At 47.7% G+C, this 141335-nt stretch overlaps 6 protein-coding genes across 8 annotated transcripts in view; 4 read left to right on the forward strand and 2 right to left on the reverse strand.

Annotated features, from left to right (window-relative positions):
* Positions 1–32115: 32115 nt before the first annotated feature.
* Positions 32116–56726, forward strand: LOC122209840 (ectonucleotide pyrophosphatase/phosphodiesterase family member 7-like). The gene is made up of 6 exons (XM_042922058.1): positions 32116–32266; positions 43198–43343; positions 50300–50926; positions 52997–53240; positions 54413–54536; positions 56534–56726. The coding sequence occupies exons 2-6, from the start codon at positions 43233–43235 to the stop codon at positions 56586–56588; spliced, it is 1161 nt and encodes a 386-aa protein (XP_042777992.1). The 5' UTR covers positions 32116–32266; positions 43198–43232; the 3' UTR covers positions 56589–56726.
* Positions 56727–58207: 1481 nt separating this feature from the next.
* Positions 58208–72764, forward strand: EEF2KMT (eukaryotic elongation factor 2 lysine methyltransferase). Its single transcript, XM_042922615.1, has 8 exons — positions 58208–58303; positions 60782–60844; positions 62745–62825; positions 63967–64068; positions 68657–68790; positions 68877–69172; positions 70590–70739; positions 72473–72764. The coding sequence occupies exons 1-8, from the start codon at positions 58208–58210 to the stop codon at positions 72571–72573; spliced, it is 1023 nt and encodes a 340-aa protein (XP_042778549.1). The 3' UTR covers positions 72574–72764.
* A 270-nt stretch (positions 72765–73034) lies between these two features.
* ALG1 (ALG1 chitobiosyldiphosphodolichol beta-mannosyltransferase) lies at positions 73035–83058 on the reverse strand. Its single transcript, XM_042922619.1, has 13 exons — positions 82845–83058; positions 81909–81986; positions 81680–81793; positions 81086–81233; positions 79544–79633; positions 79128–79238; positions 78575–78696; positions 78345–78383; positions 77975–78034; positions 77055–77165; positions 75741–75855; positions 74767–74842; positions 73035–73695 (listed from the first exon to the last, which is right to left on the reverse strand). Exons 1-13 carry the CDS (start codon positions 83050–83052, stop codon positions 73564–73566), a joined length of 1404 nt encoding a protein of 467 aa, XP_042778553.1. The 5' UTR covers positions 83053–83058; the 3' UTR covers positions 73035–73563.
* A 4473-nt stretch (positions 83059–87531) lies between these two features.
* CE3H16orf89 (chromosome E3 C16orf89 homolog) lies at positions 87532–102158 on the forward strand. Of its 2 annotated transcripts, none has more exons than XM_042921940.1 (8): positions 87532–87760; positions 92285–92434; positions 93497–93647; positions 94740–94857; positions 96902–97037; positions 97674–97778; positions 99101–99187; positions 101789–102158. In XM_042921940.1, the coding sequence occupies exons 1-8, from the start codon at positions 87550–87552 to the stop codon at positions 101950–101952; spliced, it is 1122 nt and encodes a 373-aa protein (XP_042777874.1). In that variant the 5' UTR covers positions 87532–87549; the 3' UTR covers positions 101953–102158. The 2 variants fall into 2 exon arrangements, with proteins under 2 accessions (XP_042777874.1, XP_042777875.1); XM_042921941.1 differs by having other exon boundaries at positions 94764–94857.
* A 9517-nt stretch (positions 102159–111675) lies between these two features.
* Positions 111676–119884, forward strand: NAGPA (N-acetylglucosamine-1-phosphodiester alpha-N-acetylglucosaminidase). Of its 2 annotated transcripts, none has more exons than XM_042922168.1 (11): positions 111676–111773; positions 111860–112315; positions 112717–112856; positions 113808–113916; positions 114994–115122; positions 115621–115826; positions 115931–115978; positions 116993–117121; positions 117294–117425; positions 117522–117585; positions 119091–119884. In XM_042922168.1, exons 1-11 carry the CDS (start codon positions 111688–111690, stop codon positions 119299–119301), a joined length of 1710 nt encoding a protein of 569 aa, XP_042778102.1. In that variant the 5' UTR covers positions 111676–111687; the 3' UTR covers positions 119302–119884. The 2 variants fall into 2 exon arrangements, with proteins under 2 accessions (XP_042778102.1, XP_042778103.1); XM_042922169.1 differs by having other exon boundaries at positions 117522–117597; positions 119091–119167.
* Positions 119885–125892: 6008 nt separating this feature from the next.
* SEC14L5 (SEC14 like lipid binding 5) overlaps positions 125893–141335 on the reverse strand; it is a 44526-nt gene continuing 29083 nt past the window's right edge. Inside the window, exons 10-16 of the mRNA XM_042922167.1 lie at positions 141181–141251; positions 139547–139718; positions 135036–135170; positions 133828–133962; positions 133239–133466; positions 132144–132322; positions 125893–129604 (exon numbers count right to left, since the gene is read on the reverse strand). Coding sequence (XP_042778101.1) covers positions 129496–129604; positions 132144–132322; positions 133239–133466; positions 133828–133962; positions 135036–135170; positions 139547–139718; positions 141181–141251 — 1029 coding nt within the window. The 3' untranslated portion in view covers positions 125893–129495. The remainder of the gene's footprint in view (positions 129605–132143; positions 132323–133238; positions 133467–133827; positions 133963–135035; positions 135171–139546; positions 139719–141180; positions 141252–141335) is intronic.

Raw genomic sequence — 141335 nt, forward strand, 5'->3', positions numbered from 1 at the left:
ACCAGCCAGTCACACTTCACAATAGAGTACTTGTACGAATTCACGTACTCCTCCCAGCAGCCCCATGAGTTCCACACTGATACTACCAACCACATTTGACAAATAAGGAAGCTAAGGCACCACTGATTAGTGACAGCAGGGATTCCACCCAGCAATTCACACTGTCTCCTGGATCAACATATGCTTCCCCCTCTAAAGCATATAAAACTAGTAATTCGGGATTTCTTAGATATGACATGTATGTATCCTACTTGATGGACAATGTTCTGGACAGGATGAGTACGGGCTTGGGCCCTGGAAGGAGACAACCTGAGTTCAACCTTGGCTGTGACAATGCTCCTTATGTCATCACAGATGAGAGTCTTGTTGTTGTTGTTGTTGTTGCTATTGAGATATGACTCACATATCTTAAAGTGCACAGTTCAGTAATGTTTAGTGTATTCACAAAGTTATGCAACCATCACCACTATCTAGTTCCAGAACAATTTTCTTCACCCCAAACAGTAATCCCGTACGTAATCGCAGTCACTCCCAATCTCTTTCCCTGAAATTCCAGGCAACTGCTAATCTACTTTCTATCTCTATGGATCTGTCTATTCTGGACATTTCATATAAATAAAATCAGACAACACGTGGCCTTTTGTTTCTGACTTCTTTCACTTAATATCATGTTTTTGAGATTCATCCATATTGTAGCATGTGTCAGTACTTCATTCCTTTTTATAGCAGAATAATATTCCATTGTGTGAATGGACCACATTTTATTTATCCAATCATCAGTTGATGGACATTTTGGGGTATTTCCACTTTTGACTATTATGAATAAATTTTCTATGAATATTTGTGTACAAGTTTTTATGTGGACATATGTTTTCAGTTCCCTTGGGTATATACCTAGAAATGGAATAGCTGGGTCATATGGTAACTCTATGTTAACTCTGAGGAAATGCCAGACTATTTTCCACAGCAGCTGCACCATTTTACATTCCTGCCAACAATGCATGAGTGTTCCAATTTTTCCACCACCTCACCAAGCCCAGTTATTATGTCTTTTTTTATTATAGCTATCCTCATGGGTATGAAATGGTATCCCATTGTGGGTTTTTTATGTATTTATTTTGAGAGAGAGAGAGCGCGCATGGGAGAAGCAGAGAGAGAGAGAGAGAGAGAGAGAGAGAGGAGAGAATCTCAACCAGGCTCTGCAGTGTCAGCACAGAGCCCAATGCAGGGCTCAAACCCACAAACCATGAGGTCATGACCTGAGCCAAAATCAAGAGTTGGACACTTAACCGACTGAGCCACCCAGGAGCACCCCCACCATTGTCATTTTTTAAACTGAGATATAACTCACATATCATGAAATTCACCTTTCAATTTACAATTCAGCATTTTTTGGAATATTCATAAAGTTGTGCAACTATCACCATGATCTAATTCCAGAACATTTTTTTCATCCCCAAAAGAAACCCCATACCTATTACTGGTCACTCTCCATTTCCCTCTCCCTGTAGGCCCTGAAACCACTGGTCTACCTTCTAAGGGACAAGACTTTTATCCTCTCCATCTATACAGAAAGGCTGATAATAACCCCTGCCTCTTGAGCAGTGGTGAGGATAAGATGAGATCATGTGTAGAAACTTGTAGTGCAGAGACTGGCACATGTATGCTCAGATCTAAATCTAGGCACTGGGCTGATCGACTCCCCTCTGCTCTACTTGCCATCCTCAGGGCTGTGTCAAGAAAGACCCCCAGCTCCAAGGCATAAGTCAGAAATTCAGAATATTGGCCAGCACTTTCTTTTCCTAAATGAATGATCCTCCTGAGAAAAATTCTGTGGATGAGTGCAAACCCTGCTTGCTATGTCCTGGACCCCACACCCAGCAAAGCACTTGAATGTGACAGTTTCAAACTGGCCTGATCACACCATTCCCTTTCTTAAGAACCTTCACTGTATCCCCACTGCCCAAAAATGAAAATACATGAGTGACTCTCCACAATCTAGCCTCAACCTATTTGCTCCAATGATTACTAATTGTTGAAGAGATTCCAGTTACTCTAGAGAAGCTCCTTTGAACTCAGACAAAGGTTGTGACCTTGCTGGCTGTGGCCTTGAAAAATCACTTCACCCCTCTGAGTCTAAGATCCTCATTGTTAAAGTAGAAGCAATAATGGCTCCCTTGCAGGGCTGCTGTAGTTATTAGATGGAAATGTAACTAAAAAGTGTCTGCCCCAGCTTCTGGCATACACAAGACCAGGTATCACCTATGTTTTTGTTTGGTTTGGTTTGGTTTGGTAAATGGCCAGACAGTAAATCTTTAAGTTTTGTGGGCCATATGGCCTTTATCATAATTACTCAAAGCTACAGTCATAGGGCCAAAGCAACCATACATCATATGTGAAGAAATGGGAGTGGCTGTGTTCCAATTAAACTTTATTTACAAAAGCAGGTGGTGGGCAAGTCTTGGCCTAAGGGCCATGGTTGCCAATCCCTGCACTAGTCAATAAATTTCTCTCATTTGCCTGCGATGTCTTATTCCTGAGCCACACCAGATTCCTCACAGTTTTCTGCACACAACCCTATACTCCACTCCATGCCTCCACTCAAACTTGTCTACTACCCCAAACTGTCCAGCATGAACTTTTGTCTCTTTTGTGGAGAATGTCCTGGATGCCCCCATGCCCTGCAGGCTCCCAAAGTCCATGCTCTTGTCAACACATGTCCACATCATCCCATGATGAGTGGCTTACAATTCTCTCTTCCAAACTGGACAGAGATCCCTATAGTCCTCATAATCTCAGGGCCTAGCACAGCACACAACACATCACAGGTGATCAGTAAATATTTACAGAGGAAAAGCAGCAGTAATATTGACACAACACGATGAATAAATCTCACAGACATGATGCTGAGTGAAAGAAGCTGGACACAAAAGAGTTCCTACTGCAAGATTTCAGTTACACAAAGTTCAAGAATAGGCAAAACACACCAATGATGACAGAAATCAAAACAGGTTAGCTCAGGTGAAGAAAGAGGTTATAAACTGGGAAGGGGCCCAAGGGAAATTTCTAGGTGCGAAATCTGCATCTCAGTGGTGGTCACATGGGTATATCAATTTGCTAGGTTTCTATAACAAAGCACCATAAAGTGGGTGGCTTAACACAACAGAAATTTGTCGCCTCAAGTTCTGGAGGCCAGAAGTCTGGGACAAGGATATGTCAGCACAGCCACATTCTCTCTCTGACAGCTCTAGGAGAGAAATCCTTCCATGCCTCTCCCAGGTTGTGGTGGCTGAAAGAAATCCTTGCCTTCCTCAGATCGTAGAGGCATCCTTTCAATCTGCACCTTCGTCTTTACATGGTCTTCTCCCTGTGTGTGTGCCTGTAACCAAATTACTTTCTTTTCATAAAGACGCCTGTCACATTGGAATAAAAGTCCACACCAACCCAGCACAATCTCATCTTAACTAATTTTATCTACAACAACCCTGTTTCCAAATCAGGTCACATTCTGAGGTCCTGGGGCTTAGAACTTTCCATATATCTTTTGTGAGGACACAATTCAAATCACATTGGGTGTATATATGTGTAAAAAATCATCAAATTGCAAATTTAAGATGATTACTCCTTACTGTATAAACATCATGTCTCAACAAAACAAAATGAAAGAAAAACAATAAATAAGCATAACCAACAAGTCCCACCTCTCTGTCAGCATCTGAGAGAGCCGGTAATAATACACCTCACTTATGGAGAAGATAGGTTTTATTTTTTCCTCTCACTTATGGCATCAGATATGCACTCCCTCCCCATAAAATCTGCTCAGGCCCCTGGGATCTGCCTCTTCCAGAGGTCAGGGAGAGACTGATTGTGAAACAGCCATCATTTTCAGCGTGAAGCCGCCTCAAAATTAGCAGGACCAGCCAGCTGCTCACTTTCCACCCTCACGTGCCACCCTTGGCAGACAAGAAGGAATTTTAAAAGACTGATTACACATTCTTTTTTATTGGTGCCATGTTTGTAGTATTTGCTGTCCCCAGCTGGTGCCACAGTAGGTGATATAAAAAGATATATGAATAATGTATACAACAGTTCCAGAGTCATCAGAGAACCTCACTGCCAAAACAGGCAAGGGACAGCAGGTCGAGATAATGGATTCGAAGGGGAAGCAAAAGAAATGCATATTCCTGCTCAGTTGTCCCTGAAAACTGTGGGCTACAGTCAGCTTGAAGATGAGCAAGTGAGACCCTCATCTAGCCCTAGAGGAAACTCTCACCAGGAATGTACAGGGTATTTGAACACAGCAATGCCACATCCCAAAATGTAACTTACCAAAATATGGTAGCGGATGTACAAATATTTATGGACAAGGATGTTCATTTCAGCACTGTCCTACTTGTGAGGAAAATAATTAAACCTACTGATTTAAGAGGGTTTTTCCAGAAAGTCCTCTTCATAGAGCATGAGCCCTACAAACAAAAGCTGCCTCATAATGAGACCGTCCCTGACATGAGTTGCCATATATAGGTCTTAAGTGATCAACAAGATATGACTTGTTGCACTGGGAAGCGCATGGAAGAGCATAATGGATTAATTGGTGGTTTACTTGGAAGAGTTGGAAGGTTGTCTATCCATGGGTAGAGACCCCTCCTCAGCTCTTTCTTTCTCTCTTGCCTCTGTCTACAGAGGCTGAACAAGAGATGTTTGCTTTCCCACCCTCTCTTGCAGCTGGGGTGGCCAGGTGACCCAATCTTGACCAGTGAGATATATAGGAAGGTCTCCTGGGAAAGACATTTCCTCCTTCATAAAAAAAAAAAAAAAAAACCTTCCTCCCACTCTCTCTCCCTCCCTCTCTCTCTCCCTCCCCCTCTGTCTCCCTCCCTTCCTCTCTCCCTCTCTCTCTCTCTCTCTCTATCTCACACACACACACACACACACACACACACACACACACACACCTGGCCATACCCAGCACCCTCTCACTCACTCACATTTCACACCTTTGGATGGAGTTGTGTGAACACTTCCTGCTTGATTCACAGCAGCCATCTTGCAACCAAGAGGGAAAAGCGAAAAGAAGCGCAGAATCCCCTGATATCGTGAAGCTTCTGAACCATCCCCAGAAACACCAACCTTCAGGCTTCTTATGGATCTTCCCATTTACCTTCTGAGAATTGGGTTCTCAGTTGCTTGTAGGTGAACACTCCCTAACTGCCCTATGCCTAGCCTGTGACTGCCTGGCTGCCACAGTAATACCTGTTCAGCTCCAGAAAAGTCCCAGCCTTTTGCCTAGGACAACTGGAAGTATACCAAAACTCTCCCTGAGATGAGTTAAATAGTATGACTCTCCCCACTCCCAAATATCTACCCCAAGCCTCAGAATATGACCTTATTGGGAAATACAGTCTTTGCAGATGTAATTAAGGTAAGAATTAAGATGAAATCATTAGGGCAGGCCTTAAATCTAATGAGAGTATCCTTGTAAGAGAAAAGGACACACAGATATGCAGGAAAGAAGGCCATGTGAAGACAGAGGCAGAGCCTAGAGGGACATAGCCCCAAACCAAAGAACACCAGGAGTGACCAGAAGCTGGAAGAGGCAAAGAAGGATCCTCCCCTGGAGCCTTAGGAGGGAGTATGATGGCAACACCTTGATTTCAGACTTCTGGATTCCAGAATTGTGCGGATAAGTTTCTGTTGGTCTAAGCCACCAAGTTATTGGTGATTTGTTGTGGCAGCCCTAGCAAAGAACAGCATTCACTCGAGTCTGTTCTGTGTTCTGCTAGACTCACTGGTGAAACCACTGTGCCTCCTTGACCAGATGGCCTGACTCACACTCTTCCTGAGGCCTTTCAGGCTGTGGGGATGATGACCCGATCCCCACCCCATGGCCAGAAAATTGCACTCCTTACTCCCTGGCTCAGAGACTCCTCCCTCCCACCCCACTAGGTGTGGAAGTGGCAGGAGACAGCCATGAAGTACACTCTTGTTTTACTTAAGTCTAGAGAATCTGTGTCTTCAGTATAAGGTCCCCTTCAGAAGAGGAAAAAAACCTTTCATTTAATTCCACATTTACAAGTAGAAAATGCGTCCTTATCTGGCTAGTATCCAAAATATATAAAGAACTCACCAAACTCCACACCCGAAAAACACGTAATCCAGTGAAGAAATGGGCAGAAGACATGAATAGACATTTCTCTAAAGAAGACATCCACATGCCCAACAGGCACATGAAAAGATGCCCAACGTCACTCTTCATCAGAGAAATACAAATCAAAACCACACTGAGATATCACCTCACACCAGTCAGAGTGGCTAAAATGAACAAATCAGGAGACTATAGATGCTGGCAAGGATGTGGAGAAACGGGAACCCTCTTGCACTGTTGGTGGGAATGCAAACTGGTGCAGCCGCTCTGGAAAACAGTGTGGAGGTTCCTCAAAAAATTAAAAATAGATCAACCCTATGACCTAGTGATAGTACTGCTAGGAATTTACCCAAGGGATACAGGAGTGCTGATGCAGAGGGGCACTTGTACCCCAATGTTTATAGCAGCACTTTCAACGATAGCCAAATTATGGAAAGAGCCTAAATGTCCATCAACTGATGAATGGATAAAGAAGTTGTGGTTTATGTATACAATGGAATACTACTTGGCAATGAGAAAGAATGAAATATGGCCTTTTGTAGCAACGTCGATGGAAATGGAGAGTGTTACGCTAGGTGCAATAAGTCATACAGAGAAAGACAGATACCATATGTTTTCACTCTTATGTGGATCCTGAGAAACTTAACAGAAGACCATGGGGGAGGGGAAGGGAAGAAAAAAGTTACAGAGAGGGAAGGAGGCAAACCATAAGAGACTCTTAAAAACTGAGAATAAACTGAGGGTTGATGAGGGGTGGGAGGGAGGGGAAAGTGGGTAATGGGCATTGAGGAGGGCACCTCCTGGGATGAGCACTGGGTGTTGTATGGAAACCAATTTGATAATAAATTTCATATTTAAAAAGAAAGAAAGAAAGAAAATGTGTCCTTACCTAGACTAAACATAGCTGAAATTCCCATTAATAGGAAACAGGATAAATAATTTACAGAATATTTATCAGTGGATATTACACAATAGTTAAAAAGCCTGGGGGTCTACTGAGAAAGTTATAAATGTGATATGATATATGGGAATATGTGTGGGAAGGGGGGAATTGGAAGGGGTAAGTGTCTAGATAAATATGTTTGGCTAGGAGTTGATAAATGTTAAAGTTCAGTAAAGAGAATTCATTTTATTATTCTCACAACTTTTGTATATGTTTAAAATTTAGTTTCTATCATAGGGGCGCCTGGGTGGCTCATTCAGTTAAGCGTCTGACTTCGGCTCAGGTCATGATCTCATGGTCTGTGAGTTCGAGCCCCGCGTCGGGCTCTGTGCTGACAGCTCAGGGCCTGGAGCCTGCTTCAGATTCTGTGTCTCCCTCTCTTTCTGACCCTCCCCCATTCATGCTCTGTCTCTCTCTGTCTCAAAAATAAACATTAAAAAATTTAAAAAAAAAGTTTCTATCATAAAGAATTTTTTAAAAGAACAGTCTTCAGCAATTCTAATCTAACACTGTATGTCATTATATTTCAATAATATTTTTTTTAATGAGGCAGTCCCTAAGTATACTCCAGGAAAGAGATCCATGATATATTCTAAAGTAAAATAAAACAGCTAGTTGGTGAATAAACCCACTTATATGTATAAGTGTGTGTGTATACATGTGCATACTTTATACAAATGTAAGTATGGAGAATAATCTGCAATTATTATAGGGTCTATAATGATTTAGTTATAAGGTCTATAATGATTTCGTTATAAAATCTATAAATTCTGTAATAATCAATACAACAAACCCAACAATGGTTTTAAAATTTGGCCCGCTGTTACGCTCTCTCATATTACTATTTCTTTTCCATAATATGCCTTCTCATGTTTGTGATCACACACTTACAGCCTGTGCATATTAATCACTCCATGGATATTTCCTGGGTGGGTGTTTGACTTCACTTTCCCATACCTGTGCAGCTTGAGAAGTCACTGAATTCACCAAACGAACAAGTGAGATATTGGACCTAAGGAGGCTCCAGAAGTTATTACCATTCCAGAGCAGTTTATTATTTATTCTCTTAAAGACAGAAATTCTACTCTTGGCAGAATAGCCTGTGGGCTCAAATGCAAAACTGTAACATGAAGGCAGACCTTAGGAACAACCCAGGCAGCCCCAAACAAGATCATAGGCTTGAAATCGATCAACACAAAAACCCTGGAAGGGCTTCCCACCAGGAAAAGTCCATTTTGAAAGAGCACTTCACTGGGACCCAGAGGTCAGCTCACAGTGGGAGGGTCTGCTTAGGCTGGGAGCAGTGAGGAGTGGGGGGCACTCCATGAGAAAGGATCTGTCTTGACTGGAGTTCACTCTGCCAAGTTCAGCTCAAGTTGCTGTCAAAGGCTGGTACACAAGTAAAGCCAGGTCTGAGGTAGACACACTGACTCAACAGGGAGTATGGCAGCCAGGCCTGAGGTCAGGATCCTACCTTCTTGACCTGTACTGTAAATTTATAGGGAGGCACCACGATGCCTCCCGCAGCTGGGAGTGGGAGGTATGGCAAGAACAGATTGGAAGCTGCCCAATCCAACACACGCCACACACTACCCACCAGTTACCCATAAACTCCACAGTGCAAAGTACAAACTTGGAACTGGACAGTGCTGCCAACAGACCTGGGGTCCAGTCCTGGCTTGGCTCCTAAGCATGGCCAAGTGGCTTCCATTCTCCAAGCCTCATTTTCCTCACCTGTAAAATGGGACTGATGATCATGGCTCCTACTGGGCAAGGATAATGTGAAGATTAAATACGAGGATATGCCTAAGACAGTTTAAGCACATACTGTCCCAGAAGCAGACCTCTTGAGATAATGGTTTGGGTACAAGTAGTTGATTTGGGAGGTGATCCTAAGAAGCACTGATAGGGGAGTGGGGATGTGAAATGGTGACAGGAAGAAGCCAATACTAGGGGTGTGATGAGCAAGCCCTGTTGTGGGCAACTGGGGCTCAATTGCACTGGGCAACTCAGGGAGACTACGTACAGCTTATCTCAGAACCTGTCTCCTAAAGGGAAAGGAAGCTGGGGGTTTAACAATGAACCCCTGCCTGTGGTTGGCTGAGGACTGCTCCTGGCATGGTAACTTCCTGGTGACTGGTAACTTCCCATAAACCACTTGGTTACATCTGGTCTACCCTGTGCACTGGCTGAGCAAGCAGGTGGACATGGGTGCAGAAAGAAGCTCTGTATACAAAGGAGTGTGAGTGCTAAGCAATGAAGCAGGGCCCCAGCAGCGTCTGCTATAGCTACCTGCTACGGTGAATAAGAGAGCAGACTTTGAAGCCAGGCTGCCTGGGCTTGTATCCTGACTCCACCACCTAGCAGCTGTAAGACCTTAAGAGAGTAGAGGAGGCAAGAGTCCACAGATGATAAGCAGGGCTGTTGACAGAACATGAGGAAATGGGAGTGAGCAGCAAACAAAACTACACTGGGCGCAGTGATCGTTTAAAAAGTCAAGCCCAGTGATCCCTGAGAAACACAAGTACTTTGTAATATAAAATATATCACATAAGCAAGACAACCACTCAAAAATAAGTGGAATGACTCAGCTGACATGCAAAAAGAACCTTCTGAGCCTCATCTACGGCGGTGATTCTCCAGATTCTTATGCATCAGGGTCACAGGATGGGTTGATTCCTGGGCTCCAATGCGAGAGATTCTGATACACGGTTCCCTGGCAGGGCCCGGAAATCTGTATGTTAGCAAGCTCTCCAGGTGATTTGACGCAGATGGGCAAAGGACTACATTTCGAAAAACACAGTGCTCACAGAACCCAAGGCATTGGTTTTTCAGATCTCCTGGCAATATCAGATGAGTAAGAGACCCCCTCCAGGGAGAGGTCACTATTCAGCATTTAAAATGAGTGCACGCACATCAACACTCATATATGTGTGCGCACGCATATGCACATATATGTGTGCGCACACATCAACAATACCAACAAACAAGGCTTGGAATACCAACTATGTTTACTCAACAAAATAAATGACTCTGCTCCCCAACATACTCCAGAAATTATCAAAGAATAATTCATAAGCTCTACGACCATCACCACCAACACCTCCCCCCAACCCAAAAAAAAAACCTCTTGAGAATGAGCCAAGGTTAATGAGGCTGGTGGTTATCTGCTGAGTAAGTGCTGGCCATGCAAGTTAAACTGCCTGAAGGTGGATTCAATTTATGGGTGCAATTTTTCCAAGAGTGCAAAGAAAAATGTTTGCATGGGAAGAGAGGCCAGACGCCGCAGGCCTGAGTAAGAGACGGCAGGGTTCCACTAGGCCAAACTTGGAATTTGGTCTGGGGAGGCTCTCCAAATGCTTTGTTTCCTCACTTTCAGACTTGCTCTTTTCCCATTCCAACCACTGAGCCAAAGGCAGCAAAAGGAACCTCTCCCAAACCTTTCTGTCACCTTGAGCAATGCTCCCTACTTCCTGCTTCTAAAGGCAAAGGTACCTGCGGTTTCCAACTCCCCTGTTTAGCTCCCCATCCATCCACAGACAGTTGGCAACAGGCTACTTTCAGTGAGTGTTACAGCTGGGGAACTTCTCTTCTGATGTGCACAGTGGTAGCACAGATCCTTGAAAATTTTATTGCTCAAAGTGAGGTTCTCGAACCAGCCAGCATTGGCAATGGCACAAACTCAGTAGCTCGTCAGAAATGCATAATCTCAGGCCCCACCCCAGACCTGCTGAATCAGAATCTGCATTGTATTAAGATCTCTGTGTGACTTGTATTAAAGCCTGAGGTCCCCAGTGTCCTCTGAATAGGACCTGAAGTCCTCTCTATTTGTATCTTAAAAGTTTGGGGGTGGAACAATTACAGACCTTGGCTGTTTAGGACACTAAAGTTTACAGTCATTTTAGGTCTCCATAGACAGCACTTGGAATTTTTCTTCAGTGTATTTTTTTCAATTAATGAGAAATTGGCCATTTTTATTTTGTCCCTAAACAAACATGATTGTGTTTGGCTACACAGATGATTTCACATACTTTTAAACTTCTCTCATGAGGTATCAGGCCACAGTCCAAATCAGGGCTGCAGACCTGGTTGGATTTGCCTGCACAGTGTTTTTAAATTTTTGTTAATTAGTTGCCAATATTCAAAAATGAGGATTTTCTGCATTTTCTTAAAATCGGATTTATAACTTCTCCTAAAAACTCAGAATATATGGCACAGTCAGCCAAGGCTTAGGGGTGGCTGTCCCTCTAGATAGGGACTATTTGTTCTTGGCCCCATCCAGCCCCTTTGGGCAACTGATTCAGCCACCCCAGTGATCACCACAATTCTAGTGTTTATACACTTTCCTCCTGGGGAGCAAGGGGACTGAAGGAGCAGATTTGCCCCTCCTGCATTTTCCACCCCTCTGTGTTAGCTTTCCCCATGGCTAATGTAACAAAGTACCACAAACCAAGTGGCTTAAGACCACAGAAATTTATTCTCTCACAGTTCTGGAGACAGAAGTCCAAAATCAAGGCGTTGGTAGGGCACTGCTCCCTCTGAAGGTACTACAGAAGCCTCCTTCCTGCCTCTCCTAGCTTCTGGTGGCCCCCTGCAATGTCTGGCACTCCTCGGCTAATAGCTGCATCCCTCCAGCTGCCCCCATCACACACAGCCTTCTCCCATGCCCCCTCCTTGTCTCTGTGTCTGAATCTCCCTCTTTTTTTCTTGTGAAGACACCAGTCATTGGATTCGCCCTCCCCTTCCCCAATCCAGTATGACCTCATCTTAACTTAATGTCATTAGCAGAGATCCCATTTCCAAATAAAGTCACGTTCACAGCTACCAAGGGTTGGAGCTGGGGCATATCTTTTTAAGGGGACAGTGTACTGCTAACTCCACTCACTTCTAGCTTCCTTTCTTATCTTCTCCCTGCCCATCCCAACTGCCCACACCCTAATCCTTGGAAATTCCACTCTGTCCCCCATGTCTTTGCCTTTGTGGGATGCTTTTTTAGCACTCTTCCTCCTGGCCCCTGCCCCATTCCTACTCCTCCTTCAACCTCAACCCAAGCCTTACCGTAGACCGGTGACCACCCAATAAAGGCCCTTTTTTTTTTTTTTTTTTTTCAAATTATATCCCATTCCTTGAAACTGCCTTTTAAAGCATCTCTCCTACCACTGTACATAAACTCCGAGGGAAACAACTGTGTCTATTTGCTCACCTTTGTAACTCTAGTACCTGGTGCTGTGTGGATATGTGGTAGACACTCAAATATTTGTTGAATTAATGAATGAGCAACAGTGAATGAAATGGAGAAAGTAGGGAAGAGGGGGAGGAGACAATAGCATATATCACACCCCAGATTTACAAGGATGTATGCTGTGGCAAGAGATACTTTAAACAAAATGCAGTCATTGCCTGAGATTGTCAAGAACCGCTCGGCACATTTTATTTCCTCTCTTAATCAATATTGCCCAATCTCAGTGCTTGCTCCTGTCTCATTAACATTTATCAACAACGCTCGATGATATGTGGTCTTCTGCAATTGTTTTCCGACTCTGAATTTTAGTTCATCTTACAGGCAGCCCATTTAGCATCAGGCAAGGACAAAAGCTTCTTCTAATCTGTATCCCATTGAGCACCACCAGCTTTATCAATGTCATTCCAAACCCAGGCTGGCTGAGACTCTCCCTCCCCCTTTGGAATTATATCAATTCTAAGAATCCTTCATAATCCAAACTGACGCTCCATCTTACTCTATCATGCCACCTTTTCTGTTGACAGAGGAGGGTCCTTCTCCATCTTGCCTGGCAGTGATGTACAAGCAAGCAATTTCTATCCATTCTGTAGGGCAGATGTTGACAAGAACTAAGAGCAATTTCAAAGTGCAGAACAGAGCTGGATTTGAAAAGGGAGTGAAGGGGGCCCTCAGGCCAGCTTAAGACCTCCCTGGATATTTATTTGCTCTACTGTGGTCCCATTAGGGGAGCTGTGGGCACAGCTCTATGAAAGAGACCCTGTCACAGGCCCTATGAAAGAGGTCTCAGAGTGACCCTTTCAGCTCACTCCCCGGGAGTGATCCTGTCATGCTCAAGGCTTCACTGAGAGGAACTTAGAGACCTCAAGGTTAGTGGCTTTTTGTTTCTAGCTGACCTTGATTTGTATCTTGATTGTTATCAAGTGTGCCCCATGGCCCCGTGAGCAAGAAGAGACTATTTTCCTGCACAGGTGGTTAGTAATTTGGTTCTCGGCACATCACACCAGCTCCTGCAGCCCTCCTTCTGCGGAACTGAGACAGCATTTGTTTTGTTTCAAAGAGCCTCTGACATCTGGCAGTTTCCGAAAAAACATCACCACTTAAAATTCATTTTCTCTCTGGGTTTTTGTTCACTTGAAGTTTGTCTTCTTTTCCCTGTGGTCTGCGAAGCCAATGGGAAGAAGTATCATGGGTATTTCTCTGTCCCTGTGATCCCACCTGTTGCTCACCTGCATCTCTGATCATGGCACCTGGTGATCCTAACTCACAGCTGAAGGGTCTCAGGCTGGGATGGGGAGGGCTGGGAGACTACAGGCAGTGACTGGGGAGGAAAGAAGCAAAAGAATCCAAACAACCTGGTCTTAACATTGGCCTTGGCTTACGAAGGCACAGCCCCAACAGAAGCACAAACTGGACAAAGTTTTATACACTTACTTCCCAGCTTCCTCCATCTGAGCCCAACATCAGGCTCTCTCAACCTCCGGGCTATGCTCATCTGTGATAATCCCTCCCTTCAACATCTTTTCTTCTTAGAGTAAGGCAAAACTCTAAGTTAGCCCCAAGATCCCCACTCTCTAGTGTCCATGTCCTCTATAATCCTTTGTCGCTGAGTGTGGGCAGAATCTGTGATTAAGTTACATGGAAAGGGGGAAGAAGTTTTCAAATGTGATTAAGGTCCCTAATCAGTTGACTTGGAGTTAATCAAAAGGGAGATCATCCTGGGTGGGCCTGACCTACTCAGGTGAGCCCTTTAAACAAGGTGAAGTTTCAGAGATTCACTTCTTGGTCTTCAAGGAGAAGCAGACAATCATGCTATGATCAGTCTGTGGAGAGGGGCAGGCTCTAAGGAGCTGAGGTCCTCAGCCCAACACCCACAAGAAACTGAATTCAGTCCAACAAATTGGATAAGCTTGGATGAAGACCCCAAGCCTCAGATGAGACCCCAGCCCCAACTGACACCTTGATTGCAGGCTTGTGAGACCTAGTTAAGCCCTGGCCAGATTCATGACCCATGAAAAACATGAAATAATAGACAAGTGTTGTTTTAAGCCACTAATAATTTGTTATATAGCAAAAGAAAATTAATTATAGAGGCTACCATTTTTGATCACTGATAGAAGTTTCCATTCTCTCTTACATAATAATCTTTATCTCAGCCCTGAGATAAACTCCATTTCCTACAAATGAGGTTGAGACCCAGGGAAGTGATATAATTTAGCAAAGCCTTGGTATCTGGTGCACAAGCTAGAACTCAATCCCACATCCATACAAGTGAAGTCCACAATCTGTAAAACACCTACTAAATTCTGCCCCTCTCCCCCAGCCGTGCTCTTCAAAAACTTCTCCCTTCAATGATGGATCCCAGCCAAGAATTCAAAGTTATTGAACTCCTGATTTTGAGAAAATTTATTAACTATCTAACAAAATTAATAATAAATACTATTTTTGAATCCATATGTTTCAAATACTGAGCTCTCCCCATTTGGATAGATGATATTATTATGATTATTACATATATTTTTATTATCAATTATATTATATAATAATATTATCATTTTAATTTTCTCCTCCATTTTATTTATGAGGAAACTGAAGCATGAAAAGGTAAATAAAGTTGCCAGAGATTACACAGTCAAGAAACAGTAGAAATAGCACCTGAACACAAGCAAACTAACATCAGAGCCCTGCAGTTAACCATCACAACACAGTATCCTCTAACAAAGGTCTTAAGTCTGACATTCTGAAACCAAAGAGTACCCAATAAGAGCTTGGAACTGCACATAGTCTCTGAAGGCTAATGGATTTCAATTTGCTTCTGGAAAATCACAAATAAGTACATTTATATGAGGTCTTCTGTGTAACTGATGGGAGTAGTCAATGAGACTATTCACAATTATTTGGTTCACATTCCAGGCACATGGAAGTTGGCATAACCATGTGATCTATTTTGTCCAGTGAAATATGAGCAGAAGTAACTTATGTCACTACCAGGTGGAAGAATTAAGACACTGTTATTTTCCACATTACTGTCCCCCTGCAATGGTGATCAAGCAGATAAATACAGATGGAGCTTTCATCAGCCTGGGTCCCTAAGTGACTAGAATAGACAGACCAACCCCACAGTACCCAGACACACATTGGACATGCAAGTGACTAAGAATAAACCTTGTTGCACCGCACAACTGAGATTTAGGGATTGTTGTTACAGCAGCATAACCCAAACCAAACTAATACATTGCCCTACCTAGGTCTTCTTACCAAAAGCAAAAGCATTTTTAAAGTTAATGACATTATAAATAAAAAAGCAAATATCAACATAATCTGCACTTTGTCAGGCTAACAGACCCCACAAAGCCAACAGCCATAAGTTAAGAGAAACAAATCATTAAGTTGAAAACATAACTGTCAAAGAGGCACAACCGACTAATTTAGTGATTGGTGATGAACATCAGGCAAGACACAGATGTTGTCCCATCATCATTTATTGTATGCCTAATTGCACATAACGTCTGACTAAGAAAAACACAAAGTGTTCAAGCTCATTGTCTGTAGTTCAAAGAAGTCACTCTCCATTAATTTATCTGTACAATATGGATTTATTGAGCAATTCTCATGTCTCAGGTACTATGCTGGGTGTTGGCAATTCAATGATGAGCAAGGTGTGGCCTTTCCCTTGAGGAACATGGGCTACTGAGGGACACAAAAATAAAAAAGTGATTTAAAAAAACATATAAAATGAAAAAAATAAGAAAGTCCATGAAGTGAGAAGCAAGAGGCTGAGGTGGAGAACAACAGGAAGTCCACTTCATAAAGGGGGTCAGGAAAGACTTCTCTGTGGAGACAGCATTTAAGCTAAGACATAAAGGATGACAGCCTACTTTGGGGAAAAGCCAAGGAAAATCATTCCCAGAGATGAGCAGGTCCTAAGACAGGAAGAGGCTTGTTGGGTTCGAAAACCAAAAGGAAATTAGGGTGACAGAAGCAGAGGAGACAAACAGGTGGGAGACAGGAAGGCAGTGGAAAAGTGGGAAGGAGGCTCAAGTTCTCAATTTTATGCTCCAAGCAATGGGAATCCAAAACAGGAATCCTAAGATCACTTTAGATGCTGCCAGGTGGGATATGGATTGCTCAGGGCTCTTGGCAGGAGCAGGAAGACCAGTTAGGAGGCTGCTGCCAGAGCCCAGCTGAGATATGGTGGTGTCCTAGACTAAGAAAGGAACAATATAGATGAAGAGAATGGACAACTTGAGATAAAGTTTAGAATCACAGGACTTAATGATGGGGGGAAAGAGCAAAAGAAAACAATGCCTAGCTTACTGCTTTAAATATCTGGGTAGATGGTGATGTCATTTAAGGAATGGAAGAGGCTCAGATTGGGTGCAAGGAAGGAAAAGGATGAAAAGCAAGAGCGTGGTTTTGGTGACTTTGGATGTGTTAAATGTGAGATGTCAATTTTGTTGACAAGTGGGGAAAAAAAAAAAAACAAGAAAAACACCGAATGTGTAAGTCTCGTGTTCAAAGGAGAAGTCTGAGCCAGAGCTAGACATTTGGGAGTCAACAGCCCAAAAATGGCAGGTAAAGCTATGGGAATGGATGGGCTCCCCTAGTGAGAAAGTCTAAGGACAGCAGAGAAGTATGTCAAGACTAGGCTGTGAGAACAGCCAACATTTAAATGGTGATATTGCTGGATGAACAAAGACCTAATTGAATGCCCTCCCCTACCTCCCAATCCCTGCATTACACTAAGAGGGGGCTCAGCCTCTGTGTATTTCCAAGGAACCCCTAGGTGTCTCTCTCTTCTGAGACCTTTTCCAAAATCCTCCTTTCATGTTTAGTGAAAGGGGGTTCTCAAAATACTTGCTTTTTCTTCCCCCATCCAGCCTAAGCAAAAACTTTTAACTATGAGAGGAATAAAGAAGCTTTAGTATCTGTTCTGCACTGCTAATTCCATCAAAGATTTCTCATTATTCATGCCTGGCAGTCTAATTTTCTTCTTTCGCCTCTCCCAGCACAGTCAGAGCCTTAATTATTGACCTTTTCACTCTCCTACCACCACCTCTTCCCCTCATCTCAGTTCTCAGGGAGTTCTGCTCACAAGATTATCTGCTGGATCCTCATCTGGGGACAGAAGTTGTTTCCCGTGGATGAGTGTCCCCTTCAAATCTCTATCAGAAAAGTCAGAGATCTCTGTGCATCAAATATTAAACTCAAGCTGAACAGATCATGCTTCCGGTTTCTTTCCTTCCAGCCTGTGGATTAACAGGTTTACAACCTTTACTAAGAAGGTCACCAAATGTTCACAAGGTTGGAGTTCCCAAGGGTAATAGTATGCCAGCTCTCGTTCTCCTGCTCAGAATGCAGCATGAAACAGTATTACATGGCCGCATTTGCAGAATGATCCATCTTGTTCTAGGGGCCACATTTTAAGAGAGATGGACAAACTAACAGGTACTCAGAAAATGGTTACTACAGTGAGGAAGAAAATTGAAGCCACACCAAGTAAGCAGGGGTCAAAAGACTTAGAGATGTTCAGGCTGAAGAGAATATTCTGGTAAAGGGGCCAGGAAACTACGGTTCATAGGCCAAATCCAGACCAATGTGTGTTTTTGTAAATAACATGTTACATGTAACATGTAAATTACATGTTACTGTAAATAACAGTTACATCCATTTATTTATGTATCATCTGGCTGCTTTTCATGTTTTTCACGCTAGTGGCAGACTTAAGTAGTTGTGACAGAGACCATAAGACCTGCACAGTCTAAAATATTTACTATCTGGCTCATTACAGAAAAAGTGTCCCAACCCAGATCTGGAAAAGGAAGGGAATGGGCAGGGGGAGAGAAGCGCAAATATGGCTGCATTCAAACATCTGCTGTAAGTAAAAGGAATTCATTTTGCTCGGTGTGGTCCAAGGAGGTCAAATGAGGGGTGAGAGACTGAAGGTACAGACAAAGGATCAGCTGAGTATGAGGACAAACTCTCCAACAGGCATAGAATCCACCCCAGAATGCCTCCCTGGAGTAATGAAGATGATATGATACTGGTAGAAGTCTGCATGTGGCAAGTGCACTGTGTCCCCTAGAAGCACACAGGTTTAGATGGAGATTTTGTTAAAGGAAGTATGCAAACTGAAGGGGTTTTGAAAGGCAGAGTGAGACTGGAGAAAAGGCTCCGGCCAGAGAGAGCAGAGAGGAGAAATTATAGGGAGGAAGGACAAAGTGATGTGGCCACATAGCAAGGAAATTCACAAAAGTTCCGTTCTTTGGTTTAATTTTTTCTTTCATTTTATTTATTTTAGAGACAGAGAGAGCATGAGTAGGGGAGGGACAAAGGGAGGAGAGATATTCTCAGGCAGGCTCCATGCGTAGCACAGAGCCTGATGTGGGGCTTGATCCCACAACCCTAGGATCATGACCTGAACTGAAATCAAGAGTGGGACACTCAACCGAGCCACCCAGGCATCCCCAGTTCTTCAGTTTAATTTTCAGTTAAAGCAATATTTTGTCAATGTTTCTGAGGTTGCATTTGTGGAAATTTAGAGGACAGTGGTGGCATTTGTCTTAAAGAAATAGTACATTAGCCCCCAGAGACCTAGGTCCACTCCAGAAGAACCAACCCTTCTGGGTATGTCACAGACACTGGGAGGTCATTCTGATCCTGATAACCCTGAAGCCGTGTGAATCTGAAAGCATGACCTAAGAATAACACCAGCACTTATTTCAACATGTGGCATGAATCTGGCTGAAGTAAAGCCACAAGAATACATTTTTAAAATTTTTCTTTCATGTAAAATCCTTCCTCGGAATTTGTAAGGCTCAACCACATGGAGATATTTCCAGGAGGTAAAACAATTTTTGAGTTTTGAGATTTCCCTGAGATGGTCCAAACCTGTGAAAATTTCACAGAAGCTGCCCAAATCCACAGAATGTACAACACCAGGAATGAACTATAATATAAACTATGAACTTTGGGTGACTGTGATGTGTTCAAATGTAACAAATGTCTCACTCTTGTGGGGGATGTTGATAATAGGGGAGGCTGTGCATGTGTGGCGGCATGGGGTGTGTGGGAAATCTCTGTGTCTTCTCAATTTGGCTGCGAACCTGAAACTGCTCTAAAAATTTAAGTCTTTAAAAAATGTTCACAGAGGTTTCAAGCAAGAGGACATTGAGGAAATACATCAGTTCTGGGTTGAATCCTATGAACTCATGGGTCTTCAGCAGATGGGAAATGCAGATCCTACATGCTTATCCTCTCATGAGCTATTCCTACTGCACCGAAAACTAAGTAGCTTTAAGCCACATCAGCTCATTATTTCTCATGATTCTGTGAGCTGGCCAGTCTTTCCCTCTGCTTGTTTCACCTGGGCTCACTCGTGTGGCTGCATGCAGCTTGAGGCCCAGCTGGGCTGGAAGGTTGACAATGGCCTCACACAATGCCTGGCAGATGATGCTGGCTATTGGCCAGGGAACTTGGTTTTCCTCCACATGGCCACTTATCCTCTAGAGCCCCTCTCCACACGGCCCCTTGAGCAGGACAGGCAAGGCTTATTTAGTGCTGGCTTGCAAGAGAGCAAAAATAAGGGAAGCTACAGGGCTCGCAAGACCTAGAACCCCAAGTCAGAGACCATCATCTCAGCCACGATCTCTTGGTCAAAGCAAGTCATAGGCCAGTCTAAGTTCAAAAGAAAGGAAATGACTCCACCTTTTTTTTTTTTCAAGTAGGCTCCATACTGGGTGTGGACTTGAGCTCATGACCCTGAGATCAGGACCTGAGCTGAGATTAAGAGTTGGATGCTTAACCAACTGAGCCATCCAGGTGCCCTGTTGACTCCACTTACTAATGGAAGGGTTTGCAATCACATTGCAAAAGAGCATTTGTGGCATGTTGGACTCATGTTTAGAAATTACCTACCACACACACACACACACACACACACACACACCTTTATATGCAACCCTCCCTTGAGGTGCATCCACTGCCAGCCAGAATCTAAACCTGACAGTACTCAATGACAGAAAGAAATTAGAGTGTCCTACATGCCAGTTCTCTTCTTGCTTAATTTTGGCCTCATCATAAGCAGGGCCTAACATGGTTTACATCTCTTGAGAAACACTTTAATTGATCTTTGGATCTATCAATAAGAACTTGAACCCATAGCAACAGCCTGTGCATAGGAAATGTTCAGCTCATATAGGTTTTTCCTTTCTAGGGAATCATCCTGAGAGGACCACAATGAAACTTGATATTCAAAAAGTTTAAGTTCCAATAATTACTAGGTTTAACAGGATGCATCTCCTAATCCTTTCCTTTCATCACAAACATGTAGCTTTTTCATCCTACCACTCCTCTCTTCTACTGAGACTTGTACCTCTTCCTACTTCAGCCATGTGGCTCTAGTGAAGGCTGCCATGAGCTTACACGGCCCTGCCCCCTGGTCACAGTTGATTGGTCCAGGGATGGGCATCTAACCCAAGTAGGCCGATCAGAGTTCTTCCCTTGGATTATTTTTCCTAACTGGAACTGGAAAATATAGTCATCTTCTGTGATGACAGAAATTCTGGAATGAGGAAATACAGGAGCTTTTGTGGTCATATTCCTCACCTTATGGAGAAAACCAGTCCTGAATGAAAGAAAATTAAGGTGATATGCAAAGGCAGACACAGAGATAGAAAGAGAAAGCTGGTGGTATGTAAGTACCTGCTTGTGAAACTCAGCTGAATCCCTGCCTTTCTGCAGGATGATTTCAGTGACATGGGAAATCATTCGCTAAAAAACCCATAGCAGAGGCCATGCCCATAGCATATTCGTACTCATCATTCTAGCACTGCATGTACCCAAGACTGAAACACCCCATGTTGGCCCCCTTCCCTTCCTTGAATCACTTCCCCACTCCCCTAGTGGTGCTTCCTGGGATTATCTCTCAAATAAACTCTTGTACCCCCATCCTTGTTTCAGGGTCTGCTCCAGGGTGAAACCAGACTCAAACATGGTCCCTCTTCTTACCTAGACTAATAATATATGGGTTTTTGCCACTTTCAACCAAGAGTTCTATCTATTACCTCCTTCTGGGATAATTCCCAAAATGTGTTTGGAATTCCCCATATCCACTCCATTAACTATGTCATAAATATACAGATTTCTTTAAAAAGTTTAATGATATTCTTATAACTTCACAAAGTTTAATGATATCCTTAGGTTTGACACAACACCCTGAAATTTTATAAAAGTTTCCATAACTGATATATGAACCATTCAAAAGACAGTAAGAGCCAGAGATGGCTCTACTGGACTTGCAAGGAAGAATGGCACAATCAAGAGGGCATGACTGGAAGATGCTTCTGGAACTGTGGGACCCTCAAGCCTGCATGCCTCAGAGCTGAATACTAGGAAGCTTGAAAACATAGTGGCAAGAAGAGATTTACTCTCTCCTCCATATTTCATCCTCTACCCCATTCAAAGTGCTCAATAAATATTTGATAAACAAGTGATGGATTTATGCCTTTCAAACCAGAACTTACCAAAGAGAAAACAAGACACTGCTATAACCATAAGCATCATATTGACCATAATGAGAATTTTCTCTAGTCAACTACCTCCACCAAATTCTGCTGATTACACCAAATGTGGCACTTCAGGGATGTTTCGGTGGACATGGCAGACTGTTTGTTGCATTATTGAAAGCTATTTTTTCTGTGCTTCCAGAATACAGAGATGCATACAGATTGTCCCAAAAAGGGCCTAAGTGATTACAATTATACAATTGTATACAATTCTCAAAGGGCCAAACCACTTACTACAAGTATTCTAATTCCCTTGGAGAATCTACACACCAAGACTCAATATTCTCTCCTTGCACAGTCCCAATTCTGGGATCAACAGCAATTCTCCTCTGGGTCTGGCTTTCTCAGAGTAGCATACATTGTTCATTGCCACCAAGGGTATCCAGGGACACAAACTAAAGATAATAATGCTTTACTGTCCCTCAAGCATCTGTCCCTGCCACATGTGGAAAGGAATGCCAAGTCCAGTTTGTCCAAGCACAAAATAGCATCATTGGCATCATCAGATCAGATAACAAAATTTTCAGTGGCAATTTATCATCATGCTACAAGTAACCAACATCTGTTGAGCACTTACACTGTTAGGGACCAACATAAGTACTTTACCTGCTGTATTAGCCACGATACACTGGTTATGCCACAGCAACAAATTAACCCCCAAAATCTCAATGGCTTGGCAACAAAGGTTGACTTCCCACACTCCATGTGCACCATAGGTTGGCTGGGGAATATGCTCCATAGGGTCACTCATAGACCCAGAATTATGGAAAGCCTAACACCTCAACACAAGACTTCCATTTAATGGGGTGGCAGGGGATAAGAGAATGGGATGGTCAGGCACCAGCTCTAGACACCTTCAGGCTGGAAGTCATGCATGTGGCTTCCACTCATAGTACATTGGTTATAATTCCAAGGGGGCTGGGAAATGAGGGGGAGAAGATGGATAGCCCATGAGCAGTAAGCATTCCTACCAATGTACAGTATCTCATCAAAGTCTCACAAACTTAGAAAATACATCATTATTCCTTTTTACAGAGAAGAAAACAGAAATAATAGAGAAGTTAAGGGATTTGTGCCAAGGTGTCACAGACAGTAAGTGGCAGAGTCAAGATATGAACCCAAACTTCAAAACACGCTCAACCTGGAAAACTTCAAAACACACTCAACCACAAAGCTGCACACTCATCACAAAATTCTATGGAAATCCCTCAAATAGCAAAACACCACGCTAATTAATAGGAGAAGCCAAGTTATGCAAATACACAATGGAGCTCCTCCAACACACCACCTCCTCACCCCAAAGATTCAACCTAAGCAAATACCTGGAACAGAATTCCAGGCAATTTCAGCAAGGGGGAAATGAGTCATTGATGTGGGGTCTGATATCCAGCCTTCAGTCCCCCATGTCAAGATAAAAATCTTCCAAAAACTTCCCCTAAATACCTGAGCAGACCTTCAACTCCTGTCACAGAAAAACCCATTGGTGACATCTTTACACAATGCAAAGATCTTTCTAAAAGAGCAAAGGTAAATGTCATCCATATACCTACAGGAAGAGGTCAGAAGCAGATGCTGTCATATCCAGAGGGATGGCTGAGCGATGGTTCTTCCAACAGGTTAATTCCACCCAGCCTGCAAAACTCAAAACTAGCACCACCTCCTCCAAGGAACCCTCCCCTACCCAGCTTCTCCAGGTTGGGACCCTCTATCTCTGCTCCCACATCACTTCCCATACACACCTCCAGCAGGGCCCTTCCATTGCATGTAATACTTTACTTGTCTGCCTGTTCCCTGGACTCTGAGCCACCCACAGGCAACCTCTGCATCTATTTTTCTGTGTCTCTTACCCCTAGGATAGAATATGTGCTCAACAAATGTGGGGTGTGGGGCGCCCGGGTGGCTCAGTCAGTTAAGTGGCTGACTTCAGGTCAGGTCATGATCTCATGGTTCATGAGTTTGAGCCCCACATCAGGCTCTACGCTACAGCTCAGAACTTGGAGCCTGAAGCCTGCTTCTGATTCTGTCTCTTTCTTTGCCCCTCCCCACCCTTCAAAAATAAATAAAATAAACATTAAAAAATAGTATGCTTTAAAAAAAAGAATAGTATACAAAGCAATTTGTTCCCTTGGGAAATTTAATATACCCCTCCCATGCCCAGCAAACATGTAGCCAAGTATAAAAACTGAAGTTCCAGCCTCACATCTGCTGTAGTACCTTGAAGTGGTTCCATAGTCTCTCTGAACTATTTATGCGGCAGATAATAAGTAAAAACCACCTGATCGATATGTTGTAAAAATTTAGTGGAAAGCAGAGGGTATTCAAACAAATATTCATAGTAGCACTATTCACAATAGCCAAAAGGTGGAAACAACCCAAATGTCAATCAGCTGGTGAGTGGATGTATAAAAAGTGGCATATCCAGGGGCGCCTGGGCGGCGCAGTCGGTTAAGCGTCCGACTTCAGCCAGGTCACGATCTCGCGGTCCGTGAGTTCGAGCCCCGCATCAGGCTCTGGGCTGATGGCTCGGAGCCTGGAGCCTGTTTCCGATTCTGTGTCTCCCTCTCTCTCTGCCCCTCCCCCATTCATGCTCTGTCTCTCTCTGTCCCAAAAATAAATAAAAAACGTTGAAAAAAAAAAAAGTGGCATATCCATACAGTAGAACACTAATAAGCCATGAAAAGAATGAAATGTTGATGCATATAACAACATGGATGAACCCTGAAAACATCATGCTCAGTGAGAGAAGCCAAACACAAAAGGTCACATACCTTATGATTCCATGTATGAAATGTCCAGGCAAGGTAAATTCAAGCAGACAAAGAGCAGATTAGTGGTTGCCAAAGACTGAGCAAGGGAAGAATGAGGAGTGACTGCTAATGGGTATAGGATTTCCTCTTGATGGGATGAAAAAGTTCTGTAATTAGATAGAGATAATAGCTTTACAACGTTGTGAATGCACCAAATGTCACTGAATTTGTACACTTTCAAATGGTTAAAATGGTGTTATCCTATGTGTATTTAGCCACAGTATTTTTTTTTTATTTCTTATGGGGCATTTCCAACTAATAACCTACCTAGGATTTTTTTTAGTTAAATGGAATAGATAATGTATATACAGTTCCTAGTCCTCACAAGCCCTCAATCCATGGTGGCTGCGTTTGTAGTCATAATTCACAATAATTTGTTCTCCCTATAAAAACAGAATATACTGAGCAAAGGAAAGCACCAATCTAATTTGTTCCCCAAATCTTCACAATAGTGGAATTGATATAAAAGTCCAAAATATTTCACATGGTTTGACTTATTTTTATCATGGTAACATATGCATGACATAAAATTTACCATTTTTACCATTTTACAGTGTACAGTTCAGTGGCATTGAATGCATTCACAAGGTTGTACCACCATCACCACCATCCATTTCCAGAACTTTCCATCACGTAAAACATGACATCTTGTTACATTCCAGGTGTTTTGATCCACAGCGGAGCTCAGGCAGAATTATCAATTTGGACTTTGTTCAATCGCAGATAAAAAAGGGAGAAAATGGGAGCCGGACCACAAACTCTGTGATGTTGGTGCTCGCAGCATGACAGGGTTTGGGGTCCTCACGCTGCTGCTGCCCGTCCTGCTGGGCTGGGCCAGCTGCCACCCTGTCCCTGGAAGGAAGAACTTCAACAAGCTGCTGCTGATCTCCTTCGATGGCTTCCGCTGGAACTATGACCAGGATGTGGACACCCCCAACATGGACCGGCTGGCCCAGGAGGGCGTGAAGGCCAAGTACCTCACACCACCCTTCGTGACAATGACGTCCCCGTCTCACTTCACCACCATCTCAGGTAAGCTCCACTCTGCAGCCAATTTGCCAATGCTAGTGGAAGCCCCAGTGTCTGTCATTCCCTGAGATACAGCCCATTCTCAACCAGCTCTCGGGAGACAGAGGCAGTTCATGCAAATGGAAGAAGCACTAGCTAAGAATATTCTGGTTTCTAGAACCCACTGCTACAGAGCCCCAGTCTGCAGACAGAATCAGGACCACACAGCTGCAGCCTCCCTAGCCCCTGCTCCCTGTTCCCCAGACCCACCCACCCTGCACCTTGCCTTACACACAGTGGCTGGTGATCTTTTCCAAAAGTAAATTATTAGGGGCACCTGGGTGACTCAGTCATTCAAGCATCTGACTTCAACTCAAGTCATGATCTCGCAGTTCATGAGTTCGAGCCCCACATGGGTCTCTGTGCTGATGGCTCAGAGCCTAGAGCCTGCTTCAGATTCCCTGTGTGTGTGTGTGTGTGTGTGTGTGTGTGTGCACGCCCCTCCCCCACTCATGCTCTGTCTCTCTCTCTCTCTCTCTCTCAAATAAACGTTTAAAAAAATAATGATTTAAAAAAACAAAAGTAAATTATTAAAAGAACTTTATAAAAATAGTAAAACATTAAAGTTTAAAGAGCTCAATTAGATTAGAGGATTCCCTGGCTTATTACTGAAGAGTTGGAGGGACACCAATACTCTTTGAAAAGAATTCAAATTTTGTCTCTCTGTGGCCCAGAAAGTCCCCATGACCTGGCCCCTGATCCACTCTCTCCTATCTTCTCTTATTTCTCTTTCCCTTACACGGTTCTTTCCAGATCACAAAGGTCACCTGCCTGTGCCTCCACCCAGTCCCGACCTCTCTTAGTACCTTTGCCCTTGCCAGTCTCCCCAGCTTACCTAGAACGTGTAGCCCAAGAGGAGGACACAACATTAGACAAGAAAAGATACTAACAGATCTCATTACAACTAGGAAAGTCACTGAGAAGGAAGAGAAGAGTTTCTCCAGAAGAGAGCAAGGGCAAATTGACTTGAAATTGGAAACAGGAAAAGGCTCTCTGAGATGGAACAGTTGAACTGAGAATTGAAAGAGAGTACAGGAGACAAGAGGAAGGAAAAGCATTCAGGCATAGGGAAGAGCATGTTCCAGATGTCTGTGATAGGAAGGAATGTGGTCATTCCATAATCCCAAATACCAAAATGCAAAGGATTCCACGATAGTAAGAATAACATCAGCATTCTTTTCTCCAACATGGGCCTGAAGCCAGGCATGTGCTAGGTGCTTAGGCTTCAATGTCTCCAATACAACAATACTGCAAAGCAAGTGTTGTCCTCATTCCACAGATGAGAAAATGAAGGCTCAGAGAGGCCAAATAACTCATCAGTCACTTGGCCAAGAAATGGGCAAGGAAGAAGCCAGGCCTGGAACCAGGGTGTCCCTGGCCACGTGGAACTGGTTCTGCCCAGCTCTGAGCCTGGAATCCACAGACCCCTCTTGTGGGGTATGGAATGGTGTCTGGCAGTATGAGCCTCACCCCTATCCAGAAAACCACTCCCTTGGGGTCCAAGGCAGCTCTGGGAGCCTCTGAAATGATACACAAACTGCTAGTACCTTTTTCGGGGAGAGGGTTTTATCGCTTCCATCAGACTCTCAAAGGGGCCCTTGAATCAGAAACTTAAAAAATAAAGCTGAACAACCACTCAGAGGGAGATTTTCCTACATGTAAACTCTTTGAGAGGCAAGTCATTTGGGAACTATTAGTGCCAGGAAGCAGGAACTAAATAGCCCTTTTCTGGAGAAAGAGAATGCTACTTCCCAGTGGCATTAACTTTGTAACACTTAAAAGACCTCCCATGGGCAGATTCTGGGTCCCTGAACACTGAGAATATGATGGGCACAAAATATTATAAGGCATGCCCACCCTTTATTTATTCCCAGAAGATTTTTGATGAGAAGATATAAACAGTGAGAGCAAATTTTAAAAATTATAAAATTACTGCACCTCCTCGTCTACATTCATTGCCAGTGGGAAATGGAATTGGGTACAGCTTCAATGGAGGGTAATTTGGCAACACCCAATACAATCAGAATTGCACAAATTTTCTTATTTGGCAATTCCACTTGTAGGACTTTATCCAACAGATATATATCTGCTGGGTGGAAAATGATGCATGATGTACATGCAAAGTTATTCATTGCATTGGCATTTGTAACCACAAGAAAACAGAAACAACCTAACTATTCACCCAGAGGGGAATGGCTAAATAAAATACCAGATACCCATTGAATGGCATAGTCTGTTACCTTCAAAAGAAAAATGAGCAAGTTCTTTGTGTCCTCATAGGAAGTTGTCTCCAAAATGGATTCAGTGACAAAAGCAAGATGCAAAGAATGTGTGTAGCATGAATATATGTGTTCATATAATATGGATGTGTATATATATGCATACAATTACTTGTAGATGCATAGAGGAAATCTGGATAAATACACAAGAAACTGGCGATACTGGTTCCTCCGAGGAGGGCACAGGGTAGGAGACTGGATTGTACCCCCTGTATAATTTTTAGATCTTGGACCATGTGAAACGTATTGCCTATAAATAACAAAGCATTGTATACAAAATAATCTTTTTAATTCACCCACTGTGGAAAAAACATGTTCCTTTGAACCCTCTTATTTATAACTAGACCTGCCATTTATTGAGCAAGTGAACATTCACTCTGCTTCAACTATAAAACAGGTTTTTCAACATCAGCTCTATTGACATTTGGGACTAGATCATTCTCTGTGCTGGGGTTGGAGGGGCGATATCCGGTGCACTGTGGAATGCTGAGCAGCATCCCTAGTCTGTACACCCACCTGATGTCAGGAGCACCCCTCCTCCCGATATGACAACCTGAAACGTCTCCAGACATTGCCCAATGTCTGCTCTGGGGGCAAATTGGCCCCAGCTGAAAACCCCTGCCTTGAATGGTTGAACCTGCTCATGAATAGGCCAAGCAGGTACCATGATCATCAGATCTTTCAGTAATTTTAACGGTGATATGAAGTCAGGACAGTTACCCTCTTTACAGGGCAGAGATATCTGAGGCTCAAAGATGTACAAATCTTTTCTGGGGCAGAGGCAGGATTCAAACTCAGTCCTGGATGGTTCCAGACACTGGTTCCTCAATCCCTACCCTCCAGCATGACTACAGCCCGTCAGTGTCTTTGATTCTAAGTAATCTTTCCAAACCCCTCTGAACGTTGTCCATCCCCAGAGCTTCCAGGAAACGAGTATATATCCTGAGTATGTTGTATTAATGAAACAGAGACCACCCCAGACCCAGCAAAACCCTCAGCATTTGTCTCCATGAGCTGAGCTCAAGCCGACCTCTGTCTGACTCCAGTGTGCGCAAGAATTATCCGTAATAGAAAAAATAATGGTTAAAATGTGTGCTGGCAGCACCCAAAGACCTCATCAGATTCTAGGGTACAGACCTGACACAAACTATGATAAAGGGGGCTCTCCTAGCTCAACGACTAATTAACTTGTGTTCTTATGAACACCTCTGGGCAATTTAACAGAAGAGAGGTGATGAGGAAGAGCCTGTTGCACTGCTTCATATCCTAGCTCCAACACAGGCTCAGGTCTGAGAAGCCATGTGGCCACCTCCCTGAGCTTCCCAGACAGAGTTCAAGGAGCAGGGGCCAGGTGGTCCCAGGCCAGGAGAAGCCATGCCCCAGGCACAAGGACCCATGAGCAAGCTTCCCTAAGACAGCTGACTCAGCTGCCGAAGGTCAGAACCCTGGGCCCCCCAGAGAATCTGCTGCCCAGATATGGGCAGCAGGGCCTCCTCATACCTGGGGGCTGTCAGATGTGTGGGTATCTCAGCCCTCACCCCAGAACCAGAGTCACATGACCCTCATCAGTTTTCCCTGCTGCTGGTAAAGAAAGTCCTCCTGGAGAGTTTTTAAGGGGGCTTCCAACGTATTCATTCTTCCACTCAACAATTATTTTAGCATCTCTGTTGGGCCTGGCAGTGGGAACAATGGCCAACTATACACTTAAGTGACTCCAAGGTCTTGCCACTTCCTAGGACTTGTCCCAAGACACAGGCTCATGTCCCCTCTGTTTCCAGATCCCACAGATCTATTCAGGTGTTGTTTCCTTTTCTCTGCAGCTCTGCCAGGGAGAAAGATGAAGAGCCCCTTTCTTGTGGATCCTTCTGCCTCTGTGTTTCCTTTCACTGACAGCTCGGGGAATCAGACAGAGAGATGTGTTCTCACCTGGCTGTGTCCCCCCCATAAGCCTTTTACTGCACCACAGGTCCTCTATGGCTACCATAAGGGGCAGAGCTTAAGAGGAATACCCACTTTCCATGCTTTCTCCAATAGCATCCTCTCCTTGAAGCAGGAAGGGCAGAAGTCCTGAGCAAAAGACTCAAGGAAAGAAGATTTCTTGAAAACTGGCTACTAATTCAAAATATCCTACTGCATCACCTCTACACTCAGAAAAATCTTTGCATCTTTACAAAGAATGTAAATTTTTCCTCCAAGTACAGGCTCCCCCAGCACCATCTACAAGACGGGGAAGTAGAGCCCCTGTCTAGGATTTAAGCTCCCAAGTGCAAAGCAAGCCTTGGCTCTAAAGGAAACATTCTCCCTCCAGCTCCCCAAAGACGGGCACTGGGTAGGCCTGCACATTAATCAAGCTCAGCCCCTCCCCCAGTGAATGGGCCATTACTTCCTCCAACATAGTTTTCTTCTTCCCATCTGGCTTCATAACCCCCACCCCCAAACTCCATGCCACACACACACACACACACACACACACACACACACACACACACAGGGGAACTTGGCCACAGGACCTGGAAGTTTCTTAAAATAGAATGATGTATTACTTTTCTGTGGCTGCAGAACAAATTACCACAAACTTAACAGTTTAGTACAACACCCATGTATTATCTCTCAGTATCCATGGGAAAGGAGTCAGCACCAGTGAGCTGGAGCCTCTGCTCAGTGTCTCACAAAGTCACAATCAAGGTGTCAGCTAGGATGGGGTCCCAAACTCTCATGGCTGTTAGAAGAATCCATTTCCCTGCAACTGTAGAATTCATGGCAACTTGCTCCTTTGAGGCCACAGGAGAGGGTCTCTCTGCTCTAGATCCTATTTTAAGAGCTCACCTAATAAAGTCAGACCCACGCTGGATAATCTCCCTTTTGATTAACTCAAAATGAACTGATAAGGATTCAAAGGATCTGCAAAATCTCACTTCTCCATGTTCTGTTGGTTAGAAGCAAGCCACAGGTCTCACCTATGTTCAAGGGAAAAGAATTATACCAGGCATATATATCAGGGGACAAGAACCTTGAGAACCATTTTGGAATTCTGCCTAGCACAAACAGGTCCCTGACGGGGCTTAGATAAACAGTAGGTGAGCATCAGTCTTTGTGTAAAGGCAAAAGTTAACAGGATCATGCCCCAGAGTGAAGCTCCAGAAAGCCCGCAGAATTATGGCTAACCCCTGAACCCCAAGGGTTGATGTCAGAGGGGCAATAAATGTCCATGGAGGCTGGGCTGTCCAATCATAGTGTGTCACCACATCACTATTAGACTTTCTGTTGCTTAGGCAAAAATGAGGAGGAGGAGGACAAAGAGGAGGAGGAGAAGAAGTTGGGGGAGAATTATTAATTGAAAGTATTTATAGTCATTTCCTAGGGCTGCCATAACAAAGTACCACAGTTTACTTAACAGTACTGGGCAGTTTAAAGCAACAGAAAATTATGAAGTGCCTGGTTGGCTCAGTTGGTAGAACATGTGACTCTCCATCTCAGGGTTGTGAGTTCAAGCCCCATGTTGGGTGTAGGGATTGCTTAAAGATTTTTTTTAATCTTAGAAAAAAAACCCAGAAATTTATTGTTTCACACTTGTGGAGTCCAGAAGTTGGAAATCAAGGTGTTAATGGAGCTGTATGCCCTCTCAAATCCACAGGGAATCCTTCCTGTCTCTTCCTCACTTCTTGTAGTTTGTTGGCAATCTCTGGCATTCATTGGCTTGTAGATGCCACAGTCCCATCCTCCATCCAATCCACAGATTGGATTCCCTGTGTCTCTGTTTTCATATAGTCATCTTCTTGTAAGGGAACAAGTCATTTGGATTAGGGGCCCACCCCACTGGAGCATGACCTCATCTCTGTAGTGGACCTATTTCCAAATAAGGTCCCATTCTGAGCATCTAAGCTTAGGACTTCAACATCTTTTTTGAGAAAGAGTTCAACCGATAATAGTACCGTAAGACATAATTAATTGATAACTACAGGCATTAGTAATCCAGATCCTCATATTATGTCATCACAATGATCTATCTCCCTCCTTTTCCCTCTCCCTCTCTTTCTCTCTGTCTCTCTCTAAGAGTGACCACAAAATTCCCAAGGCTGGCTCTCATTGGACCAATTTACTTCTCAGAACCAATCGCTATGGCCCGGGGGAGAGTGGAACAATGCTGAACACCCAAGCTGAGACTACGTGTCCACCCCCAGTTTGGGGTTAAGGAGGTGGCAAGCCTCACACAAACCAGGTAGACTGCAAGTCAGGGGCTGGTGGGTTCCCAGTGGAAAGTCAAGGACTGTTATCAGAGAAAAGACCAACAGAGGAAGAACTGGCAGGAAGTGCTGAGGTCTACCACGCCAGCCTGGGGCTGACGATGTAGGGATGGGGGTGTACAGTCCAGTGGCCCAGTACTCAGTCCCAAGAAATCACAGCCTCAGCTATGGGGCACCCCGTGGATACAGTACCCACACCTGCAAACAGCCACATCCCAGCATGGTCCCCCCAGTCTCCCTGAACTGTCCCAATTCCCCTCAGATCTCACTGAAATGAAAAGCCATTCTCTGAGGGTTAGAAGCTCATTCTGCTAGTTTAAATCACCCAATTCCTTCTCCCTCTCCAGAAGCCTGTACTTACTGCTCCATCACTGGTAATGACAGTGAACATTTCTGCAATCTCAGTTTTTATTGCAAAGTGATTGAAGACCAGTGAGAATAAGTTATGCTGCTGAAACTAAGGAAATCCCGCCAAGCAAGTGGTGGGTGGATAGGAAGTCTTATGGCAGCAGCATATATTTTCTCCCCCAAGGAACCTACTGAAAATAAGAAGCTATCACCACCATGTTTCAGACAAAGGCTATAGAAAATGTAAGCTGTGATATTATAATTTAACAATTTTGAATCTAGTCAAATAGATATGGATCAGAGGTGAAAGGGGGATGCTCGTAAGGAGATGATGGTGGAGGATAATAACAGTGAGGTCCTCTCTGCTCTTCATTTCCTCCTTTCTTGGAAGGACACTCGATGGTAGGCTCAAGGTCCCTATCAGTCAGAAATTAAGCTTCTCCCAATTCCAGAACCCCGCCAGAACAACTCCAAAATCAGAACCACCACTTGTAACCATGTAGACGGTGTACAGCACAATTCTGGGAAGAACTGTTTTCATGAATGCTATGTGGGTGGTGCCCCCTGGAGGTGGGCAGGGCACAATTTGCACAAATGATCAGTTACTTACATTCTATCCCAAAATCAACCTATAAGAGGTAAAAAGTCCTCATAGATGTCGTAACCAGTCATGAATCCACCTCTCCTTCTGCCTGAAACAAGAGCAAAAGAAGGATGGCCAAATGTATTTAGATGATCTTTAAGACTAGAGCAGGGTTCTCAATGTCCCACCACTGACATTTTAGGCCAAATCATTCTTTGTCTTTGGGGGGGCTGTCTTGTGTGTTGTAGAATGTTTAGAAGCATCCCTGGCTTCTACTCACTAGATGCTAGCAACATCCCTCCCCTCTCCCAGTTGTGACAACCGAAAATGTCTCCAAGACATTGCAAATGTTCCTTGGGGGGCAAAATCACCCCCTACTTGAGAACCCTTGAACTAGAGGTATAATACACAAATCACATATAAATCAGAGGGCCAAAAGTCACCCATGTGACACTCTATCCAGTGAAAAAAAAATAGAGTCTGAAAGAGGTAAGAGAGGTAGGGAAAGGAAAAGGAAATTAAATCCCTGCTGCTGGTTAACAGTACAAGCCCAGCAGATGTTGTTGGAAACCTAGTTAGAAGATGTAAACCTTTTAATCAGCTCCCATCCTTCTCCCCCAGAAACCACTCTCCACTGAAAAAGTCCTGGAAGTCAACAAAGCCCCAAACACAGATGAAACAAAGAAAACCACAGATAGAGACAGAAAAGACGTGTTTCCAACACTAATCATCTCCACAAGGAACGAAAAGTGGAGAAATAAGAAAATATTTCTTATTATTAAGAAAATTAATAAGAAAAGAAAATAATTGAAAATAAGGAAGGCTGGAAAACCAGGGTATTCCCTAACTTTTCAGTACACTAATTTCTAAAGTTAGTGTAGAAAAAGCAGAGAAAATTGCACAAGGAACCCCCTATACCCATCACCGAACTGTAAGAATTTTTCCACATTTTGCCAATCCTGTTCCATTGTCTCCACTCAGTGGACTTTTCTTTCTTCTTTTCTGCCTGCCTGCCTTTCTTTCTGGAAACTTTTTTTTTTTTTTAATGTTTATTTTTTGAGAGAGAGAGAGAGAGAGTGAGAGCATGCTCAAGTGGGGGAGGGGCAAAGGGAGAGGAGGACAAAGGATCTGAAGCGGGCTCTGCACTGACAGCAGTGAGCCCCATGCGGGGCTCAAACTCATAAACCATGAGATCATGACCTGAGCTGAAGTTCGATGCTCAAGTGACTGAGCCACCCAGGCACATCATGGAACCTTTTTTTTTTTTTAAGTTTATTTATTTATTTTGAGATGGAGCATGAACGATGGAGGGGGGCAGAGAGGGAGGGAGAGAAGAGAATCCCAAGCAGTTTCGGCACTGTCAGCACAGAGCCCAATGCAGGTTATGTGAGATCATGACCCAAGCTGAAGTCAGACACCTAACCGACTGAGCCACCCAGGTGTCCCCTTTCTGGAACCTTGTAAAGCAAATTCCAGACATTATGCCATGTCATCTATACCACATCAGTGTAAATTTCTAACCAAAGAATTTGATTTGGTTTTGTTTTTATATAACCTCCACACCATAATTAACATGAAGAAACTAGGACTCTTCCAGGTAGAGAAAAGATCTAATTGCCACCTTAGAGATTCTCCTATTAGTGCTTCTCAAATTTGAATATGTATATGAATCACCTGGGGATCTGGTTAAAATGCAGATTCCAGTTCAAAGGATCTGAAGTGGGGCCATTCCAAGAAGCTCCCAAGTAATGCTGATGCTTCAGGTCTATGGATTACACATGAGAACGTGTTAGCCCAAAACACCACAGCAACTGAGAAAAAAAATCATGACTGCTCTGGATTCCAAGGTCTTGAGTGAGAAAAGCTGGAACCACTTGAGGGTAACAGCACAGGTGTATTAGTTTCCTATGGCTGCTGTAACAAAGTACCATAAGCTGGGTGGCTTAAAGCAACTGAAAGTCCAGAGACCAGAAGCCCAAAATAAAGTATCAGTGGGCCATGCTCCCTTCAGAGGTTCAAGGGGAGAATCTTTCTTTCCCACTTTGTCTTCTAGTGGCTACCAGCATTCCTTGATTTGTAGCCACATCATTCCAATATCTGCCTCCATGATCATGTTGTCTCCTTTCTCCTTTTCCATCTGAGTCCTCTCCTCTTCTGCCTCTTGTAAGGATATTTATCTTTGGATTTAAAGTCAACATGGATAATCCAGGATCATCTCATGTCAAAATCCTTAATTACAACTATGAAGACCTAGTTTCCAAATAAGGCAACATTCACAGGCTCTGAGAATAAGAATATGGACATATAAATGGGGGGGGGGGGCGGGGGGTGCCAGTGGGCACCATTCAGTCCACTATAGTGGTAAGAGGAGAAAATAAAGTGAGAAAAAAAAATACAGCGGAGAGATCCCATTTCCGTCACAGTGGCTAGTAAGGCAGGTCAAGGGTAGAACTGTGTGTTAACAGAGTTTCCAGATGGAACTCAAGAAGCCGTCTACTTCCAGCTACTCAAAGAGAGAACGTTTCTGCTTTTGACAGCAGATAAAGGAAGAGGTATAGAGTGTGAAAGACCATTCTCTGTTGGCCTAGTTCCTAAGGAATTGTGCTTCTGCCTTAGGGCCATTCTCAAGTCTTGTTCAAGGATAAAATGATTTATTGATGACCATAATTAAAAAGCAATGTCAAAAAGAAGCAGCATCAGCATTTTTCATTCGCACTTACACATGAGCAAGAGTGGTTTAGTAAAATGGGCATGCTAGGGTTTTATATTCTCTGTCCAGACAAGGGCTGCCATCATGAGTGCTAGTGTTGGGGACAAGCCTCAGTTCTATAGCAGGAATTGATAAGGTTTTAAATTTTGATTGGTTCACCTGTTCTCATTTCAAGTACTTTTGTTATGGGTCCAGTGTATTATCAATGGGTGGTACCCTGGGTGTGCACACTTGGGTGAGTGTGGTTTTCAGCATCAGTGGAGGCTGCTTTCCCATCAGTGTCTTGGCTGTGGTTCTGAATGAGCTTGTTAGCTTGAGAATGGAATATTGTGTGGATTTAAGGTGGTTAGTTGACCTGATTTGGCAACCATTCTTCCTGACTTCATACTAGCTGGTTAACAAGACATTTTCTTCTTTGGTTTTGGGAATGTGAACTTAATGAATCACAAATCGGGAGGAAAATGAAGATATACTTATAGTTTATATGGTAGATTAGTTTAAAGGAATTAGTGAATAACACAAGCAGTTTCTCAGCATTAAAGTGTGTCTACACCCAGATGGACTATCTGTAAATATACACTGTTCCACCTGAAAATTAGTAGATAGGAGCAGAGCAAATGTTTGGGGCGGGGGGGGTGGGGGAGAGGAATGCCCTTATTGAGTTATTAAGTTATGGCATGGTTTATTTTAATCCCACTAAAATATCTTTTTTCCCAAATTGACTTTGGATTAAATCAGGTTCTGCTTCCTACTTGTTCAGAGCATACCTGGCCATCTGCAAATGGGGCAGAAGTAAGAGGGAATTTTTTCAATTAAACTCAACAAACATTTGTTGAATGCCTACTAAGGGTAAAGCCCTATGCTTTGTGCCAGGTTGATACCAAAATAAATGAGCACAGCCCTACTCTTAGGAAGCTTTTAAACTAATGGAGAAAACATATTTAGAGGTAATCACCTGAAATTCAAGAGGAAATGAGATGAATGCTGAATGCAAAGTATAAGCAGGATAGAATGGCATTAATGCCATGTGTGCCCAGTTCCAATGATACTCCCTGACAGCCCACGGCAATACTGCACAGATACCCATTTCTTGTATGATCTGAAGGCCCATGAAGGTTTGAGCCTTGGCAGATCTAGTATAGGTCTAAAGTCTACGTCTGGTCTAGTCCTGATCTTAGGAGTGGTTTTCATCCATCACAAGCCAAGGAATAGCCTAAAACACTGGCAAAAACTGAAAAAATTACAGGTTCTAGAGCAGGGCTTTTGCTCTAGAACAATAAGCCAGTCACAACAATTTTGTTGTTTGTTATTCTTCACAACAATAAGCCTGTCGTGAACCATCTCGACCATTTTGTCATTATAATCAAAAAAGGAAAGATTTTCAGCAGTCTTACCAGGTAGACGCCTGACCCTATCTTAGTTCAAACTATGGAACTAAACTCTCAAGCCATCTAACAATGGCCAAAATAGTGATCTGTCCACAACAACAGAACAGAACAACAGTGCTCACTTCTTTCCCAAGGCATATCATGTAAGTTCAGGTCATTAACAAATAAGAACTAGGCAAACTTGAGCTACCTAATCCTTGAAGGGAGGTAACTGACGATGGTTACAACTCGAGCAGGGTATTATAAAACCACCACTATCTACTTTTGCCCAAGCAGTGAACTGCTTAGTTTTAATAGTTAAAAATCATGGCAAATACAGCTGACACTTGAACAACATGGGGGTTAGTAGTGGTGAACCCACACACAGTCAAAAGCCCACATAGAACTTTGAATCCCCAAAAATTTAAAAACTAATAACCTAATATTTACCAGAAGCCTTACTGATAACTTAGTAAATTAACACATATTTTATATGTTATATGTATTATAATCTATATTCTCACAATAAAAGAAAATGTTGTTAAGAAGGTCATAAGGAGGGGCGCCTGGGTGGCTCAGTCAGCTAAGCGTTCGACTTCAGCTCAGGTCACGATCTCGCGGTCCGTGAGTTCGAGCCCCGCGTCGGGCTCTGTGCTGACAGCTCAGAGCCTGGAGCCTGTTTCAGATTCTGTGTCTCCCTCTCTCTGACCCTCCCCTGTTCATGCTCTGTCTCTCCCTGTCTCGAAAATAAATAAAACGTTAAAAAAAATTTTTAAGAAGGTCATAAGGAAGAGAAAATACATTTATAGTATTGTACTGTATTTGTCAAAAACAATCTGGCATATAAATGGACCTGCACAATGCAAGCCCATGTTGCTCAAGGATGGACTGCATTTACTCTCACCTGCCACCAGGCTCCAGTGTCACCTCCTCTGTGCAGCCTTCCCTGATACCCTCTTTTCTGTGTTCCCACTGCACTTTGCTCAGCATCTATTGGAGCACTGATCTCCAGCTATGTCAGTAAAATACAGAAATCCTTTCACACTAGCTCAAGGGAAAGGACCACCTTGCAAGACTCTAACAGCCAAACTTGGGCAAGGGAACCAAATGAGGGATAATTAGGAAAAATGGAAAATGGAGTTAGAGAAACCAGATCCCACTTTTCTGGCTCTCAGAAACCCAGTGGTCCCTATTTTTTTTTTTATTTATTTTTTTCAACATAATTCATTGTCAGGTTGGCTAACATACAGTGTGTACAGTGTGCTCTTGGTTTTTGGGGATAGATTCTCATGATTCATTACTTACATACAACACCCAGTGCTCACCCCAACAAGTGCCCTCCTCAATGCCCATCCCCTATTTACCCCTCTCCCCTGCCCCCCCCCATCAACCGTATCCAAAATCTGTAAAGAACTTACCAAATTCAACACCTGAAAAACAAATCACCCAGTGAAGAAATGGGCAGAAGACATGAATAGACACTTTTCCAAAGAAGACATCCAGAAACCCAGTGCTCCTTCTAATCAGCCCCAGGAACTCTCTTATCTCTACTTCTCTCACTCACAATCAGCTTTCTCTTTTTGCTCATGACCTATCATGGTAGGCTACTGGGAGCCCACCACCAGCTGATTAGTTACTGCATCTCTTGGTTTAAGTCTTGAGAGAGAATTGGGTTTCTCGCCAGCCAACTGAATGTAGGGAGGAGACATCACATGGTACAAATATGGTACTTAGACCTGTCTCTCGGCAGGGCCTGTAAGTTGGGGAATCCTAAGACTGAGTGACTGTGAGCATTGCAGGCACCCCCAGAACATGTTCTCTTATTAACTCTCTCCCCTGCTCCCTAGATTATGAACACCATGGGACAATGGAGGATAGTACTTGGGTCAAAATGTTTGAAGGGGAGGGTTTGGATCAAATGCTGGATTTGATGGTTCTCTAAATTCACCTTCCAGTATTTGAGAAATAAATAAATGTCAGTCTCTGAGAATCAAGAAACGAGTCAAATCTAGCTGGGTTCGTTCCCACACCTGAAATGCTCGGCTGGGAGAATTTACCTGCATCTTGCCATAACTGGTATGGTGTGGGAGTATGCATTGTACCCTGATTAAAGCATAATTAGCAAGCAGCAGGATTAACACTCTCTGAGAGAGCTCATCCTACTTCCTGTTTAACTTGCATAATTACCCACATCACAGACACTGAAATGACATGGATAATAGACTCTCAGAATGGATAAAGCCAGAGAGGACCTTGGAAATCATTAATCCTCTCATTTTATGAAGGTGGAAAATGAAGCCCAAGGGAAGAACAAGTACTTTCAAGAGCCAAGACCAAACCCAGGTGTCCCACTCCTGAAAGCAGCCCCGCTTCTGTAGCATCATACTGCAGTGAGGGCAGCATCACCCAACCCAAGTGAAACCAGTTCCTTTGCAGCTACTGGAACTCCAGGCATGGCCAACACTGTTGCCTTCACGCAGCTTTCCCAGCCCAGTCCCTGATTGTCTCCAGAGTACAAAATGCAATTTTAGTAAAACTGATTGCTGCTCCCTACAACTGTTCATTTCTTAGCTTTCCCCCCACCTCCCCATCTTGTTCTGCCCACATTCCAGAACAGGACCTTAACCATGATAAAGAGGCTTGAGCAGCAGGAAGGAGGAACCGAAGGGGCAATGGAAATTCCTGCTGGGTCATTAGTGGTCCCCAGCCACTGGCTGGATTTAGAACATACCTTTAAGTGTCAGGGTGGAAATAACACAAACACCATGGAGACAGTTCCCTTTTTGCAATTACTGGGACTAGCCATGCCACAAAATGGAAGGGTCATGCTCCCTGAACTCATTTTAGATTAGTTGTTTGAAACTTGGGTAACATCTCTTTGAGGGGAAAAGGGATTCTATGATGGGTTCCCAGGCTAGTCTATTTAACTGATACTATAATTGACCTCTTGGTCCCAGAGCCTGGAAACCAGAATCATTAAGGTCCAGGGAGGGGAAGTTTCCATGTCCATGGTGTCCTTTGCTTCCTCCTATCCCTCCTCCAAATCCTCCCAATGTCTCTGAGCCCCCAGGCTTCCCCAGATACTGGAATACTCCAGGTTTTGACAGCTGCCAGCCTTCCCTTTGGTCTCTTAGGGAAGCTGCTATCAACCCAGATTTTGGAGTAATGGGTAATCTGCTAGAACTAATCCACATACATGTGTGAATGACTAACAGTCCCTGAACCAGTGGCTCTGACATGTCAGTTGGCTAAGAAAATGCAAACTCGCAGACCCAACCCTAGATGTGTGGATTGAGCAAGGGCTAGATTGGAGAACAGAGAATTTGTGTTTTTTAACAGTAGTTCAACTGATTCTAATGTTGGTGGTATAGATACCATGGATAAATACTGGAACAGGTGAAGTGGCAGGCATTTATAATTCCATGGTGATTTGCTCTTTACTGGGCAGGAAGAGTCACACAGAACAGAATCCAGGATTTGCAGGTAAAAAAGATAAAGACAAAAGCAAGCTACTACCTGGGTGAATTATCTCTGTGCTTCCATTTCATCTGCTGTGATATGACATGGCTCAACCATGAGAAAACTTGGACACTACAACAAGGAGAGGATTTGTTGTAGATTTCAAAAAAGGAAAAGTTCTTGTCCATTTGGCCCCCACCTACCCATAACAAAGTACCCTCACTTGTGGTATTCAACCCCCCTCGTGACATACAGTATCACGGGGAGATTAAAAGCCCAGGTTGTAATGCTCAACACCTTAAGTCATTCAGTAAATGCACAGCAAACCCATTGAGATACCCCTGCACATCCACTCGGTTGACCATAATCAAAAAAAAGGAAGAAACAAGTATTGGTGAGGATGCAGAGAATTCTGAACTCCTGGACATCGCTAGTGGATATGTAAAATTGTACAGCCACTATGGAAAATGGTTTGGCAGTTCCTCAAAAAGTTAAACATAGAGTCACCATATGACCCACCAATTCTACTCTGAAGTATATACCCAAAAGAATTGAAAGCAGGGACTCAAACAGATACTTATACATGAATGTTCATAGCAGCATTGTTCGCAGTAGCCAAACAACCTAGAAACAACCTAAATGTCCACTAATAGATGGATAAACACATTCTGGTCTATTCATACAACAGAATATTATTCAGCCATTAAAAGGAATGAAGTACAGATATATGCTACAACATGGATGAACCCGGAAAACATGAGACTAAGTAAAAGAAACCAGACACAAAAAGTCACATATTGTGAGATTTCATTTCTATGAAATGTCCAGAATACCTAAATTTATGGAGACAGAAAGCAGATTAACGGCCAGTAGCAGGTAGGGGAATGGAGAACTGGGGAGTGACTGCTAATGGGTACAGTCTCCTTTTGCAGTGATGAAAATACCTTGGGACTAGAAAGAGGTGATTATTGCACAACATTGTGACTATAATAAGTGCCACTGAATTGTACACTTTAAAATGTTAATGGTTATTTTTATGTTTTGCAAATTTTACCTACTAAAAAAAAAGCGGGGTGTAACCAAACCTCCTGGGTTCAAAGCCCAGTACTGCTACATGATCTTGAGCAAACTCTGTGCCTGATTCCTGTAAAGGGGAAAATCTCTAAAGGCAGGACAATAAATATGTGCCATGATTTCATCACACAAACCCTACCCACTATTATTCAGGCAAACCAAGGCCAGGCAGGTTAGGGGCTTGTTCAAGTTCACATAACAGGTTCAGAAGTTAACTCAGAGCTGGTACCCAGCTCTTTTTGGACTCTAAGTTCATGCTCTTCCCCTGTTGACCATCCAATTTGATCCCTCACCAGGAACCTTGATACCAAGACCCCAGTCCCTGACAGCAGTGCAACTTTTTTCCAGTGATTCCAAGCATGGTGTACCTGCAAGGCAGAAATGATAAAGCAACAAGTATTTTTGCTTCTTCCCAGCTGAAAGCCTTGGCCATCCTAAGAGGACTTTACCCACCAGCAGCTTGGCAACGACTGAGCCAGTGGAGAATTTTCCCCTCTCGATTCCCGTGACAATCAAGTTCTAGTCACAGAATGTCCTGTCTTGATTTACCTTGGAAATAGGAGAAATCATCACTATCTTATTGCAATCAGTAGGGTCACCCAGAGGAATCTCTTCCAGAATGTGGGGGAGTGGACACTCAGCTGTTCCCTGGGTCTTTTGGTTAAGTCTTTAGACTACTCCCCAGTATGCACTCTCCTTTTCCCCAGTACAGTGTAAGATCACAGGTACTTTCTATATCTGGTTCAATTCTTATGTTTTCAAGAATAATCTAGCTTACTCACATTCCCCAAAATCCACTTTCCTTCTTTAAGTAGAGAGAAATAAGTCTATACCCATCTATGTCTAGAAATCTTTCTTGATTCCATTGTTTTCCTCAAACAGCACAGCCAATGGGAGTCCTAGGAAAAACCCTGGGATATTTGCCAAGAATTGGGCCCACTGGATATTCAATATTGAATCAGACCATCACAAGCAGAAGATAAGGAATATCACCCCACAGGATATATCCAAATCCCAGGCTCTTGCCTTCTGGACACAGAATAACCTAAGTAACCTGGTCTCTCTAAGCCTTCCCTCCTCACACATCAGTTTCCACAGCCCACCCCAGCTTCCTCCAGGACTGTTCCAGGCAGCAGATCCAATCTGGCAGGTGTGAGATTCTATTAGCCCTTTCATTATGGCTACCAATGTTTGCACCTCCAGAAAACCAAATCTAAAGCCCCAGGGTGGCCACCCAGAGTGACAGTCCCCCAGAAGAAGTAGGCCAACCAGAAGGATATTGGAGGAGGTCTTAAGATCACTTTGACACCGTTGGCAGTATCCATTCATAGAACTTATCAGTACCTTCCCTCCTTCATTCCCAAGGTCGCTGGATTGAAGATCATGGAGTCATTCACAACATGATGTTTAACACAGAGACACACTGGAAGTACTCCTTCAAGACCACACAGAATAAGACTGAATGGTGGGACAATGGTGTTCTCCCCCTCTGGATCACAGCCCAGAGACAGGTACTTTCAGAAACCCTGGGTTGGCTTCCAGGGACATTGCATCACATTCCTAAGCATGTGGGACGGGGGTTAGAAGCTATGACCTCGAGTAAGTGACTTAACTTCTCTAAGCATGTTTCCCTAAATGTGTAATGGGAATAATGATGATGTGCTTATTTAATAGATTTTACATAAGTATTAATTGAAATATGCATTTAGCCATTATTGATGGATAAGTCTCTACAAGGGCAGAGTCTGGCTTAATCACAATTGTACCTCCAGGGCTCACCATAGGGCTCTGTCACATTTTTTTAACCCAGTAGCACTTTCATAAATGTCTGTTTATACACTTGTCTCAGACTTAAGCATAAAAGCCCTTAGGAATGAAGTTGACCATTTAATGAATCTTCAGACCACGGAAAGTTCTTAAGAGAACATTCACTTGAAAGGATTCTGGTAGCCATTTATTATTGCTTCAAAAAGGCAGAAATCAGAACTCTGTGTTTAAGTCCTAGCCCAAAACCTTTTGTCAGCTTTGTGTTTTCTTAATAAGCTTCCACAGTCACCACTTCAGAGTAGGACCTCCTCCTTGTCTTCCCCAAGACACCAATCTTTGCTCCAAAGATCCCCTTGGCACTGGCGCTTCACCTCTATGCTCCAAGGTACACTGGGTGTGTCATGTTGCAAGATGGTGCCATTGCAGCTCAGAATGCAGGCTGTGGACTTGGACACGTGGAGCAGGATCCAGCCAGCTCCACCCTTCTCCAGCTGCATGACCTTGGGCAACAACCTCCTCTGGGTGTGTGATTTGCCCCACCCATAAAATGAAAACTGTCAGAGTCCCTGCTTCTTAAGCCCATTGGGAGGGTGAACTGAGATAATGCACATGTCTTGAAAACTAAATGTTCAAAAACTATTAGTCATTAAAGGAAGCTGAATCATCTTAGCACTTCAGCTGGTCACTACAGCTCTAAACCAGAACTAACCAAAGGAACTTTCTTTGATTATGGACATGTTCTACTGTGTACTTTCCAAAATGGAAGCCACCAGCCATGTGTGCTTATTGAGCCCTTGAAATGTGGCTAGTGAGACTGAGGAACTAACTTTTTAACTGCATTTGATTTTAATTAATTTCTACTTAAATCTAAATACCACATGTGGCTAAGGGCTACCATATTGGACAATGTAGCTTCTAGATGAATCACAGGGAGTTGTCAATGACTCTACCCTAGCTTCATTTTTCCTCCTAACTGTTGGGCTCTAGATTCCTTCCTCTTCTGTCACATTTTTTAAAAGTTTTTTAACATTTATTTAGTGTTCAGAAACAAGAGAGACAGCATGAGCATGGGAGGGGCAGAGAGAAGGGGAGACACAGAATCCGAAGCAGGCTCCAGGCTCTGAGCTACCAGCACAGAGCCCGACACAGGGCTTGAACTCACAAACTGCGAGATAATGACCTGAGCTGAAGTCAGACGCTTAACCAACTGAGCCACCCAGGCACCCCTTCTGTCACATTTTTTAACTTTGAGGCAGAGACCACCATGCAAATAAATTCTGTCCTTCCAAGAAAATAAGATTCATAACACTACATGTCTAATACTGATTTAAGTGCTTTACATTTATTAATTTATAACAGCTCTTAGGTGGGTGCTACAATTATGTCCACTTAACAGATGAGTAAACTGTTAAACAGAGCAGTGCCATAACTTCTTAAAGTCACAAAGCTTGCAAAAGGCAAAGCTGAGATTTGAATTCACTCAGGGTTCAGCAACTCTTAACTCTTAACCATAACAGAATATTATTTCCTTGGCCAAAACATTTAGTCATGGATCTGATAGTGAATCTTACTGCTAGGGAGATCTGGGCAGTCTTCATTAATTCACTATTCAACTTGCTATGATATTTGTTCATTGGCATGAGGGTTCTTGTAGCATTCTTTCCTGTAGTTTTTCTTATTCACAGTTCTTGTCTCATTGCCATTTATTTTCAGGACTTTGTTTCCTTCTGCTCAACTCAAAATCAGAGTGTTCTTCCTCTTTGCTGAATTCATAAGTGGTTATGCAGAAAAAGATCTGGTTCAGGGCCAGGCGACTGAAAACACGCCATTCATTTAGCAAGTGAAAGTGAAGTTGGTGCATCTCTCATTCTACCACTGATATCTCCTGCCATGGGACAGAGCCATTGCCCAGCAGCCTGAAGAGATAGCAGGAAAACCACTGCATTCAAGGCAGACCTGTGGCCCCAGGTCAGCTTCCCAGTAACAGGATTCCAACTGGCCCTAAATGTCATTCAGGAACCCATATGTTTTGCCAGGCAGGGCTATGCGGGGGGGGGGGGGGGGGGGGGGGGGGGGTGGCCTGGCCTGTATCCATCACTGGGAAAATCCATCGTTCTCCTGAGTCTCTTCCAGGCAGGCTTTGTGGAGATTGATGCATTCACCTTTAATAGGACTAAAATGTTTTCCTTCCATGACACTAACGCTGCCAGAGTTCATCAAGATACACAAGCATTGACATGCCTTACACATGATGCCTAAAAGATGGGATTCCTGGCCACCTTTGCGTCCATTAATCATGGTCCATGAGCATATCCACACTCCAGCAGGACTTCACTAATGGTCAGGGTATGAACAGAGAAGCTCCATTTAGAGCAAGCTCATATTTTAAATGAACATACCTGATAACTGAACATGATTAATGGCTGAGGTGGTTCACCATGTTCAGAAGTCCTAATCCTCAGAGAAAGGCAGACAGCCATGACTGTAAGATCCAAGAGAACCATAAAAACCTAGGGGCACGTTTCACCTCTCTATGGAGGAGCTATAGAGTGTATTAAGGAGTGAAATGGCAGAGGATGATCCGAGTGAGATCCCCATGGCTGCCAAGAGTCTGTATCAGGACCATGGTAGGCTATTACCAGGAGGGGATTCAGAGAGACCATGGGGAGTTTAGCTATGGTTTTCAATGTAAGCCAAGTCTCCTAGACAATAGCTTCCAAACTTGGAAGAGCTGTGAGCAAGATGGTGCCAGGTACTTCTGCCTAGAGTGTTAATAACAGAATAATTCATCCCAATATTGGCCCAAACCATGTTTTTATAATGCATCATAAAGGCTCTAAGAATAATAATCTGACCTCCAAAAGGGTGTGGGATGGGGAGAAAATAGAATCTTGGCCGTCTGGCTCCTTCTGTTCAGTGACTCCTCTGGAGCACAGAAAACCAATGAAAACGCTCAGACTTCTGAATTTCACATACATACAGTCCATCTCTTTCCACCCAGTCACTCCCTAGAAGGAGGAACTAACTCCTTTCCCTAAACCACACACACTTCCCACCAAAGCACAACCATGATAAAATGTTCAAGGGCCTTCCTAAAACATGTGCACCTTGTGACATTCACTCTGTCACTTAAAGGAAGAAATAAAACAAAATACAAAACCAAACTGAAACTTCTGCTCTAATGATTTGTTCTGAAGAGTTTGGTGGGATCTGTACAAGGATTTTTCCCATAGTAAGTACCAATTCTTGTTTTAAAAAAGCAACTTAAGAATAATAGCCACATTGATGCAAAACTACACTAAGGGAGAATAATGAACCTAATAAAACCAGCGATTTTCCAATTGCTATTGCTACTGGAAACACTGATTATGCTAATTAAAGGGTAGAATAGTAAATACCCACTCTTTTGCATCCAATTAAGTGCTCAGATTATTTCTCAGAAGTATTTGTTGAAAATAGCACTTTTGATTATAACGGGTCCCAAATAAACAGAGTCGTGTGTGTGTGTGTGTGTGTGTGTGTGTGTGCACACACTCAAATACACATTTATCTCTGGAGCTCTTTTCATGGAGTAGTGTAACTCTTAAAATTCCTATGGGACCAAGTAAAAAAAAATCATACAGCTTGGGATATCTTTAAAGAAAGTGTATGTTGAGAACGCAGCACAAGAAAACAATTTCAAGTTGGGAACATGTGAGATTTAACACACAAACATCAAGAACACAAATGGATAGGCAAGGCTGCCTAAGTCCCTCATAAAGTCAATGTCAGCTTATTCTAGATAATAAAATAGCCAAACTATGTTGTACAAAACGTTGAAAGTTTTATCCTTCCAGCCAATTCCATACTTCAGAGCAAAGTCAATTTATATGTAAGTTAAACAAAGTACCATCGCTAAAAACTGAGAATTATGAGTAATGCCAATCAGAAATGCAATAAATAAATATTAGAGGATTTGCAAGTTAAAGCAACCATATAAATTCTATTATCAGAAATGAAAATGTGTTGCCTGAAGAGATTACAAATAAGATGCTAGAACCCAAAAAAGGAAGAGCTTCTGTAACTATTTCCATAAGTTAATCAGGAGTGAGAATAGGATGGGTTTTGCACCGACTAAAGGAGATGCAATTCATACATTCATTCTACATGCGTTTAACCAACAATTACCACCTACGCTGAACCAGGCCTATTCTAGGTCCCAGGAAAAGAGTGGTCAACAAAATCAACATGGCCCCTGATCTCCTGGAACTCCCATTCTAAGGGAGGGAAATAGATAGTAAACAAGTAAACAAAGTAAGATAATTTCAGACTGAGTAAAGTGTTTTATAGAAAATAAAACTAAATCACAGAAAATGAATGCTGGAGGGCAGAGGGCACAATATTTCACCTATAACTATGGATAGCAGAGCTTCTGGAGCCTTGCGAAGAATTTAGTATTAAGAATTCTGCCTTTTTTTTTTTTTTTAAAGTAGGCTGCACACCCAGCATGGAGGGAGTCCAATGCAGGCCTTGATCTTATGACCCTGAGATCAAGACCTGAGCTGAGATCAAGAGTCAGACACTTAACTGACTAAGCCACCCAGGCACACCTTAAGACTTCTGTCTTACTTCAAATTTCCTAAAAGTAGAGCTTGAGGCAGGGGTTTAGTGCATGTGAGGCATTGAGGGAGAGTTCTCAGGAGATGGGAGTAAGGGAAACTGACAGGGCAGGGTTTGAAAGATAAATGGTCCCCAAAGTTGGATACCAGCTTCAGCATGATCCCACAGGGAGCTCTGGTGCATGAATTACACCCCCATGTTATCCCAGCCTGAAGCAAGTAAGCTGGTCTTTTGTCCTCCCATTAGTCAATTCCTGGCCATAGGTAGCTGGGAGTGAAGGAGCAGTATGGAACAACTTTCCAGGTGAGGCAAGATTTGGCCACTTGGCTAAAGGTAATTTTCCAGAACATGGAGCAGCTGAAGTGAATGTGAGTTCACTGGCCCAGTAAGGGGATCTGGGTAGAAAAACAACAGCATCTCCTACAACTTCCAAATTGCTTTCTTGTTTCTCTCTCTTAAACAGTATATAGGAAGTTTTCATTACTCTCTATTTATACTCTTCTGTTCATTTGTTAATCAAACAGCCACAACCCAGGTGCCATTATCCCCAAAGTCTTCCTGGTCATTTATTCTCCATACCAGGGGCGCCTGGGTGGCTTGGTCGGTTAAGCGTCCGACTTCGGCTCAGGTCATGATCTCACGGTCCGTGAGTTCGAGCCCCGCGTCAGGCTCTGTGCTGACAGCTCAGAGCCTGGAGCCTGCTTCCGATTCTGTGTCTCCCTCTCTCTCTGACCCTCCCCCATTCATGCTCTGTCTCTGTCTCAAAAATAAATAAACATTAAAAAAAAAAATTAAAAAAAAAAATAAAAAAAAAAAATAAAAAAAAAAAATCAGAATTTATTCTCCATACCAAATCAACACAGTTACACCAATCTTGGTTCTACTAAAACCAATAAATCTTTTGTGTTTTTCAAAACATTCAAACCTTGGGTGACACAGCAAGTGCCACAATACAGCCTTCAAGTTAATAGCTTTGCTGAGGCAAAGGAAAATACTTGCTCCCCAAATACACAAGTCATTCATTCATTGAACCAAAAATCTATTGAGCCCCTACTATGTGCCATGTCCTGGTTGAGTAGATGCTTTCCAACAACAGGACTTATTTAGTGAGATGTGTTCATCTTGTTGTGAACTCATTAAAGAGCATATATAATTTTTTTTTCCTAACAATTTTCCCAAACTTTGTCAACAGCCACCTTTCTACTGGGGAGATCACTTAAGAATATTTCATAACTTTGCAATCACATGTGTTGTTAAAACAATATATTGAATTATTTCTGGTTCAAAGCTTTCCTCAGCCCTTACTTCTCCTCCCCAGAAGTCCCAAGATCAAATCTCATTGGCTCTGACTGGGACATGGGCCCACGTCTGAACCAACTGCTGTGGCCAATGGATACAGTGTCCTCTAACTGGCCAGGCCACAGCCACATCCCACTTCTGGAGCCTGATGTGGAACCAATACATCCCAAACCAGCCATGAAGCAAGGGCAGAGAGGAGAGCCTCTAGGGGAAGTCAGCGCTCTCTGAACCAGCAGAAGGATATTGGGTGCTAGGCAGGCAAACTGTCCACTATACAATTCAGCGAAGGCTTTATGGTGATTTGCTATACCTGGAGGCAAAGAAAAGACTGCCTAGCACATGCCAAAACACAATACCCAACACTTTACCTTAAAGTTATCTGGCTTAATCCTCACAAAAATACCATCAACTTTTTGGCATTTTACATATAGAAACCCTGAAGCATAAGAAGTTAAAGAACACACTCACCATCAGCAACTTTTTCCTCCATTCCAAGGGACTTTTTTTTTTTTTCATTTTGCCATCTCTAAAGTTGGAGTGCATCTTAAAATCAGTGGAGTGTCATGGTTTAACTGGCAGCATTTTTCTTCCAGTAGCACATAAAATAATAACATGTCTTGCAACTAACAGTGTTTTAGATTTGATGAGATCCTGGTGAAGCCATGAAGCCTGGTGAAGCCAACCCCATATGACTCCAAAGCTCCAAAGGGACTAGGGCAGAGATGTCAACAAGTCAGGCTTTGCTTATTTTATAAAAGATATAAGATACAGCCCTGATAGAATTTTCTTCTTGTACTTGCAGGGGAGGAAGACAGCATCATTCCACTATCCTGGGGGAGGTGCAAAGTACAAAGGGGAGGCTGTCCAGCGGTCCCTGGTGGAGTCTTACACTCACCCAGACAGCAATGAGACAGAGTGGAGGGAGAACATCGATATTGTCATGAACTGGTTCACTAAGGAAGACTTTGATTTTGTGACTCTGTACTATGGAGAGCCAGATAACGTGGGTCACAAATTTGGGCCTGAGACGGAGAACAGAAGGGTGATGATTCAGCAAATTGACAGAACCATCGGGTACCTGGTGGAAGCCATTAAGAGGCACAGCTTGACCAAGCACCTCAATGTCATCATCACATCAGACCATGGCATGACCACAGTAAAAAAGAGGCCCAATGTCACTGAGATCCTCTTGACAAACTACATCAAGTTCAAGGACTTGGTCAAGTTTGATATCGTGGACTATGGTGGCTTTGGGATGATCCTGCCCAAACCAGGGAAAGAGGAAGCTGTTTACCAAGCACTGAAGAATGCACATCCTCACCTCAATGTGTACAAGAAGGAGGAATTCCCAGAACGCTTCCATTTTGCTAAACACAAGCGGGTGCTGCCAATTGTGATGTACGCTGACTCTGGTTATAACATCAATGGGGTGAGTCGATTCTAAAATGAATGAAGTCATCTTGGATCTGGGAGACAGCCTCTAGAGAGAAACGATTCTGAAAAAAAAATTAAAACAAGTTGTAACCCATTGTTAGTTCTAAGTGTTCCCCACCCTCACCCCATGTCTCACCCAACCAACCCTGTCCCATGTTACTGCTATGCAGTTATAATGACAAACATCCCCGACCAAAGCTCTGTCCAGCACTGTACTAAAAATTTAACATGAGTTGTTTCATTTTTGTCTTCCCATCAACCCAAAGATAGATACTCTTATCTCCCTTGTTTTATTTAATAAGGAATAAGCCAAAGATAGAGAGAAGTGATTCAGGATTAGAAGTAAGTATAAGGTTAATGTTTGAATCCAAGCCTGTGTGCTTGCTTGATCATTATGCACAGATCACCAGTAGATTCACCAAAAATAACCATGTGCTGGTTCCCCTTTACACATATCAAGGAGAAGGAGGAGGGGAAGGGGAAGGAGAGGGACAGGGAGGTAGAGGGAGAAGGAGAGGGAGGGAGAGGGGAAGGAGGAGGGTGATGGGAAGGAGAAAGAGAAGGAGGAGGAGGAGGAGGAGGAGGAGGGGAGGGAGAGGAGAAGAAGGAGAAGCCCTGTTCATACACACACACACACACACACACACACACACATTATACACAAATGGTCACAACAGCATTATTCATAAAAATCAAAAAGTGAAAACAAACCAATTGCCCATCAACTGATGAATGAATAAACAAAATATGATATAACCATACAATGGAATATTATGTTGCCATTAAAAGGAACAAGGTACTGATACATGCTACAACTTGAATGAACCTTGAGAACACTATATTTACTGAAAGAAAGTAGATACGAAAGACTTTGTATGATTCTATTTAAATGAAATGTTCAGCACAAGCAAATCTATAGAAACAGAACACAGATTGGTGATTGTCGGATGGGGAAGGGGGAGAGATGTTGGGAAGAAATGGGGAGTGACTCCTGAAGGGTACAGGGTTTCTTTTTGGGGTGATGAAAATTGATTGTGGTGATAGTTGCACACCTCTGTGAAACAAAATTTAAAATCATTGAATTGTACACTTTAAATGGGTACATTATATGGTAATTATACAAATTATATCTCAAGAAAGCAGTTATGAAAAAATAAGCAAGCCTAAAGAAGAAAATACCAAAATCAACACTAATTGTGAGATAGATTTAAGGTGGTCTGGTTTTTGTTAACTATCAACCAATAATTCATGGCAGAACAAAATGTAAGTGATGTTTAAACACTGCATGACAGAAGACCATCCCAGAAATAGTTTGAAGAAGACTTGTCTAGGCTATGGACATGAGCCAAACATTATATTTGCAATCTGTTCAGAGTATAATAGGTATAGGAAAATTCATAAGGTTATTGTTTAGCGTTGGTGGAAATAGTCACAGTAAAATGCAACAATTACTTGATATTTTGCAATCCCTCACATGACCCAGAACACTGAGGATGCATGCCCAAAGCTAAGTTCTTGCCAAGGAGAAATTCCATAGCCACTGGCCTCTTTCTAAACCTGGTTCATGATGTAACAAGTTGAGAGTGATGTGAAGGAATTTAATGCAATAGTCACATTCCCAACATAACCAACCAGGTTTGAGGGAATAGGGAAACTTCTGAACCGACCATTAGAAAATCCTTTGGGTCTCAGTGCCTCTCACTGAGTACACTTCTCAGATCCCCATCCACCTGCCTGACTTAATGTGAAGTGGGTGTTAGTCTTCTCTCTTCAGGATTAAGGAACTTGCAAAGCACAGGAGGCTATCACCAGAGGCACTATGTTTCAGCTTATTATTGTCAGTATTACCTTCTTGCTGTGTCTAATGGGTATACTTTCTTTATTCTCTTTTTTAAAGATCTTTCATTCCTTGCTCTTCCCTTTGGCACTGCAGAGCAGTGTCCTTCCTTGTCATTTAAATTTTCAAAGGTTTCATGGATCTGACAAGCATGACAATAACTAAGGGACAGTTTTCTTTCAGGGGATTGGAGCCTAAAATGGCTTTTTTATTATTATTTTTTTTCAGCAACTAATAATATATTTCAACAAAGGAGATCATGGCTTTGATAATGTCTACATGGACATGAAGACCATATTCAGAGCTTTTGGGCCAGATTTCAAAAAGAATCACCTAGCTGAGCCTTTTGACAGCATCCACATCTACCCACTCATGTGTAAGCTCCTGGGGGTTACCCCTGAACCCCATAACGGCTCCCTGGCAGTCACCCAGGAAATGCTTGTGCAACATGAGCACAATGAGCAGCAGCCAGGTGAGATACAAGAGCAACCACCAGAAAACTGGCAGTCTGATCTATTCTGTCCTGAGATACAAACGAATGAAAAAGAGGTTGGGCGGGGGAGTGAGGGGGCCACTGGTAGAATCGAGCAGAATAATCCTGTTTGTCCAACAGCTTCAGCATCTGCAGGGCAAGATAGCAGCAGCTCTTAAACAGGTAGCAAAGGAAACAGGGAATCCCTCCATGTGCTGGTGACATTTCATACAGTGCCTCTGGGGCCAAAGGAAGGCTCTCCGTAGACAGTCAAGCAATAATCCTTCTGATCCTTAGAAATCACATGCAATCTGCCCCCTGACGTCCCTTGTAGTACAGAAAAGCAGTCTTCCTTCAGCAACTCAGCCTTTGCTAGTGCCTGGAAGAAAGCTGCTCACAGTGGAGGAAAACTTACCATTCCACTCATTGCTGAAAAAAGAAGGAAGGAGGTGTTTCTGTAAATGGGGTTGCTAATTCTTAAGACTTCAAAACCTTAAACCTGGGTGATATAAAGGAAGAATGGTATAGTCTCTAAGAATGCAGTTGTTTACAACCAGTGGCCAGCTTTTCTTCTGCCAGGAGAGACTTAGATGCTGTTCAGTGATTTATCACACTTAAAGCAACTACATTCAATCAAAACAGAGTATAAAGGACACGCTTTTCCCTTCTTCTAAGCCACTGCACACGATTTTCTTGTGAACTTACAGGATGCAGGCCATTTTGTAGGAAACTACTTAAATGAATGACCAACTCAGGAAATTATTGGGATTTTTTTTTTAAGTTTTAGAGTTTTGCTATAACTATTTGGCTACCCCCGTCTCATAGCCCATTGGGAACCTGGGGTAAGGTGTCTGACTGCTGTCAGTTATTGATAAGCAGGATGTCCCACCAACTGATTTTCAGCAAATTGGCTTTTAGCAAATTGGTCACTTGGCAAAGTGGTCATTAGGCAAATGGGTCATTTGGCGAATAGGTCATTTAGTAAATCGCCTTTCAACGACTTGCCCTATGAGGTTTCTCTACAGTGAACACTTTCTTGGGTTAAATGTACATTTCATTTCCATAATTAATATTCACCAGAGCTTGGATGAAAAACTTCCCAGAGACCCAGGAGCAGCGAGAACAGCCTCTTAATAATCAGACAATTAAAAAACCATCTTATATTTTATCAGGAGCAGAGACACAGAAGACATTCCCTCTCCAGAAGATAGCGTTTGGCCTCGGGATTGTGACAGGAGTTCTTGCAGTTCTGTGTGTTGCTAGTGTGACATACACAGTCATTCGTCGGAAAAAGAAGTGAGTATTCTTTGGGTTTCCCAGGGTTTATCAGTGTACATTATAATAATCCACTTCAACCATTTCCTGCATGCCAGAGGGGGTCCAGCACTTTGAGAACCCAGCAACCAGAGCCAGGTTCATGACTTGTAAAGTGAGCAGTCACTCAAGGCCCAGGGCTCAAAAGAGCCCTCAACTTGGTTTAATAATCTACTAGTCTGTCACCATTTCAGAATTCTTGATTTTTTATTTATTTTATTTGAGAGAGAGGGAGAGAGATAGACAGAGAGTCCCAAGCAGGCTCCATGTTCAGCATAGAGCCCAATTCAGGGCTCATTCTCACAATCCTGGGATCATGACCTGAGCCAGAATCAAAAGTCAGAAGCTCAACGGACTAAACCACCCAGGCGCCCCAGAATTCTTGATTTTTTTTAACAAAGACCCTGCATTTTCATTTTGTACTGGGCCTCCAAAATTAAATACCAGTTGCATTAGTTTTCCACAGCTGCCATAACAAAGTACAACAACGTACCTGGCTTAAAAGAACAGGTACTTATTGTCTCACAGACCTGGAGGGGAAAGTCCAAAATTAAGAGGTTAGAAGGTCAAAGCTGCCTCCGAAATTTGTATGGGAGAATCCTTCCTTGCCTCTCTAGCTTCTGGTAGTTGCTGGCAATCATTCGTATTCCTTGGTTTATAGATGCATCATTCCAGTCTCTGCCTCCATCACCACATGGCCATCTTCGCCGTGTGTCTCTGCCTTTACATGGTGTTCTCTTCTCTGGTGTCCATGACACCACTCATGGGATTTAGGGCCCTCTGTACTCCAGGATTACCTCACCTTAATTATATCTGCAAAGAGTCTATTTCCAAATAAGGTCACCAATACCATAAGGTCCTAAGTACCAGGGGTCAGGACTTCCAACATATTCTCTGGAGGGACACAATCCAACCCATAACACTGGTTCTGCCACCAACTAAAGCAGTACAGAGCCCTGGTGCACCTCTTTCTATATCTCAATAGTTATATCATTAGACTGAGCCTCCCATATTCCTTATTATACCCAACCCTGACCATTCTTCTGCTTTAACATAGCTCCTGTCTCAATAGAATGGAGGCCTCCTGAACACTATAAACAGCCTAAGGGAAGTCAGAACTTTACTTAACCTTAACTCCATTACAAAGCCCACATTTAATGTAATTTATATTTGAACTATAAAAATTTCCTATAAGTTGAAACATGACCTATAAAGGTCTCTATGCCCTGAAGCAACGTTTTAAAAAGAAATCAATTGGCCCTTTTCTACAGAAACCATCAGCTATAGGAGAGCTAAAGGAAAAACTTCAATGTACTGATTGAACTGCCATGCCCACAGCATAATTTCTAAAAGGCAACCATTCTGTACGGTTAAAATATATTAGATGGTGGTTGTTGTTGACGTTGTTGCTGTTGTCGTTAAAAACCTCCAATCCAGAAGTTGAATCTTTAATATAGCATGTGCACATACACATCCCCTCTCGCCACTGGCAGGACCATGGGATGGGTCCTAATGCTTCTCTCCATATCAACACTCCCCAGAAGTTTTACTTTTTGTGGTACCTAATCTTCATTTACACCTGAACACACACGTGTGAGGCCCCTGGGATGTTAACAATCCCTTCACTGTCTTAATTCTTCCAGATTCAGATCTGAGATATGTGACCTTATGAACTCTGTCCCTCCCTAGAGCCCACACACCAAAATAAAGGTTTCTTCTGTGTGCAAGTCAGTGTCATAGACCACTCCGGGTCCTGTCCCAAACTACATCCCCATCTGGCATTAGGAAAGGCTAAAACAGCCTAGATTTATTAATATCTTAGTATAACGTCATACAGTATTACTTATTATGGCACTGACTGTACATGCCCTTTTGCTCCTCAGAAGAAACGCAATTAATAGCTACTTTGTGTGTTAACAAAATAAGCCTAGTATTGATGAGTTTGACCCTTTCCCATTGGTTTTCATTGTCTACTGCAGGCAGAGAGCTGATCAAAAGAGCAAAAGTGGACCAATCGGCCTGGCCCAGTTCTGAAGCATCATTCCCTTAAGACCAAGCCTTGGCCCTGGTTAAGGCTCATCATATCTCAGATGATTCTACCTCAGGATACCGTGAGGAAGAGGATTTCTGCAACATCAGACCCAGAAACCATTAATTCCGTGTAAAGACACAGCAATAATCACGGTCAACCCTCTTGATTTAAATCAACAGTGTGGAGAGAATAAGACAAACCGTTCCTGTGTCAGATCCTGTGCTCACTTGGTACTGGTGGAAGAACAACAGATATGAGAATAAATGCATTCCATTAGAATTAATTCTTCTCTCTTGTTCTCTTAGCTGAGCAGGGCTCAGTGTTTCTCATCTGAAAGGGGTAATAAGATTTAATCTGTCCCCTCATCTACCTTCTGCAAGTATATTTAGCAAATTAGCTCTCAAGACTCTTCCAAATGGAGTTTTATGAGAGATGTGCTAAAGTAAATGTGTTAGACTTTGAACACAGTTCAAACTCCAGAGGCAGCACCGGTGGGTTGCTGTCTATCCTGCCTCTCACTCAAGACATAATAACGTCTAATGGAAATAATAATTTTTTTTTTTTTCTTTTCTTCCCCCTCCTCAACCACCCCCAGGAACTCTTACTCTTCAGATTCCTTTCCCTACAAAGTCAAAACTCCTGCTGTAAGTCCTCCAAGTTCCGGGAGCTCGCCTGCACGCTTGCTTCCCCCTGAGCCCCTGAGCCCCTGAAGGGCAGGGACCACACCTGGGTTTCCCTCGCGGTCGCATCCCCAACGCCTCACAGCACCGGGCACACAGTAGGTGATTAATAAGTGGTGAAGACAAGGCTGGTTGGATTAGGGACGGACCGAGGCCGGGGGAGTGGAGGTTCTGGCCTGGTATTAAAAGAGGTCATGGAGAGGACGTGACCGCAGGCTGACCTCGCCAAGCTCCTCGCCCCTTCCCCGCCCTGGAATGCACCTCAGCGCACGGGTGGGGCTTCCACCCCGGAGGCGGTTCAGGGTCACCACCCCAGAGCACCGCGCTGTGGAGAGGACGCGGACCACAAAGGGGACTAAACCCCGCCACGGCCTCCATGCGAACGTTTAAGATTCTGACACAGGGGCGCAGCTCATCTTGCAGCGCCCCCGTAGCTAAGGCCTGAGTGACTAAGTTTCCTTGCCCATTGACTGCGCCACCTACCCTACCCGGAGCGGCGAACTCGCAGCTCGACCCGAAGGGGCGGAAAAGGCCTGAGGCTCCTAACCCCGGCCTGGGGACGTGAGGGCCCTGGAACGTGAGGGCCGTCAGGCTCACTCCCTCCCAGCTGCGCAACAGGGAGGGAGCTACGCGTCCGCCAAAAAGTGCCTCGTGAAGACGCGGGAACAGCGAGAATGATTACCTGACCCTTCGCCTGACTGGACGCTACCTACCACAAAGCCGTCGCCTCCCGCCTGCCCTCACTTGGCGCCAAAGCCCTGACTCCGCCTCCCAAGCCCCAGGCCACCCCCATCCGACCCTGGCCCCGCCTCCCACGCGCCCAGTGGCGCCTGGCCCCGCCCCCGGCCCAGCCCCGCCTCAGCCCCGCCCCAAGTCCTCTGGGCCCCGCCCCACTGCCGCTCCGTCTCCCGGGCGACGCCGCGGCCCCGCCCCGCCCCGCCATGGCGCCGGAGGAGAGCACGGAGGCCGTACGCCTGCTGCCAAGTTTCGAGCGCCGCTTCCTGGCGGCGCGCGCGCTTCGCTCCTTCCCCTGGCAGGTGGGCGGTGGGGCGCGCGAAGGGCGGGCGGGGGGCGGCTGGGGCAGGGTGGGGGCGGGGCGGGTCCCGGCGCCCACTCCCTTCTCTCCCCCCACGTGATGTTCTCGGCTCTCTCTCGCGTGCAGGGGCGGTACGTCTGGTCCTCGTCCCTGGGGCTTAGCCGGGGGCCACGCGGTCTGGCGGCGGGGAGCAGAAAGAATACCTGCGCGCGCTGGGGAGGCCCCGCCTGCCATCTGCTCCCTCCACCCCTGGCCCTTCCCGCCCTCGAGTGCCTTTGCCGACTGAGTCCACGAATTTAAGGAATGCGGGGTTTCTTCCCAACTCCCTTTGTCACTTGGGGGTTAGGGTCAGGGACAATTCACGATCAATTCTATTACTTTGTTTAGCCAGTTGTCATCCTGGCCATTGAATAACAGTTGCTGCTGCCCATTTAAACAGTCAACGTCCGCAAGACCGTGGGAGACCACGTTGCAATGAGTGCAGTGACCAAGTCACAGACACCACACCTCCCCTCCCCCGCCAGACCTCGGTGTTCTCATCTGTACCATGAGCATTGTACAAAATCCCCTCAGAAGCAGTTTAAGCCTCTTAGGCCTGTGATGGAAGAGACAGGGAAGTACAAAACAGGCCAGAAGAGAGACGAAAGAAGTCTCACCTCCCCTGCCCTGGAGACCTGCCCTTCTCCACAGGCAAATGGCCATGGCGGCAGCTTCCTTCTGCCAATGCAGGGGCTCTAATGATGCTGCCTCCTTCATAATTCATGTGCAGTGAGCTCACTGGGATGACTCAGATTGGGTACATATTCCTCCCCCCAAGTTTGCCCCATCTTAAGGGGCAGTGGTTAGTCATTTGTGTCTCATTGACCTAATCCATTTAGCATTCTGAGTGGTCTTTCCCGTCAGAAAGGAATATGTACATTTTTTAACCCAAAACGTAAACCTTTGTAACAGCATCCATGGGTCCCAATTCAGTATCGACTATGATTGTTCACATGAAATAAGCGCTTACTCTGTACCAGGCCCATGATAAATGCTTACTTAGGCTGGCCCACAACAGCCGTGCAGTGGGTACTATTACTGCCATTCACATTTGACCAGAAAGGTTTGATTAGAAAAAGAAGTAGGGTGCATCAGTGGAGAGATCAGGCCTGGGAGCAAGCATGCCTGCTTTGAATCCTGGCCCAACCCCATACAAGCTGTGTGACCTTGAGCAAGTGACTGCATCTCTCTTATACCTTAGTTTTTTGTGTTTTTTTTTTTTTTTTTTATTTATTTTTGGGACAGAGAGAGACAGAGCATGAACGGGGGAGGGTCAGAGAGAGAGGGAGACACAGAATCGGAAACAGGCTCCAGGCTCCGAGCCATCAGCCCAGAGCCTGACGCGGGGCTCGAACTCACAGACCGCGAGATCGTGACCTGGCTGAAGTCGGACGCTTAACCGACTGCGCCACCCAGGCGCCCCTACCTTAGTTTTCTTATAAAGTGGGGGATATAATGATACGGCTCTTGTCGGAATTACAGGAGTATGAAGCATCTGAGGCAGTGCCTAGCTCATGGTAAGTGAATGTGTTAGCTAGTATTTTTATTCCATCACCAAATATTTACTGAATGCCTTCCACGACCCAGGCCCCAGGAGTCAGCACACATTACAAATGAGGGCCTGCTTGGATGCAGGAGCCAGAGAATAAACAGGTAAATGAATAAGCAACACACCAGGAGATGATAGTGGCTGTAAAGTCAGTAAAACAGGGAACTATATGTATCAAAGTAGAGGAGTCAGAAAGTCCTCCCCCAAGAGGTGATATTTGAGCCAGAACCTGAACGGGTAAAGCAGCCAGCTGTGGCAAGGCCCTGCCGGTGAGAACAAGCTGCTGCAATTGAGGAACGGCAAGGAGGCCAGGGGTGATGGCACATAAGGTCAGAAAGAGAGGCAAGGGCCAGGGCTTATAGGCCTTTTAGAGCATGATAAGTCACTCTGGAGAAATGAAATGGTTTGCCTGGTGTCACACATCAGCCAGGACCAATCTGCCTGCTTCTAGAGCCTGAGCTCACTGCTGGGTTGGAGTTCCCTGTCAGAGAGGACAGCATAACCTGGCCTGGCCTGTATGTCCATTTTAACTCAGATGTCAAGTGTAAGGTGAGCCCATCCGGTGTTGATGTCATGGCTTCCCCTCATAATTCCTGGTTGACCATTTCAGCCACGGAGCTGGTCTGTGACCCAGGCCAGCCTAAGCATCCAGGGCTAATCCAAACCAACAGTCTGTCTTCTGATGTTCTCTCTTTGACTGATCCAGGTGTAACCCAGGACTTCTCAAGTTCAGCTTTCAGCCCCCTATGGCTTCCACTTCCAATTGGCCCCAGGTCCCTGGGGAGAGATCACTTAGCACTTTGCTAACATGTCCTATTACATGTTTAATGTTCCTGTGAAAATGCCCTTGAGATTTCTCTCTTTCTCCCTCCACTGTCTCTCTCTGAATAGAGCCTAGAAGAGAAATTACGGGACTCATCAGGTCCTGAGCTGCTGCTGAATATTTTGCAGAAGGTGAGAATCAGAATAACCAGGTCGCGTCACCAGCCTCCTGACTTCCCCATGAAGACATGACAGAAGCACAGCGGATGCACTTGTATCCTTTAAAAAAAAAGACACTGCATTTGGGTGGCACTGCCTCAGACGGCTCTGGCTCTTTTGTTTTCTTAGATGAAGACATCAGAATATACAAAAATCTGCATGAGAGGAGGGAATCCGGGGGATGTTTTTGAAACCATCCACAATGAAAACCAAAGTGACATCTGTGGGAACATCTTCTAGCATTTGGTAGCTGCTCAAAGACTTTCTTCTTTACATTTAAGGAAAAAATAAGGAGGCGAGCCTTACCCACTCGTGTCTCTTCTAGATGTAGATGTGTCCTGCTTTTCTGAGGTGGGGTTTGAATTCTAAGGTACATCTGGGCGAGAGTAGAGGTGAGGCCAACACACTGCCACGTGGATCAGGTGGAGATCACACGGTATCCTGGCTATGAACCCTCTTAAGGATCATGAACCCTTCTGAAAACCCAAAGCTATGCACCGCCCCCCCTAGAAAAAACAACCAGAAGAATACATTTTTGTACAAATTCAGGGAAGCCGTAGACACCCCTCCAACCACCAAGCCCATCCAAGAAGGCTAGGTTAAGAATTCCTCTGAGGTGAGTGAACCAAGATTGTCTGACCACCACTTGAAGAAAAGGCAGCCATAGTTAGGGGAAGCTTGCAGGGCCATCCAGTGATTAAGGACTGTGAGCTCAGAGATTCTGGGGTCCTTTTCAGGCAGCTGACTCTGATTTTCACCCTGAGGCTAAAACCTGACACCAGCCAACTAGAAACCCCCTGAAGGGTTGTGTGGGTATTTTACCTTGGGTAAAATTGTGTTTCTGGAGCCAGCAGATCCTGCGTGACCCAGCCTGGCCTCTCACTGCCTCTGTTGCCCCACTCCTTCCCAAAATGCCAGGCCATGGCCCCCTTGGAGCCTGCACAAACTATCCCCTCTGCCCATAATTTGCTCCCCCTGCTCTTTGCTTCTCTAGACTTCAGCTGAAGTGTCACCCCTGAGGACCCCCTTCCCCTCCACCACATCCCAGCCAGAGTCCCCATCTTCCTCTGTCCTGACCATCACAGTCCTCATTCTCAGCCTGGCATGTCATCTCCAGGAGAGCAAAAGCTCTCCCACTATGCACGTTCCCACTATTTAGGCTCTCACCTTTTCCATGGAGCCAGACAATCCCACAATTGTCCCCGTACAAACTAGTTCATGCTGCCTGCCCTGGGAAGGGGTAGCATAGCCCATTCCAGCTGCTATAACAAAATACCATAGACTGGGTGACTTACAAACAACAGCAGTTCATTTCTCACAGTTCTAGAGGCTGGAAAGGCCAAGATCAAGGTGCCTGCAGGTTTGGCGCCTGGTGGGGGCCCACTTCTTGGTTCATAGACAGCTGTGTCCTCACTGTGGAAGGGCCGAGGGAGCTCTCTGGGGTCTTTTTTATAATGACACTAATCTCATTCATAGGGCTTCACCTTCATGACCTAATCACTCCCAAAGGCCCTGCCCTCTGATACTATCACATTGCGGGTGAGGCTTCAACATATGAACTGAGTTTGGGGGGGTGCACACAAAAATTCAGTCTGTAACAGGGTGTTAGCTTGGGTTCATGTGCACCATGTTCTGCCCAGAATGTTCTGTCAGTCTGTGCCACTGTAGTGGAGAGATTTTTTTAGGAAAGGACTTAAACCTTATGACTTAACTTTTTCAGATGCATGAGGGTCACCTGAACCCAGAACCCTTGTGTCTGTACACATCTTTTCTGAGGGATCAGATAATGAGGAATGCCCTGTATTCACTTGAAGCTCGTGTGAGTCTTAAGACAGGGTCTTTCCAGCAACCCACTTTGTGTCCTTTGTCACAGACCGTGAAACATCCTCTGTGTGTGAAGCATCCACCATCAGTGAAGTATGCCCGGTGCTTTCTCTCAGAGCTCATCAGAAAGGTCAGTAATGGGCACTGTCTGTCTGGTAGCCAGACAGTACCTGGGACTTGGCTGGCTCTCCGGATGTGGACTCTGCTTGGCTTTGCGTGTTGGAGCTCAGATCTATCCCATACCCTTTGCCCGCTCTGCAAACCCCCATATGGCAGTGGACTCCCTGTGTAACTGTTCCAAGCTTGGTTCGGTCAGTGAGAGGCTATGGAAAGCAAGTGGGAGAGATGCCAGGGTATTTCTCTCTTCTGTGGTCCCAGCTCCACCCACCGCCATTCCCCTAGCCCACCAGCCCACAGGGTTTTGACCCGTTCCTACCATTGCCAGTCTCTGGATTACCGCACTGCCCTCTACTGGGGGTTTTAGGTCTTGCAGTACCTTTGTAACTAGTTCCCTTTATCATCTCCTCAGTAACTACCGGATATGGGCCCTTTTCCTGACTGATATAGGATGGATTTTAAGGATGAGCCCACACTTGCTGGGTTTCACATTAGACTGGACCTCAGAGAGGTGATTCCTTAGTGGTCAGCATCAGACCTCCTGTGTTTGGCCACCAATTGCAAGGGCTGTGTCCCACCCAGGCTTAGCATGTGAAGCAATCCCAGCTTCTCCATTACCTCCCCACCTAGTTCTCCCCAACATGTGCATCTAGTCGTGGCCACAGGTGTCCCCAGAACCACCAGGAGAAGCATGCCCACTCTCTGCTGCCCCCATGAGTTGCACAACAGAGGCTTTCCCATTGATGAAGCCACATCACGCCATGTAGAGTGCCCGTCCTTGTGGCTATTGCCTTAGCTCACTTAAAAGCATCAGTTGTTTGATCCATGTACAACATCATGATAGAAGGGCAGAGCTCTCTGTCACCATCACATGGCAGCTCACACAGTCCCGTTCCTGCTGCCCTAGACTACCTCACCCTCACCCTCTCTGTACCCCTCTGAGATACCCTCCGCTCCCCTACCAAATGAATTTTTTTATAGGCCAGGTTGCCTATATTAAGTCAACCCATCCCAAATCTCCCATCAAAATTTGGTAAAAATACTCCAGCCATTTTTTACAAGTCAGAGTAAAAGCAAATACATGGAACGTCTGTTTGGTTCAGGAGGGTCAACTTAAACCTCTTGGCTGAAGCTCTTGCTCTGCCCACCCCCAGCACGAGGCTGTCCACACAGAGCCTTTGGACGAGCTGTACGAGGCGTTGGCAGAGGTCCTGATGACCACGGAGCCCACCCAGTGCCACCGGAGCTATCTGCTGGTAGGAGATGGGCACCCGCCCCACAAAGTCCAGACATCTGCCCCTGCACACAGAGTTGAAACTCAGGCTCCAGTCAGTCTCAGATGGGATCAAATCCTGACCCATCAGCTCCTGAGATCTTAGAGGAGGTCAGTTAACCACCCTGAGCCTCCGTTTCCCCTTCAGTAAACCAAGCATTTCAACACATAACAGTACCTATTTTATGCGAGTAGCTGAGGGTTAAATCAGACAATATATATTATCACATACCTGGTGCTCAGTCCTCAGTAAACACTTGATGGATGGGTGTTAATAGGACAGCAGTCTCTCTCTGCTGTCCACTGCCACCATCCTTACGGGCCTGGCAAATGCCACAGATCTCAGACTGGCTTCCAGCTTCTTGGCCGACAAAAATACATTCTGCACAGAACAGTCGAGTCTTGGGTTGTTTTTGTTTTTTGTTTTTTGTTTTTGGACCTTTTATTATAAAGTAAAACAAAGATATGGGAAATCACACAAAATAAATGTACACGGACACCTAGGTGGCTCAGTCAGTTGAGGTCTGACATTGGCTCAGGTCATGATCTCACGGCCCATGGGTTTAAGCCCCATTCGGACTCTCCACTCTTAGCACAGAGCCTGCTTCAGATCCTGTGTCTCCTTCTCTCTGTCCCTCCTCTGCTCAACGCTGCCTCTCTCTCTCTCCCAAAAAGAAATAAACATTTTTTTTTAAATAAAAAATAGGGGCACGTAGGTGCTCAGTCAGTGGGCGTCCGACTTCTTCAGTTCAGGTCATGATCTCGCAGCTAATGAGTTCGAGCCCTGTGTTGAGCTCTCTGCTGACAGAGCTGCTTCAGATTCTGTCTTCCTCTCTCTGCGCCCCCCCCCCAAATATAAATAAATATTTTTTAAATGTTTTAAATAAAATGAATGAATAAATAATAAAAAAAATAAATGTACAGCTTACCAAATTGTTGCACAGTACCTACCACAGTAACCACCACTCCAGTCAAGGGACAGAGCCCAAAAGCCCTCCATCAGACCTGTCCCCTCCAGCAAAAGTAGCCACCATGCCTTTGGAGTAGTCACTCTCGTTTTCTCCCGCCATGTGCACCTCCAGACACCAGCATTTAGTCTTCTTGCCCATTAACTAGGTTTGGTTTCAAGTGTCTCTTCATCTGCAGGCCCCCCTGTAGCTATTTCTTCTCTGGACCTGCCTGTGTCGAACAGGCTTGGAGAGCTTTCCACGGGTTAGCTTTGGTCACATATGCATGGTGCTGTTCAGCTCGTTCTTCCATCCTCTGTTTCCCTCTAATTGCTGGCTGGATTCAGAGGCCAGCTCAGACTCGCATCCACTTAATCCCTTTGGCAGGAACACAACATGAGGTTCTAGGAGGCACATCATATCTGTTATGATAGCGGTTATGGATGCTCAAAGCTTAGATTCTTTGATTCTTGGAGGGTACAAAAGGGTGGTTTTCTAATTCTATCATTTTGTTTTCTTTCATTCGTTAGTTGGAGAAATTTTATGAGCTATCTCCCATCATCTGCTGCTTGGTTACCCACTGATAGGGCCCACTGAGGACAGGGAGGATACTAGCTTGATTCCTTTCTTGTCAACAAGGTGAATTAGTTTCCTACCATCCCCAGAAGAGATACAATCCATTGAAAATTGTATCTTTATTGAGGCATGAAGTGTTACTGTGGAAAAGCCTGGTAATAATTGTCTTTCCTGTTTATGCCACACGCCCTTTACTCCTGGATGGCCAAAGGACTCTTCCCTTTAAAGTCCAGAATTTTAGTAGAATATATCTTGAAGCTGATTGTTTTGGGTGAGTGATCTCAGATGCATTGTGTACCCCTTCAGTGTTTGTTTCACATCTTTTTGTTTTTTCAGGAATGTTTTCGTTGAATTATAATTTTTTTAACATTTATTTATTTTTGAGAAGAGAGAGACAAAGCATGAGCGGGGGAGGAGAGAGAAAGAGGGAGACACAGAATCCAAAACAGGCTCCAGGCTCTGAGCTGTCAGCACAGAGCCCAACGTGGGGCTCGAACTCACAGACCGCAGGATCATGACCTGAGCCGAAGTCGGACGCTTAACCGACTGAGCCACCCAGGAGCCCCTGTTGAATTATAATTTTTAAAGTTTGTTCTTTGCCTTCATTTTCTGTAACAAGTACCTAAAAATGGATGCCTTAAACAACAGAAATTTACCATCTCACAGTTGGAGAGGCCAGAAGTCCAAGATCAGGGCATTGGCCTGGCTGGTTCCTTCTGAGGGCAGAGAGGAAAGGATGTGCTTCCGGTCTGTTTGGTTTGCCAGCGGCTGCGATCTCCTTGCGTCTTCACATCATCTTCCCTCTATGCCTGTATGTGTTCTGATCTCTTCTTACAGAGACACCAGTCCTATTGGGTTAGGGCCCACCTAATGACCTCATCTTAACTTGAGTCTCTCTGTAAATAAGATCTCTTATTTACCCCCTCTTCAAATAAGATCACAGTCTGAGGTCCTAGGGTTTAGGAGTCCCAACACATGAGTTTGGGGGGAGGGTACAGTTCACCCCAAACAATCTCTTACTTTCTTTTTTTTTTTTTAATGTTTATTTTTGAGAGAGAGAACGAGCAGGGGAGTGGCAGAGAGAGGGGGACAGAAGATCCCAAGCAGGCTCTGCAACGACAGCAGCGAGCCCAATGCAGGGTTCAAACTCACAAACCGTGAGATTACGGCCTAAACTGAAGTCAGACACTCAACTGGCTGAGCCACCCAGGCACCCCTTAATTTCTTCTTGATATTTAAAATTTTACTTCTTTCACCTCCTATTTTTTGAAGGGGCTTATCTGTTTGTGTGTTTTGTTTCCATTCTCCTGTTCCTTGATGTCTGAAATGTTTTCTGTTGTCATCACACATTTCTGAGTATTTCTAGTTGCCATGAGGCCTTGCCCCAGGTCCCTCACACCCCTGATGACTGAAGCAGCAAGGTCTCTCCTCCATGGGCCATGGTTTGCAGCTGGCACCTGCATTTCCAGCGAACACTTGTTGGCTCCTGGGGTTCTGTCCGCAGGCCTGTTGCACACCCCATTGCACACACACATGGAGTACATGAGTTTGTGTCTCTTGGTGGTTTGCCCCCCACTTATTGACATTTGGGGTTGACAGAGATGCCTTGTCACCTAGTTTTGTTAAATGATGTCCATATCTTGCTGCTCTGTCTCCTCTTATGTGGGGATTCAGGAAGGTTCAGAACTACACTGCAGCATCTTCCCAGAATCCTCAGAGTGCTCCCCTAGATTTAAGAGGTAAATCAGAGTATGTCACTTGACCACCCAAACCTGGCAGTGCCTTTCCTTAGCATGCAGACTCAATTCCTAATTCCATGCGTGGCCTTCAAGGCTCTGCGTGCCCCGCCCCAGCCTTTCTCTCTCATTTAGTTCTTCCTGCTCTCCCTGTACTCCAGACCCCTGGCATTCTTTGTCTTCCTTGAATTCAGAAACTGAAACGCTGCTGCCTCAGGGCCTTTGCACTCGCTATGCCTGGAATGCTCTCCCCCAGAACCTCACATGCCTCACCTTTTCCTTTTTACTCACATCCCAAGTCACGTGATGCCTCCTCAAAAAGGCTGTCCCTGACCAAACTATCTGAAATACACCCCCAGTCTTCTATTATTGTGGAATCCTTTTTATTTTCTTCATAGCACTGAAAAACTGTGAAATTACTTCATTTATTATGGTTTTAACCCCTATTGGCACGTAAGTTCTGTAAGAACAGGGAACGAGTTCATCTTGTCACATCTGAATCCTCAGCACCATAGTAGATGCTCAGGAAAAATGTGTGGATGAATGAATGAACAAATGAATGCTCACAACACCCCAGAGACCTGAGTCCCCTATGTGAGTTTTCTGAGCTCAGAGATAGCCAGAAACCACCCCTGGGTGACTGCATGTTGGAAGCACCATTCTCAAAAGCCCCATATTAAAGAACACGTTTCAGAACTGCATGTTCCATGAAGCACTTACCAGCAAACCACCTGCTCTGGGGACGATGGGAAAGTTCAAAGGCCAGAGAATTCCCAAGCCCTAAATGTCACACTAAATTGAGAAGGCCCCACACCCTAAAATTTTTCACATCTAGCTAATGATGCCCAAGAGTTGTGACTCTTTTGTTGTTAATATTATAGATTCCTAGAAATGGCAAACATAGTACAGAGAGGTGCCCTTTCTCCATTTTCCCCCATTGGAAACACGTGACCCAACTTGTGCAGCATCACAACCAGGACACTGATGTAGACACCATGCCTATGTAGTGGCCCTCGGACCCCCCCCACCCCCACCCCGGCAGACACTGATCTGTTCTCCCTTTCCACAATCCTGTCCTTTTGAGAACGTTAGGTGAATGGAATCACACCATGTGTGGCCTTCTGAGATTGACCTTCTGTTGTGCAGCATCACGCCCTCTGGACCCATCCAGGTTGGCGCAGACAGTGATTGCTCTGAGGCAGGGTGTTCCATAGTCTATGTGGCCATCCACCTGTTGTGATGTTTTTCTTTTTACAATCAGCTCCTTGTCTCCTGGTAGCTGGATTAATTCTCTCTCCCTCTCTTGGCTCAGCCTTCCGGAGACTCAGTCACGCTCTCGGAGAGCACAGCCATCATTTCCCATGGCACCACCGGCCTGGTCACATGGGATGCTGCACTCTACCTTGCAGAATGGGCCATGCAGAACCCAGCAGCCTTTGCTCACAGGTGCCCTCGGGGTGCGGGGCAGGGCAGCAGGGCAAGTTTTCCCCAGTACGGTCTCAGACACAGACCCCCTTCTCCCCCCAACCCAGGACTGTCTTAGAGCTCGGCAGCGGAGCTGGCCTTACGGGCCTGGCCATTTGCAAGACATGCCGTCCCAGTGCATACATCTTCAGTGACTGTCACAGCTGCGTCCTTGAGCAGCTCCGAGGGAACATCCTTCTCAACGGCCTCTCATTAGAGGCAGACGTCACTGACCCTGCAAGGCACCCAGAACACAACACCTGCGACTCAGAGAGCCCCAGGGTGACGGTGGCCCAGCTGGACTGGGACGTCGTGACGGCCCCTCAGCTCGCTGCCTTCCAGCCAGATGTCGTCATCGCAGCAGGTATTGCCCCCCATCCCCGGGCCACTGGAGCAGCTCCACCCAGTTCTCAGCTCTGGGAAGGGGACAGTGGGTGCTGCCAGGGCAGAGGAGTGATGAGATTTTTAGAAGGGCCATTGTGGGCCTCCAGGGTGACATCAAAGCATAGCTCATGCCCCTTGGGGGCCATAAAGCCACAGCCCTCCCATTTGACACAGTGGCCACATGTACTCCTGTGCAAATGGTCCCATCAGATAAATGAGCCCAGCTTTTCTCAGCAAAGCCTGACATGGAAAGAACAGGCCCCAGGGCACCAAACCAGTCTGACCTATTAGCCTGGCTGCACCCGAGGAGAGAGATTATTATGTCCATCTCTAGAACCAAAACGAAATGGCCAGAGCAGCTGAACACCAGCCCCACTTGTACCATCACCCCATCTTCAGATGTGGGGAAGACATAGCCATGGCAGCCCTGACTTTTCAGGGCTGCGAAGGACAGCGTGATTCTCCCAGGACCATGTCATGGGCATCCAGCCCCGGGCCAGGCCTAGGGTCAGGCCACAGTGGTGTCTGAGTCAGGCAGAGACCTCTGAGTGCCCCCCACCCCTGGGAGCTTCTGTCTGCGCATAGCTGTGTTGTCACATGTCTGCATGTCTGTATCCCAGGTCCATGCCCATGTCTTTGGACAGGGTCCTTGAGAGGAGTGTTTAGCCAACGGGCCCCTTGTCCTCCACCAAGCTCACCCAGTCCCCTATCCAGCTGACAGTGCTGTGCCTCTGGTCCTGGGCTGCGACTCAGAGACCCACAGTGGTCAGAACACAGAGCCTGAGCAGCACCCTCCCATGTAAGCATGCCAACAGGGAGCGAGCTTGTCCCCCACCCCCACCCCCATACAGCTAACAAAGCAGCAAGGTTTGAGATAAAGTCAAGGTGTGCTTCATTAAGCATCTTCTAAATAGACCACAGGCAAAGAATTTATTTTTTTTAATGTTTATTTTTGAGAGAGAGAGAGAGAGCAAGAGCACAAGTGGGGGAGGGGCAAAGAGAGGGGAGACACAGAATCAGGAGTAGGCTCCAGGCTCTGAGCTGTCAGCACAGAGCCGGACACAGGGCTCAGACTCCCAAACCACAAGATCATGACCTGAGCCGAGGTTGGACGCTCAACCAACTGAGCCGCCCACGCGCCCGATTTTTTTAAAAGGAACATCAGTCGGTTCTAGGTATGTTCCATTTGTTGCATGGTCTTTCAGCAACTTTCTTTCTCTCCTAAGTTTTCCTTTTTACCCACATCATCTTCTTTGTATCCAATAGGGCGAGTCTAAAAAAAACTGCTGGTTTCCAGGCTCCCACCCTGCTGCTGAGGTCAGCACAACCAGGCAAGCTTTCTGGGCACTGAATCCTAGACCAAGCCCCTTTCAGTAACCTGAGGTTTTTCATTACAGATGTGCTATATTGCCCAGAAACTGTCCTCTCCCTGGTCCGAGTCCTGCAGAGGCTCTCTGCTTGCCTGAAAAACCAGCAGGCTCCTGACGCCTACATTGCCTTCACCGTCCGCAACCCAGAGACATGCCAGCTGTTCACTAGCGAGCTGGGTGAGCCCTGGGCCCTGGGAGGGGCTGCTATCTCTGAGAGGCCACCTGGGCCCCACACGGGACTCCGGTGAGGCAGAAATAAGCAAAGTAAAAGAATGAAGCCCTGGAAACAAACCAGAAAGCCCCAGAACACACAATGTGCTGGGCCATCCATCCACCACGCCCACCCCCCTGGGTGGTGTGCAGAGGAGGCAGGGCCGGGAGCTGTGCTCTGGAAGGAGGCAACTTATGCAGCAGTCCCAGAGGTCAGAGACTAGCAGCCCTAGAGCAGGTTTCAAGGACGTGCAGGCCTCTTTCCTGGTAAAATGGAGAGGATGGCGGATGCCAGTGGGTGTCAGGGTAGGGGAGTTCTGTCCACACAGCGGTGAGGTCAGGCTCTGGAGCAGATCCCACCACCTGCTCTGGTGAAGCCGGGCCACTACTCACATCCCTGTCTTCATCAGTATGGTGGGAACATCCCCCTGGGAGGTGACACAGGGACTGGCATGCAGGGAGCACTCGGGAACGTGGTAGCTGCTGCTGTCACTACAGTAAGCATCCAGTAAATGGAAGAAGAGGAGGGAGGCCTCTGCCATTTACACCCTGAACGAGCACTGCTGCACCCAGGCACTGTCCTCAGACCTGACCTGTCAGGAGGGAGGGGTGTGCTGCCATCCTCTGCTCTCACCCATGGAAACTTTGGGGTGCAGGGGAGCTGTTTCCCCAAGCTCCAGGGTGGAGTCAGGCAGCCGACTCTGGCTCTCCATTCTCCACCCCACAACCACCGACCACTGCCCTGCAATCCCCGACACGCGCCAGGCCCAGCCAGGACTTTCCACACATGACCGGGCAGCAGTGCAGGACTGGGTTTGCCCTGATCCACGCCCCCAGGCACAGCCCCACCGACAGCAGCCTCTGCTGTCACAGCAGACACAGAGACGACCCAAACGCCCACCACATGTGCTCATGCCCCAGACAGTGCATGTAACCTTGAAAAAGAATGAAGTCCTTCTTAGACACTATGTGAAGATTATCTACACTGTAGTTTAAGGGAAGAAAGCAAAGTACCAAACACCATATATGTATAAGCCCATTTGTATTTTTAAAAATAATCATGTTTGTGTTAATGTGCATCTAGGGGATAATCTGAAAAACATGCACCAAGTAACAGTAGTTACACTTGGTGGCAGGATTATAGATAAACACACACACACACTTTTTGTAAATAACCACTAGGTCCAACATGGGACTTGAACTCACGGCCCCAAGATCAAGAGTCGCATGCTCCACCGACTGAGCCAGCCAGGTGCCCTGACACTTCTGTACTTCTATGTCTAAGATTTCATTTTTATAAATAATTATTTTCATTTGTAAAAACCTGATGACAAAATGATCTTTGCCAAGGGCTTCTGTGCTTATGAAGACATCTGTGCTTATGAAGAGATGAACCCCTTCTGATGCACATCTAGCCTGTGCGAAGAGGCACCAGGCTGAGTGGGCAAGAAACCCAGACAGGTCTGTGACCTTCCAGGGATGCACATGGCCCAGAAGGCAGGGGCAACAAACCTGGCTGCTGTGAGCCATTTAAAAACTCAGTTCTTGGTCCATCCCTGAAATGACTCTAGGTGTCTGGTTGGGGCCTGGAAGTCTGTGGTTTGTATATAACCCCTAGGCCTGTCCTGCAGCCCTAACCTATATCGGGTGGGGTCGTGTCCCCAAACCCCACCTTCCTGAGACACATATTCTGTTTCCAGGCATTGCTGGGATCCCATGGGAAGCAGTGCCTCATCACGACCAGAAGCTGTTTCCCTATGAAGAGCACTCAGAGATGGCAATTCTGAAACTAACTCTGTAGGTTTACAAATGGTTTTAAAGATTACCTTTAAAATTAAATCACCATCCTGGAAAGAATTTTTATGTGGGAAAGCTGGTAAAATTTCCACTGGACTTCAATGCTTGAAGAATGTTAAATTCAGGGAGCGCCTGGGTGGCTCAGTCCGTTGAGCGTCCGACTTCGGCTCAGGTCATGATCTCACAGTTTGTGAGTTCGAGCCCCACATCAGGCTCTGTGCTAACAGCTCAGAGCCTGGAACCTACTTGGAATTCTGTGTCTCCCTCTCTCTGCTCCTTCCCTGCTCCCGTTCTGTGTGTCTCTCTCTCAAAAATAAACGTTAAAGAAAAAAATTTTTTTAAGAATGTTAAATTCAGAATCAGGAACCACAAACTGTGTTCTAATAAAATACATTCAAGTGGGTGCCCCTTTCTATCACTAGTTCTGGCTCTTAAGTAAACAAACCTCCATAAATCAAAAATGAATTTTTGGCTCAGAAACAAGCATTTCATTTGGGCAAATAAAAACACAGATCAAGTATGTTTCCCCCCACCAGTGCCTGGACCCACGTCCATCACGAAGCCAAGCCTGTTGTACATGTGGCATGTCTTATTAAACTCTTACAAGGCAGCAGACTGCAGTGCCTGTCCTCAAGGCAGGAAAGACAATACTAGGGACACAACAGGGCAGATGCTGGGAAAGGCAGACACCATAACAGGCCTAAGAGAGGTTGACGATACCACGTGCAAATAACAGGAAAGTAATAATACTGGGGGGAAAGAAAGACTCAGATCAGGAGGAGGAGTGATTGAGAGCCTCGAGGGAGGAAACCAGGGTTAACCAGTTTCTTGGGCCACAAACTGGGTCAGCAAAACATTTCATTCCACAGCCGTCATTCCAGCTGCTATCCACTGGGAGGCGCTGCTCTAAAGCGTTTGTCAAGGCCAGATAGGCTAGAAGAGGCTAAAAGGAATTGGGCGTCGCTCAGGAGCTCTCAATATTTGGCCCAAAGGGTCATGTGTCCATAACCAAAGGGAGCACGGTCTGCTTCCAGCTCTCATCCCAACGAAGCTGCTCTGATTCCCGGAGGTTCTGCCGGAACTGGCTTAGTTTGCCAGTAGGATCAGGAAACGCTGAGAAAAGCATCTAGAAGAAAAATAAAGACCAGAATTTACCTCATCACTGCTTCCCACCCCCAGGTCCCACCAGAGAGCTGTCCCTCCTCCTTCCCAGCAGCCTGGATTCTGGTCCCACTCCAATCACAGGCAGCCAGGCCAGTGATACTATTGAAACCCTCTGTCACTGCACTTCAAGAACCACTGTCAGTGTCCTGGAGCCCCCAGCAGGCCTCCTGCTCTGACCCAGCCTCCATGGAAGGCTTGGCTAATTAAATGTTCTCAAAACACAGCTCTGACCCGGAATATCCCCGGCCCAGCAAGCCCCCTCCTCATGGGGCACGAGAAAACCCTCACACCCTGGCCCGTGCTCCTTCCCCTTCTCTGCTCCTACTTAACAGTGCAGCCAGGCTGCAGCATTTTCCACCCACTGTGCCCTGCTCAGCCACAGGCCACTCCAGCAATGTTCTGTCCACCAAGAGCACCCACCCTCAGCCTCTGCCCAGCACCGTCCAGCCCACATGCTGGAACTAGGCAGTCTTCCAGCTTTGCTAAACTCTATCAGGAGTCTGTAAACTAAGCCAGTGGACCAAATTCGGCCCCCAGCTGTCTTTGTAAGTACAGTTTTATTGGAACACAGCCACACCCCTTCATTCACAGGCTGTCAGTGGCTGGTTTCATGTTACAGCAGAGACTATGGCAAAGCCTAAAACTTTTTCTATCTGGGCCTTCCCAGAAAGTTTGCTACCCTGGTCTCAACTGCCAAGAACAATGATGTATTACTTTTGTAGTAAGTGCCCTTTGAAGACTCCCACCCACCCTCAGGGAAAGTTTGGGAAGCCCCCTTCACGCATCCCTCCTACTCAGAACCAGTCGCTCCCTAGATAGAGCACACGGTCTACCAGCTCTGGCATCACCTGTGTGGTGTAAGCTCCACAAACCCAGAGGGCAGTCAGAGCATGTCCAGACCCCCGAGCCCACTGAGGCCCAGCCTCTGAGACCACTGCTCCCGGCTAGCTCTCGGATCCAGCCTGGCCGGCCACAGGAGCAAAGAATCGGGGGGCATGGGTCGGTGCCCTGGCATGGGGGCAGACGTGATTACCTGCAGCTGAGCCGCCAGCTCCTCAGGGCCCTCGAAGACCAGGCCATTTTCGTCATGTTTCACAAGCTCGTGTAAGCTGCAGAGGGAATCACAGAACCAAGAGGTGCCTAGAGAAACCCGAACCCTGCGGTGCCCACCCAGCCTCCCACACCACCCCTCCCACAGGCCAGGCAGGGGTCAGAACAGTCTGCTTTCAGTGAGTCTCAGATTTAGCGTCTGAATAGAAAAAAGGCCTGCAGGGATACACATTAAAAATCCAAAATGATTCCAAAGAGGAGGTACAGTGAACACACATTTGACCTTTTCTGCTATATGCTCTTTTCAGTGACTATGTGCTCAGCGAGTTCTCCATGTTTTTCTTAATTGCACAGCAGAGAAACAAGGTGAAAGGCAACCCCACTGGAGGTAGACTTGGCATATTAAGGATGACTTTGCTGGGTCACCAGGGAGTTGATGCCAATGTGCCCAGAGCTCAGGGTCTAACAGAGGCTATTTCCCATTCAGAGGCTGGCTCCTGAGCTGGTGGTGGAGCTACTATTTCTCTTGTACTGAACCTCTTGTAACACCGCCCTCTCCAAACACCCATCTTCACCAGGAAAAGTGGTGACAGAGAATTACACTCATTTAACAGATTCCAATTCAACTGTACGAGCTCAGAAAGAGAGAAATAAACCCAGGTCAACTGTGCGGTCAATACCAGCCACCCGTCTATCCATGAGCAAAGGCCCCCTAAGTAGAGAAGACACATGTTTTCTGTCGCACATCAGCTCTCCATGGAAGCCCACCCCTTCAATAGGGTGCAGCCCGCCCACAGAAACCCCAAGGGCCCTCCCCCCAGAGGACCACCTGGAAATGCTGCACAATCTTCCAGGGCAATTCCTTGAACAATTTTGACCTCACTGGCAACACCCCCCCTCCACCCCCACAGCTGATTTGAGAACCGAACCCCGGGAAGATTCAGTTTCTGCTCCTACCACTGGAAGTTCACGGCACACACGGGCAGACAGCACCCAAACATGTCCACCACCTTCATGGGCAGGTCCAGGCCGCTGGAGGATTTGTGCAAGCACACACCCAGGTCTGCCGACCCTGCAAGGTGGGGGCAAAGGGAGTGGTCAGAGCGCCACCCATGCACCCGTGGAACACAAACCCTGAAAGGACTGTGGATCGACACCCCAAGTGGGGAATGGAACGTGGGTAACAATGCCACAGGCTGGAGAAGGCCAAGTACACAGCAGACCTCCCCAACTGCCACTCCCAGCCACTCGGCCCTGTTTGAAAACTACCTGCCTGTCACGAGTAGTTTTCTTTAGTCAGACCCCCTTTGTCTACTTAACCACAATTTCTTTAAAAAGAACCTGTAGCAATTACTGCTTAAGGGGTTCAGAGTTTCCGCTTGGGATGATGAAAACGGTTTGGAAATAGGGCGATGATTGTACAACACTGAACATAATTAATGTCACCAAGTTGTACATATACTTTAAAATGGAAAAATCATTAAAATAGCCAATTTTTACTGTATGTTTTATCACAGTAAGGAGGGGGGGAAAAAAGTAACAGAAAACCAGCTGTCTCTATGAAAATAAAGCCAAATAAACAACCTGACACCACTAAACACTGGCTAGAAAACTCCTGCCAACCAAAGGCTTTCCGCTGGAGACTGCTCACTGGCTGCGGGAAGATGAGGCCTTGGAGATACATCAGCACTAGGCCAGCACGCCCCTCCCAGAGAAAGGAAGACAGAGGAAGCCAGGGAAACATAGGGGAGTCAATGCTATTTAACACATTTCTACACCTCCCAAGCCACTGCCCTCCCAGACCTGGGGAACGTGGACCCCAACCCAAGCCCAGGACCAGCCCTTCTGCCCAGATGGAAAAGCAAGACTAAATGGAGGCCTTGGAGACTAAGAGGACAGAACCCTCTCAGATCCGTGGAGAAGAGGTCCAGGCCCCAAAGGCGGGAGGAGCCGGCACACCAGGAAACAGCCTGGATCTCCCCCAAGTACAGCCAAGAGCTCCTCCAACAAGTTCCTGGCACATGGCATCCCCCTGCCCCACGTGGCCCTTGAGCAGGACCCAATCCAGCCTCAGGCCTGTGTGTGTATGGCCCTTGGTCTAAAAATGACTTTTAATTTGTATAGGGTTATAAAAACAAAGAATATACAACAGAGGCAAATAAAACACTTACTATCTGGCCCTTTTCAGGAAAACTCTGTCCCCCGTACCGTAAGATACTCCTGTTTAACCCTCAGCTCTCTCCCTGCAGCCCCCCTACTAAATGTCCTTACCTAGAAGCAGGGGGTAGTCCTCAGCCTCCAGCCACGGAGTACAGACTTGGATGTGCTGGAAATGCTTCTGGCCTATGAGGCCTCTGTAATACTCCTTCAGAGGCCCTTTGCCTTGCAGAGAAAATCTGAGTCACTGCACTGGGCCCATCTCTGGCTCCATCCCATGGCCTTGGGACTCAGAACCCCTGCACAGGTGTCAGGAGAAGGCCCACATTCTACAGCTGTGATCAGGTCCCCATGTGGCCCCTTCCAGACCCCTCAGGGGTATGCACCTTGACCAGTGAGGCCACGGCCCTTCCTCCAGCAACCTGCATCAGTGGGTCTCAGGCTGGGAAGGTGGCCAAGATAAACTCTGGCGAGGCACCAGAGTGCCAGCTGGAAACAACTTCTCACCCAGACAGGCCTGTGTCTTGCTTGATGCCCCAGGTGGCATGGTGTGTGCAGTGGGCTCCTAGCCACCCCTGGAAGCTCTGGGGCCAGGAAGAGGGGAGTATGCAAGTTGGGGCAGCAGGCCCAGGACCCTGCTTCAACCACAGCTCTCTGCTTCTCTCTCCCATCCTGGGCTACTCTGGAAGCAATTTTACATTGAACTCTTTAGTTTAATGTGGATTCTTTCATTAAAAAAAAAAAAAAAAGATGCCTGGAAATTGCTGCAAGAGTGGAAAGCTCAGCATCTCTGAGGCCATGCTATCCAAGATTCAACTAGAAACCATGCCCTGCTGTCAGGCCCCTCTGAGCCTCAGTTTCCTTCTCTGTTAAGCTGGTATAGAAAATCCTGTATCACAGAACTGTGGTCAGAATTAACAACACAACCAACATCACATGCCTGGCATGGGGAAGGCACACAATAAAGGGAGATGCCTTCATCCCCCTCCACTGCCCCCCTTTAATATGGGAACATGGAAGATCCTTGGCAATACCTGTTATCACACAGACCAGAGAAGGAAGGCTCTCTCCATCCAGGATCAGCTGTTCAAACTCTGTGTATAAAAAAATAAATGATAACCAGGATTATCTTGTCAGGTGAGGAGCGGTTGGGGGAGCACTGGGGGGATGCCTCTCCCAACACAAGATCAGTTTCCCAGAGGTGGCACTTTAGACCTAGGGTCTGGTCACTCAGTAACCCAAATGGGGATCAGAGGCACCATCTCCACCACCGTGTTCTTAGGCTGGCCTACCCAGTGGCCCTGGGGCAGGAACATGCTGCCAAAGACACCATGCAAGGCCAGGTGAGCACCTCACAGCTCAAGAGCCAACAAGCCCAGCTCCTGATCAAAGCCACACACCTACTTTCTAATGCTGCCAGCAAGATGGAGAAGTCTTCATCTTCTGTAAGAAAAGAGACCTAAATGTCATGGGCTGGTTTCTAGATGCCTCCCTCCCAACTGAATACCTCCCCTTTCTCATCAGGGCCCAATGTCCTTAAATACATGTGGGGCACAGGCCTGGCAAGGGCAAGGATAATGCAGGCTTAGCCAGGTGCTCATACAAGCCCCAAGGGTCCAGAAGGGTCCTGAGACCTGTCCAGCTTGTGCTGCTGACCAACAGGGCCGGCCGCTCACGAAGATGTGTCACCACCCCACTCTGAGGATCCCGCTCTGTGAAAGCCGACCTCTCTGTGTCTGGGTCCAGGGGTTCTGAGCTGAGGGAACAGAAACAGATCCCGTGAGATGGTGTCAAGCAGGCCCTCGGGCCCCAGGACAGCCATCTCCTACCAGAGTGAAGCCCACAGGCTCCCAAAGGTCAGGACGTGACCATGTCAAAACCATCATCCATCCTCTGTTGCAAAACTCTCCTCTGTTGTTGCAGTGCAAAAGCAAGCAGGGACAATGCAAAAACGGATGCATGTGCTGCACTGTAATGAAGCTTTATTTACCAAGACAGGTGGCAGGCCTGTGGTCATAGTTTGCCAACCCCTGGATTAGTGGATTCCCAGGTCTGCAGCCAGAAGATGAGAGAGGCCAGGCTAGCAGTGAGCAGACAGGGGACATGGGGCAGCAAGGACATGGGGGAGAGGCCAGACAGTTGCAAACACAAGAGAAGGAAGATAAAGACTGGGGATGGGAGACCTACCAGGCCTTGAATGCAGAGTAGGTGCAGCTCAGCTTCATAAAGAGCCGGTGTTGCAGGCCCAAGGGCGTCTCTTTAAAGAAAGATGCTGGCTTGTCATAGACGGTCACAGCTCTGCAATGAGATCGTTGAGGGCTCTAGAGAGAGCCAGAGAAAAGCCTACGGAATACATGACCCAAGAGGATCCAGAAAATAAGAGCACTCAGAAGATCCAAGTCTCAGACAAGGACAAGACCTGCTTGGGGAAGCACAGAGACATGTTCTAAGACCAAAAGTGCATGGGCCATCTGGCCTCTTCCTGCTCCCTCGGCTTCCCAAACCAGGAACCCTCTCCCAGACCCTTAGGGATTTCTAGACACCCTGCCAATAGGACATAGTAGGCATTGCAGCTGGGACCCCTCGCCTCCCCAGGCACCTACTTGATGCCCCAGTTCTGTGCCAGATCTTCCCGCATCGAGTTGGTCACACACAAGTTCAGGTGTGACAGGCGCCCGCAGAGCTTCTCGTACCTGCAAAGACGTATCACTGTCAGCCCAGAGCCTTGGGCCTTGGGCCCCACCACCACCACCACCACCACCTCCACATGACTTGACACCTTCTGATGCAGAAGAACACAGAGCTGGGGTCTCCCAAATCGGGTTGCTGGTGAGGCACTTTCCCAGAGTTTGTGCTGAGTTCCATCTGTACTATTATTTCCTTTACCCCTTTCTTTAAGTCATATCGCTTTTCAGCTTAAATACGGTTAGAAACCTTATGTCTAAAGAAGGGAAAATCTGGTCTCTCTTGCCACAAGAGAAAGAAATATAGTAAAGGCCTCGTTATTAATCTTAGCCACACTGTGCTCTTGCTGCAAAGGCTGTGGGGCTGAGGCTTGTGCGTTACCAAGGGATGGTTTTAAAAATGTTAGAGAGGCCTTAGTGACAGATTAACTCCCACCTGAGACTTGAGCCCTGATCTGAGGGCAGAACTGAAAGAGAACCAGAAAGGGAAGGAGCACACAAGGTTGTTCACTGCCACTGGTTTATCACAGTCGGCTCCTCACTCAGGATGCAGAGAAGGCGAGAGAGCTGGACAGCCTGGGACTGAATTTTGATCCTCATGCAACAATATTAGCTGTGTGGCAAATAGCAAAATGGCGCTCGACCTTGGTTTCCTGGTTTGTAAATGGAGAGTGACCACAGGACATTCTCACCAGGGGAGTGTAGACTGAACAGGATAAAAGGCTTGGCCTGAAGCCTGACATGCAGCATGTACGCACTGATCGTTTGCTGCGGCAGCTGTTACCACCCTCAGTGAATGTCCCTCAGGGAGAGGCGGCAGATGTCACCCACTCAGGCTGAGAACATGACTCTTCCTGCTCCATGTCCAACCTGCTCCCACAAGCCCTTCTTCCCTCTCCCTGTCTCACTGACTGCAGCAGGCTGTTGCCTGAGTCCCATTGTCTAACAGCAGCCTCGGTTTTTATTTGGGCATCTGGTCTGGGTTCACCTGGGACCCCAGGTCTCACAGAAGAGCATTTCCCCTAAGCCTGAGACATCGGGTTACTGCAGCCCCCCTACCTCAGTGGGGTGTCAGAGCCTGGCAGAGGATCACAAGCCAATCAGAAAGGGTCCCTGTCTCCACTGAGCCTGTCAGTGGGGGTTTGAGTGCCGGGAGAGCTCCCAGCACCTAAGAAACACCTCCAGGACGGAGTGTGGAGAGAGAAATGAGAGGGGATCCTGACAATGCCATTTTGAGTTTAAAGTCAGCCACGTCTCTGGACTTTGCAGTTTTAGGGACCAACAAATGCCCTCCTTGCCTTAGGCTATTTCTGTCACTTGTAACCCAAGTCAGCCTAATTCCCCAGCCTTGCCCTCACCCACAAAGAGCACATAGGGGACAGCTTCACCAGGTCTCTGCACTGTCCCTTCTTCCTACCAAGGTTCAGGGAAGGTGTCTGCACCCTCTTCCAAGACCCTTACCACTTGGCCAGCAGAACAAGCGGGTGGCTGGAACCATGCACCAAACCCATAATGGAGTAGCCGTAGTTGTGCCAGTCAATGACGAGCTTGCTTGCACAAAGGCAGCCCACAAGCCAGCACACAGCAATGGCAGGCAGGCCCGGGGGTTCTGGGAAAGAGACACTTGAATGAAGAGAAGGAAACCCATACCATGGTCAACAATAATAAACTGAGTGAATAGTTGCAACATACATAACAAAGAGTCAATTTATCTTTACAAACCTCCTGATAATTAATAAGACTCTCTTCTCACCAAAAAAGAAGTATAAAAGTCATAAAGGAAGGGGTGCCTGGGTGGCTCAGTTGGTTAAGTGTCCGACTTCAGCTCAGGTCATGATCTCACAGTTTGTGAGTTCAAGCCCCGGGTCAGCCTCTGTGCTGACAGCTCGGAGCCTGGAGCCTGCTTCAGATTCTCTCTGCCCCTCCTCAACTCACACTTTGTCTCTCTCTCAAAATAAAGAGACATTAAAAAAAATTTTTTTTAATAAATAAATAAAATAAAAGGCTGGGCAGTAAAGGAAACTTAACAATGGTTCCGAGAGAGCAAGAGGAGACTGACATTTACCTGGAGAAAGATGTAGGCTGCTGGCTCCCTGCACATCAACTTCCACAACAGGTACACTGACTGAAAAACAACTTTGACTCCATACTGAAAAATGTGGGGCCCAACTGCAAGTCAAAAAACACCCGTTACTCCAAAAGGAATTCTTGGCAATGTGCGGGTCCTCCCCTCACCCACCCACACACACAGATTCAAAGGAATCTGGAGTTGACAGCATCCTACCTGCAAGTTTCGGAAGTTCTGTCAAACTCACAATCTGAATTCTGTTGTTCTGCAAGAGCTCATCATAGGGTCTGGAGTCTGAAAAGAATGTCCCCTTCAATGCACTAGACAGGGCAATATAAAGTCAGATGATCCCCCAGCTCAGGCTGAATAGTGAAGAGTGTTTTTGGAAAGTAAGACTTCTCTCTGTTCCTCCATAGCCAGAACAGAGCATGAGGACACTTCTTGTCCAGAGTCTCCCCCAGAGAGGGAGGGCCTCAATGGTGTCCACCTTTATTTACTTAACACAATGTCTGGCACATAGTAGGCACTCAAAATAATCTAGAGTCCCTGAATGGTGGATTTATCCCACCATAGGGAGACCCCTAGGAAGTCTCACCCCACTCCTGCACCCTCCCACAGCAGAATCTTCAGGATGTCATCCTGAAGGAGGATGAAGGAGCAGACACCCCTGCTTTTGCACACTGAGAGTAAAAGGTGGAAATGCAGCACAATGAAACCTCTCCTGCCTGCACAGCTCTGCACCGAGGGTGTGGGATGGAGAGGAGACAAGTTGTCCCTTGAGACACAGCCTGACAAAAGTAGCCACAAGGAGCTATGGTTACCAGCACTGGCCCCGGAGTCACACACACACTAGGTTCCAGTCCGTCTTTCCACTCACTAGGAGGATTAAGTGAGACTATATGATGATGAGTTCACTTAATTTAGCACACTCTTGGCATACGGCAGGCACTCCATTAACGCCAGCTGTTCCTAGAGACCCACCCAGCAGAAGCTGAGCAGAAACCTGGCCAGAACTAGATAAACCCAATCTCGGAGAGCTGTCCGAGAGAGGAGGGAGAAAAGGGACGTCCCCGTCCCGGCCCCCCTGGGCAGGTCAAAGCCGCGGGTCAAAGGCTGAGGGCTCAGCCTCCCTCCCAGACCCCGAGCACTCACTGCAGAAGCCCATAAGGGTCACGGAGAAGCCGCTCTTGACAAACGACAGTGCGTGGTACTGCATGCGGGGGCTGCGGCCCACGTCGCCCAGCACCACAATGATCACGTGCCAATCCGCTCGCCCCCGCCGCCAGCGCTTCCACAGGACCAGCAGCAGCAGCAGCAGGGATGCGGCCATCACCAGCACGGCCACGCAGGAGGCCGCCATCTTGGCCGAGCCGGATGGCAGTCACGTGACGGCCCTCTGTGGGCCGGGTGCTCAACGCGCAAAGACCCAGCCTCCGAAGTGGGCGGAGAGAAGGAAGGTGGGGAAGTGGTTCCCTAAGTGGCGGCCCACCTCCCAGAGGCCTCCACCTCCCGGGAGCCTCTGGGGGCCAAAAATTAGTGATATTAAGGTAAAGCTTCTTCCATGTAAGGATCTAGGAACAATTTTTTTCAAAATTCTAAGATAACTTCAAAATACAGTGAAGCAACAATTTGTATGACTCTCATCAGCATAACGTTAAGAAAAGAGGCCAAATGCCAGAGTACACACTGGCTGGTTCCACATATATATAATCAAAACCACACTTTAACTATTAGAAGTCAGGAGAGTGACCTGCCTTCGAGGGTCGGGGAGTGAGTGGGAGGGAGCCAATGTGAAGCTGGTGGGTTCTCTCTACTGACCTGGGTGCTGATAAGGTGGGGTGGTCCTTTTGACACAATTCATCAAGCAACAAACTTGTTCATTTTTCAGGATGTTATGTTGTACTTGAATGAAACACTTAAAATGTAAAGGAAAAGGACAGAGAAGGAAGTAAAAAATATGATTTTAAGTCTATGTCGTAAGAAGGGAAATTTTGCCACTGACCTTTTCATTTTACCTTCGAAAATAGTCACACTGAAGAGTTCAGTGTGTGTCCACGTGATAGCCTTTTCACTTTGAAATGGGTCCCCGTGCTAAGAAACATCGACAGCATGGTGGTGAAGCCACCCTCACTGCCCTGGGTGGGAGCTGCCCTAGAACCTGCAGAGCACCACCTGCCCGCCAGCTGTCTAACGCACTCATGCATTGGACAAGGAAACAAAACAGCTTCTCCTCCTTCAATAAGAGCCTAGACAGGCAGCACCTTGCAGATGTGTTTCCCGAGTCCCTAGAGCCCAGGTCAAGACTTGGCATATGCTTCCCACCATGTCTTGTGACTCCTTTTTTATGGATAAGGACATTAAAGGTCACACCATTAGTATGTGACAGAGGCAGGGCTTGAAATTTTAGCTAAAGAGGGAAAGGAAAGATGAGTACATATGTACAGATGGGAGAGAGAAGCAAATAGACACTGAGGGCAGCCTCCTTAATCCCTCAGATGCAGGTGCAGGGCCTGGGAGGCTGGAGCACATGCCCTGCCCACTCTCTCCACCCTTTTGTGGTGAGATGGGGCTGGGGTCTGAGACCTCAGCTTCATGGGTTCCATGATCTGGAATAAGCCACTCTCAGTCAGTTGGCTTTTCTGACCTATAATTAAAGGAGGGGACTTCTCAGCTCAGCCCCTCCTGTTCTGATGATCTATGAGGATAAAGACCAGGTTCCATGGGTATGACAAACCAAGAGTAAATGTCACATTCTGGAAGCTGAATTCCCAGTTGGAAAACGAGTGAGGATTGTTTCTCTAGGGAGAAAGGGACAAGATGCATCACCAGCTTGGGGTGCTTTGGAGCTCAGCCAGCCCTGGCTTGTTCTCCTTGCCCACTTGGCATACATCACATGGAAAATTCAGTCCTTCCAGAGGTCAGGAGGGGATTGTTTCCCCTTCCAGAGATGGGAGGTTGAACCCTAGCAGGATCACCTCATGGTTAAGCTGTGGATTCAAGGATCGGAATTCCTGCACACCTCATACTAGCTGTGAGTCAATATGTCACAAGAAGTCACTTACCCCGTCCCCTAGAGCCTCAGATTTTAAGTTATAAAAGGGAATAGGAAAAGTACCCACTTCAGGGTTGTTTTAAGGATTAACTAAAGTGGTGATAGTGACAAGTCTTACCTGGAACATTCATTCTCAATGGTACACCCAAAAGAATAAAAAATAGTTGTGTGTGTGTCGGGGGTGGGGGGGGGAATCTAGCTCTTTTTATGTATAAGGCACAATATAGATACAGTACACACAAAAATATACAGTATAACTGCAGTATCATGGGGTTACCACACAAAAACATATGCATGAGGAACTCTCATACATCATCACTGGTAGGAATATAAAATGATGCGACCCCTGTGGAAAATCCTTTGGTGGTTCCTCAATAAATTAAGCATAGAGTTACCACAGGACCCAGCAACTGCATCCTAAGTATGTGCCCAAGAAAATTGAAGACAGGTTTTGGAACAAAAACTTGTAAATGAATGTTTATTCACAATAGCACAAAGGTGGAAATAACTCAAATGTCCATCACTTATGAATGGATAAGACATAATGTGATCTAGACACGGAAGGGAATGTTATTCAGCCATAAAAAGGAATGATGTCCTGATTCATGCCACCACATAGATGAACCTTGAAAACGTTATGCTGAATGAAGGCAGTCAGACACAAAACATCATATATTGAATAACTCTCCATTTCTATGAAATTTCCAGAATAAGCAAATCCATAGAAATGGAAAGTAGATTAGTGGTTGCCAGGGGCTGGAGAGTTGAGGAGGCTGGGGCGGGGGTGGTGGGCAATGGGAAGTGACCACTAATGGTTACAGGTTTCTTTGGGGGAGGGGGAGGAAGGAAAATATTTCAGAATCAGACAGAATCAGACAGTGGTTGAGCAACCTTGTGAATATACTTTAAAAGACACTGCTGAATTGTACACTTTAAAAGGGCGAATTTTATGGTATGTGAATTATATCTCAATAAAGCTGTCGTTTTTAAATGTTCAGGAAAAAATGTATAAAAAGGCTGGCAGGGGTGGGGGAAGGAAGGACAAGAATGAAATTAAATGGTTGGCCTACAGCAAGCCCACGGAGACCATCAAGATGCACATTTTGGTGATGGTATTTTTATTATTTTTACAGATCTGTAATCTGTTAACTGCAGCCCTTGGGGCCAGATATGTTTCTAACTTCAGAATTTTTTGGACTTTAACATTATTATGGTGCACATCACGTAACCATCCAGCAAAGTTCAGGATAGGACCTAGTAAATGAACATTAAAATTCCCACAGGAAAACAGATGTGCTTTCACACTGAATGAGCTAATAAGGGCTGAGGGTCTTCACTGTCCAATACAGAAGCCATATGTGATTACTTGGCTCTTGAAATGAAGCTAGCCTGAGTTGAAATGTGCTTCGAGTATAAAATGCCAGATTTCAAAGACTTAATTTGAGAAAACTGATATTTTTAAAAATGTTACAAGGTTGATCATGTTTATATTGATTATAAGTTGAAATGATGTTTTGGATCCATTGGCTCAAATTAAATAGATCATTAAAATTCATTTCACCTGCTTTTCTTTACCTTTTTTTTTTTTAAGTTTATTTATTAATCTTGAGAGAGAGAGCATGAGGGCGGGGCAGAGAGAGAGGGAGACAGAGAATCCCAAGCAGGCTCCACGCTGTCAATGCAGAGCCTGACGTGGGGCTCAAACTCATGAACCATGACCTGAGCCAAAACCAAGAGTCTGACGCTCAGCTGGCTGAGCCACCCAGGTACACATTCTCTCTTTTTTTTTTTTTTTTTTTAATTTTTTAACGTTTATTTATTATTGACAGGCAGAGATAGACAGAGCATGAGCATGGGAGGGGCAGAGAGACAGGGAGGGAGACAGAATCTGAAGCAGGCTCCAGGCTCCAAGCTGTCAGCAGTCAGCACAGAGCCCGACACAGAGCTTGAACTCACAAACCATGAGATCTGGACGTGAGCGGAAGTCTGACGCTTTACCGACTGAACCACCCAGGCACTCCCTCTATTTTTCTTTAAATGTGATTATCTAGGATATTTTTTCAGTACCCATGTGCTCTGTCTTTGCAGCTCATATTCTGTTTCTAGTGGCCAGGCAGGCAGGCACTGCGCTAAGGAGTCTTCTGTCTCTTCTGGCAGATGTGCAGTCAAACAAGCTTATTCCAAATTTATTTTAAAAAAGAAAAAAAGTGGGGTACCTGGGTGGCTGAGTCGGTTAAGCATCCAACTTCAGCTCAGGTCATGATCTCCATGTTGGTGCGTTTGAGCCCCATGTCAGGCTCTGTGCTGACTGCTGACAGCTTGGAGCCTGGAGCCTGTTTCAGATTCTGTCTCCCTCCCTCTCTCTGCCCCTCCCCCCCCCCCCCCACTCTGTCTCTCACTCTCACAAATAAAATAAACACTAAAAAAAAAAAAAAATCCTTTGCGTTTCAGTGCTTTTTGATTTCTAGAGTATAAGTTCAAGTGGGGGATCCAAAATGTAGACCACAAGCCTGGGGAATCAGGACTGAGAAGGAAAGGGTGGGAAGTTACAGCTCTAGCTGGCTCCATTCCAGGGCTGGCCTGCTCCCCACTGCCCCATCCCCCACCCCCTGGCAATCAGACCCCTGCAGCTGCCCCTCCCAGACACCCCTGCCAGGCCAGCCCAGCCTGCTGGGTCAGCCCTGCCTGCCACTCGTCTGCAGCGTTGCAGGGGAGGGGCAAGGAGGAAGGGGCTGGAGGAGGGTACGTGGGGGCGGGCCGCCCCAGGGCTCAAGCACTGCACCAGACTCAAGCAGAGGGCCAGCCATGTCCAGCCCAGGGCTCCTGCTCCTGTTCTTGCTGCTGTCAGCGTCACCACCGCTGCGACCCTCCTCGCTGGCACCGCCAGAAACCCCAGAAGGCAAAGCCACCATCACAGGCCTCATCCTCTCCGCGCTGGAGAGAGCCATTTCCTTCCTGGAGAAGCGGCTGCCTGAAATCAACCTGGATGGCGTGGTGGGGTTCCGGGTGCTGGAAGGTAGGTGCACTCTTGTTATCCTAGACTGACCCCTGGAATACCAGCCTGTCACCTCTCTGCTCTGTACCCCTGGGACCTGACCACTTCCTGGCCACTGAAGTATTCTGCTCTAACTATAAGGAAAGAAGGGCTGGGCAGCTTGCTCCTTTTGGGTGTCTTGGGGCCCTGCTCTACTCAATTATTTTGGAAGCAAGAAGGATTCAGAGGCCACATGAGAAAAGATTGGGAACTTATTGTTTTCCCAGGAGGAAATGATTCATTTGACAGCCCCTCTCCTGATACACCATGAACCAGGTGGGCAGAGGGAGGGTCCCCTTTCAAGAGGCATGTATGGGAGGGCGCCTGTGAACAAAGCCAGGAACTCTCAAGATCAGGTTCCAAATCCACTCCCCCTACTTCTAGCCAAAGCCATCTGAAGCCTCCACAAAAAAAGCCAAGTGTTTGTTGAGCTTTCAGGGATGTAAGATCCTTGTGGAGGGAGCTGGTGACAGGCCAGTGCAAGCAAGGAGCCACTCCACACTCACTTCGAGTTGCAGGAAGCCCCTCTAAGAAGGCCACCTTGACCTAAGTGACAGAGCTGACTTGGAATCAGCCTGGGGCTCTGGCTGGCCCCCCCTTTCACACCACCCTCCTCTGGGTGGCCAGTGCAACTTGCCATCCACCACCCACCCAGCCTCCAGGTCCCAGTGGAAGGAGGGGCTCCCGGACAGGTCTGCTTCCATGCCTGGCGCCCCAGTGTCCTCCCCACACCCTTGACCCCCCATGTGGCATCCTGGAGACCCCTAAGATCCAAGATCCTCTCAGGCTAGGACCAGGGTCTCCATTTAATCCCAGACACACCCTGTAACACCTCTAGAAATGAATTATAGTAATAAACCACAGAGCTGGCTACCGCATTAGGAACAGAATACTTTCAGGGATCCAGGAAAATGTTTTTGTTTCTTTTTTAGTCAGAAGGAATAAAAATGAACTTTTAGGTCAAAAAGAATGCTGTAATATATAACATAAACATATCTATCTTTATACTAATGCAGTTGCAAGACATAACCTTTTTTTTTTTTAATGTTTTATTTATTTTTGAGAGAGAGAGAGACAGAGACAGAGTGCGAGTAGGGAAGGGGCAGAGAGAATGGGAGACACAGAATCTGAAGCAGGCTCCAGGCTCTGAGCTGTCAGCACAGAGCCTGATGCAGAGCTTGAACTCATGAACAATGAGATCATGACCCAAGCCAAAGTTGGACGCTTCACCGACTGAGTCAGCCAGGTGCCCCGTAAGAGATAACATTTAATCTATTTTTGAAATCTTTTTTAATGTTTATTTTTTAGAGAGCATGAGCAGGGGTGGGGCAGAGAGCGAAGGGGACAGAGGATCCGAAGTGGGCTCCAGGCTCTGCACTGACAGCAGAGAGCCCAATGTGGGGCTTGAACTCACGAACCACAAGAACATGACCTGAAGTCATGGACCTGAAGTCCGACATTCAATCAATTGAGCACTCAGGTGCCGCCAATCTATTTTTTTAATAAAGGAAGGAACCCACAAAGCCATAGCATGTGGCCCGGCAAACATGCCTTGGATGTTACCTGGGTACCCACTGTAATCCCCAAACGCCCAGAGCTGGGAGTACTTTGTTTTGTTCTTTCAGCACTTGGGGACTCTGAGGCACAGAGAGGTTCAGTAGACTCCTTATTCCTCACAGCTGATAGGCAGAGGGTCTAGTATTCAAATCTAACTGCTCTAACAGCCCTTGAGGGCAGGGTGGGCACACACTGACTTTCCTGACCACCCTATTGGTGAAACACAGCACTGGGCTCCCTCTGAGCAGTGGTTGAATAAACATTCCTGAAACAAGGCAACAGACCTTTGTCAATAATAGTCCCATGGGTCTGTCAGTTCCTTATGAAGACAGAAGGGAGGGACAGGTGATTCCCTTGATGGACTGCTTTCTGGAGTCCATGAGATAATAAAAGATAAGGTTCACTAAGTACCCGCCAAGCCCTGGCATAATGTAAATGTTTGCATGGGGTAATTCACTGACCCCACATAACCCTTGAAGTAAGTTCATTATGATTATCCTCTTTTTACCAATGAGGGGACAGACTTTAGAGAAGGGGCCCTTGGGTGGCTCAGTTGGTTGAGCATATGACTCTCGATTTTGGCTCAGGGCATGATGTCAGGGTCATGGATCAAGCCCCACATTGGGCTCTGCACTGGCCATGGTGCCTGCTTAGGATTCTCTCTCTGTCTCTCTCTGTCTCTCTCTCTGTCTCTCTCTCTCTCTCTCTCTCTCTTTCTCTCTCCCCCTCTCCCATACTCACTTGCTCTCTCTCAAAAGAGAGAGAGAGAGAGAATGTCCAAGTTCACATAGCGAGTAACGTCACATAGTGAGTAAGTGTAGGAGGCAGGCTTAGAACCCTGCTCTGACTGAGCTCCCATTCTCTGAACCATTACAGGGTAGAGGTGGCTGGGAAGGAGGGAGGTGATGGCCTGCACCAACACCACACAACAGCCTCAGACCAGGGCCACCCCCTCCTCCTTCCTCTCCTCTCCACAACTTTGCCCTTTCCTTTTACCGTAACCTACTGATGCCTAACAAATTATCCCCGAACTTAACTGCATAAAACAACATAACAGTTACCATCTCACCATTTCTGTCAGGAATCTGCAAACAGTTTGGGTGGTTCTGGCTCAGGTCTCACATGAAGTTGGAGTCAAGATGTCAGCCAGGGCTCTGATCACCTGAAAGCTTGAGTGGGACAGGAGGAGCCACCCCTGTTCACTCCCAGGCTTGGCAAGTTAGTGCTGGCAGGTGGCCGGAGGTCTCAGTTCCTCACCACATGGACCTTCCCATAGGGCTGCTTGGGTGCCCTCACAACATGGCAGCTGGCTTCCCTGAGAGCAAGTGGCCTCACAGAGAGCAAGACAGAAGCCTCAATGTCTTTACAACCAAGCCTTGGAGGTCACACACCATTTCCCCAATTTCTTATTGGTTTCAAGGGTCAGCCCATACAATGCAGGAAGGGCTTGAAAGGGCATGAAAACCACTGGCTGCCACAGAACTCACTGTGAGGGTCCTACCTTCGTTCTCAGCCTCCTGGGAGAGCAAGAAGGATTTCACATTCTGGGGGGCCCAATAGTAATGGGATATCCATTGGTTTTCTGAATCCTTCTGCTCAGAGGTAGACAGGTGGACGTTGACCTTCAAAGAGAAAAGGGTCCCTCCAACTACCTCCACCTGCCAAGAGGGTGATCCAGAAGGTGGCAGCAGCAGCCACACAGGCAGGGAGGAATAGGAGAGATAGAAACACGACTCAGGACCCAGCACCACCATAAGGCCAGGTTGGGTTCATCTCACTGATGACTTGGCTACCCCTTCTGGGTGCCAGCACAGTACCCTCCTTCTGCTGTAGAGTCAAGCAATCTGGAACAAGGCTTCAGAAGCAGATGGCCTAGGTTCAAGGGCAGGGAAAGAGCCAAGCCTGGAGAAGAGTGCTACAGAGCCCATCACCCCGAAAGGTTTGCTTAGCACCCTCCTAAACCTCGCCCAACCTCCCCATCAAAGCTCTCTTCCTGGAGCAGAGAGCAATTCAGGCCACCTCTTACCCTCTCAGCCCTGTGCTGAGGCTCTCCCTCCCATCTCCTCTCTTGACCACCTCTTACCTTCCCCCCACCACCATTTTCTCCGACCCCTGTAGGGCCACTAGTAATCCATAAGGCACCTTTGTGAAAATTAGAAAAAGATGTCTCCTTCCTCAAGTCATTTGCCTGCCATCTGCTGGAAACTTGGCTAAATACATACACAAACCCATGATAGGATTGTGTGAAGTTCTTGTGCAATGTACAACCTATTCAACTGTATACAGCAGCTCTCCACACTGCATCTGAATCCCTCCCTCATTTTTTTTTTCTCCTGGACAGCAAGCCTTAAATGATTAATTGATACTTATATCTAAACTTTATCGAGTGCTTACTCTGTACTATGGACAATGGTAAGTCCTCTCTATGCATTAGTTCATTTAATCCTTACAACTCCCCACTCCAAGAAGTAAGGGCCATCATTACCCCCATTTTATAGATGAAGAATGTAAAATGGAGAGAAATTAAATATCTTTCTCTGGTCACCCAACAAGAAAGTATCAGAGTCAGGATCTGAATGAAGTCTCACCTCCAGAAATCAAGCTCTTGGCTGCCAATTTCCAGCACTCTAGTGCCCCCACTGCCATCACCCAGCTGAGCCCCACAAGGTCTAATTTCCAATAAGCTCAGTGAATTCCTTCTCCTCAGGAGCTGGAGGAGGCAGAGAGGCTCAGTAAGCATTACAGCTTAGGATAATTTTTCCTGTCCAAATGATTTGCCAAATGATGGAATGAATGATCTCTTTTCCTTTCCAGTGCAGCTAAAAGGTGTTCAGGAAAAATGGAGCTGGAGGAGGCAGAGAGGCTCAGTAAGCATTACAGCTTAGGATAATTTTTCCTGTCCAAATGATTTGCCAAATGATGGAATGAATGATCTCTTTTCCTTTCCAGTGCAGCTAAAAGGTGTTCAGGAAAAATGGGCTCGGGACCCCCAGCTGCAGCCGCTGAGCCTGAGTGTGGGGAAGCTGGTGGAAAAACTAGCACCTCTCCTTCACAGATCCATTTTCTACCTCGAGCTGAGTGACCCTAAGTACCTAAGAGGTAATAGCAGGGGTGGGGGGCGGGGATCTCATTTCTTCAAGAACACAGCATCTGGGGGTGCTCCTCCCAGTGTAAGGGATGGTCTGGGACAACCTGTAACCAATTGGGTCCTGTGGGCGAAGCACACCGCAGGCTGACCCTGAGGAATGTTTGGGCATCCTTGACTGGGTTGAGATGACCTCTCCCACCCACACAGGGAGTGGCGCAGTGAGGGCTGAGAGTAGGGAACATGTCCCCCCTCATTTGTTTAGCTCCCCCCAGGCTTGGGAGCCTTCATCCTAGACCAGAGGGGAGGGTCTGGTCTGTCCCAGAGAGTGGGATACCTCAAAGGTAATTCAGCCCTTTGTGCTGCAAATATTAGCCTCTCGCTAGTATCTCTCTTGTGCCTTATAATGCTAAGAGTCTCTGACCCACCCTATAAACCTGGAGTGAATCATTGCTGGGGGGGGTGGAGGGGGGCAGCCCCTCATACTTGTTCAGTCCTGCCTCCCAGGCTCCCAGCTCCCAGTCAGAGGTGGGAGTGAGTGGGGGATAATCGGCCAGTCCTCCCTTCCTTCTCAAAGTCCTGTTGCATGTGACCATACCCAGCCCTCTCTACCTCCAACATCCAGGTTCCCCACCCTCTCCCAGGCCTGACCCTTGGGACTATCCCAACCTGTGTCATCCTAAAGAAGCCCTAAGCTGGGCATCTTTTTTGTAAGAGCTCCACTTTCTAGCCAAACCAAAGGAGTCAACTAACCCTTTTCGTGTGTCTCAAACTTCCAGGGGATGCAGTAGATTTGGTCAAAGCCAACACTATTCCTATGGATTAAAAAAAAAAAAAATTTTTTTTTTTTTTTTTTTTTTTTTTTTTTTTGGAGAAGCGTTTCCTGAGTGTTTCAAACACAATGTGCAACCAGCAGACAAGGTTCAAAGCCCTAAGCAGGCACTTGTGTGTGGTCAGGGGTAACGGGGGTGGGACACCTAGTTGCTTGGCTTGGAGTTACAGGAACCTGGGGGCAGTAAGGTAGGGGATGGCCCACTGCCTCTGGGTGTTTCCCCCCACCCCCACCTCTCTGCCAGAGTTCCAATCAACCATCCAGCCTGGGTTTTGGAAGCTTCCGCGTGCCTGGACCTGCACAGATGCCTCCATGGTCTACCCCACGTTTGAGACTCAGGACTCCTTCTCAGAGGAAAGCAGTGACTCGTGTCTGGTGCAGCTGCTGGGAACAGGGTGGGCCTCCTGTACTTGCCCTGCTTCCAAAAAACCCAAAAGTACTTGCTCTTTGCTTGTCCTCTCATTCCACGCAGTCTCCAAGTCCCCAAGGGTCTGTGTGAAACCAGGCACAGCCACCCCCCACCCCAGATACCAACCTCTCCCACCTCCCGTGGCACCCGAGCTGGCCCCCACTGTCCACTCAATACTTCACGCCTGGTCCAAACATGCACCCCACCCCACTCCACACCCCACCGGTCTCCCATATCAGAGCAATCCTTTCAAAAACCACATTTGAAACTCCTGCCTGCTGTGTGATGCTTCCTGTTGTTCTCAGAACAAAGCCCCAAGTCCTACTGCCCTTCCAGGTCTCCATGTTTCTCTAGTCCAGCCCCTGGGGCTCATGTCAGACTCTCACTGTCAGACAGACAGTGCCTACTCTGTCCCACTTCTAAACCCGCGCCTATGCCCATCTGGCCTCTGTGGGCCTCCTCCCACCCTGCCCCACCCCTCCCCCATGCCTAAGTAACTCTGCTCATACTTTAGGGGCACCCCCAGCATCCTTCCTCCAGAACCTTCCCTGACCTCACTGCACAAGCTGACCTCCCGTGGTGGGCTGGCTCTCTTAGCACCACTGGTAGCCATAGGTGCAATTTACATTTGTCTTATGGTTCTGCCCTCTCACTGGGCTGTAGGTCTCTGAAAGCAGGACTGGATCCCAGTTAACTTACCATTTTATCCGGCTGTGCAATGGGCTCGTGAGCTGGGAGCAAGCCCTGAATCAGCCTGAGGTTCAGGGATCTGCTGTTTAGGGCAGGGTGGAAAGGTTGTACTTGGGGGTTCCAAGGTGCAATAGGAAGCTGCAGCCTCCTGGAGCTCCTCCAACCCAGGTAACTCCAGTGTCACCTCCCCTGTGCTGGGATACTGATTTAGCAAATCAAGTCACAGTACACCTGTGCTTTATCCAGCAACCCCTTGTGCACAGCTGGGTGCCTGGAAACTACCGGGGTTCTAATAACTAGTCGGGGAATAGGGACCAGGGAAGTCTCCATGTCCTCAGGCTTCCTTTAGGACACCCTTTCTCTAGGGCCTGAACCACTTTTCCCCCAGGACCGACGGTGGCCAGCCCTGCAGGCTCTCAGACTTCTGCAGGACCCTCATGACCAAGCCCGGCTGCTCAGGCTATTGCCTGTCTCACCAGCTGCTCTTTTTCCTCTCAGCCAGATTGGTGAGTGCCCATGTGGGCTAGCCACACACTCAGAGGGGGGAAAAAAGGTAAAGAGGGGCTGGGGTGGCGCAGTCAGTTAGGTGTCTGACTCTTGATCTCAGCTTGGGTCATGATCTCACAGATCATGAGGTTCATGAGTTCAAGCCCTGCATCGGGCTCTGCATTGACGCTGCAGGTCCTGCTTGGGATTATCTCTCCTTCTCTCTGACCCTCCCCCGCTTGTGTTCTCTCTCTCTCTCTCTCTCTGTCTCTCTCTCATTCTCTCTCTCTCTCAAACTAAATAAACAAACTTAAAAAAATGCTTTTAAAAGAAGAAAGGTAAAGAGGGCCTTTGGCAGCATGGTTTTATATGGTATCTACCAGGAAAATAAGCAGGTTTTTGGACTTGTGCTTTGGGCATTGGGAAGGAGTAGTAAGAGTAGTCTGCCATAGGGGCATGTGTATGGCTCAGCTGGGTAAGCATCTGACTCTCAGTTTTGGCTCAGGTCATGATCTCACGGTTCATGAATTCGAGCCCTACATCAGGCTCTGCGTTGACAGCACGGAGCCTGCTTGGGATTCTCTGTCTCCCTCTCTCTCTGCCCATTCCCCGCTCATGCTCTCACTCTCTCTCTCACTCCCCAAATAAATAAATATTAAAAAAAAAAAAAAAAGCGTAGCTTACCATCTGCCCACTATAACATTGAACCAAACTGGAGGGGGGGAAGGGATTCTGTTGGACAGATAGCTTTGCATGCTGAACTGGATCATAGGCATCCGAAAAAAAAAAAAAAAAAAGAGAAAGAATAAAAGAGAAGCAGCAGAAAGAATTTAGTAAACGATTCTGTAAACGATTTAGTAAAGGGATTCTGTTAGATAGCTTTGCATGCTGAACTGGATCATGGGCATCCGAAAAAAAAAGAGAAAGAATAAAAGAGAAGCAGCAGAAAGAATTTAGTAAACAATAACAAATTGAAAAGGATTTAGAATATTTGGTCTATACCAGCTTCCAGAAAACAAAACCAAGACAAGCCAGTCCCACCCCCACCTCTGCCACCTGCCATGCTCTTCCAAGCCCAGGAGCTCAGACTTTGCTAAATAATGATAATAATTTCTTAAATGTTTATTTATTTATTGATGAGAGAGAGAAACAAGCATGAGGTCGCCCAATAATGATAATAATTTTAAACATATATATTTCCTTATATAGAAAAGTAAGCCTCATTATCTCTATTGAAAGATGTTATTCCATGACCAGAAATCCTTAGCTGAAAAGGGACTTAATATTTTTGTTTGTCAGGTTTTTTAAAAAATGTTATTTATATGCAGGCTGTCACAGTCCAGTATTTCTGTAAATACAAAAAAAAATCAGATTACAAGGAAAATTATTTTTTAAATATAATATCAATTATTTTTATTAAATTATTTAAAATTAAAATAAAATTTAAAATTAAATTTAAAAATTTAAAATTTAAAATTATTTAAAATTAACTTATTTTAAATTATTAGGTTGGACGGATAGAAAGCCATTCTGACACATTGCTACAGAAGTTTCTAAAGTCTCTTCTCATCTCCTATCCTGTCCCTGAGACCAGTCCATGGCTCACAGTTTGAGCAGCCCTGAAGCTGCCAGCTGGGTTAGCCTGCAATCTAAATGTGACAGCAGCTACTGCTATAGTGTGTCCTTCAGTGTTGGGCTTGTGTCGGGGCCTTCCTAACTATGGAAGCACCCATCCATGTGAGTGCCTTTGGTGTGGCTCCCAGCAGCATTGCCCTTTCCCTGTGTAGACCCTTGAGGCTCAGAAAGGTTAACTTAGCCAGCCAAGGTCATACAGCTCCTGAGTAGCAGAGCCTGGATTCAAACCCAGCTCTTTCTGATCCCCCAGTGACAGAGCCCCCAGCAGGTGGGGTGTGTAGATGGGGAAGAAATTCTGGGAAAAGGGGAAAGAGCTTCCCCAAAGGCAACCACCTGCCAGACCATCTCAGAATTGCAAGTCTTCTGTAACAGTGCCAGTCTGTCACCCATGCCACTGACTTCCTTATTTCCGGGTGTTTGTCTCCCCAGAAGGGATGCACGGAGGGGCTGTTCCGCCACAGCCAGCACTACATGAACCTCTTTTGTGCCAACATGATGGACCTGAACCAGAGAGCTGAGGCTATCGGATATGCGTACCCCACCCGGGACATCTTCATGGAGAACAGTGAGCCCTGGCGTTGCACTCTAGGGACAAAGCAGTTGGGTGTCCCTGATTCACAGGGCGCACACACACACACACACACACGAGCTGCCAGATAGAGCAAATAAAAATACAGGGTGCCCAGGTAAATTCAAACTTCAGATAAACTAAATACATTTTTAGTATGAGTATATCCCAAACGTTTCATGGGCTATACATATACTTTAAAATTTGTAATTATATTTATTGGACACTCAAATTTAACTTGTCATCCCATATTTTATCTGTCACTATGTGACTGCTTCCTGCCCCCAAAGGCTGACTCAGTGATGGAGCTCTGGACTGAGTAGCTGATGGGCAAACAGACGTTGAAGCCTCCGAGATGAGGCAGAAAAGGGGTCTCTGGTTGGCTGCTCCTTAGCTTGGGTGTCTAGATCCCTCTACTGACCCCAACTCTTGAGTGACTGTAATGAAGGGTCTAAATGGAAGGCAGGACCTAGCCTGGGAGCTGCCTTCTTCCAGCCACTGCATTGAGCGCCCACTTCCTGGCGCTGCTTCACCTTGGCGGGAGGAGGCAGGTGGCGCTGTGCAGCTTTGAGCAGTGGAAGCAGGTGGGCTTGGGGGACAGGCCTGTAGGAGGTCCTCTGTCTTTGCTTCCAGTCATGTTCTGTGGAATCAGTGGCTTCTCAGACTTCTACAAGCTCTGGTGGCTGGAGGCCATTCTCAACTGGCAGAAGCCAGAGGAAGGATGCTTCGGGAGGCCTGGTGAGCTGCACTTGTACCCTGGCTGGGAGCAGGCGGGTGGTTGGGGGCTGGATTTCTAGGCCAAATGAGGAGAGGTGATGCGGTGGTGTTAAGGGCTCAGCGAGAGATTTGCAACATGTATGTGCGTGCAAACACACACATGAACACTCACACATACACGGAAATGGGGTCAGACCTTTTAAAAAGCCAAAACTCTGCAGGAGGGGAGACAGTCTTATTGGAAGATGTTGGCCCCGTGTCCTACATTAACAAATCCATTCCTTCAATGAGTATTCCCTGAGCACCTGCTCTGTGCCAGACACTGTTCTAGGCTCCAGGGGAAACTAGGGTCCGAAGAAAAGAGGCAGAAACTACCTAAATTAACCAATAAGTGAAATAATGGTGAGTTCTGATAAGGGCTGTGAAGGAGACAACAGGCTGAGAAAGAAAAGACTATGGAAGACAGTTCTTTGGGCAGGAGTGGTCAGGGGAGATGTCTGGGAGAGGGTGACACAGAAGCAGAGATAGGGAGACAAGAGATGCAGCCCCTTTCCAGCCGTGTGACCCTGGGCAGCTGATCCTCTTGGGAGTAAGTCCCTTCACCTCTCTGAGCCTTGATTTCTTCATCTGTAAATAAATGACTATAATAATCTCCTTCCTGAGCTGTGAGGAGTAGACTTAAAACATAGGAAACCTCCTGTCCTGTGCATGGTACAGAGGAGGTTCCGAATAAATACAGAAGCCTGGGATGTTTTGCAAGGAGGCAAAGGGTTGGTTGGTTGGTTGGTTGGTTTTTTAATGTTTATTTATTTATTTTTGAGAGAGAGAGAGAAAGAAAGAAAACACGCACACATGAGTGGGGGCGGGGCAGAGAGCGAGGGAGAATGAATGCCAAGCAGGATCCACACCCCATCAGCACAGAGCCTGATTCGGGGCTCAATCTCATGAACCCAACTGTAAGGTCATGACCTGAGCCGAAATCAAGAGTGGGAAGCTCAACCGGCTGAGCCACCCAGCCGCCCCAAGGCAAAGCTTCTGAAATAAAGATAGTCTGCTTTTAAAACAGCAGGTACAAGGTAGGCCTGTGGAACGTGCATTTTTAACAAGATCCTCCAGCCATCCTGATGTAGGTGGTTGGGGGACCACGACTGGAGAAACATCAGTAGATGACAAATTTAGACAGTGGGTAAGGATCTGCAGATGGGTGCTCAAGGAACCTTCTGGAAGAACCTCCAGATTCAGGAGAAGATCTGAGTTGTTTGAGGTGTTGTGAGGGGGAGGAGGTTTGGTGAGTAATGTGTGAAAATCTATCATGAGAAGGTCACGTTTCACCCTTCTCCCAGCTGCTGAAGATGAAGAATTATTGACAGCCATTCAACACCAACAGCACGTTTTAAGAAGAGTGAAGAGGCGAGAAAAACAATTTACAGGTAATGAAAATACCCAGGGACCTTCTGGGCGTGAAACCAGGACACCCTGGAAAGAGTGCACACAGGTTGACCTCAGTGGAAAAGTCCCCTGGCATCCCTGAAGGGCCAGGTCTGGGAGGTAGAGGGCAGGGTAGGAAGTGGAAATCCAGAGGTCTTGTCTCCAGTGAAAGGAGCATGAAGGAATTTTCAGTGTGTTACTGAAAATCACAGAGATAACCCTTCTCAGACAAGGTCACGTCGGGAAAACAGAACCTGCACCAGGAACTTGAGGCAGAGGGAATTTAATATAGGGAACTCTTCTCAGAGGTGTTGCAAGAGTTGAACACAGAAAAGTGAGAAAACCCAGAGATAAATCATTGCAGTAAGCCACTACCCTCCCTCGAGGCAGAGCTGGAGAGACTGTGGAGCAAAGTGGGGTTAGCAGAGCCTGCAGGGGCTGGACACAGAGGAGGCAGAGATGGGGAGGAAATACCCCGGCTTCTCCACTCTTTCAGCCTGTGGATGTTGTTGCTCAAACCTGACCAGATGATGAGCGAAGTATCCTGGGAAATGTAGTTTGGAAGGGTCAGTGCACTGTGGTTTGAAGCAAGAAAGGACAGGAGGGAATCCTTGAGCCAGCAGGCAAGTGACCAGTATAATTCCGGTGACCACATGTCCAGATGTCCCCAGCTTCCATCTCTTCCTGGAGCCATTATAAATAGTGCCCCCTTTCCTCCCCAAAGTGTCCTGATTGAGATAATAAATTATTTGGTCCGTCCACCAGTGTAGAGAAAATGAGAATAAGATATAATTGTATTGAGAAGGGAAGAAAGAAAAGGTTTAATATGGGAGGGAGGGAGGGGGAAAGAGAAGGAGGGAGAGAGAAAGAAGGAAGAGAAAACTTGATTTCATATTTTAAAATATTTATTTATTTTGAGACAGTGTGTGTGCACAAGCTGGGGAGGGGCAGAGAGAGAGATGGAGAGAGAGAATCCGAAGCAGGCTCCACACTGTCAGTGCAGAGCCTGACGCAGGGCTCGAACTCAAGAACTGTGAGATCATGACCTGAGCCGACACCAAGAGTCAGACGTTTAACCAACTGAGCCACTCAGGCACGCCCATTTTTTTATTCAGAAAAAATAAATAACTGCAAGACAGACGCAGAAGGAGGTGGAACAGCCAGCTCACAGAGTAGATGCCCAGCATATGTTGGTGAATGATCCCAATAACTAAATGCCTCCCCATGAGCTCCCCTGCAGCCGCATCATCTGCCTGCAGGTAAACAAGAGAGGGAAGCATAACTCCAATGGGTTGTTTTGTAGCTGTCACCAAAGGCTGGGCTGGGGAAAGGAGAGAAGTTCTCTGGAGATTCCAGAGGCCCCTGCCCAGACTAGGCCTGCCTGACACAGGGGGCTGGGGCTACCTATGAACAGGTGGTAGGGGGTATGCTGTGCACACCCTGGAGAGCTGGCTGCTCCCTAGAGGCACACAGCTGAACCCCAGGACCGTCCTGAGGGCTGGAGAGGAAGCTGCAGAATTTCTGAAGGCCGAGGTCCTTCCTAGGCCCCTGCAGATTGACAGCAGTCTAGGAAGCTGCCCAGGTGGGAGTGGTGTTTTCTCCTTACTTCTGCTGCACACCTGTGGAGCAAGGGGGCAGCTGGCATGGAGATTTAGAGTACAGGGTTTGAAATGACGCTGTCAGGGTTTGAATCTGCTTCTGCTCCTTCCTCACTGTGGCAGTCACTCAACCTCTCTGAGCCCCAGTTTCTTAATCTGTAAAATAGGGACCTAGCAGTGCCTCCTTCATAGAGCTGTTGGGGGTTAATAGCAGTTCACTGTGCAAAGCACTCCCCACGGAACTTGGCATATGTTAATATGGACTGCTAGAGTTGGTAATTAGGCTCCTTGAAACCTGCATTCTCCCTCCCCCGCCAAAGGACCTGGCTGGGGTCTGTCCCTTCTCCAAGACTCTGAGGGGAGAGGAAAGTCCTGGCTCCTTCTGCTCAAGAGTGAAAGGTGGGCATCCCACTTTGAGTTCAGAGAACTAAGTAACATCTAAGGAGTTTTTGTCTCAGGCAGGTGCTCAGGGTCACCTGGGAATGGGCAAGACTGAAGCAGCAATGCAGGAGGCTGTCAGGGTCAAGAAATGAGCTGTGGAGTCGCCAGAGCTGGGGAGCTCGGCTGTGCTATCTGAGTCTCAGTTTCCCTATATGCAAAACAGGCATGGGGGGCTGTCCTAGAAGGTCTCATGCAAGGCCTGAGAGCAAGGGAAGGTAGGAGGGAGCTGGACAATGATGTGGCTCCTGGTCAGATCCCAGGGGAAGGAGGCTCTGGAGTGGGAATCAGACCTGAGTCACCCCCCTGAGATGGAGGGCTAGGCTTTTGTGTCCTGTACAAGTGAGTCATTGGAAGGAGGCATGACGTCCCCAGTGAGGAGGCTCCAACTGGCTGAAGTCATTTCTCTGGAGAAGGGAGCCATTAGTGACCAGCACTCATAGCAGCTGGGGGATGGGTGGCCAGCCAGCAAAGGGGATCTGGCTGGCTGAGAAAGTATCTGAAAAGCACTCATAACGGAACTGTGGCCACCACACAGTACTCACAAAGAGGACTCTCTCTCCCCAGATGGCTGCTCCTCCCACAACACAGCCACGGCTGTCGCAGCCCTGGGTGGCTTCCTCTACATCCTGGCAGAATACCCCCAGCAAATGGAGAGCTGTGGCAGTCCACACTGGCACGACCCAGCGGCCACTGAGACAAATGGTTCCACTCCTGCCACTGGAAGATAAGACAGATGCCTTTAGTCCTTCCTCCCTTAAATCCTGGGTGCCTGGGTCATACCTTGACCAGGAGGTAGCTGAAGACGCAGACTAGCCAAGCAACCCAGCTTCTCCGCACGGAGCAGAGCCAGGGAAGGTGAGGCTGGGATGGATCCAGGCGTAGAAGCAGAGAAATAAATTCAGAGTGCAGTCGAGTGGGGAGTCGAGTGTTGTTTCTCAGTTGTGTGGACAGCTTCTGTTTCAACACAAATTCCAAGGAGACCCATAAACTTGAGTCTTAAAGGCAATTTATTCAGATGTCAACTGTTGTGTCTTTCCCAGTGGGAGAAATGAGGGTCTCCGAACCTGACAGTTGGAGTCATGACCGAACTTGAGATCTGACCACGAAAAGCAACACATAAACTCTTTGTACCCATGCAAGGAACTCTACGCTATCATGTCACAGCCTGTCACAGCCTTGTCATTTTACAGAAGGCAGTGTGACATAATGGTTAAAGATGAGGTTCTGTGTCCGGGCTGCCTTGAGTCCATATCCCAGCTGCCCCCCCCCCCCCAAGTAGCTCCGTGTCCTTGGGCGAAGTCATTTAGCAGCTCTGTGACTCTGTTTCCTCATCAGGACAGTTGGGATCATTACAGCACCTACCTCCGGATTACTTGCAGTGCTGTGAGAATCATGTTCGTAAGTGTCCTAAGAACAATTCCTGTAACATAATAAGTGCCAGGGGAGTGTTCCCTGCTTGTACTTCTTCCCTCGTGTTCTGCTTCATTGTGAGTATATCCAAACATGTCAGCTAGAATTCCTTTTTGTTTTCAATTAATTTATTTATTTTGTTGAAGTACAGCTGCCATACAATCTGCTGAAGCACTGACACTAATCTAGTATTCAAGGAAAGGCCTTTGGAACGTTACCACAGGTCCAGGTGGTGCTGTCTATGCTGCAGATTTCAGGCTACGTGCAGACGCATGTCAAAATCAGACTCTGGGGTAGAAAAATCAGCTAAAAACCCTGTCCTTGGGCTGGAAGTGTCTTTAAGTCCATCATCTTGTTTTGCCTCAAAGTGAAAAGCAGCTACTGATTGTCCTGATGTGATTATTTAGTTGTATTTGAGAACCTGAATTAAAACACCCAGGCTCCTTCTGTGCTCAGCTGAATAACCTGGTGGGGGCAGTGGTTCTTCTAAATCTTTTTCTTGGGAGTTAGTCTCCTCTGTCTAATCCTCTTTGCTTGTGCCCCTGGATGCTTTCCTGAAAGTGCTCTTAAATTGTCAGGCACGCCGAAACGGTCCTGGATTTCGCTGACAAGTTTGACTTGCTTTCGAGTTGCTAGCTTTCTTGGGGAACCAAGGGGCAGAATTTAATACCCACCTGGCGCTCCATATGCTTCAAGGATTTCTCCCACACTATCCCACAAACCAAAGTTTACCAAGACAGGCACACGGCCTAGAGAGAGGTGGGGGGCACACAACCGGATTAGGGGGGATTATGCCCCAGCCCCATCCTTCCTGAATTGGGGCTGGATTAGTCACTGGGGCCTGACGCTGATACACGTTTAGAAGGTTTAAATTACCAAACTAGGGCAGGGGGGCAGGGGTGGGGGGGGGGGGAAAGGAGGAGGACTCTAGCAGACATCTGGGTCTGTAAGTCACTTTCAGGAAAAGAGAATCCTAATGCAGAATGGAGACATGGGAAGAAAAATTTGCAAGATGAACCCCCTCTGAATTGTGACTTCCTTGCATCACGGTTGCTGCAGGGCACCAAGAAGAGGTAAAAACACCAAAGGATGAATCTCTTTATCACTCCCGCACCCCAGACCTCAGCTTCTTATTGAAGATAAATTACATGAGCACGTAACATGATGTGGAGGTGGGCCTTCATTTCCCATTCTTTGTTTTTTTCATGTTTATTTATTTTGAGAGAGAGCACGCAAGAAGGGAAGGGGCAGAGGTGGGGGGAGAGGGAGAATCCCAAGCAGGCTCCGCGCTGCCAGCTCAGAGCCCAACGCAGGGCTCGAACCCACAAATCGTGAGATTATGACATGAGCCGAAACCAAGAGTCGGACAGTCAAGCGACTGAGTCACCCAGGTGCCCCTCCCATATTCTGAACACTGTTGTTCTATCCAGTACCAGGGCACTGCCTTCCCAGAGGAGTTTCTCAATGTGTGGCCTGTGCAGCTGGCATCAGAACCTGCTGGGGAGCCTTGTTAAACATGCAGATTCCCCACCCTGCCTCTAGAGATTCTCATTCGGCCACCTGGAGGGGGCCTGGGAACGTGCCTCTCTGACAAGCTCCTAAGGGACACTGATGCTCACCAAGGCTGAGAACAGTGGGGTCTCCAAGGCCTGGACCTGTATGACATCAGGGGATATCTACAGTTAGATAAGGGGCACATCTAGGGTGGTGGCCTTGACCGTGTACATCCAGAGGCATAAGTAATGTCTCTTCCATCACATGCTCCTCTACCCTGCAAGATTCTTTCGGCTGGTCTAGAAATTAAGTTGACATTAATAGAAGAAAAAAAAAGTTCAATAACATGCATACTGCCTGTATACGTGAGAGAGACCCACTCCCCACAATGATCTAAGGTATCACTTTATTTTTTTTTAATTTTTTTAACGTTTATTTATTTTTGAGACAGAGAGAGACAGAACATGAATGGGGGAGGGTCAGAGAGAGAGGGAGACACAGAATTGGAAGCAGGCTCCAGGCTCTGAGCTGTCAGCACAGAGCCCGACGCGGGGCTTGAACTCACGGACCGTGAGATCATGACCTGAGCCGAAGTCGGACGCTTAACCGACCAAGCCACCCAGGCGCCCCTAAGGTATCACTTTAAATACCATCTCCAGCTAAAGACAAAAGAAGGTGTTGGGGATGAGCCTCTCATTTATGAGAGGCTCCTGGGGAAAGCACAGGAAGCAAGAGTAGATTTAAGTCCATGCTGTCTCTATTGATAACAGTTTCTGGAGATTTATTTATCCATCCCCCTCTTTCTGCTTTGTAACAGAGAGAGACATCCCTACAAAAGGGTGTTTCCCTTATATGTATGAATATCTCTTACAAAAGGGTAAATTCTCAGTTTTCAGAGCATCTCTCATGTCTGCAGCTTCTTAAAAATAACCAGCTGAAAATAATCAGTGCGCCAAAGAGGCATATCTTGGGGTGGCAAGATTTGCTCCCCTATACCTTCCTCAGTGTTCACACTCATCCACTGTGATTTTAGGTGCTCCAGCAATATTCCTGTCAAAAGTGTGTTCCATATAGGCCCCCTGTTCAAGATAAACAATTTCACTATAAAAGACTAATTCTGGTTAAATAAATCATTGTGTTTTTTAAGCTTTTCCCTTTAATATGTAAGTATGTACAGGAAAAGTTGTGAACTCAAGCTTCAGAACCATCTTCCCCCTCTGCTTACAGCTGTGTGACCGTGGGTCACTAGCTTGCCCTCTCTGTGCCTCCATTTCCTTTTCCGTAAAATGGGTATCATAATAACACCCACCTTTAGGACTCAGGAGGAGATCTGATAAAATGGTGCAGGTTGGCCCCTCACACGCTGCCTGAGACTTAAATGAGCTCAGTGACTATTAGCAGTGAGTGAGTTTTCTCAGAAAACCCAGGATCCACACCACCTCCACCTCTGGGGTTTACTGGCAAATGATGTCATTCCCAGTGAAATACCACATCCATTCATTCAATAAATAGCAGCTGAGAACCTACTGTGTGCTAAGCTGTCCTCTGGACAAGGGAGATGCAGCTGAGAACAAACAAGGACCCTGTTCCCATCATTTGTTTAAGAAATATCCATGAAGTACCTACTTTGCTCCAAGGACTGTGCCAAGTGCCAGGGGAAAGCAGTGGAAAGCAGACATAGTCTCTGTCCTGAGAGATGAAAGTCAAGGTAGGAGAGACATTAAGAAATCGGGGGCGCCTGTTTGGCTCAGTAGGAACATGCAACTTTTTTTTTTTTAATTTACATCCAAATTAGTTTGCATATAGTGCAGCAACGATTTCAGGAGTAGATTCCTTAATGCCCCTTACCCATTTAGCCCATCCCCCCTCCCACAGCCCCTCCAGTAACCCTCTGTTTGTTCTCTATATTTATGAGTCTCTAGTGTATTGTCCCCCTCCCTGTTTTGATATTATTTTTGTTTCCCTTTCCTTATGTTCATTTGTTTTGACTTTTAAAGTCCTCATATGAGTGAAGTCATGTATTTGTCTTTCTCTGACTAATTTCACTTAGCATAATAGCCTCCAGTTCCATCCACATGGTTGCAAATGGCAAGATTTCATTCTTTTTGATTGCTGAGTAATACTCCATTGTATATATATACCACATCTTCTTTATCCATTTATCCATCAGTGGGCATTTGGGCTCTTTCCGTACTTTGGCTATTGTTGATAGTGCTGCTGTAAACATTGGGGTGCATGTGTCCCTTCGATACAGCACACCTGTATCCCTTGGATAACTACCTAATAGTGCAATTGCTGGGCCGTAGGGTAGTTCTATTTTTAGTTTTTTGAGGAACCTCCACACTGTTTTCCAGAATGGCTGCACCAGCTTGCATTCCTACCAGCAGTGCAAAAGAGATCCTCTTTCTGTGCATCCTCGCCAACATCTGTTGTTGCCTGAGTTGTTAACGTTAGCCATTCTGACAGGTGTGAGGTGGTATCTCATTGTGGTTTTGATTTGTATTTCCTTGATGATGAGTGATGTGGAGCATTTTTTCATGTGTCAGTTGGCCATCTGGATGTCTTTGGAGAAGTGTCTATCCATGTCTTATGCACATTTCTTCACTGGATTATTTGTTTTTGGGTGTTGCTTTTGATAAGTTCTTTATAGATTTTGGATACTAACCCTTTATGTGATATGTCATTTGCAAATATCTTCTCCCATTCTGTCGGTTGCCTTTTAGTTTTGCTGATTGTTTCCTTTGCGGAGCATGCAACTCTTGATCTCAGGGTTTTGAGTTTGAGCTCCATGTTAGTTGCAGAGATTACTTAAAAATAAAACTTGGAAGAAAAGAAAGAAAAGAAACAGTTATAATCAATCAGATTGCACTTGTGGTAGGAAAGACAGGGTGCACTGCTTAGACATGGTATTCTTTCCTTCAATCGATAAGCTGACAGTAATGCATAAGCATTGTTCATGCTCTGGATGAAAGAAACACAAGATACTTGCTATATTCCATGTCCTGCCAGAGCTTAGAGCTCTCAGTCAGAGACTGCTGAATGCATGAAAAAAATAAGCAGCAACAGAAGAGGCATCTTCGGGAAATGTGTGCTCAAAAGCTGAAAGAAGTGGATAAACTCACAGGCAGCATGTGGACGGAGGACAGAGGAAGAGGTCCAATCCCCAACCCCCATTCATTCAGCGTCTAGCTTCAAACCCTCTCATGCTATTTGCAGTCACTCCCTGCTCCCAGCCACAACTACAGGCAACCACTAATCTGCTTTCTGTCCTTCCAGATTCGCCTTTTCCAGACACTGAAAACAAGTGGAACCACACAACAGAACTTTTGGGGGTGATGAAAACGTCCTAAAATTGGACTAAGATATGCTATCTCTGCAACATCTACTGAAAATCATTGACACGTACACTTTAAAACAGTTAAATTTTATGGTATGTAAATTATACCTCAATAAAACCATTATATAAAAAAAACAAAAAACAAAAACACACAAAAAACCCCCTAGATCTTCCAGTAGCTTCCTGTTTCCACTTAGGCTGAAATCCAAATGAATTTCCCTGGAGCCCTGCAGGATCTGGCGTTGGCCTGACCCTTCCTCCTCTACCCTCCCCGACCAAGCTCCAGCCCATCTCCGGGCTCTATAGTGCCCTCTGCCTGTGAGGCTCTGGCCCTGCATCTCCCACAGCTGTCCCTTTTTTCTGGTCCCTTATTACTCAGTCTACAATGGGTTTTGAGAGGCCTTCCCTGCCACCTCCCCCTAAGACATGGTTCTTTCTCCATCCTGCTTCTTCCCACCACACTTGGGTTGTTTACTGTGTGTCTCCACGAGGGCAGGGCCAAGCTGTCTGTTTCATCAGCCTCTAGCACAGAGGAGGCACTCAATCTGTTGAATACACAAATGACTATACAGCCAGATGAGGATGTTGAGAAGAGACGAAGGTATTCCTAAGGAAGGATAAATATGAGCAGAGGAGACAGCCCTGAGTTAGTTAGCTGGTGTGGCTGGAACTGTGGGTTCGGGCTTGTTGAAAGATAAACTGAGGTATATTAAAAATGTTAAGGGTTTATTTGAGCAAAAATCAATTCAAATCCAGCAGTACCAAATTGAAGTGGAGAGGAGCCAGGGGAAAGACCTCAACAAAGAAAGCGAGAAAATAAAGACAGGAAATTGGTTGCCTATAGTTTAATGCCTAGTTGACTGTTAGTTAAAGCTGTTTGTAAATGGCCATTCTTAGCATTTTGGTTTCATAACCTTGAGGCATTTACAGTCTTGGGTTCTCGTTTGCTTCTGTAAGCAGTGTTAAAGAAAAAGAGGTGCACCTGGCTGGCTCAGTCGTGTAGCGCGCAACTCTTGATCTCAGGATCCTCAGTTCGAGGCTCACGTTGTATGGAGAGAGGAAAAGAAGAACGAGAGAAAGAGAGAGAAAGAGAGAAACAGAGAAACAGAGAGATAGAGGGAGAGGAAGGAAGGAAGGAAGGAAAGAAGGAAGGAAGGAGGGAGGGAAGAAGGGAGGCAATGCCATACAGGGCCACAGATCTTACTTACTGGCCCAAGACTTTTCCTGAAGGAAGGAAGGAAGGAAGGAAGGAAGGAAGCAAGGAAGGAAGGAAGGAAGAAAGAAAGAAAGAAAGAAAGAAAGAAAGAAAGAAAGAAAGAAAGAAAGAGACAACGGGCCCCAAATAGAGTCACATATGCCAAGCCCCACATCAGCAAACCAAGACTTAATACCTAACTTAACTGCAGTTTCAGCCTCTTCCAGGAATGAAAGTTTTAACTCCAGTCTGGAGTAACCTGGTCAGCACTAGTGAAATCATCTACAAGATAGGCCCCTGCCCTTCCCCCAAAGGAAGGTGAAGTTGCCAGAAACAATCTTTCTTTGTCTCACTCCCTGTCTGCTTATAAACGCCTTTCATTTCGTACGGCTCTTTGGAGCTCCTTTCTATTTGCTAGATGGAATGCTGCTTAGTTCATGAGTCGTTGAATAAAGTCAATTTGATCTTTAAATTTACTCAGCTGAATTTTGTTTTTTAACAGCAGCCTTTGCATAAAGCCACATCAATCCGATGGCCTCCTTGTTTAATTAATGTCATAGGCTTCTCAGCAAATGGAGAATTTCAATAGCACATATGTGCTTAGATATTATGTGCATATTATGTGTTTGTTAAAGGAGTGACAAAGCTGGGAGGAGACCAAAGGTCAGAACTCACTAGAGACTGCTTGCACCCACATCGCCCAGTTGACCTAGAGAAAAGAAGACTTCCTGGGGCAAGGAAGCTGGTGGCAGGTCTGGGTTTGTTTGCTAATGATTTTTGACTCCTAGATGTAAAGATAAGAAAGACATAATCCCTTCCCATCAATATATTTGCATCAAGCTGGATCATTTAACCCCAGAAAGGAAGTCATTTTGAATGTGGTTAACTGACTTGAACTAACTTGTTCCCCCACAAGCCTCAGAGCCACTCTTGGGGGTTCATGTGAGGGCTTTGACTGTATCAGTTCCAAAATTAAAGTGTCAGCAGAGCTATTCTCCCTCTGACTTCTTGACGGAAGAATCTGTTTCTCCCTCCTAGCTTCTGGTAGTTACCAGAAATCTTTGGTGCTCTTTGGCTTGTCGTTGTATTGGCAGTCTCTGCCTCTTTCTTCACATGGCTTTCTTTCCTCTGTGCATGCCTCTCTCTGTGTGTCTTCTCACAAGGACACCAGTCAGGCTGGATCTAGGGCCCACCCAATTCCACTATGACTTCATCTTCATGAATTACATCTGCAAAGATCCTATTTCCAAAGGTCACATTCTGAAGTTCTGGGAAAGATGTCAATTTGGGGGAACACTATCGAATCCAGTACACTGACCCTAACTGGCCTTAGGGGACAGTGGTTCAAAGAGGGGTCTGAGTTCAGGCACTAACAACGCTGACTGTGAACCAAAACAGGCTGGTGGCTGGTGGCTGGTATGGCCCTGAATACCTGTGCACCAAAGGCTAACTCAACTCGTACTGTCTCCAAGGTGGCCTATACGTTGCACTGGCACCAAAAGGCAACCTACCTCTGGCCACTGCCCTGGACCAGAAGCCCAAACAGAAGTATTCCCTCAAAGGAAGTTTGAAGTAAAGTAACTGGCCAGTTTCGTGGACTTCTGACCTGTGCAGGTACAGAGGGCCTGCACAAGGATGGGTCCCATGCTTGCATTCACACTCTGCTGTCTCCATCTTAAAATTCTTAATTTTTAGGGGCACCTGGATGGCTCAGTTGGTTGAATGTCTGCCTCTTGGTTTCGGTTCAGGTCACGATCTCACAGTCGTGAGACTGAACCCCTCATCAGGCTCAGCTCAGAGCCTGCTTGGGATTCTCTCTCTCTCTCCCTCTCTGCCCTTCCCCTGCTCGTGCTTGCTCTCTCTCTCTCTCTCTCAAAGTAAATAAAAAAAAGAAATTCCTTAAAAAAATTTTTTTTAATGTTTGTTTATTCTTGAGAGGGGGGAGGGACAGAGAGGGACACAGAATCTGAAGCACACTCCAGGCTCTGAGCTGTCAGCACAGAGCTCTAAGCTGGCAGAACTTACCAGCTGAGCTCTGAGATCATCACCTGAAGTCGGAGGCTTAACCGACTGAGCCACCCAGGCGCCCCCGAAAAAAGAAAAATTCTTAATTTTTAAATAAAGATCCCTGCTGATTACGTTCTCAATGCAACTTGTCTGTCCTCTTCCAAAATGTGAAGGTCATAGAACACCGAGGCTGAGAAACTGTTCCAGAATCAGGGAGACTAAACAGACATGACAACTAAATGCAACTCCTGTATTAGACCCTGGATGTGGGGGAAATAAGGACATCATACAGAAAATTGTTAAAACTTGAATGTGAACTGTGGATTGGTTCACAAACTATCAGTATGTAATGTCTTAATTTTACTCGGCCTGTGATTATGTAAGAAGATGTCCTTGTTGGGGCGCCTGGGTGGCTCAGTCGGTTAAACGTCCGACTTCGGCTCAGGTCACGATCTCGATCTCCCGGTCCGTGAGTTCGAGCACCGCGTCGGGCTCTGGGCTGATAGCTCAGAGCCTGGAGCCTGCTTTCAATTCTGTGTTTCCCTCTCTCTCTGCCCCTCCCCCGTTCATGCTCTGTCTCTCTCTGTCTCAAAAATAAATAAAACGTTAAAAAAAAAAAAAAAAAAGAAGATGTCCTTGTTAGTAAAAGATGTCTGCAACTTGGTTGCAAACGTTCGGGGGCGGGGGCGGTAAGTATACGAATAAAGTTGAAATGATAAACCAAATGAGACGAAAGTTAACAATTGGTAAAGATAAGTAGAAGGCATATGGGAGTTCTTTACATTACTCTTACAACCTCCGGTATCTTTGAAATTACATAAACACGAATTTTCCCACCACCACGAGTGCCACGCCTCTTCTGAAAAAAACCAAACCAAAACAAAAAAACACAGTAAGTGATAGGACCCGATCTCGCGATATCCAAAGGACCCTAAATTATTCTGTCCCGCCTGAAAGCGGCCACCAAAAGTCTTGAGTCACGTGGGGTGGTCCCACGTGATTGGAGGCCCCGGGTCCAACATGGCGGCCTCCATGGGTCGCTGGCTTGTCTTCCTCTTTGCGCTGCTCGGCTTCCTCCGGGAGGCGACCAGCAGCCTCGACTCGGGGTGAGTACAGCTCCCGAGGGTTGAGCCTGGTTCGGGAGTACTCCGCCCCTGAGCCCTCCGAGCTCACGGCCGCCGTGTCCCCACAGGGCCTCCCGCGACGATGACTTGCTGCTGCCCTACTCCCACGCGCGCGCGCGCTTCGCCCGGGACTGCACGAGGGTGCGCGCCGGCAGCCGCGAGCACGAGAGCTGGCCACCTACCCCGGCGACCCCCAGCCCCCGCGGTCCGGCGGTGCGCACCTTCGTTTCACACTTCTCGGACCGCGCGGTGGCTGGCCATCTGACGCGGGCAGCGGAGCCCCTGCGTACCTTCTCGGTGCTGGAGCCCGGTGGGTCTGGCGGCTGCGCTTCGAGGCGCCGCGCCACCGTGGAGGAGACGGCGAGGGCGGCTGGCTGCAGCGTCGCCCAGAACGGCGGTTTCTTCCGCATGGACACGGGCGAGTGCCTGGGGAACGTGGTGAGCGACGGGCGCCCGGTGAGCAGCGCCGGGGGGCTGCAGAACGCGCAGTTCGGGATCCGGCGCGACGGGACCCTGGTCACCGGGTGAGAAAGCAGGGGACCTGAGATTTGGGTTGTGGCCACGGTGGTGTGTTCAGGTCATTTACCAAAGTTGAGCCTCCGTGTCCATTCTGCAGAATGGGAATAGGCACTTTAATTGCAGGGTTCGTCAGTAGGCATCGGGTGGTATTTTGGCCAGAGTGATGGCCTAGGAAATTAAGGACTATAGGATGAACTTGAGATCTGCTGAGAATGGTTGTTTATATTAGATGAAGTGTTAACTGGGATAGGTAGACTATTTACAAGGGGTGCACTAAGGACCAGGATGGTTCCTGGGAAACCAGGAAGAATCAACCAGCCAAGCCGAGGAGGGAAGGGTAGTGGGACCCCTACTAACCGTAGCTGTCCCTGCTGGTGAGTGAATCTCTTGCCTTCTCTGTGTCCAGGTACCTGTCTGAAGAGGAGGTGCTGGACACTAAGAACCCATTTGTGCAACTGCTGAGTGGGGTCGTGTGGCTGATCCGCAATGGAAGTGTCTACATCAACGAGAGCCAGGCGGCCGAGTGTGATGAGACACAGGAGACAGGTTTGGGGTCAGACAGGTTGTGGCACAGCCCTGTTGAGAACCAGGACCACTGAGCTGGAGCAGGAGTCTGTTCTTAAGTCTTTGAGCAAGTACTATTCTAGGTACAGGGAATCCGTGGTGATTATGACAAAATAAGGTCTCTGCTCTTGGGCATACTTAAGAAAGGAAATAGATACTTTTCTATTGAAAGGAAGTGGTAAGTGCTTCTTTTTTACAGAAATTAAGATGAAAGGAAGTGGTAAGTGCTTTCTTTCTATTGAAAGGAAGATGAAAGGAAGTGATAAGTGCTGAGGAAGAAAAGTAAAGTTGGGGGAAAGGGGACAGGTAGAGGAAAGGAGCTCTGAATCAGAATCCTGATTTCCTGCGCATGAGGCCCAAATGTGTGTTTTAACAAGCCCCCTGGGTGATTCTGATGGGGTCTCCAATTTGAGAAGCACCAAGGTGTGGAATAATGGGGTGTGAAAGGATGCTATGGCCCTGATGTGGAGATGAGCTGTTTTAGACTGAGCAGTCAGGGCAGGCTTCACTGAGGAGATGCCCTAGATTGGAAATAGCAAACCATGGGAAGAGCTGAGGGGAAGCACAGTCCAGCCAGAGGGAACAGAAGGTGCAGAAGCCCTAAAGTAGAAAGTGGCTGCAGGGTGGTGAGAAGGGAGCCCCCAGAGATGAGGTGGAACAAGTAGGCCAGGGCCTTGGATTTTTGTGCTGGGGACAGTGGAAACCATTAGAGGGTTTTCCACTGGAAGCTGGAAGCTGATGTCACTTAATTTTCACCTGAGAAGAGCCCTCTGGCTACTATGTGGAGACTGAGTGGGATGGGGCAGATAGGAGGCAGGAAGCTGCGATCTAAGTGAAATGTTGGAGAGTGGCATTAGACTGGCAGAAACTACAGGCAGAGTCCCGGAGGCTTCCCACAGGGTGAGGTCATCAGCCAGGCTTCTTCTCTTGTAGGTTCTTTTAGCAAATTTGTGAATGTGATGTCAGCCAGAACGGCAGTGGGACATGACCGGAAGGGGCAGCTGGTGTTCTTCCACGCAGATGGGCAGACAGAGCAGCGGGGGTGAGTGCCGGAAACTGGGAATGCCAGGCCTGGGCTGAGTCCGGCTTTGAGGGACTTCAGCCCACCAACAACTCCCCTTCTGACTCCCAGCTGTTCCCTGGGGATGTTCACATCCATCTGTCCCCTGCCTTCCCACACGAAAAGAGTCCCTACGTCTGCCCCAGTTCTGAGAACTCCTCATCCTCCACACTCTTCCTCTCCATCCCCCCAACTTAGGCCTCCTCTCTCCTGCGCTCCAGATGGGGTAATAGGAAGTAATTACAAAGTTAGCAGGGAGAAGACATCTGTTCCAGTCTCAGCTCTGCTGTCCACTAGCTCTGTGGCCACAGACAAGTCGCTCAGCCTCTCTGAGCCACAGTTTCTTTCTCTGTGAAGAGAGTGTATTAGTTTGTTATTTGCTGAGTAACACACAGACACAAACAGCCCCCATTTGTTAGATCACAGTTCTGTAGGTCAGAAGTCTGGAGGGCTCAACTGGGTTCTGTGTTTGAGGTATCCCATGGACAAAATCAAGCTGTTTTCCAGGCAGGGCTCTCATCTGGAGCTTCAGGGAAAGAATCCTCTTCCCAGCTCATTTGAGGGGTTGGAAGAATGCACTTCCTTGTGGTTGTAGGACAGAAGTCTGTATTTCTTCACTGGTTGTTGGCCAGGGGACCTTCAGCTCCTTCAGGCTGCCCACATTCCTTCCCATGCATGTACCCTCCCCGTCTTCACGCCAGCAAAGATGTGTCCCGTCCCTTTGCCCCCTTTGTATTTCCAAAACCTCTCACTTCACCTTCTGCCACCAGCCAGGGAAAGGTGTGCTTTTAAGACTCTTGTGATCCCATTGGGCCCACCCATAATCCAGGGCAGTGTCCCTACTTGCAGACAGCTGAGCCGTATAAGATAACACAGTCGTGGCAGTGATTTCCCATTATATTCACAGCTCCCAGGGATTAAGAGAGGCCATTATTGGGGGGAGCCCACTTAGAAATTTGTCTGCCATAGCAAGTGTGATACTGTTCACCATGGAAAGTAAGACCAGTTAAACTGGAAACGCTGGTGGACATGGTCAGCATTAATGCTCTTATGCTGCAGCATTAACCTGTGGGAGATGGCAGAGTTTTTGCTGAAACAGGATGTGGTCAACGCCATCAACCTCGATGGAGGGGGCTCCGCTACCTTCGTGCTCAATGGGACCTTGGCCAGTTACCCATCAGATCACTGGTAAGCATGCCAGGGCCCCCTTCTTGAGGTTTTAAGTCCAAGCCTGTCCCCAGCTGTCTCATTCAGCAAATATTGAGCACCTACTATGTGCCAGGCCCTGAGAATTCAGCAGTGAGCAGGAAGAGCCAAGATCCCCGCTTCTCGCTGCTTACAAGAAGAGTGTTGAATCATACATAGTGTATGAGTACTATCCACACCAGTGAAAGGGGGTTGATAGATCAGGAAAGATCTCTCTGAGCCTAATGGAACTTGAGTTGAGATCTGAAGGTTGGGGAGGTGGCAAGGCTGGGCTGGGAGATCCTTCTGGACAGAGAGAACAGCATGTGTAAAGGCCCTGGGGTTGGAAGAGATTGTCAGGGTGGGATGAACCTATAAGCAGCTGGAGAAGGAGCAGTGGAGAGAGAGAGGCATCCCCCAGGGGCTACAGTAGGGGGTAGAGGGGTTAGCTGGGGCTCACCAGCACCATGGCCTCTCTTCACACACGATGTCCCCCTGCAGCCAGGACAACATGTGGCGCTGTCCGCGCCGCGTGTCTACTGTGGTGTGTTTGCACGAGCCCCGCTGCCAGCCGCCTGACTGCAGCGGCCATGGGACCTGTGTGGAGGGGCGCTGCCAGTGCACGGGGCACTTCTGGCAGGGCGCTGCCTGCAACAAGCTGGACTGTGGCCCCTCCAACTGCAGCCAGCACGGGCTTTGCACAGAGAGTGAGTGGGGTCTCTGGGGAGGCAGCTGTGACCGGGGCTCCCAGCTCTCACTGCCTTGGCCCTGCCTGATCCCTCACCTGGCCTTCTTGGTCTTGTCTTGGCAGCTGGCTGCCGCTGTGAAGCTGGATGGACGGGGTCCAACTGCAGTGAAGGTAAAAGCCAGCAGGCCAGCTGCCTCCCCGGCCCTGGACACATGGGGAGAGGGCAAGCGTGGCAGCTGCTTTTATCCCGCTCCCTATGTCTTCCTCTCACCTGACTAAATCATCGTGTTGATGTTCTGCAGCAGCCACAACAAATTCCACAAACTGCATGGCCGAGAACAACAGAAATTCATTCTCTCACAGTTCAGGAGGCCACAACTGCAAAACTCATGGTGTCTGCAGGGCCGGCACTCCCTCCAAAAGGTCTAGGGGAGGCTCCTTCCTGCCCCTTCCAGCTCCTGGTGGCTCCAGGCGTTCTTTGGCTTGAGGCCACGTTACTCCAGTCTCTGCCTCTTCACACGGCCTTCTCCCTGTGTCTGTCCATTTCCTTACGTGGATCCCAGGTCATTGGATTTAGGGCCCGCCCTAAATCCAGGATGCTGTCATCTCTTAAAGATTATAACTTAATTACATCTGCAAACACTCTGGTTCCAAATAAGGTCATATTCACAGGTTCTGAGAATTAGGACATATCTTTTGGGGGACACAGTTCAACCCACTGCAACCATCCACAGTTTGAAATCTTTCAGGGCTTCCTTTTGAGTAAGTGGAAGAAATGAGCTCCTCAGCCTGAACTGCCAGGGTGCTCCAGAGCCTCCTCTACTCACTGACCCAGCTCTGCTCTGCGAACCCCCAGCTTAAGTGCCCTGCCCTCGGGGGCTTGCCCATCCCACCCCCTCCCAGGGTCTGCTGCTGCGCTTGGTCCCGTCCCTCCTGCACTTGTCCTCACTTGTACTTCCATATCTGCTTTGCGGCTCACTGGCCACCTGCCCATCTAGACGAGAGTCTCCATGAGTGCATAGCCTCAGGGCCTGCCTGGAAGTAGAACTGTCCGTAACTTTCTGTTGGAAGAATACGTGAGCCTACGGGGCCCTGGGTGTGACGGAGATCTGTCTACAGTCTTGGCCCCCAGCCTAGCAAAGGCAGGGCTGGACTTTGAAAAGACTCCCCCCTTCCCCCCTCCAGCCTGCAGCAATGGCTCCTTCGGGGAGGACTGCGCCATGAGGTGCCAGTGTCAGAATGGAGCTGCCTGTGACCCAGTTGGGGGGACATGCACCTGCCCTCCTGGCTTCACTGGACATACCTGTGAGCAGGGTAAGCTAGATGGGCCCCATGCCACCCAGGGGTACCTCCAGGGCCTAGCCTGGGGGGGCCTGGGGAGCACTTGTGCTTCAGCCCAGTTCTGCGCACACCTGGGGCCCATCCTGTCAGTGCAGAGAGAGGCCTTGCCACCGAGGCGTCCTCCACTTGTACCTCCTCTCCGCAGAGTGTCCCCTCGGCTGGCACGGGCCAGGCTGCCAGAGGCGTTGCGAATGTGAGCACCAGTGTCCGTGTGACCCCCAGACCGGCAGCTGTAGCCTGGCCCAGGCGCCAGCCCTTAACAGCATCCTCTCCCAAGGTGCGGCTCCTCCCAGATCCCGGGGGGGGGGGGGGGAGCAGGAGGGGGCATACCCCTCCCCTTCCAGCCTCTCAGCCTCTCCCTGGTGTCTTACAGTGAAGCAGTGTTTCCGGGCATCCGAGGCCACCCTGAGGACAGGAGAACTCTCCCTTCTCACCGGGTAGGAGATTAGGTGGGACTTGGGGCGGGGATGGAAGAAATCCCCCCTCCCTCCACCTGTGAGGTATGGCCTTTGCTCAGGGACGAGGCAGGGCTAGGAGGTGGCCGCTGGGCACCCAGATGACATTTCTCCACTGTGAGCACAGAGGGCGTCACAGCTGATGCTCACAGCCACTGAAGTGGTCCTCAGAAATGATGAGAAGGACCCCAGTCATCATCCCAGTTGGAGTTGAGTGGGGCAGGGCATGGGGTTCCTTTCCCTGGCGGTGAGACTCATGACCTATTTTCTCAGCTCCTGGTACACAAGTGCCAAGCCTGAGGAATTCACATACTTCCTCAGGCACTTCCGGGTGCTCCTTGTGGCGGGCTTTATGTCTGTTTTCTAGTGAGGTGGGTCTCAAACTTGACCTCTGGGAGGGTGCGTTAAAAGAGATTGCTGGATTCTATCTCTGGAGTTTCTGCTTCAGTAAGCCTAGGGAGCCTGAGAATCTGCATTCCCAGTGCTATCCCAGGTGATGCTATGCTGCTGGTATGGGGACCCTGCTTTGAGAACTTCCCAAAAGTAGTTCTCACCTCATGGTCCAACCCTGGGTGCCGGCCCAGCCCCACCCGCGTTGGAGGTGGGAATCAAGTGTGGGTATGAATGAAAATCTCCTGGCATTGTCCTTTGGGTCAGTCTCATCAATAATGCAGGTCCCAGGTCCCTCCTGGAGGTCCTGACCTGGTGAGTCTGGGGTGAGGCTCTGAAAGGCCAGAGCCACACCTGAAAAAAAACAAAAAACAAAAAACATAGAAATGTGCTTTGAAAATGCACCCAGAGCAGGGACAGGGGCCCCGGGAGCACCCTGGCCTCAGTCTTAAGTTCGGGCTCCTCAGTTGTGAGACTGAGCTCTTCCTCCCCAGTGCAGACATAGAACTCATTGGCAGCTGTCGGGGAAGGAAGGGGAGCCATGGGGGGCTAACGACCATGCCCCCCAGCAATCTGCGTGTGTCTCTTTTTGTGTTGAGGGCTTTGGCCACAGATTCACGTGAAGGAATGCAAGGATCATTGGAAGCCCTCGCCAGCTCCACAGGAGGGAGGCAGGGGTGCTGTTCTCCACACTCTGTCTGCTTTGAGGTGTCTGGAACGGAGACCCGCCTTTGTGGTCCACATCATCATTAGATCCCCAACTGTATTTTATTTGGCCTGCATAATTTTAAAAAATTTAAGATTTATTACAATATCTGAAAATCAGTAACATTGATATTAAAAAATTGTTTTCATGGTTTCTCTTGAAATACCAGGGGATGTGGCAGTGCTGGCCTGCATTCCACATGGTGACTGTCACTGCTGTTCCTGGAGCATGGGTTTGGAATGTGCCCCTGGCCCTACCAGGCCCATTTTGCTCCTGGACAGTCCCCTGGAGGTCCCTGACTTTGTTCCTCCCTTCTGGTGGAGGAGAGGGAGGGAAACCCCTGCAGCACTCCTCAACAACCGCCTGTTCTGGCTTTCTCTTCTGCACCCAGGACCACCTGGCTGGCCCTCACCTTGGTCCTAGTTTTCCTTCTGCTGATCAGCACGGTGGTGAACGTGTCCTTGCTCCTTGGTTCAAGAGCAGAGCGGAGCCGGCATCTGGATGGGGCCTATGTTTACCACCCACTGCAGGAGATGAATGGGGAGCTCCTGGCCGGGGAGAAGGAACAGCAGGGTGATGCCCACAACCCCTTCAAGGACTGAAGCCTCCAGCTTCCCGTCACAGCCTGCTCTGAAGGCTCATTTTGTTACAGTCTGACTTCCACAAGGGACGTTTCAGGACCGCTGACCATCTGGGTGATCTCAGCCCTGGTGCCAAGCCAAGCTTCTGATAGCACCTGTGCCTCAGCCCCTCATCTGGCCCTGGGCTCTCACCTGGTCACCTGCTGTGACCCATGCAACCCTAGCAATACAGTGCTCCCTGGAGAGAGACTGCTCCTTCCCTGCCTGCCTGTGTCTGCTGCCTGTGAGGGCTGCTCTGCTGCCCAAGAGCCTCCGGCCTCCTGAAGCAGGAGCTGTTAGCGATGGAACTCGCCGTGACCGCACCATGTCTGAGTGGCAGGGTCCAGCCAGCCCCCCTGGGCAGGGGTGGATTAAAGAGACGATGGCTACGTCACGGGATCCTTTTCCACAGACCTCATCATGGAATTTGCCAATTAGAATTCTGTTTCCTATCATAGGAAGCTCCTTGGAGGGGACAGGGGATGAAATCATGTTTACAAGCTTTCTATTTTGGCGTCCAGCTGCCAAGACAGTTTTTCTACCACTTGAATAAATTGATGTAATTAAAGGATCCCCGGGGTGGCGTCTGAATCCTGAATTGTAGACTTCTGGTTGTTCCTAGGTCTTAACATGTAGGGTTACTTCACTTGATTCATGGGTCATAAAAAGGCAGCCCAAGGTACTTCGAGCTCCCTGATCTATTTGTTTAATTCAGGGCTTCTCACTTTATGGTGCACACAAGTCACCTGGAGATACTGTTCAGGGTGGGATACGGGAGTCTAAATCTCTAACGAGCTCCCAGGTGAGGACGAGGTCTTGGGTGTCTGGACTACACTTTGAAAGGAAAAGGTTTAGTCCACTGTGATTTAATAGTTACCAGCTTTTAAAAATCAAGAGATTAACAACTTAAGATTTCTGATTTCTTTTTATTTTTAATATGTTTATTTAGTTTTGAGAGAGAGAGCATGCAAGCAAGTGAGGGGCAGACAGAGGGAGACACAGAATCCGAAACAGCCTCCAGGCTGTCAGCACATAGCCCAACACAGGGCTGGAACCCACGAACCTCAAGCTCATGACCTGAGTCGAAGTTGGATGCTTAACCGACTGACCCACCCAGGTGTTCCTGGATTCTTTTTAAAAGAGGGCAAGGCAGCAGCCCCTGCTGAAGCCTTTCCAGGGCAACATCTTGCCAGAGCTGAGAATCCACAGTTGAGAATCCATCTGGGCCTGCCTTCTCCAGCTCACCACCACCTTAGCGGCCTGTGACCTGCCAGCCCTGTGAGTATCTGAGTTTGTAACCTGTGGCCCCAGAGGGTTTCCAGGAAGTGCCTGGCAGCCCCCCCCCCCGACCCCCTCCCCCCAGATATACATTACACTGTGTTTAGCAGATATTTTGGGGGTGGGGGATGTGCTCTCAGCAGATCCTCAAGTAGACTCATGCACATTAGGAACTGAATATGTCTCCCCAAGAATCCTGTATTGAAGCCCTAACATCCCCCCGCCCCTGCCACCCATGTGATGGTATTAGGAGGTGGCCTTTGGTTTAATTAGGTTTCGATGAGGTCGTGCGCATGGTCCCCTCGTGACAGGATTAGCGCCCTTACAAGGGAAAGAGAAGAGCACCCTCTCCACACACGCACACGAAGAGGAGGCTGTGTAAACACACAGAAAGCTGGCAGCTGTCTACAAGCCAAGAAGTGGGACCTCACCAAGAATTGAATTTGCCGGCACCCTGCTCTTGGACTTCCAGCCTCCAGAGCTGTGAGAAATAGATGTCTGTTGTGTTCAAGCCGCACAGTGTATGGTATTCGTTATAACAACTTGAGCAGACTGAGACATGGTATAACTTAGTAGTTACTTCGTGCTGCATCACCAGTCCAAAACTTGGCAGCTTAAAACAACAACCAGTTCTTGTTTCTTGTGGAAGAATAATTATTTTTCATGATTCTAGGGCCAGATAGGGGAGTCTCTTGATCAGTGGTTTCAGCTGGGCTCATTGGTTTGTCTGCAGTCAGCTAATGGGCCTACTGGGGGCTGGTCTGGGGTGGCCACAGCTGATGACATAGTGCCCCCCAGTGCCTCATCCTCCAGGAAGCTGGGTCAGCCTTGGGATCCAGGTGGGGACTGGGATCCTGGAAGAGGATCCTGCAAGGCCTTTTGAAGCTTCAGCTCGGAACTGGTGTGACCTCACTTTCACCACATTCTGTCAGTCCCCAGATTCAAGGTGAAAGGAGACAGACTCCACCCCTTAGAGGAGATACCAAGGGACATGAGTGCAGGAGGCTAATCAAGCCCATCCTGCAGTCCATCTACTGTACTGCTGGTTTAGTTTCACTTTAGAAAGGAAGAATTTGGTTCAGAGAAGTGAAGTATCACAGGCCAGTTCCCAGACTCCCAAGTTCCTGCAGGGATGTGTCTGTGGGTCTGTGTGTGTTTCTGTCTCTCCCCCAAAGATGGAGGGATGGACGAGTTGAGAGCCGCTGTGTCAGCCTGTGATACTCCTTCCAAGATGCTACATTTGGGTTCTATGGTGGGAGCCACAGACCAAGTTGTTGGTATTCTTGGGCATAGCTGAACCCACACCTAGTGAACCATCACCCAAAGGCCATGGTACCCCTGACCAGGCTCCTGTAATTTCTCCCTCTTAGCTCAGCCCCTCTTCTGGGTTTGTGACCCAGGTTGGAGGGAAGGGAGGGGTGGCATTCACAGCATGTGCAGGAATTCGAGGGTAGCTGCTTATCCAGGGAAGCAGGCAAATTAAAGGAAGCTTCAAGTTTTAACTCCTCCTTCCAGAAATGTAAACAACCAACTTGACATGTTCCTCCAGGGACCGTGTGTTTCAACTCCACCTGGAAGTCTCATTGTGTATTTTACCTTCTCTCAGTGCACAGCTGGCCCCTGGGCCACTTGGATGTTTGGCTCCCAGTGTTCGAGGGTAGGAAATAGTGACAGGATGGAGGACTTCCCAGACACCTTTGCATCACAGTGGCATATTCCTAAGACCGTTCCCAAGCGTGGATGCAGGTCAGAGGGTAGTCCCCAGGAATGTTCTAGGATTGCAGATCCTGTCCCAGACCCCCCACCGAATCAAAATCTTGGGGGCAGAGGGTCTGGGAATCTATTGGGACCACCTCCAGGGGTTCTCAGGCAACAGGCTGTAGAAACCCTAGTCCGGAAAGCTCTGGCCTCTTCAGAGGGCATCTCCATCTGTCCTTGGCTTTGCTGGCAGCTGAGTTGGGAAGGTACAGTACTGTGCATGGGCTGGGTGGATTTCAGGCCAGAGGGAGCTGAAGAGGGTCCGTCGTGGTGAGCCAGAGGGGTCCCTGGCTCAGTGACTAGGATACATTCACCCTCCCTGTTTGTATAGGGGTATCTATCATGCCTATCCAACATCTAGGCCTGTCCTTTTAGTAAATGCCCTGTCTTGGGCTGGATCCCTCCCAGCAACAGAACCTGAGACAAAGATGTGAGGGGAAGTAGTCTCTTTGGGAGGTGACTCCAAGAAGCCCTGATGGGGAACAGGGAAGTGAGGTGGGGAAGGAAAGGCAGTCAGCGCATTAATGAGCAGCGCCCCACTGTGGACAGTCAGGCTTGATTCCCAGAGACTCGGGGAGCATGCAAGGGCATCTTGGAGTTGGGCTTCCTGTGGGGTGTTTGTCAGCCGACACTCATCTTGGGTCCGGGACTCCTTCTGGGGGGTAACTCTCTGGCACTTCCAGCCTGCCCGACACAGGGGCTGAGTATGCTTCAACCAGAGGTAGCCATCAGAAACTTGCAGCTTCTTGCATCCAGATGCCTCCCAGTGGTAATGAGAATGCCCTGGGAAGGTGGGCAGGACACAGAAAGCCATGGCTGTGAGCCTCCCTCTCATTGCCTGTAGAGTACTACCTCTCCCCCATTCTCTATCCTTGTGGTTTGGCAAGTACCATCCCCTCTCTTCAAGTCCCAGATGGCATCAGTGGGTCAGAGATAGACATCTATCCCAGTCAACTCATGACAGCCCACCCTGGAACTAATGCTAGAATTTGGGGAAAGACACTTCTGCTGAGATTGCCCACCTGCCATGGTGTGGGCCACATGGAGAAAGAGAGTGAAGCCAACATGGACAAGAACCGAACCGAGTCGAGAGAGAGGACATCATTTAAGCCCCTGGATCCAGCTATACCTGATGCCAGTATCCTTTTGGGGCCAATTACATGGACCAGTAAGGCACTGTTGTGTTTTTTGTTTTTGTTTTTTGTTTTGTTTTGCTTGAAGCAATTTGTGTTAGATTTGGGGGGGTCTCTGGCAACCCATAATGTACTGTTCCAGGAGAGGCACATTTTGGACTCTGGCATTTGTGGAGCTTAGATGGGACATGGACCAGAGGCAGAAAAGTGTTTGAGGTTCTGATGCCTTCCTCTGGCAGTGGGTAGGGACATGTGTTGACACAAATATACAAGAGCTCTAGTCATCTAGCTTCGGGATTGCTGGTTGGGGATTAACATGGACTAGTTATGGCAGTGCAAGGATCTCCTCCGCATATGCCTCCATGGTAGTGATGGAAGGCCCCTGGGCACAGAATGTGGACCAGATATCTTGGTGGCCTGACTTGGAACCCCCAGAGTCCTGTGTGCTGGGCAAGTTGCCATGGTGACATGTGGCTGCTGGGATGCTCTGTATAAAACTTTAGCATCGGGAAAGACTCCAGAAAAAGGTTCCAATCTTGGGTTCAGTGGGTAGGCTTTCAAGGCTCTTAGGAGCCCTGAAATGGAAACCATTCAAGTGTGCCCACAGCTTTCATTGTATTTGCAAATGGGATTTGTGTCCCAGAAAACGTTGGGCTCCAGGGAATTCTTAATTCAGAGGTTTCAAGTTATGCTTTTTGGTTACCCACGTTCCTCAGGAATGCCTTGGGGGTGAGCACTGAGTGGAGGAGGGGAAAATGGGCTGGGGAGAAGTTTAAAAGCCACAGCCAGCCACCTCTGGTGTCCCTGAGAGTAACCTGGTGCTTTTCCTCCAGCTCTTTCCAGGCCCTGCCCAAACTCCCAACTCTGGTGCCCTGAGACCTGCCTCTATGGAGACCCCAGAGGTCTGCTTTGGACCTGGCCCCTGGCCTCAGAGGAAGAATGGGTCCCAGAGGCACCTTCTGAGCCACAAGGAAGCCCTGGTGTGTTTTGCCCTCTCTGGGTGTCACCCAAACCCCAGGGGGCTTCCTGGGAGGCGATTCAGCCCAGGACAGACGTCAGCAGTGATTCAGGGCTCAGATCTGATCCCAGTTGGCTTGCCCCAGGGACCTCTGTCTTTCTCAACACCCAGTGCATGCAGGAGTCAGCTGGCTGGTCCTCTGAGAGCTCTCGCCCATGGAAAGAGAAATCATGGAAAAGTCCCAGAGAATGAATGCATTCACTGTACCAAAGCAGGCAAAGGCTGCTTCCTCTCCCTCAACTGGATGTGTTGGCAGGGCTGGGTAACTGAAGCCGGTGTAGACAGGTGGGCCCTGTTCAGTCACACAAAAGAGCCACACCTCCTCTGCTCTCCCAAGTGAGTCTTTGGTCTCCTGCTCCAAAACAAGAGAGCCTTTTCAGAATCCCATGATGTATGTGGCAGCCAGCACCCCAGCTCTGTGTCTTAAGGAAGCTCACAGGAAAGACAGGTGGTGCCCTGGTCAGGGCCCCAAACCCATGCCCAACCTCAGGACTGTGGATGTCTTTGGAAAAAAACGCTAGTACTTGGGTCAAACCCCAGAGAACAGGGCAGAGTGGCCCAGAAAGATGGACAGCAGGGCCCTCAACTTCACCTGGATAGCTGGCAGGTAGAATCCAGCAACCCATCCTAGAGATTGCAAGTTGGCAATGCTGAGTGGGCCCAGGGATCTGCATTTCATACCACTGATGAACTGCACATTTATCTGTTTATGCATCCTATGCATATGCATTGGTTTGGATAGTGTCCCCCCAGCATTAATGTCCATGCAGAACCTTAGAAGGTGACTTTCTTTGACAGTAGTCTTTGCGAATATAATCAGTTAAAGATCTCAAGGTGAAATCATGGGTTAGAGTGAACCCTAAATCCAGTGACTGGTGTCCATATAAGAAAGGAGACACAGGGAAGAAGCCATGTGAAGACAGAGGCAGGGATGGGAACAATACAGCCACAAGTCATTGGGTTCTGGGAGCCCCCAGAAGCTCAAAGAGACAGGAAGGATCCTCCCTTAGTCAGGAGGGAACACCTGTCAACATCTTGATCTCAGACTTCTGGCCTCCAGAGCTGTGAGGGAATTAATTTCTGCTGTTTTAAGCTACCAAGTTTGTGGCAATTTCTTACAGCAGCCTTAGAAAACTACTTTATATCTGTGCTTTATATATAAAAATGTGGTATTATGTGTGCACCCTCCCCCACCGCCAAGAACCGACTTGCAACACTTTGAAGGTGATATCACCCGTGTTGAAAATGCTTTTGTGTCTTACAAACAACACCGGAGTAATTCTTGAACAAGCCCAGGGAGACCTCTAGGGTTTCAGGAAGTAGACAACTGAGGTATACCCAAATCTAAAACGTTTAATGCTTTTGGTTAGAGCAAATGATCAGGCAAACAAGGAACATCAGGTTTTACTGACTAAAATAGAGTGTGTAGAACAGAATTAAAAATATTCTCATCAAACAATTCGTTTTACAGGAGAAGCAATTCCAGAGTGCAGGGTAGGGGGGAGAAAATGTCTCAGAATCCCCTTCTTTCAGCCTGTAGAGAGAACGTTCTCCAGCTAGTTGGGGGAAATAGCACTCCAAATGATGCTCTTCCATTTTAGTGGATTTGCCCAGAAAACGCAAGCAGTTTCTAAATGGGAAATAAGAGGGAAATAATATCCTGACACCCGCTTTCCTCCGGATGCACATGGTGCTGAGCCTTCTGTCCCGTGAAAAACAGTGACAGGCGGGCATCCTCAGGAAGGAGTCTGGAGTGTTTGGGCGAGAAGCCTTAAGTCATCAGGATAACCTCTGACACTTACCGTGTGCTTTCTGTGTGCTGGGCACTGGGTTGTGGACTCCACAGCTGGTATTTTTTGTTCCACTACAGCCCAGTGAATGAGGTAGGCATGCCCCCATTTTACAGATGAGGAAACTGAGGCACAGGGGAGTTAAGTCACCTGCTGGAGGTTACACAGCTACTGAAAAGAAGGCCAGGGCTTGAACCTCACCATGTCTAAATTTTAAGACCCAGGCTTCTAAACACAGTGCATGGGCAGGGTCCTATTGCTAGTGGGTTGTTTCTGTCCTGCTCACCACAGGTTAATGAACAAGATAAAGAAGCCAAGCCAAGGAGCTTCTAGCCCTGGGGTCTTGGGAAATACAGAAGTCAGGAATTCAGCAGCCCTTCCTTAGACTTTTAATTTCAAGCCTCCCAAAGGTAGGAGAAACCTGTTGATTAATGATGCTCCAGCATGGACCCCAGAGACCCCCAGCAAGTGAGGGGCACTGCAGAAGATGCCACCATGGCTGTCTGCTGCTTCTTTGGCCCAGCTCCCCTTGTCCTGGGGTGACCTGTATCCCACTGTTGCTTCTGGAGGAAATGTCAATCACAGGACCCCTAGCCCCGTGGCTGGTACATCCATAGGAGCAAGCACTCGACTGGAACAGGGCCAGTCAGAGCCTTCTGTGGGATGAGATGGAAAGAGAATGTCTCTCTCAGCCTTAGAGATTGTGAGCCCTGTGGTTGTAGGCTGGGTCTTCTGGCAGCCACCTTTCCCACCAAGTGGAAGAGAGGATGAGGCCAGTGTGAGAAGAGATACAGAGCCAGGTGGCCTGGGTGAGGTTGAGAGGATGAACACGTGGGCCTGGGGACACTGGGCTCCTGGATCCAGCAATACCTTCAGCAAGCACACCCTTAGCCATCCCAGTTACAGGACCCAGGGAAAATTCCCTTTGTTGCTTAAGAAGTTTGAGCTGCAGCTTTCCCAAGGGAGAAAGAAGGAGCTCTCAAGGGGAGAAGTGAGAGGGTCTGAGTCCCATCCCTTTTGTCAAGGCTGGACTGCTCACAGAAGATCCAGGTAACAGCTGTCAAGCCACATATAACCCCACGTCGAGGAAAGGCTTCTCCATCCTTCCCTGGTGCCATTCCTAGACAATTAATGTGTGGGGAATGCCAGGGAAGCCTACTCAAAAATGCTTCTAGGGCACACCTGGGTTTTAGAGGCAAGCTAGAAATTCATCTCAAGACAGGTGAAGATATCACAGATGCTCAGTGATAAATGTCTGGTGACATGGGAGCTATGAGACTGTCTCCAATCTCCCCCTACCTCTCTCCCTCATGTGCACACACACCTGGATACAGGATGCAGTTTTGGGTGTTGTTCCTATACCTGAGGAGCAAACAGAAGTGGATGAGCCTCCCTCCCTGCAGGGAGAAGGATGTCTCTAGAAAGTGACTCCTTCCCTCTGCTCCAGGTTTGGGGTTGAGGGTGGTATGCAAGGAAGTCCTTGCTCTTTGCCCTGTCACGCTGAGACTGCATGGAGGCATGGACCCCATGGTTGTACACCCACCCCTTAGGCAAGGCCCAGTGACTGCAGGTGTTGGCCAGAGATGAGCCCCCCCCCCCAGCTATAAGCAAGGCTATGAGATAAGAGTAACACTGAGTCATTCAGCCCCACATTGGCCCCCCAGGAGCCCTATCAGTGAGGTCCCTCCTAGGCTGATGTGAGTGAGTGATGTGGACTAGGTTGATAGACGGGTGAGGACTGGGGTAGCCCCCATCCAGGAGATACAGTTGTCTTGCCTTTACATGGCAACAGTGGCCCCATTTTGCCAATAGTCCCAAATGCCTGAGGGAAGCTAGACATCCTGATCTCTGTGTGAAATGCTCTAATTTTTCAATCTCTCTATAGGCAAAAACAAAAGCCAGATCAGACTGCAGTTGGCCAGTTGGTAACCTGTGACTTGTTACCTTTTTGGGAGCCCAGGAAAGGAAAGGAGAAATGTCCTCAAGCCCCAAGCATACCCAAAACTCTCCCATGCAGAACTCAGGGAACGTCTATCAGTAGCAGGTTCCAGGGGTCGGGTTTGCCATAGGGCAGACACAACAAAGTCACAGCCTCCTCCTCCCCATAAGGGGAGTCCTGATGCCATGTTGAGGTCCTGGATCCAGCCTTACCTGAAGCAAGGGATCCTGGACTGGCCAATTACATGTGCTCATGACTGGTTACCCTTTTGTATGGGTCTCTGTGACTCACAACCAAAAAACTCATAATTAAACTGCTCCAAAGAAGGAAAAGAACCTCCAGAGGAGTTTAAAGACAGCTAGAGCCACTTCATCACTGCCTGGGCCTCTCCACCCTCCTCAAGTCAATGGTGGTCAGGTTTCCTTCCTAGCCAAGCTCTGGGAAAATGGATTTCAGATCCAGGGTGGGCTGCTCCCCACAGACAGTGGAGCCTGTAACTCATATAACTGTTCACCACGCACGTCTGGGACACAGGGCATTGCTAGGGAATCAGATGTGAACGCCAATCATTTCTGCCTACCCAGCATTCTTTCCCTCTTCTTCCTGTCGGGTACCCCAGTATTCCTAGAGGCAACCCCCTCATGATATTCAAACCAGGTGGTTGGCTTCGGGAATAGGCATGTGGTCCAGGTAGGCCAATCACTGAAACCCCATCCCTGTATGGTGATTGGTCCAGATCGTAGACAGAAACCTACTGGCCAGTCTGTGTTCTTTGTTCCCCTGGCAACTGTGATTGGTTCAAGGACTAGTGTGGGACCCAGACAGACTGATTAGACTCAGTTCTGGGAGGTTGGATCGAACTTTGGGGGAGAGAGGTTCTCTTCCACAGCTGAGCTGGGAGGAGAGAGGGAGCCTAATGGTGATGGGGCCCTCTGCGTGGGGAAGGCACCTGAGAAGGAGGCTGCCCCAGGGAAAGAGCCAGAGGTGGAGAGGGGGTGCTGAGCCTGATGACATCCCTGAGCTCCCAGACCAGGCAGGCCCAAAGGTGGCCCAACCATTCCTTGGCTTTTCCTCACATGAAGCCCAAAGGAGATGGTTCTGTCTTGCATCCTGAAGAGTGCATGAGCTGGATCATTGCCATCGGCTCCAGATGCCCCCACTTAGTGTCCAGACCCAGGGCGGAAGCCCACGTGGTCCCAGACTTCATGGACACTTGAAACGTGGGAGGCGAGCAGGCTTCCCCACAGGGCTCAGTCCCAGCTATCTGGAGACCAGGGGGCTGCTGTGGGATTGGCCAGAAGAGGAGGAAGTGGTGGCACTGAGCTGGGAGAAGCCGCTGGTGCAGGATTCCAGGCTGGACATGGAGCCCCTGGGGAGGAAGGGCATTGTGTTCACATTACCTTCTGGGGTGACACGGCCCTGGGGCCCACGCACAGCAGTGGAAAAGCTGGTGATGCTGCAAATGAGGCCCCAGGGTTCTTTCTACCAGGCTGGTAACCACCCCAGGCGCACAGGGCAAGTGTAGAGCAAAACGCAAGCAGAGTTATGGTGAGAAACGAGGCTCCACCCGTTTTCCAGTCCCACCCCCAACCAACCCCCACACACAGAATCCAGCCTGCTACACACCATTCAGGGGCTTCCCTGACCTGGGGATCTAGCATAGCCTGGGCAGTTTCTGACCCTATCTCTAGCCTCACCTCACCCCACCCCACCCCTGCAGCCTCCTTTCAGCATCTCTGACACTCGCCTCCCCTGTCTGGGAACCTGTGAAGGTCTCCACCTGCTGCCAGAAGCACTTTCTCTGCCCCCTGCTTCCTCTAGTTAACTTCTACTCCAGACTTCAGAGCAGCGCTCTCCAGGAGAACCTTGTGTGATGACAGTTGTGTCCTACAGCTGTGCTGTCCACTGCAGCAGCCATCAGCCTCATGGGGCTACTGGGCACTCAGAATGTGGCTCGTGCAGCTGAGGAACTGATTTTTTTATTTTTGTTGAACTGTAACAGCTACGTTTAAATTGCTACCTGTGGCTGGTAGCTACGTGGTTGGCCAGTGAAGCCTTAGGATCTGGCTATTCCAAGTGTGGTGTGGGGACCAGCACCACCAGCCCCTCCTGGAGCCTGTTAGAGCTGCAGACTCTCTGCGCCCCAGAGCTGCAGAATCTGCATTGTGAAACCCCCCCCCCCCCAGATGATGTATGTGCACGCCACCTAGGTCTCAACTCCAGTGTCTCTTCCCAGGTACCTCCCCCACATCCCATGCCCACCCTGTGCCAGGCCCCTTGTCCAGGCTCTGTGCCAGGCCTGTGCCAGGCTCTGACAACACCCTGTGTCGAGGCTTCTGACAACTCCTAGCTATCTGACCTTGGGCAAGGACCCCAGGCTGGAATGCCTTCATGGCATCCACTGCTGCTCCTGTTAGGCACAGGTGTGATCATGTGGTCTCCTGCTCCACGATGGCAGGCCCTATCTGTCTGGTCCCTCGGGGCCCAGCCCAATGCCTGCCTACTGAGGACACCCAGGAAATAGCCCTTGAACTGGTTTTCTTGCGAGGCTGTTGAAGGGCAGGGCAGCAAGGCTACCCCAAGCTGACCAGACAGGCTGGCAAGCAGCATCTGCTCTGCCCCCCTCTAGGCCTCCACCTGCCCTCCTGGAGGCCAGCAGCCCCCAATGCTTGTGTCTGCATGTCTCTCCCCTGCACTGGTGCCCAGCGGCCAAAGCAGGCCACTTCCCAAAGAGGAAATCACCAGCCCTCCCAGGCTGTGGGGCTCTCTTGGAGTAAAGACAGTAGCCCAGTATTTCTCACAGGGGGCTGTATGTGCCCCTACAATACTTGGAGCTCCACCCAGGATATGGATACAGATGTGACACCCTCCTGGAGCCTCAATTTGACTCCATGGTATAGAATATAAAGCATTATTTTTAGAAGGACACAAGCATAGATAGGTCATGAAGCAGGATGCAAAATCACATTCGTTTTTAAAAGATAAAATGTAAGGCCTTGAAGAAACTCTCCATGTCCTCACCCTCAGTTTCATTTTTGCTATCAAGGGCTTACTGTATGCCTCGGTGAAGGGCAGGCTTCCCCCAGCTATTTCATCTTCATGACAACCCCATGACCTAGGATTTCAGTAGTCCCCATGTAACAGATGGGAAGCCTGAGGCTCAGACAGCTTGAGTTGCCTGAGGTCACAGAGCAATCAGGAAGTGTTGGAGGCCTTAACCACTACACTTCCTGCCTCTCTGAAAGCAACACTTGGAGAGAGGTGTCTGTGCGACACTATTCTAGAATGTTCTAGAACATTCCAAATCCTTTTTTTATGGGTTTCTAGGAATACAGGGAGGTCCAAATAGGAAGGCCTTGGGCTCCCCTTCCCCCACCAATCAATCTGGTATGTTTGGCTTCTGTCCAGGATTTCATTTAAAAGGGAGATCCATGGGGCGCCTGGGTGGCTCAGTCGGTTGAGCGTCCGACTTAGGCTCAGGTCATGATCTCATAGTCCATGAGTTCGAGCTCCGCATCGGGCTCTATGCTGATGGCTCAGAGCCTGAAGCCTGCTTCGGATTCTGTGTCTCCCTTTCTCTGCCCCTCCCCTGCTCGTGTTCTGTCTCTTTCTGTCTCAAAAATAAATAAAAACATTAAAAAAATTTTTTTTTAAAGGGAGATCCTGCAGCTGAGGCAGAGTTTGGACACAGTGTTCAATCTGGTTGCTCACACACGTGCTGAACCACTGGAGAATTTTAACAATACCAATGCTGGGGACCTGCCCCTGGATAAGCTCAAAGACAAGTGAGGGAGGTGAATCTAGTGCCCCCAGCCCAGAAGGAAGGGGCCTCAGGAGTGCTGTGGGCCTCGCCTAGAGGGGAGTCAGGACCCTTCCTGCCCAGGCTCCCCCTCCCCAGCCCCTCCTACCTGAAGTCCTCAGACGCCAGCACCTCGTAGTAGTAGAGGAGTTTGCACTTGGGGCCAGGGCTGTGCAGGGCCGTCAGGACATCCTCCACACCTGGGATGCTGCAGGCCACATTGCCAGGGGGGCTGTGCATTTGCCACTGGAGCAAGTAGGTGCCAGGCCACCGGGTCACGTGGGAGCCCTGAAACACAGCAGCCGGGCCTGAGGCTCTGGTCCTCCTGGGGACAGGAGCCCCTTACTAAACGGATCCACCAGCCAGTCTTCCTCTCAGGGCCTCCCGAAGTCATCCTTGGCCCCTCTGCTGTTACCCCCATATCCCTGGGGGCTGAGAGCCTCCCTCTAAATCTGGTGGGAGTGGAGGCCTGGAGAGGAGGGCTGTAGTTGCAGGGCAACAGGTGCGGTTTAATTAAATGCCTGGACTTTGTTGGGCTTTTGTTCTCCTGAGCATGATTTGCAGATGAGGTCCAGGCAGGGATTCAGGCAGGGAGCTGGCAGGTTGGTTAGAGCTAGTTGAGGGCCTGGACGCTGAGAATGAGGGCTAGGGGTGTTGGTGTGTGAGGTGCAAGACAGTGTGCTGCTCAGGGAACCTTCAGAGAGATCTGCAGTGCTCATCAGAGCTTGTGTGTGCGGTACGGGTGAGAGAGCGAGCGAGGCCAGCGATGTGAGACTTACAAGCACTGGAGAGTGGAGAATGCAGGGGGCCTCGTGTTCATGTTCCACAACGCATCTGAGTTCCGTTCCCAGACTTAGTATGTCTCTGCTGCATAGCTTCTGAAGCTCACACGTCAGAAATCACTGGGAGAGGGTGAGGGATGCAGGGTCCAGGCCTCACACCCAGAGGGTCTGAGTTACCCCTCCCTGGCATGGGCCCTGGCAATCTGCATCTCTGACAAGAGTCCCAGGGATTCTGAGGCTGGGGTCCTGGGAGGTCCCCAGAGTCCTGGATCTGTCTGATTCTGTCTTTCTCCCCACCCATCCCACAGGGGCTCCAAGGCCAAAGTCCATATGCAGTTCATCTACTTGGGTGCTCCCACAACCCTGGCACACAGTGGACACTCAATCCTGAGTGACGAATGAATGAACAAAGGAATTCGAACCTGGATGCTCTCCCCTTCCCGGCAGACAAGGGGGGCTTCCACACGGCTGTAATCCACACCTAGGACCCAGCCCTTGTCTGTCAGCTGCCCGCCGGCTCTGGCCCCAGGCTCCTGGGGTCCAGGCTTGGGCACCTGCTTGCTGTGGTACAGGCTGAACACCACGTCCCCTCTCAGGATGTCAAAGTCCCAGGTGATGACTGACTCGCCCTCCAGAATCTCCACGGCAACCTGCATGGGGAGGGCACGGTCTGAGGGTCCGACCTGGAATCCCACCAGGAGTGGGGAGCCGGGATGGGGAGGTCAGCTGCAGTAGGTGCTGTGGGTGCCCACCTGGGTCTTCATCTGCCCATCTGCCATGCTCTGCACAGCCCAGTGCTCCCCTGGGATCAGGGGACTTGGCTGCACCGCCCCTTTGCTTGCATCCTTCCCCGTACCCATCCTGTCCCACCTCTCCTTACAGGTTTCTCCTCAGAGCTCACCCTCAACAAATCGCTAGCACAAGAACTCTTGTCTCAGGGTCTGCTTCGGGGGACCCTGACCTAAGACCCCACCCCAACCCGGCGGGCCCTCCGGGGCCAGGTCCCAGCACCTCATGGGGGGCCCCTCGGAGCACGCTGGCCGACTGGTAAGTCTCTCTCCACTGCCGCAGCTGGTCTGTGTTCTCCTGCTCCTCTTCTGTCAGATAGAGGGACTTGGGGACCAGCCCTCCTTCGGGGACATTACACTGGGGGATAAAGACGAAAGTAGCAGGTCAGGACCCAGCCGGCCTGGCTGACCCACAGAAGGGTACTTTGTGACCCCTGAAACTGCACTTACAACAGCAACCCCAAAGTGAGAACAGTACAGGGGCTCTCCCATGACCTCATCTCCAAAACCACAATGCAGTAGGAACTCTTACTATTTCCATTTCACAGAGGAGGAAAATGGAAGCCCAGAGAGGTCAAGCCACTTGCCTGAGATAACACAGCAGAAAGTGTCTGAGCCTGGGCACAAACCCATGTTTATCAGGGCCCCCAGGCTCAAGTCTCTTATTACCATGCTGGTTCTTACAGGCCCATTTGTTAAACATAAATCACATGTATGTACCTCAACAAGTGGAGAGATTCAAATTGGCAGAATTCCTAGGAAATGCCTTTTTTTACTCAGAAATCATGTATGCTTGGAGTTTGGTATTCTATTAGACAAGGAAGAGGGGCCTGCTCTCATCCCATGGCCAGATGAGATAAGACAGTTGTGACCCAGGGTCACCCCTGCCTGTGTCATCTCAGCCCCAAGGGGAGGCAGTAAAAGGGGTCTGTGGCTGCCTCTCCTTGAAGTAGTTGGCCCATCTAACCATTCCGTAAGGTTGTGGGTTGGGAATAAATCCCTTTGGATACACAGGCTCCGGGGTTCAGGCCACTGGGATGTTTGAGTCACCTCTCTCAGCAGCAGAGGGCGCAAAGTCAGCAGGTAAACTCTGACTGCTGCCTAGCGACGAAGTGCATAGGGAATACCGGGGTAAACTTTTGACTGGCCTGGTCTCTGGTCTTCTAGCAACTTCCATCTGGATCACTATGTTTGAAAAACCAAGCTAAGGCCCCTCCTTTGGACAGGACTCACTTCTCTTTGGGGAAGCGTCTAAAACAAGCCTTGCCCCCCAAAAGAGAAAGCATGGCCTCTCCAGGTACCAGCACCCACACACATGACAGAGTGCCCCACTCCAGCCTCCGTGGCCCTCTGCAGCCCTGCCCCAGCAATCCCTGGCTCCCCCACCCCCACCCCGGGGCCACAGCCCAGGGCCTGCAGCCACACACTCACCACACACTCTCCCCCAAGGAAGTCGGGGATCACTTCTTTATCTAGGTAGTCCACGAGGCCTCCGGGGCCCTGGTAATTGCTGCCACTGTAGATGAGGAACTTCTGCCTGGTGTTTTCATTGATGAAGGGGCTGATCTGAAGTGGGGGAGATGAGACAAGATGGAAAGGTATTTTTGGTTTTTTGTTTGTTATTGAGATGTAATTCACATGACAAAGAACTAACCATTTTTTCTTTTCTTTTCTTTTCTTTTCTTTTCTTTTCAAGTTTTTATTTAACTAATCCCTACACCCAGCATGGATGGGGCTCGAACTCACAACCCCGAGATCAAACGTCGCATGCTCTTCCAACCGAGAATTAGCCCTTTTAAAGTGAATTAACCCTTTTAAAGTGAACAATTCAGTGGCTTTAGTTCATTCACTATGTTATATAACTACCACTTTCCTGTAATTCCAAGACTTTTCTTCACCCCAAAAGGAAACCCCATTCCTTTTACACATTAATACACATTAGCAGTCACGCCCCACTCCCCTCCCCCCAGCTCCTGGAACCACCAGTCAGCTTTCTGTCTCTGTGGATTTGCTTGTCTGGACATTTCATAAAAATGGAATCCTCCAGTATGTGGCCTTTTGTGCCTGGCTTCTCTCCCTCAGCATGATGTTTTTTCTAGGTTCATCCACCTTGCAGCACAGATCATTACTCCATCCCTTTTTATGGCTGAATAATATTCTACTCTTTGGATGATCCTATTTTGTTTGCCCCAGATGGAAAATACTTTAACACCGAACTCGAAACTGCATGTCAATCCTTTTTTTTTTTTTTTTTCATGGCAACCCCTACCCCCCCACCCACGATGCTGGTGTGGTGTCTGACTCAACACACACGTTGGGGAAGGAAGGAAGGACTTAGCATTGGCAAGGTACAAGCCAATTGAGCAAGGAATGCTACAGGAACTGGGAATCCCACCTGTGTGGTCACTCTCCTTCAGCCTCCACCCGGGGAAGCAGTCACCTGCCGTCCTCGGCAACCTGGCTCCGTGCCACTGGCTTCCATCTGGTGTGGCCACTGGGCAGAGGAGGGGGTACAGCAGCAGGAGGTGGGAACAAAGAGAGAGGCCAGGGTACTTCTTCCCCCACTCCCTGCCGCCTCACTGCCCCTGGGCCCCCCCACCCCCTGCCACATTCCGGCTCTCATGAGGCTTGGTAACAATGCCATCTCCTCCCGTGGCACCACCAACCCCCCACCCCCACCCCCGGGTGTCAGGGATCACTGCAGGGTCTAGTCCCTGGGGCCTCTCCATCCTGCCCATACCTCTGCAAGGAGTTCTTTTATGTTATGTCCCTATTATTAAGCCATTGGGGTGAATCCCACTTCTGGCCAGCACCCTGAATGACTGGCTCCCACCCCCACCCAATACACATCTTCTTAGAAGTCTCCCAACAGCAAGAATTTAATTTTCACAAAGTTCAGGATATTTCAAGATAAAAAGCTTCAGTGGCAGGTCCTGCCTGTCCCTCCTGCAGCTCCTGCTCTCCAGCCCAGCCCCAGCAAGGCCCTGATGTAGCCACGGTGGCCAAAGAACGTTCTGTCCCAGAAGTCCGCTCACGTCGTCTCCTGCTGACAACCCTCCATGGCTCCCTACTGCCCCAGGATGAAGTCCCACCTTTGCCACAGCCTGGATTCAGCAGCCACTGGTCCCTGAGCACTTTTCCAGCTTCTACCAGGGCCACCGGCCTTTTTGCTCCTTTTTGTTCCAGCCACCCTGCACTGGTTTTTCAGTTTCTCAAAAGCATCACGTACAGTCCTGCCTCCAGGCCTTTGTGCTTACTGTGTGGGTTGCCTGACCCACCTGTCCTCCCCACCCTTCCCTGAAGGACTCCTGCTCCTTCCTTTGGTCTCAGCCACTTGTTACCTCCTCCGAGGGACCTTCCTCAGTTTCCCAGTCTAAATTACCCACCTGCATTACCCCCTGCCTGATTCAGCCTCTCCACGAACCCTGTAGGCCTCACGCCCTAGTCACAGGGAACCATGAAGCATTTCCTTGTGTGACGTTATCTGCTTTCTCTCTCCCCGCCCCGTCACAGTTGGGGAGAGATACAGTGTCTGGCACACAGTAGGTGCTTAGTGAAACACTGAATCCACTTAACTCTCAAATCTCTATCCTGATTGAACCTCAACTTATAGCAGCTCTTTCCAGGCTTTCTTGGGCACTGAATCCTCAGGGCACCGGGTATGTTCAGGGTGTGCAGGACTAGGGGTGGGGGGCTGGCACTCTGCACTGGCCTGTGGACCAGTAGCAAAGCCCCCAGGCAGTGGTTTTCAACTGTCAGTGACAACCCGATAGTGGTTGTGAGATCAATTTAGCACGTGTGGCTAGCCAATTTTTTTAAATCTGAGAAAAAAAAAATTTAATAGAGAGTATGTGCAAGCAGCAGAAAGGGGTGGTGGGGGGGAGAGAGAGAATCTTAAGCAAGCACAACATTCATTGCAAAGCCTGATGTAGGGCTTGATCCCACAACACTGGGATCATGACCTGAGCCAAAATCAAGAGTTGGACACTCAACCAACTGAGCCACCCAAGCACCTCCATGATTAGCTTATTTTTAATGGAATGGAATAAAAAAGCAAAAAGAGAGGAGCCTGGGTGGCTCAGTGGGTTAAGCATCAGACTTCAGCTCAGGTCATGATCTCACAGTCCATGAGTTCGAGCCCCGCGTCGGGCTCTGTGCTGACAGCTCAGAGCCTGGAGCCTGCTTCGGACTGTGTGTCTCCCTCTCTCTCTGCCCCTCCCCGCCTCATGCTCTGTCTGTCTCTCTCTCAAAAATAAAACATTAAAAAAGAGAGAGAGAGAGAAAAGAGGATATTGCACATAGTTAATGTAACCATCACTTGCGGATCTATTTCAGGTGTGTGTGTGTTTGCATTGGGTGGTAATATAACATGTATTTCTTACTGTGGGTCTTGGGCAAAAAGGTTTCAAATCCCTGCAGCACAGGATCCCAACACTCCTCAGAGTCAGCTCACAGGAGCCCCAGGAACACTATACAATTCTGAGTGTGACCCAGCGTCCACAAAGCAGGACAAGAGATACATAAATCATGGTCTGTCCATATGGTGGAATAGTATTCGGCCATAAAAAGGAATGAAGTACTGATATGCTACACCACGATGAACCTGAAATCATTATGCTCAGTGAGAGAAATCAGATGCAAAATGCCTCATGTGATTCCGCTTCTGTGAAATATTTATAACAGGCCAATCCATAGAGACAGGAAGCAGACTGATGGCTGCCAGGAGCTGGGAAGCTGGGAGAGGAAGGAATGCTGATGGTACAGGGTTTCCCTTGGGGGTGCTGAGAATGTTCTGGAACTAGAAGGTGGGATGGTTGCACAGCTCTGGGAATATACTAAAAACCACTGAATTCTATACTTGGAAAGAGTGAACCTGATGAGTTACATCTCAGCAAAGCTATTATTTAGAAGATATGCCACCAGGAGCGCCTGGGTGGCTCAGTCGGTGGGGCGGCTGACTTCGGCTTGGGTCATGATCTCACGGTTCATGGGTTTGAGCCCCGTGCCGGGCTCTGTGCTGACAGCACAGAGCCTGGAGCCTGCTTTGGATTCTGTCTCCCTCTCTCTCTGCCCCTCCCTGCCTTGTGCTCTGTCTCTCTCTGTCTCTGAGAAATAAATAAATGTTGAAGAAAAGAAGAAGAAGGAAGAAGAAGGAGGAGGAGGGAGGAGGAGGAGGGAGGAGGAGGAGGGAGGAGGAGGGAGGAGGAGGGAGGAGGAGGAGGGAGGAGGAGAGAGGAGGAGGGAGGAGAGGAGGAGGAAGAAGAAGAAGGAGGAAGAAAAGGAGGAAGAAGGAGGGAGAAGGAGGGAGGAGAGGAGGAGGAGGAAGGAGGAGGAGGGAGGCAGGGGAAGGAAGGAGGAGGAGGGAAGAGGGGGGAGGAGAGCGGCGGAGAGGGGAGGAGGGGGGAGGAGGAGGAGGGGGGAGGAAGGAGGAGGGAGGAAGAGGAGGGAGGAGAGGAGGAGAAAGGAGGAGGAAGGATGGGGGAGAAAAAAGGAGGGGGAGAAGGGGGGAGGAGGAAGGAGGGGGGAGGAAGGAAGAAGAAGAAGGAAAGAGGAAGAAGAAGGAAGAAGGAGGAGGGAGGAGGGAGGAGGAGGTGGGAGAAGAAGGAGGGGGGATGAGGAAGGAGGGGAGAAGAGAAAGGAGGAGGAAGGATGGGGGAGAAAGGAGGAGAGGGAGAAGGGGGGAGGGGGATGAGGAGGGAGGAGGAGGAAGGAGGAAGATGGGGGGAGGAGGGAGGGGGAGGGAGAAGGGAGGAGTGGGGGAGGTAGGAGGAGGGGGAGGGAGGAGGAAGGGGAGGGAGGAGGAAGGAGGAGGGAGGAGAAAGGAGGAGGGAGGAGGAAGGAGGAAGAAGAAGAAATGACACTGAACCAGCAGGCAGAGGGAACTCCCCCACCCCATCTCAGCCTGCACGGGGGAGGGGTCTGGCCCAGGCCCCTGCTCTCACCAGTGTCCAGAGCACCGGGAAGACACGGGGGGCTCTCACGATGAGCAGCCGGCCCAGGGTCTCAGGGTAGTTGTCCTCGACCACCTCAATCATCCGCAGCAGGGCCTTCACCCCCGGCCGCCACAGATGCCGCATGTTGAGACCCTCCAGGTCCACCAGGCAGGTCCAGGAGCTGCGGCAGAGATGACCCCCTCACTGCAGCTTGCTCTGCCACATCCCAGGGCCCCCGACAGCCTCGGTTGGTGGGGGGCCTCGGGAGCTGGCAGACAGGACAGAGAGGCTCAGGAAGCCAGGGCTGGGAGTAGAGGGGCGGAGGCCGTAGGACACTCTTGTGGATCCTACTCCCCACCCCAACCCTAGGCTGGGGAGGCCATGTGGTGAGGAGGCTCAGTGCATGGCCTCTAAGGCTAGTCACCCAAATTCAAGTGTCACCTCCATCCCCCGAGAGCTGTGTGACACAGGCAACTTCCTCATCAGGACAGTGGGAGTGGCAGTAACATCTCAAGCAATTGTTAGGATTAAATGAGATAGTATATGTGAAGTTCTCTGCAAGGACAGGCCATAGAGTGCACTCCTTCAAAGCAAGTCATTGCTATCAATCGTTGAAAAGGCTCCGACTGCTAAATAGAGTGTAAGCGCCAAGAGCACTCACTCGCTCCAGAGCCAGACAGCCTGGATTCAAATCTCAGCGCTGCCGCTTGCTGTGTGGCCTTGGCCAAGTTACTTAACTTCTCTGTGCCTCCATTTCCTCAGGACTAATTCATTAGGAAAATGAGTGTTCTACTGCAGCAGCTAATCCCTGGGAGCCCCTCCATCCTGCCTTTGATCCTTCCATCCACACCACTGCAAGGAGTCCCTCCTGACACCCTGTCATCTGAGCCATCTCAGGTGAATTCCACTTTGGATCAGGACCCTGATTTATTGATCGATTTCCCAGCCCAGCCAATGTACATCCCCTTAGGAAAGGCTCCAAACAGCAAAGGGACTCGATTTTCACAAAGATCAGGCCATGTGGGGATAAAAAGTGGCAGGTCCCACTGGCCCCTCCCTCCCAGACTGTAATAAGGAGGATGTGAGGCAGGTACTTCAACGAGCACTTGCTGCACAGCAAGTGTTACACACACATTTGTGTTCTCTCTCAACAGACGTGGCTTTTGATAATCCATGAAGACGCCTTGGGACTCATGATGTTATTCCCACATTACAGACGAGCAAGCTATAGTTCAGAAGGTTCGTGCCACCCTAAGTACTCATGCGGGAAACTGAGGGGTCTGGGGCAGTCGGACGAGGGTTACCGGATTGCCATGACACCTGTTGAGTCCGCCTGCCTGGGAGGCAGAGTCAAGGGACCTGGGATGGCAGAGTTGGCCTCAAAAAGCAAGGCCCAGGGCGTAACATCCTTGAGACCGAGGCAGACAGTAACTTACCCACTTAGCAACAACCTGGGATGAGCACAGCCACTCTGAGCCTCAGTTTCCCCCTCCATAAAGAACAGGGACAATAACAGGTCCTGCCTCACAGGATCACTGAACAAATTAAATGAGGACATTCCTGTAAAGTGCTGAGTCTATGCCCAGTGAAGCTTGGCTGTTTTTACTCTTTCAGGGGCATTTGCTCCTGGCGGGGGTTCTTACCTGATGGGACGGCCAAACTGCTTTGTGTTCCCTTCACATCTCTTCTGTCCTTCCTCATTGACGGAAAGAACCTGGAAAGTAGAGAATGTGCTGGCAAACATTCACTTGGCTGCTCCCCCCACAGGCAGCCCTGGGGTCCGGGGAGAGAGGACCCC

This window comes from Panthera leo, chromosome E3 (genome assembly GCF_018350215.1).
Source record: "Panthera leo isolate Ple1 chromosome E3, P.leo_Ple1_pat1.1, whole genome shotgun sequence".
Classification (NCBI taxonomy): Eukaryota; Metazoa; Chordata; class Mammalia; order Carnivora; family Felidae; genus Panthera; species Panthera leo.

What these genes read in the sequence shown, in the direction of transcription:
- LOC122209840 (XM_042922058.1), top strand. Translation starts at nt 43,233, where the DNA reads ATGATGTTTAACACAGAGACACACTGGAAGTACTCCTTCAAGACCACA. An exon ending in GGATCACAGCCCAGAGACAG is followed by an intron (nt 43,344 to 50,299) that starts GTACTTTCAGAA and finishes TTGTACTTGCAG; the next exon opens with GGGAGGAAGACAGCATCATT. An exon ending in GTCATTCGTCGGAAAAAGAA is followed by an intron (nt 54,537 to 56,533) that starts GTGAGTATTCTT and finishes TGTCTACTGCAG; the next exon opens with GCAGAGAGCTGATCAAAAGA.
- EEF2KMT (XM_042922615.1), top strand. Translation starts at nt 58,208, where the DNA reads ATGGCGCCGGAGGAGAGCACGGAGGCCGTACGCCTGCTGCCAAGTTTC. An exon ending in TGCTGAATATTTTGCAGAAG is followed by an intron (nt 60,845 to 62,744) that starts GTGAGAATCAGA and finishes CCTTTGTCACAG; the next exon opens with ACCGTGAAACATCCTCTGTG. An exon ending in GCTGTTCACTAGCGAGCTGG is followed by an intron (nt 70,740 to 72,472) that starts GTGAGCCCTGGG and finishes TTCTGTTTCCAG; the next exon opens with GCATTGCTGGGATCCCATGG.
- ALG1 (XM_042922619.1), bottom strand. Translation starts at nt 83,052, where the DNA reads ATGGCGGCCTCCTGCGTGGCCGTGCTGGTGATGGCCGCATCCCTGCTG. An exon ending in GACCCTTATGGGCTTCTGCA is followed by an intron (nt 81,987 to 82,844) that starts GTGAGTGCTCGG and finishes CATTCTTTTCAG; the next exon opens with ACTCCAGACCCTATGATGAG. An exon ending in CTTGTTCTGCTGGCCAAGTG is followed by an intron (nt 79,634 to 81,085) that starts GTAAGGGTCTTG and finishes ACGTCTTTGCAG; the next exon opens with GTACGAGAAGCTCTGCGGGC.
- CE3H16orf89 (XM_042921940.1), top strand. Translation starts at nt 87,550, where the DNA reads ATGTCCAGCCCAGGGCTCCTGCTCCTGTTCTTGCTGCTGTCAGCGTCA. An exon ending in GGGGTTCCGGGTGCTGGAAG is followed by an intron (nt 87,761 to 92,284) that starts GTAGGTGCACTC and finishes TTTCCTTTCCAG; the next exon opens with TGCAGCTAAAAGGTGTTCAG. An exon ending in GTGCAGCTGCTGGGAACAGG is followed by an intron (nt 93,648 to 94,739) that starts GTGGGCCTCCTG and finishes CTTTTCCCCCAG; the next exon opens with GACCGACGGTGGCCAGCCCT.
- NAGPA (XM_042922168.1), top strand. Translation starts at nt 111,688, where the DNA reads ATGGCGGCCTCCATGGGTCGCTGGCTTGTCTTCCTCTTTGCGCTGCTC. An exon ending in ACCAGCAGCCTCGACTCGGG is followed by an intron (nt 111,774 to 111,859) that starts GTGAGTACAGCT and finishes GTGTCCCCACAG; the next exon opens with GGCCTCCCGCGACGATGACT. An exon ending in GACGGGACCCTGGTCACCGG is followed by an intron (nt 112,316 to 112,716) that starts GTGAGAAAGCAG and finishes CTCTGTGTCCAG; the next exon opens with GTACCTGTCTGAAGAGGAGG.